This window comes from Chlamydotis macqueenii, chromosome 16 (assembly GCF_036417535.1).
Source record: "Chlamydotis macqueenii isolate bChlMac1 chromosome 16, bChlMac1.mat, whole genome shotgun sequence".
Classification (NCBI taxonomy): Eukaryota; Metazoa; Chordata; class Aves; order Otidiformes; family Otididae; genus Chlamydotis; species Chlamydotis macqueenii.
Window position 1 is genome coordinate 4,806,716 of NC_141571.1, and position 127,374 is coordinate 4,934,089.

Here is a 127,374-nt window from a genome sequence, read left to right on the forward strand (position 1 = left end):
GGGTGGGAGGCGGATGGAGCCGCAGGGCTTTGTGGAAGCACCTGTTATCCCTGGATGGAGCGAGCCCCTTCTGCCTTCCACTGAGCAAACCGGTCCTGAGCCTCCCAGACCAAACCCCCAGAGACTTCACTACTGTTGGAGAGGGGATGCCTTGCTTTGGGATGCTTTCCCAAACAAAGCACAGAGATATTTCCTGTAATTTTAAACAAAGAGACAACTTGCTGCTTTGTGAGCTGTGGGTGGGGAGGCTCTGTTGAGTCAGGAAGCCCCCAGAGGGTGCTGGCTTTACTGGTTTCAGCTGTGAAATCAAAACATACGCATGAGTCAGGCCAGTGGTTAGGTTCTGCTCACTTTGAGGCCCTGGCTTTGATTAAATTCATGTGTCATTTTCAAAGGTCCATGTTTAGCTTGGTTTTAGATCATGCTTGCATAATTAGTTTATTTAAACTATGTCTCATGTTAAATCAGATTTTGCCTGTGGACTTAAGTACAACTATGCAATAAGATATACCTATTAAACAGATGTTTAATCTTAATGACTGTGTTCTTGACAATCAATTGAAATTGAACATCTAATAACTATATTGCAACTAGGCATATCTCTTTGCAGTTAATAAGATACTATAGTAATATAATTACAGTAATATAGGATATTACAAATAACATTAATGGCAACATACCAATGTTTGTATAATATATAGAAAATCATCTGAGAAATTAGCTCAGCTCATCGTTTCCCTCACGGGAAAGAACAAAAAAACCCCACCCAAATGTTATCTTATTAGGAAACAATTTGTTGCGGCACTCTGCGCTGTGTGTCCTGTACCAGCACCGCGTCCACAGGTCGTTAACCCCAAGTAGTGTCCAAAGCAGTGATGTCACAGAGCAAAGCTCAGGTTTGTGTTCATGTATGCAGTGACTGTTGGGATATTTTTATCAGATTCAACAGGGGGGGGGGAAAAAAACGGGAAATAAGAAAAATAAAGAGGAGTAAATAGAACAAATATAGGTGTGGAAATATTTGTTGGGGAAAAAAGCCAGCTCTGTGTCAGTCCTTATTGCTTCTAGGCCCATGTAAATACGACACTTCTGCAGTTTGACACCCACACCTCTGATCCGGATTGTAACCGTACCAATAAATGAGCTGTTTCATTAACAGATCCCACAGAATATCTGATTGTTCCACCAATTTCATCTGATATTCCTGACTCCAGAGCTTTATATTCTGCTGTTAAGACATGTACAAATGATTTGGTTTATATCCCCTTTTATGCTTCTGTCCCTTAAGTGTATACTGATGGACATTTAATTATAAAACAAAATATCAGGATCATAATGTTCTGGTCAGAATTAGCAAGTATGTGTTAAACAGCTTATTGAAATAAATTAATATTTTGATAGATGTGCAGTATTTTAGGATTTTTTAACTTTTTTTTTATTATTTTATGGGGTTTTTTTAGGCCCTAGTTTGAGGAGGTATTTAAGCCCATGCTTAAATCTATCTTTTCAGCAGATCTGCTGCACATGTGTTCAGTATTAAGTGCATGCTAACTAGAAATAAGCTGATTAACTTTTGTCTTATGGTTGGACCTAGTATTCATTGGACTCTATAGAAGATTTTCCATTGAATCCAATGAGCCCTGAGCTAAAGAGTTTAAAATTGGTGGAAAGGCAGGGAGACAAGGTGGGAAACAGGTGGGTTAAAATTAAACTTGGGATTATTTGGTATCTTTGGGGCTATTAAATACGTATAGGATGGAGCTCTTGTTAATGCAAATTACAAACATGTTTCAGAATCTGTTTTATGGCACATGTACAGTGCAGTTGATGGACTAGTACCATATGAGAGACATATTGATGATAGTAAACATTAGCTCAGCATTCTGCTCTCCAGCATTGCTCAGGGGGGAGGGGAAAGTCTTCAAACTTTTAATGTTCCGTAAAAATAGTTATCAAGGTCTCTTTTTGTTCAGCCTCCCAGATTCCTCTTTAAAAACTGTCTTGCTTTCCCTAAGTATCTCTTTCCCAGTGTGTTATATTTTCCCCACGCCTTCCTGCACTAATTTTTGTTAATATTGTTGTTGCCACCTTTACACTAAAAATGCATGAGGGAGAGAGAGGTGTTTGTGTGTTTTCTCCGTTCTGCCTTTCCTTATCTAACTCAGAAACTGGGGAGGCAGGGGAGGCAAGACACTTTTAAAAGTTTTCTTCTCTGACATGCCAGATTTACAGTGTAAAACCAGTGAATTCTCCAGGGTGAAGGCCTATTTTGGTGGCCGCCTTGTAATTGTATTACTGCAGGGCACCTCTACATGATGCAGCACTGGGGTAAATTAGGTCTAGAACTTGCCAAGATATTATTTTTACTACTGACTTTATTTAGTCCACTTTACACTCTACTTAGGGAAAGGATGATGCTTTCTCTGTTTTCTTTCGGGTCTCTTTTTAAAAATTCTGTTTGGTAATTTTTCCACACACCTTTATTGAAGGCAGTGATTGCAAACACACTCGACTTGATATTCAACTCACACTTTAACTTAACAAGTGGTTCAAAGATTAATTGCCATGTACCTTGCCGTTCATAGATTCTATTATGATACAGCTGAAGCAAAGAGAACAGGGGGAAAAACGCAGCTGATTAGCCTGTGATTATGTGTTAGCCTGTGCTTACAGTCGTTGGTTGGTTGTCACTGCATGATACAAGAACGGCTGCGTGGTTATGGTTTCCCATCTATATTAATTTTAATGTCGTTGATGAGTTTCTAGGACTTAAAAAAATATTAGTGGCAATATTTGTCAGGTTAGTACAGTTAAAATTGTTAATGCTTAAATAGGTGAAATTAATCTTGTCAGCAGACATGCGAGGGAAGTTGTTATTCATATTTCACACGTGGCTGTTTGGGCTCTGGCTCAGCTGTCGCTGATAGTGGGCTTGTGCACTACCCCATCACCCAGGGCACAAATCTGAGCTGGATCTGCAGTGGCCATGCTTGCGCTTCTGACAAATTAACCAGGGCACAGCATGGAAACAACACTGGTGCTCTGTTTTCCTGCCAGCTTTGCTGGCTCCAGGAGGGACCATAAGACTTGGAACCTGCACAGTGAGACCATAGTGCCATGGCTGGTGGGATGTGGTGGCAAAGGAAGTTAAAAAGGGTTTTGCTTTACCCTAGTTAAAAAATTGATGGTTCTTAATAATTTTGGATCAGTACGACTGAATTAGTGTTGAGTCTGTGGCACTTCTGATTTGGTAGTACTACACCTAAAACAGGATTTAGCACCTCATCAGACTGTAGGGTCTGGTAAGAGAGGAGCTTAGCAATGTGTGGAAAGCCCCAGATGAAGAGTTCACGCTGTCATCCCTCTGTTAATAGCTGGAGTTCTGCGTGTTCGGATTTGTAGAGTGAGACCTGTCAGAGATGCGATCAGAATTTGCTTCTCGCTCTGTTCTCACTGTGAGAGACTCACTGTTCCCCCTATTCTAGAGGAAATCGATTAGGACTCAATAAAAAGCACGGGGAGAACCCGCTTGTCACTTCTTAAATGTCAGAGCCTGTCTGGAGCCTTTGCCTGAATCCCTGAGCGAGTGGGAGCTCTTTCCAGTGTGAATTCCCCGCGTCTATAGCTTCCTTGGCTAACAAGGGGAGGCAATATACATAGGACAGAACAGGTTTCTATTCAGCCGTGGAGAAAGCACTTGTGAATGTTGCAGGAAATGAGATCTTAAGTCAGTGCATAAAACAATCTAATCCATCACAGCCCCTCGAATGGCCCCTCATAACTCAGGGGCTGTCATACCCCTTTGTGTGCATGAAGGCAGTTGTGGAAGAAGTGACGAACTGCGCACATATTCTGCTAAATCCGTTCTGGCAGCTGAGGTAATATATTTTCAATGCCAAGTCACATAATTTTACTTTAGCTCATTTGACTCCAGGCTACAAAGCTATTCCAGAAAACAAAGGGATGGTGTTTGAATAATGAATAATAATGAATTTAATTCTGTGGGCTTGCGCTGGGCTGAAGCCTCTAGGAGGTTAAATGCAGATAAAGTAATGGAAAGCAAAAGTTTTACCTTACAAAATAATATTATTTTACTCTAGTTGTCTTGACTTCATTAGGCATTAGTACCTTTGGACAGGTGCAGCTGGCATCTGAATTTAAAACTGATACATCGTTAAGTACGATTTACAGATTTACACCTACAAAATAGCATAGAGTTACTCACAGCATCTCCTTTCTGCCTTCTAGTTTTGTTTTTCTTCTCTTGTCCTGTTATTTTTTTCTTGTTTTTGATAATTGTAGACCTTCACAGTAGTTGCAAGGAAATCTGAGCACATCCTTGCACCATCATAGATATACACGCACTCTTTTTTGGTGACATCCAACATCCTTAGCTGCTTTTCAGGAAAGAAGTAAAGCAATATTCCTGGAATTTTTGGTAGAGAATGATGCGTACCTCTGCCTGTACAACATCTAGCATGCGCTAGTCTTGATGCTGCTTGGCACTTTTTATATTAGTTTAATATTAAAGATAGGTGAACAGGCAAGGAGATCTCTCTTCTGTAGAGAGATCATAGAAGGCAACTTCGAGGAAGACTTTGGTATTTGTTAATTTGCTACAGAAAAGAAATCAAACATCACGGTGGTGTTGAAGACCACTAAGCTCTGGGCTCTTAATTGTACTTTTTCCCTTTGACAGTCCCCCTTTCCTTTAGCATTTTAAGAGAGTATGAATTTGTTTACAAACTGTTTAGGTTGTTCATGGAGCTGCTTAAGGCTCTCAAAGATTCATGCGGGCGGATCCAGGCAAGCAGGAATGTGAATACAGATGGTTGTCTGGGAGGTCTTGCCCCATCTGGAGAGGAAGCTGTGAATGTGTGCACAAGGCTGCCTTAACCTCCGTGTTTCTTATACGGCACGCGTATGTAGTTGTGCTCAGGGATGCTATTCCAGCTCAACTGCTGCTTCTGTGAGTGGGTCTGTTGCTGCAGATGGTGTCCACAAAGACGTACATGCCCTGATCCTGCTCTGAGAGGAGAAGGGTGAGGTTGAAAGAGGGAAGGCAGGAGCACAGCAGTAGTAGCAAACTGAGATGGTGGCTGTACGCGGCTTCCCTGAGAGCTGCGGGAAAGCCCTGGTGAGGTCCTCCCTGGAGAAGGTGGACATCCATGGCCGAGGGAAGGGGAAGAAGGGGGGACTCACTGCTCCCCTGTGCCGGGAGTGTCCTAAATGGGTAGCTGGCAATCTTGGGGATGGGTGACTCTGATCTTTCCTGTATTTGTAACTTTACAGCGTGGTGCTACGTAAATCAGTGTAATGCCAAAGATTCAACGTAATCTATTAATTCATGGGAGAAGAAATGGAAGTCGCCTTTAGAAACAGTCTGGTAAGTAGTGAACTTCTAAAGAGAAAAAAATCAAGAGGCTTGATAGGCGAAGGGGTCTGTGGAGAGCCGTCTTTGGAAAGAGGTGAACAGTGTTTTGTGGTGCTGTTTATGAAGAAAAACGATTTATAGAACAGCTATATGTGGGGCGTACGTTCTTTGTCTGCAGCCCAAATGTGGCAATACTTTGTTAATTTGAGAAAATGAGAAAGTGAAGCTGATTATCAACGGAAATGAAACAGTCATTCAGGCACCGTGTGCAAGGGACTTCTAGCAAGCTCCACCGGAGGTCCAGGCACTGAATATTTGCAGGATTATGTGTCATCTCGTGGATCTGTTTTCACGTTCCAAGCCATCTGGCATACAGGAGTAAACAAACAGCAGAAAAGATAAGTAAACTGACTTTTAACTATTTTTTTTCCCAGTCGTAATACTATAAGCGCAAAGGACTTTTAATTTCTAATACAGATTAATTTTAGATCACATCTAATATTAGGTGAATTAGTAAATGTAACATTTTCACCTTACAGGAAGGCAGTCTCTATTTCCTTTGTTCACAAGGCTGTGCAGATGTTTCTCCCAGCTCTAGTTGTGGTGAGAAAAAGGGTGAGCATGCACCTCCCCAAAGTTACAGGCAAGTCTCTTAACCGATGCTGATGCAGCTGGATAGTGGTACATACCCAGCCCTAGTGCAGGCAGCTCCGAGCATGACTCTTGGAGTCACCAGGAGAAGCTATGCTGGTTTTACTGGAGAATATTCATTGGTTGACATGGCCTCATCTGACAGCAGCAATTCACAGGTATTGCCTCATAACAGCGAGCACAGCATTTCACTACAGCGAGGGAAATAACACTGACCCAAACTTGTTTCTTTCCTGGTTTCACTGAGGAGAGTCTGGTAGGAGGGTTACAGCATCCGCTTACTTGAATTATGTTGGTTCAGAGAAAAAATATCTCAGGCTACCTAGAAAGCTTCTGAATTTCATCAGAAAATATTTGAAAAATTATATTACAGATGTTTATCTGTACAGTAGATTTAAAACCATAGCTCTATCAAAGTAATTCAAACGTGTGGAGGCAAGGCCCGCTGATACCAATTCAAACGGTTTAATTGAGTACAGCATTATTTAATGATTTTCCTTTGTGTAATCTCATTTTGCAAGAAATCTCACTCAAAAAAGAAAGGGGGTTTCTAGTTTTCCTGGCTATAGAGGAAACCCAGAGCGTGTCAGTGTATGAGCTTCCCAAAAAAGAAATTAACTTAAGTTGTCATATTTTGCAGTGGGAAAAGTAACTCCATCAGGTGTGCATGAAATTATACCACACAACTATTACTCCTCTCTGTAGTACCTCTGGAAAGCTGTAGTCTACAAATGGCTGTGCTGGGGTTACCACTTCTTCAGAATTACTTAAAAATGAGCTGTTAGTCTGGGCTGTGAGGGACCAGGGGGTTAGCCCAGGGTGCCGCTTATGAGTGTGATGCTCTAACCCTCAGCTCGCATCAAATTAGTCAGTTCTACCACCCTTCTTATCTCCAACTGCTCGTTCCTGCCCTATTTTTTGGTGTTCATTGGCATTTATGAGAGAAGCTGGGCTAAGAAGTTAAAGTGGCTGAGGAAGACCATTGCAAAAAGACTAATTCTCTATCAGTTCCAGCCCCTTGGATCCAAAAGAGGACACTTATCTCCCTTGAAGTATACAAAGATAATTAAAATGGGAATTTTGTCTGAAGAAGGAAAGCTTGTAGGTAAGATAGAGTGAGAAAAATTGATAGCCCTTTGTCTCTAGTCGGTAAGATTTCCAGGAACTTTTCCCATTTTTTTAGACACTATGTGAAGTGTCCTCCCATCCTAGACTGCTGTTTGTCAGAGTCAAAACCTCTTCCAGAGAAGGAATGAAGGCAAAGCCTTTTGAAGCTGCTTACTGTTAACATTCTTATTTCTGGAAGATGTCTAATACCTTTTTTAAATTCCATTCAAAATGATAATATTAAAGAAAGGGAATAGGCTCAGGGGGCAAGAATTGTCTTGATGCTTAGTTGCCCTGTTGGTTCTTGCATACATGTAAGTTGGTGTTGCTTATGCCTGTTTGATCTCATTTCCCAAAAGTATTTCCCAAGCTGTGCTCAGACAGAGGCTCTGGGAAGGAACCTTCTGACTGAAATGGAATCCCTCATTCAAGATGAAATAGGATTTTTTAATTTTTTTTTTTTTTTTTTTTTTTTGGTAAGCTGTTTCCTGGCAAGGTTTTCCTGAGACATTTGTTGGGAGGGTAACTCATTAATTTGAATCCAAGTACCGGCGGGAGCTAATCTGGATGACACTAGATCATGCTTGGCATTTGTTTCCACACTGGTTAGGTGCCATGTGAACTATTTCCAGTGCTGACCCATGTTTCCAGCTTTGGAAGCCGTGCTGGAAATTGCAGTTATGCTAGAAGAGCTGTCTGATTTTTTATTTTTTTTTTAATATGAATAGTCCAATGGAAATGTTAACTAGTTCACAGAAAATTCGGGTGCAAGTGCAGTTTCGCACCTGTGTCAGTACCAAAATGAGGAGTTGGCACACGATTGCTGTCACAGTTATTTATTATGTTTATTGTGGAAACGCTTAACTTCCCAACTGAAGATGAGGATTTCACTCTGCTATGTCTCCATGTGCAGCTTAACCTGCTCTCGAACCTCTCAGAATGCCTCACCACAGCCCGTGTCTGCACGTGAGGGACTCCGAGAACGAGCTGTTTGAGTTGTGGTCCTCGGGGAGTACTGCGGAGCTGTGCCTGGAAATAGCGGGTCATGCTCAGAGCTGGCACTCTGCGTAGCGCTGTGTAGACTTAAGAAGCAGCCAAGATTTAAATACTGAGCAGGAAAATATTTTCATCATTCTGCATTCATGTCAGCAAATAGCTGCTGGTCTGCTTCCCATGGGCATTGATTGAGTTTAAGTGCTCTTCCCAATACGGAGTCAGGGTACATGATGAGAGAAAGCTTTCAAGTTGCATGCTTACGTACCAGTTTCATACTCATTCTGGTACAGTTCAGACCGGTTTTTATGTATTTTCATTTCTATTCAAATAAATAAGTTATCGGATATTTACTGGGGTGTAAAGGAGAGATGGAGGGAGTAAACGACTAAAGCAAAAAATGAAAATCTTGCCTGGAGAGTTTAATGTGTGTTGAGATGCAAAGGTTGAGCATTGCCAAAAGAGAGCTTTTTCACTGGGTTGGAGAGCTGCATCAGGTTGTGGATGGGGACTGACGAATACCACATTTAGAGTGAAGAAGTGGGAAAGATGCGTCATCAGGGACAGGGGCAGAGGAGAGAGGCAGGAGGGATGCTTCCTCATCTTGGTAGCTGATACTTGTAGCTGGCAAGAGATACTGGCTCATGTATTTGTAGAACTGATTTACCTGGGCTCGTAGATGCAGAAACAGTTTTCTGACATGCAAGCCTTTCACTGCATCCTCTATTTGGGAAAAACAAACAAACAACAACAAAAAACCCAACAAAAAAAAAACCCAAACACCAAACTCACTACTCCTCTGCCCTTTAAGAGCAAGAAGCTTCCTCACCCTGACTTTGGGCTGATGGCAGGAAGGACAAGACTGAGGAAAATTTCCTTGGAGGAGCAAGGCCAGAACAGACCCAGGCCCACTGTAGACATTCCTAACTGGATTTTTAGGCTGCAATTTTTTGGCCCCTTAATTTTTGTCTGTGTAACTGTCAAACTTAGGGTGAAGAGCATTATTCTGTTTCTTGAAGTGCTACAAAGCAGAAATGTTGGGATTTCAAGCTGTTCTTGCATCCCAGGATAATTTCTAGGGCAGTCTTAGAAATACCCTACTACCAGTTCTGAGATTGGAGAATTCAACCCCCTTGGCTCTAGATGATTAGTCCAAAGTATGGTCAAGATTCTTGAGTATCAAGGTAAGCTTTAAAACATGCTAATTAGTTTTGATAATTCCTGAAGTTTTGATATAAAAGAACCTGGTTTTACTCAAATAAAGGGAAACATGCAAACTGATTTCCATTGAAATTGCCGTAGTTCCAAATTTATCCTTGGTTATAATCAACTCCTAACACCAGCAATTGCATTAATTATAAATCCAAACTGTTTTTTCTTCCAGTTTTGGTTTTCTCAGCACTGATCTAATGCCCTTTGAGATAAGTGGGACTTTTTCAGTTACTTGAGTAGAAGCTGGCTCTGATGTTAGATGCCTGTCACACTGGTACCTAAGCAATCTGTAATTCCAATAAGACCTTAGGTTTGATTAAGAAATCTTTAATAAGATTGCTTTCATGTTTAAGCAGCCCATTTGTAAAGGTTTCTTTCCCCACAACAATAGTAATTGGATATCCTCTGTGTTCAGTCATTTCATTGCAAGATGTTCCACTCTAAGAAAATAATTTCCAACTGATGTTTCTTTTCTTCTTTTAACTTAAAAGAGCCTCTTGTCTTCTCTGTGGTCAGTGCAGTCCATTTGTAACTGCCTGCTACGAACCGAAATCTGTACGTTATCTCCCTTGCTTTGTTTTTCTGTACCAAACTGTAAGCAAGCCCTGAAGTTTGTTCAGATTAGGGATCAAACACTGAATTTCTTTTCTTGCAAATTCCTTGTGGGGGTGGTAGGAAAATCAATATGCTAACACTGTTGCATCAAGCTTTCAAATCTATGCAGACATCAATAGGCAGCTGTTCTGTGCTTTTTAGCATTTTGGGCCAAGTTTCCGATTTCAAACAGATTGATGTAAAACCAGGGGAACTTCGTAGGAACTTCTCTGGATTTACACTGCTTGCTCAGAGTAGGTCCAGCTGCTAAATCAATCCAGGATCAAAATTTTGATTTGCATTGACTATTAATATGATAATTGGAGTTTGATTAGGAATGGGCTATCTGCACCTTCATAGCTACTCCCTAGAGAAATTGAAACATAATTTTGTGATGTTGTGTGCTGCCCAATATACGTAGCTATTCATATTTGGTAAATGTACATGAAATAGTATTTGCTGCTTCACCAATTTAATACAAAATAAAATCATTTCAGGTCAGAGTTATGTCCTCTGCTTTATATTTGAAAAAAAAAAAAAAAAAATGAATCCTACATTATGCTGTGATTTGCAATAAAGTTGATCAATGGGATCTCCCTCCACAAATTGCAGAACATGCCGTTCACATTCTTTTGAGTAATATTGTTGTTTTGCCTCGAAGTACGTTGCTGTTGTTCCTGGTGTTAAGTATGGCATCTTAAGACTTTTGCCCAGGGGTAAAGCAGAAACTTTTGAAAGCCATGTCACTCGTATTAGGTACCATTTTTCAAAGTGCATGAGCAATGGAGGTGTGAACATAAAGGTAGGAAATAGCTTTTAATCATTAATAACTTGTGCAGGGAGCTTGTAGTACAAGGTAGAGTGTCCACCTTCATGCTGGATAATGACGATTTGTTGCAAAAAATGGTGTGCGAAGGTGTAGTGGAAGATTGTGTATGCAGCCATAGTACTGAAGTCAACATCTACAGCAGCTTTAAGGATATGCAAATAAAAGAGAAAATACCTGATTAACAAAGGACACTGTTGTACTCCAGCTACTTAGAAATGCAGTAGTAGACACAGAATGTGGTTTAGCAACAGTTGCCTGTAGATCTTTCAAAGATCTCAACCCTTTGGAGCAGGGCCTGGAACAACTCTTCTCTCCCTGCTTCTTGGAGTATTCTGGTTTGATCAGGGCAGAAACAAATCCATTGTGGTCAGTAAGAAAATTTTAGTGAGGGTAAGAATTGTAAGTTGTCCTTTTATATAGGGAAATAACATCCAATCTGAGAGCCCAGAGTAAGTAACAGGAAAGATGATGTAAACATAAGGAGTCTTAGGAGAATTGTGGGAGGACATTTGTTCTTGGCTGTTGTGAAGGGACACTGGCAGTAGTTTGCTGCATGACTGCCTTTTAACCCCAGCTGCCACGGCCAGCTTAAGTACCCAGCTCAGCTGTGTGTGAGTGAGCAGGCTTGAGCTAAACATGCTATGTCTTGGGTTAATTTGGTGCTGTAGAGAGGTTATTTTTCCCCAAAGTATCCCAAACGAAAATGTATCTAAATCTGAAGAACTCTGAATGTGTATGGTTAGAAACTTATTTCCTGCTCCCCATCACCCATGGAGGCAGGGAAGCCCAGCAACTTGCCTCTTTAGCAACTCAAGATTGTTCTGCATTCTTGGGTTTCCATGAGCCTTTTAGCTCTTCAGGATTGTCAAGAGATTTGGGCTATGCCCTTATTTGAAAAGATGAAGGGTAGAAGTAGGCCTGGCCTCTCTGTAATTGCACAGAGAGATGACAGCCATGTGAGATGCTCGTGTTGTCTCACCCTGGCCATCATCACAAGTACTGGGGCCATAGTGGAAAGCTGACCTTGTTAGTGGTAAACTCTGAGCACACAAGTCATTACATTGGGTTCCTGACTTGAAAAGCCTCCAATCTAAATGGAAAATCAAACCACAAATTGGAGAAGGTTTGGGAAGATGGCAGGTGATGTGACTTGCCCAAGACCATGTAGCACTGGTGGCAGAACCAGAACAGAGTTCTGGAGTCTGGTGCAGCTGAGATTGCAATGGATTAAGTGGCCATATTCCTTACTCACAAAAGTAGTTGAATTTCTCTACTAGTTCTGCTCCGTTCTCACAGTTTGAGGATGAAGAATTTTGTGCATGCGTTCCTGGTGGTTTGAGGTTTGTTTTGTTTTGTTTTGTTTTGCTTGTGCAATATAAACACCTTAGAAATGGCATACACGCCAAGACTGTTTCTTAAGGCCTCATTGGAAGGTAACTGTTAAAACTAATTGGAAGATGTCACAGCTGTCCCCTCTGCCTAAGATGAATTCTACTTTTTCCTCTTAGGTTGAAGAAACAAAAAGCGTTTTGTTGACTTTTTCTAGGGAAAAAATTTAAAAACTTCTATTGAACAGTACACTGCTTTTTATTTGAATGTGCCATTATTAATCAGTTAAATCATTTAGGTAAAAAAAAAAAAAAACCCCAAACTATAGTTCTAGAAAGGATACTTGTGGTGAGAATATAGTTTAACAAAGCTCGGTAATCTAAAAATGGAAACATGAATTCTTTGTTTCCATACACTATATAAATCCATGTAAACAAATAGATTTATTTCTTTTATACTTGGAGAAGAAAGGAAGGAACTGTTTAACTGGAGAAAGTTCAAATGCTGTAGCGATAAACTCCATGTAACTGTTGTCGTAGTTCAGCCCCGATCGGGACCAGACTACGCAGTCTCTCTCTCACTCCCCCCACCTTCTGAGAGAACAGGGAGAGAAAATATAAGAAAAACGGCTCGAGGCTTGAGATAAGGACAGGGAGAAATCCTTAAAGTTACCGTCACGGGCAAAACAGACTCGACTTGGGGAAAACTATTCATTTATTACTACAAACAGCAGGATAATGAGACAGAGAACAAGATAACCTCCCCCCACCCCTCCCTCTTCCCAAGCTTAACATTATCTCTACTACCTTCCCCTCCCTGAGTGGCACAGGGGGGAAGAGGGAATGGGGGTTGCGGTCAGTTCATCATACGTTGTTTCACGCCGCTGCTTCATGGTCGGGGGAAGAACTCCTCACATTCCTCCCCTGCTCCATCGTGGGGTCCCACCCCTACGCCACAGTCCTTCGTGGAACTGCTCCGGCGTGGGTCATCTCTTCCACGGAGTTCAGTCCCTCCAGAACAGCTGTCCCAGCGGGCCCTCCATGGGCTACAGCCGCCTTCAGGCATCCACCTCCCCCGGTGTGGGGTCCTTCACGGGCTCCAAGTGGATCTCTGCTCCTCTGTGGACCTCCATGGGCTGCAGGGGGACAACCTGCTCCACCATGGTCGTCACCACAGGCTGCAGGGGAATCTTGGCCAGGAGCCGCATTACTCCTCCCCCTCCTTCTGAACTGACCTTGGTGTCTGCAGCCGTTCCTAGCAACAGGCTGGTAGATGTCTCTCAGGATCTTTTTTACATCTTATTCACTTCTCATCTCCTCTCCACTTCTTGCAGCCGGGCCGGACCGAGCTGGGCCCAGTCAGCCGCCTGGCGAGAGGCCAGAGGGTGAGGCCTGCAAGGCCCATAGGCCTGCGCCTCCCCCTCTGCGCCTCTGCCCCTGCTCAGCTTCTTCACATCTTCTCTTCTCTCTTTTTTTTTCCTGTTTTCCCCTTCTTAAATATGTTATCGCAGAGGCATTATCGCGGGACATCCTGCTACCACTTGGCTTGGCCTTGGCCAGCAGTGGGTCCGCCCTAGGCCCGGCCAAGTCCACTGAACAAAGGGGAGCGACTTCTAGCAGTTTCCTACAGAAGCTACCACCTTAGGCCCCCCCCTCACTAACAAAACCACGACAACTGTGCACAAGTGGTGTGTGTGTTTGTAGCGTTATTCTGTTAGCGTTACCATTTTTTGGTTTTGGCCTTTCTTGTAGATAGTTTCTGTAGCCCTTGCTTGGTGTGCACATGTGCTTGTTTAAAGAAGAGTAAAAAGGGTTTAACAAACTTTGTAGCTTTGTTGTATAACATCTTTTATGATGGGATAGCAGGTAGGTATTTGAGAAATAGAAGCTTTCAGGCATGATTGTTCAGTGTGTACAAACACTTGTAGTGGCCATGCACAAATTAAACGGGCGGAAATGCTCAGTGGAGATTAAACTCTTCCAAGGCCGGGCCCTACAAATACGCTGCATATCAGCTGTTCTGAGAGTTGGCAATGGGACTTGAACCAAACATATGACAAACATATGGAAAATATATTCCTTTGCTTTGTATGTTTAAAAAATGGATCATTCTCAACATGCTACTGCCTTTGAGGGCTATAAGACAAAACCCTGCAAGGTTCAGTGACTTTGAGATGAGAATCCTGGGTACAGCCCAGATGGAGGCCTGATACCAAAAACTTCTTATCTTTGAACATTATTGGCCCCAAAGAACTGGAATTCCTTTTAGGTTTCCCCCCATCCCCTTTAAAGCGATATAAGTGCAAACAGTTTCCACTTGCTTTTGTGCATGTGCCAACCTGCAGTATAAGCACTGAGAAAAATATGTTTTAGAAGAGGATTGGCTCACAAGTCCTCTTAAAGTCAATAGCATGGACTATGAAGTTTTTCAGGAAGTGTAAAAAGCCCATCTTAAACTGCTCCATGGTTGTTCCAGTGTAGCTATTGTGTGGTGCTTGCAGAAAATATGGTTTAAGAAGGTTGTAGCCCCCAGACCCCATTCTCGGTACCATGCTGATGTTTCTCGTTCCTCACCCTGGTACAGTGAGGGCTGATACAGTCATTTGTGGATCTGATCCTTGAGTTAGATCTTTGAGGTGATCAGGACTAATATCTGCACTTCACTATCCTCTTTTCATTTTGCAAAGTTTATTTATATGTGGCATCATTTTATACTGATGCCTTAGAAATTCTTTCATTAGCAACTGTGGGTGGAAGGGCAGGTAAGAGTGTGGATGGGGTGGTGCTGGTACCAGAATCGACTCTCAAATGATACCTCCAGTATTTTGTGACACTTGTGGTCTTTACACACCAAGAGCACAGCATGTGTATTCCCATAGGATGAATGCCTCCAGGGATAAGGTGTGAGAGAGGCAGGGTATGGGAGGAATACTCTGACCTCTGGCATCCATGGGAAGTGTTGCTGTAGCAGACAATAGGGTACTGCTGACATGGCAGCCCAAGTGACCTAATGGCTTTTTGGTATTGAAAGGAACAGCCCTCCTCCGCCACCACTCCTGCCCCTCCTTGTGCATTCCCACTTCCTCCATTGTAATCCTGAGCTGAGCTAATTTAGGAAGGGAAATATTTTTAAAGGCTTATTTTTGTGTTGGTTTTGCTCCCTAGACTGCTCCTTGAAGGGGTTCTGCAGTTTATTACAAGGTGCCACGTAACCTGGGGGGAGCTGGGACCTTCCTTTTCGGCGTCAAGGTTAAACCACACTCTTGCAGGAATAGCTTGAGCCTTCGTTCTGGTCCCAGCTAATCAGGTGGTTAGAGTGCAGGAGGTGAAAAGATATGTTAAACTTAGCTCTTCCTTTCCTTCTTGCAGTCTTACGCCAAATAGGGAATGGAGAAATTGGCTCAAAAGCCTTTATTTTTTCTTGCTCGTTTTCTGTTAGTTGTTGTTTTTCTTTTAAAGTAGACTTGCAGGCCGAATGTGATTTTCCTGTGGGAGTAGTTGCTGCGTTCCGTTGCGTTTTTATCTCCACAGTTGACAATAATAAAAATTCCAAACAACTTCCCCCGCATTCCCTGCGTTGCTGTTGTCATGTTTTCTGCTGGTTGACAAAGTCACCTCTGTGGCCTTAATATTTGGGTACATTTATTTTGCAAAGTGCTGGGAGCTGCATGGCTTGTTGATGTTTTCAAAAGCTTTCGCAAAAGCTGTTGAAACACTGCATGTTGCACCGTTAAGAATTTAGGAATTTTCCACTCCTACTCCCCAACTGTTTTTTTTAGATTAGTGTTTGTGTTTCTCTAAAGCACCCTGCAAACACCTCCTGTCAATAGGGGATGGGAGAGAGCCTGAGGAAATCTGTCATGAAGTCTTTCTTTCTGTGAAATCTTACTTGTCCACTGGGAATCCTGTAAGAAAGTCCTGGGAAGATTAGGTATGTCTTCTCTCCTTTGGGTGTACAGCCCTTTCAATGAAAGCGAAATCACAGAACAACTTAAAATGGTTTCTTTTGTGGAGTTGAATCCTTCTGTTTTCCTATTCCTCCCTTGCCCATTTCCTTCTTCTGCTCCCAGATAATCCAAAGTATTGCTTACCTAATCAGAAACCTGTTTGAAGATGGGGAAAAAAAAAAAAAAAAAAGACTACAACAACAACAACAAAAAAGAGTAGTTTGAGAGATACTGGTTTGGGGATCAACAGAGACAGCAGGATTAGGCTTAACTTTAGCCTGCAGTTGATGTGTGGCTAGAAGAGGAGCAAAGTCTCTTCTGGCCAGAGGAAGGAAGGAAGAAGAGATGATTCTCCTGCTGTTTTACAGAGCCATTGTTGATGCTATCGAATCTGTGGCTTAGGATCTAAGTGATGTTTCAACAGTTTATTGAAAGATAAGGACTTTTTAGGGCATGGCTATCTCTGACAAATGTTGCCGTCTTTCCACTGTTAAATGATACAGCAACAATATAGCATCCTTTCTACTCAGTTTTCAGCTGACAAATCAACAATTAAAAATCTTATTAAGAAGATAATGCAACTCATTGCTTGAAAACAAGGCAAACAACAACCTAAAGTTTAAATCTAGAATTAAACCTAGGTCAGGCAGAGCTTTTGTTTCTCTTCCATTTCCCACCCCTTTCCTAGGCAAAGGGAGACATCACAAACTCCACTCGTGATTTCGCTGTGACTTTTTATTCTAAGTGGTGTTGCTTGGACACTATGGTAGCAAGTAGCCTCTGAATAAGAAGGCAAATGAAGACAAATCACTTCTTAGTTTAGAAGACTGTCATATTTTTAATGCAGACTTTGTTTATTCAACTGTAAATGTTGGCTTTTTCATGGACAATGGTCTCCTTACACCATAGTGTTCTGTGTAAGCTATTAATCTTAGTCATCTGTTCTTAGAATGTGGTGTAAGATGATTCTGCTGATGGAAGAGGGAAGAGAAATCATTCTCTGTATCTTGAGGATTCCCCAGGAGTCAAATAACATAGCTCCCTACTAGCATTAACTTCTGTGCTCCAGAGTCCTGATTTGAGAAGATTACATCTTGCAGAACTGCCAGACCATGAACCTTTGTAAGCATGAGTTTTCATGAGTTTTCATGCCAAAATGGCATGAAAAACCAAAATTGACTAAATTAACTACTGAACCTGCTTCCCCTTTTCTACATCTTCGCTAACAGCAGTAAACATGGTTAAGACCGTTCACTTTTTAGTCAAATATTAAGTGTGACTAAAAGATACTTAATTTAAAAAAAAATATTTCTGATAAGTGAAATTCCAGGCTGGATGCAGATAATGTAGTAGTTCAGAAATTCACTGCCCTTCCTTTCAACCTCGTGTTGTACAAATCAAATTGCAAATGAAGCCTGCTTCTGTTGGATGGTGCCAGCCATCTGATAAGTGCATCTGGGCTGGCTACTCCTCCTGTATCTTGAGGGGATATAAGAAATGAATATTTGTAATTTTTATTACTTTTTAGAACTACCATTTCTTTAATGCCGTACAAAAACTACTTGGACAGTTTTCATCTTAAATCAATTTTCACAGGGCCTTTTCTTTTTCTGCAGACCATTAAGCTTTTGCCTCTCTCAGTTTATCTTAATAATCACAAAAACAAAAAGCCCAATGACCCATAACAAGATTCACTTCATTCCTTTTCATGTTTTACTCTACGTACAATTTGGAAATGTCCAGTTCTGAGAGGAACTGTGATTGAGAGTCTTTTAGGATGGTCAGGGGCATGCAGAATATGAGCAGAAAGTTGGTGATGTCTCTTTATTTTGTCAAGGTCAGCATTTTTCCTTGCATCCCAGACTCTAGGTTGCAGTTTCACTTTAAGTTTTCTTTGATGGCTGTACTGCTTGGATTTTTGCTGTAAAAGCAAATAAATAACTAGAAATTTCTTGTGTTAAACTTGAACTGGGCCCTTACTTGATCGATAGGGCAGCACTGCGGGCTGTTGCAGCTGGGCGGTGGTGGTGGGCGGGGGAATGTGGGTGCTGTTCATGCTGGTTGTGCCCCTGAGGAACGGAGTGTAAAACTGGGGCTTTTGTGCCTCCAAATATTCTTGCTTTTCATACTTCTAGACTAAAAAAAAAATTGTCTGAGTTGGAAGTCAACACCAGTCATACTGCGTTGATTTCTGTACAATGTTAATGAGTGTGAATTAGCACAATAATGAAACAGATATGTAGCTTTTATTGTATATTTGTTAAATTTTTACTCATCTTGGGAAGAGAGGTTGATTGTTAAAACTCCCTTAATTTTTAAAATTTTATTATTTTAGAATGAAATATATCAATTTAAAAAAATACATAGTTACACTAATTACTGAATGTTTGCTTAGTGTTAGAAGTTGTCAAAGTGTGTGCTTGCCATATGCTAATGGCAAGCTGGTTGATGTTATTTATTCCAGCCTCCATGATTTCCAGCAATATGGATTTTTAGAAATAATTTTGTGTGCATGAATAGCGATGTGTATTCATAGCGAGTAATTTTTCAGTTTCCCATCATCTGTTGGAACCTGGTTCGAAGAGTGTGCCTGTAATCCCTGTTTACTGAGTTTATTACTCCGACTCCAGAAGCCTGGGTTATGTACAAGTTTATGGGTGAAACCTTCAGTCAGGCAGAGCTTGGTTCTTTTGGTGTTTTACAGAACGCTTTCTAGCGCAAGGAATCAAGTGATGAAGGGAATGTAGGAACCAAGAGTACTGAACAGTAAAACTCCAGAACAGGATGTTTCCACAACGCTTATCATCATTATGAAAGTGTAATTTATCCAATTAGCTGATTCCATTAAACAGGTTCAATTGACTCTTCTTCTCTTGCCACATTTTAATGTGTTTATATCTTGAACGAATGAAGGATGTGTGGTTTGACATGACAGCTTTCTTTGTGTGTAACTACCTCTTTATTTCAATCCAATGACTGACAAAAGATAGGAGTGGGTCTTTTGATGTAGCGTAGGGAATTATTTCCTGATTTGACATCCTAATTGATTGGGGATTTCTTATTATATTAAGGAATTTTCATCCTGAATTGCTCAGCAAAGCAGTGTTGGTGCATTGCAATAGGAGGATAGAAATGAAGATGTCGGGATGAACCAAAAAAGGAGAACTATTAAGCATACTTTTTCCATTTCCTCTTGTTACCTTCAACTCTATGCTTCTGTTCTGTGAAGTGGCTTCACAGCTTCTTTTTAAAGATAGCGGCTCCATTTAAAAAAATTTTCAAATAGTGACAATTGAAAAATATGAAGCATCTTCATGTAAAAAGTTGACAGTCTCCATATTTTCACTATGAAACTACAAACATGTAGATGATAGGGGACAGAGGAAGAGAGGACACTGGAGGAGGTTTTTAGTTGTTAAGGAAAATACTGTGCAAAGAAAAATTCAGTCTGCTCGGCTGAGCAAAATCCAGTTTAGTAGCATCACTGTAGGTCTAAGCTCTCTTCCACATCATCTTGGCAATCCTGAACATCAGCTTTTCCTAAAAACTGTGAGAAGTTCTAGCAGCCTTCAGTCAGACCAGAAAGCTGGTCTGGTCCCAGGTTGATGGGATGTGATGTGCTGCTGTGGTGGGCTTTCACATGGCCTGGTTTTGATGTCGGTGCCCACCTCAGCGCTACCCATTCTGCTGTGCTGGGCTGGCTCCTGAGACTGACTGGGTAAAAACCAACTTGGCTAAATTAGCTGTTTCTATCAGTGCCTTCTTGCCTGACCACTCAAACTTGGGTAGTGTTTGATCTGGCATTGCCATCAGAAGAAATATTTGAGAAATTATGTCCTTACCCTTTAAATGAAGATGTAGTCAATTTTTTTTTACTGTTGGGCAAGAAGTAGTAATATTAGTGAGCACTAGGGCTGGTGAGATGCAGGCAGAGGGGAAGCACAGGCTCAGCACAATGACATCTTAAAAAATTTGAACAGATGAAGTTAATTGGTTCTTTTTACAGAGATATTTCTTCAGGGAGAAAGTTGCTCTGACTTTTGGAAGGAGCTGGATATTCCATCACATTCGAGATGTTTCGAGAAATGGAAAATACGGTGATGATGGTGCTGATTGTTTTTAAAATGAAATTGTCTGTAGCTATCTCTAGAGATAATAATCCCCTGCTGCTTTAGTGCTTCCTTGATTTTGTTAATATAAATCTGGAGAATGAGGCATCACAAGGCTGCGTCAGCTCCCCCACGCCACCTCCATGTAACAGTGTCTCATCTCAGCCACGTTTCAAAATTTATTTTCTGAGTTGATGCTATAAGGTTTTGATGGGATGCTTTTGCTCTCTTTTTTCTTAATACTGGACCAAAAGCTTGACTATAGCGATTTTTTCTTACCTGATTTTACCTGTCTGTTGGAAGCTGATTAACTTTGACCTTCTGATTTCCATCGCCCATGAGACCCTGTGGGATGTCTGTATGCTGAGGTGTTCTAGCACCTCAGAGGACAGAATGGATGCTGCCAGGTACCCAGGTATTCAGTTACCACTGTGCGAAGTGGGTGTGAGTGGACGGACGGTGCCGATTTCATAGCTGCTTTTAATTTGCCTGAGTGCATGGCCACATGCAAAGGATAAGATTCAAGATCTGTAGGCTTTTTTTTTTTTTTTCAAAAGGAACCTGGGTAAAGCAGCTTTTGATGACTGTTTTGACAATGACTCCTTTTTAGGGGCAGTTTGATTTTGTATCTACCTTTTAAATTTTGTTTATCTAAAAATCTCAAAGTGCTTTTTGATTATTTAGATTCGTTATTTACATTTTAACAATACAGGAAAAAAAAAGAAAGTGGAGGGATGCTAAGCATGCAAGCCTCTGGTGCTTATAAAGACCTCAGGATCTAAACCGAGTTTGCCTAGTTCCCACTCTTGCGTACTCACTTTGTGGCAATTGGTTTACGTGAGGTTTTTGTGTATTTCTTTCAGGTATGCCTCATGGTTACCCCTGTTTGTGGTTTTTTGAAATCAGTATCAGCTGAATATGCTGTTAAAAAAAAAATGTTTAGAGCTACTTTTTAAAAGAAAGATTTTGCTTTGATCACCACAATTTTGTGTAAAAAAAAAAAAAAAAAAAAAAATTAAAAAATCCCTCTGTTCACAGATTGGACATACACTTCTAATGTTGGCAGTGGGAGATGTAACATAGTGTGGTGGACACTACCTTAGCAAAATGTTAGAGGCTGGGCCACTGGAGGATAACAATTTGCTGCTGCTACCAGCTGATGGAGTTGGTCCTTCAGCTGAAGTGATGCACGTCAGCAAAGCTGTGCTCAAACTCTGCGCCTTCGCAGATTTCTACTGAGGCAATGTGTATGAGAAAATAAAAATTATGTGTAAAGGTGCAACCATGTGTAGGATAGGTTAGAGGATCTCTGGGATAAGATTTGGAGAGTCCAGTTAGACCTCTTTTCTCTAAATTATGTCAGGAAAACACAGCTGATTTTGGAGCCTAAATATGACAATGCTTCACTGGAAGAAGCATTTTCTCCAAATATCAAATTAAAAAGAGTTTAAAGCTTAATGTGGGGGACAGTTATGAGGAGGAAACCCCTGGGGAACCTGATGTGCCATCTTCCCAGGGTATGAAAAGCCACCAGGGGGTTAATCATACCCCACCACATATGAAATGACAACAAGTTCTTGGCAGCTTTCCCCATTCTTTATATAACACTTCCAACCGCTGAAGCTTGTATCCTCCTAGTAATGCTTTTAATTTGTGTTCTGTTGGGGAGAGGCCAAGATGTAATCGAAATCATTAGAATGTCTTTGCTTGGAGTAGCTGAGGGCTTGTAGTGAGCTGGAGGAGGTTAGTTCAGAATAATTAAAAGAAAAACATAAGGTCGTCATTGGTGTCTGAGCTATTCCAGACTTCGGGTTCAAGGGGGAAAGGTTGAGTTTAATGACAACTCCTCAACTTAAGTAGGATGCTTGCACAGCCACATAGTTTTAATAATTAAACTTTGCCTTTCTCTCCTCCCACACACCTACCCAAGTGGACTTTGTTTCTAGCTTTATCTTGGTACAGTAAATCTGGGCTTGAACCAAAGCCCGGGAGCCAGATTTCTCGGGCTTTAGGGGCTCTACTGCCTAGATTGAAATCTAAATTTTGTGGTTTATCTTTTATCTCTAGAATGGGATGGATTTCAGTGTGCCTATAAGCATGCACGTGTGTGTGAGAATGTGGTTATGTGTGTGTGAACAAGCGTGTGTATTTGTTTAGTCTCAGCTGAGGTCTAGTCTTGAATTTGACTCTGTTTATTTAAATGGGACTATCAGAATGCTGATGTTGGTAGTACTTTCACTGCAACATTGGTGTCTATGTAGGGATTTTAGTCCTGTCTGTGCCTGAAACACAATGCTATGCTCTGGGTGTGTTCACAACTGCTGAGGTAATTTTGCGGCACGATACGTATGTTAATTGCTTAGTGTAAATTAAAACGTGCACTTTCTTTCTTTTTTTGGTTGTATATTAAACAAAAATGTACTCAAAGGACAGTTAAAAAATATTAATTTCCTATCTCTTGCACTATACAGTCCCAATGTTGTATAGACAGTGATGGAGCAGAGTGGCGAGTGACGAATCTGTGTGAGAAACTGTCTTGAATGACTTTTTATGCCTACATTTGAATACAGCCTCTTACAGCAGAGTAGGCTCAAATAATGAACTAATAGCGAATGTTAAAGATTTAGGGAATTGGCTGTGAACTTTTGACCCCAGGAATATAAGGAGGCTTGCTTTTCAGGAGAATTAGTCTGCCTGGGCTAATGGGTGCCAATAGGGGCTGTAAGCAGTGTGTCAGGGACCAAATCTTTTAATTAACCGCTGAGTGAAAAGTAGTTTGGGAAATGCAATAAGTCAGATTCAGGTCAGATCAAGCAGAATAATATGTGGGCAATGATGAAATTAACATACTAGGAAATGCAAGCTGAAAATCTCCAAACTTTCCTTATTAGACTGATAGAAAACGGGATTTACTTTGATTGCTTCAAGAAAACGTTGCACCTACTTCTACTGACTCATTCCAGCAAGGTTTAGACTGTCCTGGCCAACATCATCTGCAGATGAAAAATATTAAACTGGATTAAACTGCAGACATACCATGGTCCAGCTTTGAAAAACACAGTGACTTGTAGTACAGGCTGGCTCAGAAGCACTTGTGCTCCAAAGGTTTTGTTCAAGGCTATGATGCCCACAAAGTTACAACAAGGAATAAATTGCTACTATGCTACTATCTCTTATCTTTCTTGATAAAAAATATTGTCTCTGAGCTGATTTGCACTCTCCGTATTTCTGAGTCTACTTTTGTCTGTTGCTCTGACAGTGGTATTGTAACTTTTCAGGGAACAGTTTGTCTTTTTGTCCTGCGCTTGTATCATACCTGTCCCGGCTGTGTCCTGGGCTGGGAGGTGATACTGCTAAACATCAACACAATATGGATAATTATGTTCACTATTGTCCTGTAGATGCAAGAATCTCAATTTTAATTGTACCTTATTAACAAAATGAGCAGGATTAGAACTATATCTAGAGAATTTAATGGTTAACCAGTGCCTGTCAATGTATCATTATACAGTAAGGTTTAAATTATTAGTTTAGTTTACATCTAATAGGATGTTAATCCTATTTTGATTGTTCTCTATGCACATCAAAAAGTATGATTTTAAAGAAGTCCCATGCCTTAAAGTTTGGTCCAGAGGGCTTTGAAACTAATGGAAAAACTCCAGCTGAGCTTAGTGGGCTTTGACTCAGTCAGCTTTGAGTCTTTCCATCAACACTAAAATTTAAATATGCTTTGAAAACTTTGACTGTGGGTCCCTAATTTCCTAAGAGTCATTATCAACAATGACAATGTGCTATCTGATCTGCCAAATAACTTACTCAAATCCCTACTAATGTCTCAGCCATTACTAACTACTTAAGTCATTTACTTAATTGGAAAGTGCACTCACTTCAGTGTTACATGCGATGCAGAGCAGTGAGGGATTCCATCAGATTAGGAACAACTTCCCAATGCCCTGTTGCATTTCCTCCTTGCTTTCTGACTGGCTCGATAGCTGAAATGTTCAGCTAGAATAATATTTGCTTCCTTCATAATTGTTGCAAGGTGCACTTCTTGCCAAAAATCAAAGGGCTAAATTGCATTCACTGACTTAAAATCAGTCCTGCTGTCAGCTACGATGCATGTTTAATTGTTCTGCCTGGATGTTTTTGGGCTGGAAAAGTTTCAAATAGTCTACCAATCGTGAGCAGAAAAAAAAAAATCATTAGAAAATCAATTTTTGCTTAATTGAAGATCCTTCTTCCAAATGGGAATGAAGCAAGATTTATAACCTCAGATTCACTGACGGTATAATGATGGCACTTGAGCTTGTCAAGGTTTTCATTTGGCAGCTGTGGCATGGACAGCATCTACTTTTTCCGCCTGCTATGGATCAGCACAGCGCAGGCCCTGGGGAGCAGAGGACATGGGCATGTACAGTGTGGAGCACGAGAGGCCGTGTTTACAAATCACGGGTGGAAAAAGAGGCATTCTATAGGGAGGAAGCAAAGTACTAGGAGGGAATTTCAAACACATTATTTATAGATTTCTTCTGAATACTGTGAGTGAAAATTACAATGACTGACTCATGTCAGTCAGTCTGACTACTGATGCCAAGCTGATAAAATCTTGTATCCCAAAGCCCCTTGGGTACTTTGCTGTCTATCCCCAGAACAGGCGTTCTGAAAGGTACAATCCTGTCTCAAGACAACGAGAGCTTTGCCATGGTTTTCAATAGGGTCACACTTTCACTTCAGCTGTTTTTGAATCTTGTAGCCGAATTTTCTGCTGTTGGAAATTGAGCAAATCTGCTGAATCATGATGTGGTTAAATGCTAGCAGGCAAGGAAAGCATAGGAAAATGGAAAACTGATAGGAAAATCAGACTTGTTATCATTACAGTCCCTCCTCCCTTCCTTGTTTCTCCTGATGTGCTGACAAAATGCAGCACCATTCTCCTTTAAGTTCAAAATGAGTAGAAGAGGGAGTCACGGTGTAAATATCCAGCAATAGCTAAAACTGAATTTACCAAAGTTCAATAAACATAAAAATGATGAATTTAGATGTCATGTAATTAACTCAGAATTACACGAGCAATAACCAAGTAATTACACCTTTAATAATGCATTAAACTTGTCAGGAATACTTAGTCATTCAACTAGAATTTAACAAGATAGCCTATAGCAAGTTACAGTAATTAGATATCAGTACTGAAAACATTGACAGTTCCTAATTGATGCCTTTTATTACAAAGTTAAATGCAAAACATTTCTTTTGAGTGGATTAAGGAATAATATTAGTTGTGTTTAAGACCATACTGCCTGCTCTTATAAATTGCATGCAAGTATAAAAAAACAGCAACAACAAAACCTTAAGAAAAAAAAATGTGTACTGGCTAAACCTATCAATCACTTAGAGAAATTTGGTTCAAGTTCTTACTCCTGTGATTTAAACTGCAACCTGAGAGAGTCTGCTCCCTGGCAGGTCTGGCAGCAGCACGAGAAGGGGAGGTGGAAGAGAAAAGTTTGAGAAACAGGTAAAGAGAACAACAATACATCATCTGGAGGATGCAGGTCTTCAGTGCGAATAAGGCACACTGCAGGCTTTGCAAGAGTACAGCAGGAAAAATAAACAACCTCTGGAGTTTGTAAACGAGATATTAAGGCAGGACTTGGGCTTACTTACAACTAAATCAGATTTAGACTACAGGAGAAAGGGGTTTTTGATTTTTGAGAAAGAGATGGAACAGAATTGAAACTATGTGTTTACTTGCTGTTTCTAAATGTGGAAGGTATTTTTGCTGGTTTTATGTTATTCAGTCTGTGCAATTGGCAATATTTTTTTTTTTCTTTTAACCCAACCAAAAAGTAAAGTTTATTCCAAGGAAAACTGAAATAATGTAAAAAAAAAAAAAAATTGCTCAACTCAAACTGTATTTTTTTCTGAAATAAAAATATTTTGTTTAATTCTATTTAAAAAAAACCTTCTGAATAATTTTCTTCTTTACAACAATAATCCTCAGATTTGGCCTGAATTCACTAATATTTTCATTTTTCTGAAGTTCATCTCTTTAGCAAATTTATTGGGGGAGAAAGTATGCAATCCTATTCTGGATGTGTACTGGAATCTCTGATGCTTAGTGCAACCATCTGTACTTCAAACCAAACTAAACAGAGATTCATGCTGTCTGTGTGAAAGAGTAGAGATCAGCTGGAATGATGACATACATCGTTTGTCACTTTTTTTTTCATCTGTATAATTACAAGTCTTACCAGGCTGCGTGCTGTGCTATGTCTGATTGTCAATAAGACCTCTCTTGATTGCATCTCGTATAAATATTCCATGTCAACCTGTGGGATGCAATTCCACCGTCCAAACAACGGTACTTTAGTCCACAGATAGAGGGCCTTGGTCTTTTTTGCTACTCTGATAATCAAATTAATCCCTAAAATGTAGGCTCCTGGCTACCCAGTGGTTAATTCCCCTGCACCTTTAATGCTGCTTCTCTGCTCTGGTGTAAGGTGGCTCTGCTGAGCCCTTCTCTCCAGATACATAAGATTATTTATGAAAATGAAACTACTGCATTTATGTTTACATGATTCTTAGCCAGTTGCATGGCAACTGGAATTGTCTTTACTTTTCTGCATATTAAAACACTCAACAGATACCCTTTCAATAATTAATTGGTAATGAATGTAGAGGCTGTAGAATGCTTTATCTGATGTGCTTAGGCTTTATCCAGTGGTTAAACTGGCTAAAGGAGCCTTGTTTTTCTGTGTTAGGACTTCTTCAGCAGGAGATGCCACACACTGTTCTCAAAAATTACAGACAGTAAACAAAACCCTAGAGGAGCTCACTGCCCTGAACAGCATCAAGGCCAGCCCAAGTGTGTGTGTTTGCAATGCACAGGACATAAACTGTGTCTGTTGCAGAGCAGACTGCAAAATCCTTGCTGAGAGGTAGAAAGCAGCAATTTTCAGTCCATTTTCAACACCTCTGATGCTCACCCAGTGCGCTGCATCTCTCTTTGGACTCCTCTTGTTGACTCCTCCAGTGTGCAGCTTTCTCTTCAAAATGGTCAACATCAGAACAGCAATAAATATTTCTCTTGTTTCCTTATTGCTTTTTTCCTGGCCTGTTCCGGGGGCGGGGGGGAGTCATCTCAGCTGTGGCCAGACTTCCCCATTTAACTGCATGGCATTGGTAATTTCACCTTCCCATCATACCTTTGGGCTCCTCCTCATAGAGGATTGGGATTCCAAAAACTTCACTGGCTGGGACTGACCACCCTTTCCTCCTTATTGGAAATGTGAATAAGACTTTTTCTAAAGAAAAGGCAAGGAGGCAAATCTCCGTTTTCTGCATGTTTTTTGTAATTGTTTTAACACAAGATGGAGTAAGAGGTTTCTTCACTCTCCAGAAGTCTCCTTATGACTCATTTAATTAGACCTGAGTGCTAATGGATTCTCGTGCTTTGTAGAAAAGTTGTGTGCATGCTTGTTTGGCCTTGCTCTTGTTAGCACTAGCTTTGCACGGATGTTCGTGCAACTGAGCTCATCAGTGAAGTCGTGCACTGCATCGCTTCTCCCTTTGCCTGGACTGTATCTGGAGTTCAGATGTCACCGCTTTGTCCCAATGCCTATCTGCTAATACATAGGTACATGATGAATGGATGTACAGCAGTGTTCTCACTGACGCTGGTTGCAGTAGCAGCATGTTCAAGGTGTTTTCTTGCTGCATCTTCTTTACTATCACCACTAATGTAGTAGATTGTCATGTTGTCTTGTTTACCTATGAATAGGTAAACAAGAACTCCTATGAAGTGGTGGAGTTCAAGATCCACGGGGCAGCAAGGAAACTACATGGCAAGCTCTCTGCCCTAGACTTCAGGAAGGCGGACTTCGGCCTCTTCAGGGACCTGATGGGCCAAGTGCCATGGGAGGCGGCCCTGGAGGGAAGAGGGGCCCAGGAAAGTTGGTCCATATTCAAGGAGCACCTCCTCCAAGCTCAGCAGAGGTGCATCCCGATGGAAAACAAGTCGGGCAAAAAGGCCAGGAGGCCGGTGTGGATGAGCAAGGAGCTCCTGGACCAACTGAAAGTAAAAAAGGAAGCCTATAGAGGGTGGAAGTGGGGACAGGTAGCCTGGGAGGACTACAAAGAGGCTGCGCGAGTGGCCAGGGATCAGGTGAGGAAGGCCAAAGCCCTGGCAGAACTGAATCTGGCCAGGGATATAAAATGCAACAAGAAGAGCTTTTATAGGTACGTAGGGGACAAAAGAAAGTCCAGGGAAAATGTAGGCCCCCTCCAGAAGGGAACTGGTGTCCTGGTTACCCAGGACATGGAGAAGGCTGAGGTTCTCGATGACTTTTTTGCCTCAGTCTTCACCGACAAGAGTTCCTGTCCCACCACCCAAGCTGTAGAAGGTGCAAGCAGGGACTGCGAGAATGAAGAACCGCCCATTGTACTCGAAGAGCAGGTTGGGGATCATCTGAGGAACCTGAAGGTGCACAAGTCCATGGGACCTGATGAGATCCATCCGCGGGTCCTGAGGGAACTGGCGGATGAAGTTGCCAAGCCACTGGCTATCGTATTTGAGAAGTCGTGGTGGTCTGGTGAGGTCCCCGATGACTGGAAGAGAGGGAACATAACCCCAATTTTTAAAAAGGGGAATAAGGAAGACCCAGGTAACTACAGGCCAGTCAGCCTCACCTCTGTGCCTGGCAAGGTCATGGAGCAGATTCTCCTGGAAACCATGCTAAGGCACATGGAGAGCAAGGAGGTGGTTGGTGACAGCCAACATGGCTTCACCAAGGGCAGATCATGCCTGACCAATTTGGTGGCCTTCTATGACGGGGTGACTGCATCGGTGGACAAGGGACAAGCAACTGACATCATCTACCTGGACTTGTGCGAAGCTTTTGACACTGTCCTTCTCTCTAAACTAGAGAGACATGGGTTTGATGGACGGACCACTCGGTGGATAAGGAGTTGGCTGGATGGCCGCACTCAGAGAGTAGTGGTCAACGGCTCGATGTCCATGTGGAGACCGGTCACGAGTGGCGTCCCTCAGGGGTCCATGCTGGGCCCGGCCCTGTTCAACATCTTTGTCGGCGACATGGACAGTGGGATAGAGTGCACCCTCAGCAAGTTCGCCGACGACACCAAGTTGTGTGGTGCCATCGACACGCTGGAAGGGAGGGATGCCATCCAGAGGGACCTTGACAGGCTGGAGAGGTGGGCCCGTGCCAACCTCATGAAGTTCAACCAGGCAAAGTGCAAGGTCCTGCACCTGGGTCATGGCAATCCCAGGCACAAATACAAGCTGGGCGGGGAATGGATTGAGAGCAGCCCTGAGGAGAAGGACTTGGGAGTGCTGGTGGATGAGAAGCTTAACATGAGCAGGCAATGCGCCCTTGCGGCCCAGAAGGCCAACCGCATCCTGGGCTGCATCAAGAGAAGCGTGGCCAGCAGGTCGAGGGAGGGGATTCTCCCCCTCTACTCTGCCCTGGTGAGATCCCACCTGCAGTACTGTGTCCAGTTCTGGAGCCCCCAACACAAGAAGGACAGGGACCAGTTGGAGAAGGTCCAGAGGAGGGCCATGAAGATGATAAAAGGGCTGGAGCACCTCTCCTATGAGGACAGGCTGAGAGAGTTGGGGCTGTTCAGCCTGGAGAAGAGGAGGCTCCGGGGAGACCTGATAGCGGTCTTCCAGTACCTCAAGGGGGCCTACAAGAAAGATGGGGAGAAGCTGTTCAGTAGGGCCTGTTGCGATAGGACGAGAGGTAATGATTTTAAAATAGAGGGGGGTAGATTTAGATTGGAAATTAGGAAAAAATTTTTTACGATGCGAGTTATAGAACATTGGAACAGGTTGCCCAGAAAGGTGGTGGATGCCCCATCCCTGGAAACGTTCAAGGCCAGGCTGGATGAGGCTCTGAGCAAACTGATCTAGTCAGGGATGTCCCTGCTCCTTGCAGGGGGGTTGGACTAGATGGCCTTTGAAGGTCCCTTCCAACCCTAACCATTCTATGATTCTATGATTCTACGAATACGTGTGTGATTTTATACACAGGTAATGTACTCACATCAGTCTGCTGCTATGAAGGCTACTGTGTAGAACATGACTTTGTCATTCCGAGTTGTGCGAACCAAGTCATTCTCAGCAGATGGGAACTCGCCCAGCAGATACACATCTGCGTATCTGTTCATGCGGTTCCTCAGGTAGGTGCACAGTTACCATGGCTGCAAGATGCAATCGTGGTAAGTCACATAAATGAAAGAGACTATTGATTGTTCATTTTTGCACACACCATTACATGCACTCACTTTTGAAAATAAGGCTCGGGGCATAATAGGTTGCCAATGGAGCCTCACGAAGTTGGCTGCATACATTTGGTTTCCCTTATTTTTACATTTTAGGGAGGTTTCATGCTGATTCTCAGAACCTTTCTTATGGCTTTGAATTTCCTCCTTGATGTGTGTGTCTTTGCATTGCTCTTGTGTTATGCACCTAAAAAAAGATGATGTGTTTAACCTTTCAGATACAGTGGTTGTGTACTTCTTTATCTCTACAGAACAAGGAATTAAGTTTTCCTCAAAAGGTTTCACAGGTTTGTTCCCAGAAGCAGAAGTATAGGAGTTTGTTGAAAGCCTGAGACAAGAAAAGTGCAAAGGCAGATTTGGCAAAGTAGTTGATGGGTGTACTACTGAACAAGATGCTAGGGAAAATCAGGCAAATTCCCTCTCAAGATCCAGATTGCACAGTGTATTGTGGCCTCTCAGTATTGATCCTGAGGATGGGAAGTTGCCAGTGGGTGCTTTCCTGGGCTCTCCACTGGGTATGAGCAACCTCACGCCGCCGAGCACAGAGGAGGTACCTGTGTGCTCCCAGGCTGCCGACTAATGAAGTGACAATCGGGTGCGATAACTTGCCAGCCAGTGCTGGATTATATAGAGTCACTGCAGCCCATTAACACTTCATAAAAACCCTGTATGGCTTAGCTTCTCTGAACCTGAAAGGCATTAAAATAAGGACTGAAAAGCTGAAGCCCTTATGAAGTCATGAGTGTTCCTGGGCAGCAAAACTGGAGGCTTTCAGATTTTTATTTTTTTTTGTTTGTTTGTTTTTTGAGCCAGCTTGAGACTGGGGGATATACGTCTAAACAATTTTCTGTGTCAATGCCGACATGTTGCGTATGGGGCTTTACAGTCTGTGTTCTAGGTGCTGCAAGCTCTCAGATCTGTCCCTTTCTTGCAGTGATAATACAGCTCTGCAGCCGGGGCTGTGGTGGTTATACTGGGAAATGCCTTGGTCCCCTAGCCTGCTGCTTGTTTCCAGGCGTTTGCTGCCCTGTGCCGACCCTTTGAGTTTTGGCGATATATCTGTGTGACACTGCTGTGGATGAGGTGAGTAAACATATTTGAGTTTAAAATATCGCAGCGAAAAGGATTTGGTTTTAGCCCATGCTAATTAGTTGCAGACAATTAAAGGGTCAATGTCAGGAAAGGAATGAGCCAAGGGAAGCGAGAGATAGAATGTCTTAATTAAGGCGTTCTACCTGTTCTGTCATTGCAATCCTGAAAGCTGTGTATAGAAGAGTTTCTCTAGAGCTACAAAAGTTAGTCCATAATTTTTGTCATATATTAACTGATTCTAGCTGCTGCATAAATTATCCTTTAGTGATGTGCACTGTATAATAACCTAGATAAATAGATACACCTTAACTATTATCTTTCCCAAATGGTGCAGGAGCACTGGACCGGTGCATTACACCACAATTGCAAGCAGTCACGCCATAGGTGTTCAATCTGGAATGGTCCACAGAATATATTTCTTATACCGCCTACTTCTCACAGAACATTTTTCAATGACTTATTCAAGGCTTAAAGAAAAAAACCCAGAAGGCTATAATACACTAGAGGAAGAGAGCAGGAGAAATCAAAGTCATCAGCAGCATCCTAAGGTCTGGAACAGCAGGTAACTTGCTGAAATTCCCAGGTAATCCTAGGATGCTGATGGTGCAGGCAAAAGATCTTTAGTGATTTCTGTCAGTATGACTTGGAGGAAAGATCTTTCCTTAAGGCATAGTCTTGTGATGGGTTGAGTTTTCTGTGCACAAGTAAGATATACCAAACAACACTTGCAACAAACTAGTGGAAACCCTGGAATCTGGGATTAACACAACACAAAGATGAGGTGGGCATGCTGTGGAAAGAGTTGAAGTAACATACTTATTATGTCTCTGTTGAAAGTATTAATCTTCTGTGACGGGATGAGGGAAAATGAAGTTAAGATGACCTAGCTGTTCTATAACTATGTAAGTACACAGTCTGTGCAGATATCTCTGGTTCAGATAGCAATGGGAGTTCTCAGTGTCCACCAAAATCTAAATTACAGTCTTTCTCTTATTAAAGCCCTGACTTAGCAGATCCCTTCAGCATCGTTTTGCTTTCAATTACATTATGCACAAACTGGCTTAAATGCTTTGGACTCCTCAGTTTGATTCCAAGTGACATAGAAAATGGCAAAATTTAGAACATGGAACCAATAGGTGCACTATTCCCCTGACATCCTTGGTGCCAAGATGTTTCAAGTCTGGCCTGTGTGCCAGAGATCCTCTTCCCTTTTTATAGTTCATTTGATCTGGAGTGTTTTTGACAGAAACCAGCAAAATATCCTGGAATTACCTAACGTGCTCCAAGTGATTGTCCAGTGGTTTGCATAGCGTTCCCATGCAGAGGTTATATAAAAATGTTCTGTTGCTATGTGAACTGGAGGTTTGTTTTGATGTAGCATCAATACTCAGGAGGGGAGAAAGGAGTGGGGGGAGGGAAGAGAAGACAAGACGCTGGCATGGTGCCAACCTCTGGAGTTTTTTGTGATGATAAATGGCTCACAAGGAGTCAGTGTGACCCGCCAAGTAAACCCAAATGCTCTCAAAGAGCCGTGGGCTTCAGATATTGCTGACAGACAAGTACTCCTTATCAGCATTTTTGTTTAAACATACACGCAGAGCGCGCACACGTAGGATATCTGCTGTAGCAAGAGAGGAGGCATGCCAGCAAAGTGGACTGCACTGGTAGATTATGTCCACCCAGATGTCCAGGTCTGATTTCCACCCCCCCATTTCGACTTCTGTAGAAACTTTGCGTTTCCTCTCAGCGAGAGGCATAGATCACAGCAGATACCCTCCACTGTTGCTTGCGATGGATGAGTTGTGGGGTACGGCAAAGGCCTCATTAATTTCTAAAGGGAGGAATTCACATTTGAAAATTTTTACTGAGCCAGAGGGGCCCATGTTTCTGCTGCAGCTGATTGAGAGGTAGAGCTTCTCTTTATTTGGTTTAGTTTTTGTTTTGTTTTGTTCTGCTTTTTAGTTTTTGTTGCACTTGACCCAGGTGAAAGGTTTGGGAATTATAACTTTGAAAATGCATTTAGTATTTATTTCCCATATATTTTTTCCTTATCCACTCTTTGCTAGAAAGTGTCAATCTTGTACTGATGGGCAGGTCAAGGCATGAGTTCAGTGACTGCTTGTGTCCACTTAAAAATCCTGACTGGTTTTATGGAAATCTGTCTGTAACTTTAGCTCCTGTGGTGCATCAAGTGGCCATTCACTGAGAGAGACTGTAATGCACACAACTTACTCTTGCAGGAAGCAACTACAGGACAATCAAAGATATAATTAACATGGAATAAGTATTCGCTGACAGCACAGACTTAGGGAATTGACCAAGCTGAAGAAAACCCTTTTTCTCTAGTTACTCTCAGAGGGCAATTTTGAAGCAATGGAAAATCTTCAGGACAGTATTCAAATGTGAAAAGACATGTTAGAAAGATCCTGCCTTTAACTGAAGGGGAACCATTCAAATCCTCTAAACCCAAAGAGAATGAGAAAAAATGAAAGAAGATGGATTGAGAAATTACAGATGTAAACCAGAGAGTAAAGATCAAGTGACTGAATCATGAGTCTTCCACTGTTTGGGTGAGTTAAATCATCTCCCTCTTATCCGCTTTCCCTGTGTATACAAAGGGCAGGCGACGGGAAATGAGAAGGACGTTATGAAGCATAAGTAGTCACAGGACATTTGAAAATACAAAGTGTTTTAATAGTAGTAACTGTGAGCAGAGCGGATTAAATAGGTGTTTTGGTGCATAGCTGGGTTAAATGATCTGCAAGTCAGGATCGGTGAAGCTAGAGCCTGGTGTCGGCAGCAGTAAGAGTGGTCGTGACCGGCAGGAGACATTTCTTCGGGGAGCGAAGGGAGCAGAAGACATGCTTGGAACAAGCTGTGCTGTGTATCCCTGAGACAGCTCGGAGTGAGCTGGAGTGTCCGCACTGTGCAGGGAAGTGTTGGGAAGAAATACTGGTGTGGGCTTCAGGAGTGATGTAGCTACATTAGCTGTGTGCCTGAGATGAACAGCTCAACAAGCTGGTGGGACTGATTAGCACCACGCTGGTGAGGCACTTCTCTTTCTGCACTGGAATTCTCTTTGTCAGTGTTAGCGAAGGGTTTTCTGTGCTGGGCTTTGCTGTAAGGTGCTGATGAGCCCTGAGGGCTTGACCATGAACTTATTCAATCAAGCTGAATCCTCTGTGGTTCCCATAAAGCACGTGGAGTTAATGGAATAGTACATTTGGTAGGCACGATGCAGGCACAAGAGTTAACGCTTGCAGTCCATACCTGGCTTTCAACTGGATTGACTTTGTGCTGAAACTTCATTTATGGCTTTCTGCATCTGTAAAATGAGGAGAGGTGGTAGTGTATATCACCTTTCTGTTACAATTGGAGAAGAATGGGAATCGGATACTGAAAAGGAGAGTCCAGGAGATGGTAGGTTGACACAAGTAGGTGAGACTTCCAGGGATAAGGAGGTGGATTATCTGATGAGGTAACCAATTGGTGCCTCTGTTTTGTTATTATTGCCATCAATGTGAAGACCCAATATCTGCCATACACATTTTATTTTGTGAGTGGGACTTATGTAGACAGAATATCAAAATGGAGCCAAGAACTAGCCTGAAGGCAGGCACAGCCTAATGCAAAATTTTTTTTTAAAAAAAGAGATTTGAGCATTCCCTGAGGCACAGCTTTCCTGTCCTGCTGCCACTGATGCAGCATGGACTGGTTTCCCCCATTTCCAGGAGACCAAAGAAATAAAATACTGTTCTGTCAAAATCAAAGTGCCTCTGGGCAGCAGATGAGGAGGATTTTGGAGTTCTCCTCTATCTTTTATTGTTTGGGGGTTTTTTTGGGTTTTTTCTGTTTTGTTTTTTTTTTTTTTTTCCATCTTGTGTTTGCAGTTTAAGAAATTGTCATTGGGGGGCAGGGGGAGAATGCAAACAAAAGTTGACTTTTGTTAGGCGGCTGAGACTTGGCAGTTGCATGGAGGTCACAGTGCTCAGTCAGTGTCAGCCTCCATTCCCTAGAGTTGTATCCTGTAATGTATTTATTTATCATTACAGACGGCCAAATTTTTTTTTTTCCTTTCAGTTTGTTCTGTCCAAGGCCGCAGGGTTCCGACAGAGATCAACAGCATTCCCGCAGTGATGAAGCAGCTCGTCAAAAGCTGAATTAGATGTTAAATCTTTCTGAAGTGGGGAGGAGGTGGAAAAAGGGGAATCACATTGTGCTAAGAATTTATCATGTGTTGTTTCCTGTGAGATAATGTATAGGAGAAGATTTGTTATGGTGCAAGTTTCAAACTGCTGTTTCAGGGCTACAGTGTCTGCCAAGCTTATGATGTATTTGATCTTTGCTGGAAGTCCTTCTTTTCCTTTTCTACCTTTTGTTAAGCGGTCTGTCTTCCAGGTAGGTAAAATACTTAAAATATTCCACCTACTGAAATATGTACAGGTGACTAAAATCTGCATGGATAAGAGGAATAGGCAGAAATCTGCTAGATTAGACTGTGAGATTCAGCTGGGCTTCAGCTCCCAAACAGAACGTTTGGCACTCAAATTGTCTCTTAGCTTTGCAATCTGATGTGTTAGACAAGTGTAGGCATGCCTTCTTGTAGGAAATGTTACGAATTTTGGTACAGAACTTGAAGAAAATATAGCCTTGCTTTTCAAAGGTGCTGCATGTGCCCGGCATTGCTTAAAGCCAGAAGGAGCTTGACAGTGCTTCTGAAAGTTGAACCATTCTGCATCAGTGACCATCTTTTACAGAGCAGGTCACTGTCTTGAGCTTGCACACTTGTAACGTGGTGGAAATTCTCTTTTTGTTCTTCTTTTGCTCTCTCATCACACTCCTTTTTTTCCTCAGAAGGACGTATAGATGAGTCTCATTCATTTATGCTTTCTGATATAATTGTGTTTGCTATCTGCAGGCGTTGAAAGGGGCCCATAGGCAACTCATGTCCCTTATTAACGGATTATAACATGCACCCCTTTTCAACCTAAATTGAGAGGGAAAAAAGTGTCAGAAAGGTTTTTTTTTTCTCTCTCATCTGCTGAATAAATATGCTGGTGTAAGAATCTTTGGGGTAAAATAGTTTTGCTCAGATTCTTCAATAAAATGTCAAGTGCAATGATAGATGAACTGGCAATCCTGAAGTTTACTCAACGTTGTTTTGTTCTCAGTATCTAGGTCAAGATATTTCTGGTTTGCTTGGATCAGAAAAAATTTCCACTGATCTTAAATAACACTGTTAATATTATAAGTGGCTTGGTTATCGGGCAGGAAGGAAGCTTATTGATCAGCAGGATAAGCACTGTGTGCATATGAGCCATCTTTTCCTGCCTGGCTGTAATGAATCTGAAGACCACAAGCAGGCACGGCAAGTCGCCTCTGCTGAGGGGTGTAGGAAGGAAGCTTGTCACATACCTGTCACCCTGCCTTAGCTACTTGTGTGGTCTTTACTAGAGGCACCTGAATAACCTTGAATGTAACTTTTCCATTAAGCAATTCTGGAAGTAAGTGCTACTGCGTACTTTGCAGAGGAGGGAGCGAGGTGTAGAGGGCAAGTCACAAATTCACCCACTCTTGAGTGAAATTGTGCCTTGACTTTGGACTTGAACCAGATCTACTTACTGTCAAGGTGTTGGTTTGGCCTCCGGACTGGGTCAACATGCCTGTCAAATGCTGGTTCCCACCTGAGCATCCTTATGTGGAAAAGGCATGACTGGTTCCAAGACACTAAGCCTGGAAAACATGAGCAGATATCAAATGTGTCACGGGTGAGCAACGACTTTGGTACTGCAACCTCTAACTTCATCCAGGGTTTGTGACTTCAATCAGCTACTCAGATTGCTTGATTTGTGTACAAGGGACTTAGAGGTCAAATCTTGTCTCTTCCAGGAAAAAAAAAAAAAAAAAAATTCTGACCTTTCTAGGTTGTCCTAAAAAGGAGCTTTTGTCTATCCTTTCTTTTGGGGGTTTGCGATGTTGCCAAAGCTGAAACAGAAAGTACATAAGTTGTGACATAATTTTTCTTAAGAATGGCTCCTGTCTTTCACATTATATTATTTTCAGAAAAAGCTCATAGGGCAGTAGCAGAAATCCCTGAGTAAGCAGGGTGGTCATAAGATGAAAGATAAAATTGCAATGTTTCCTCTGCGCATTTACTCAATGAAACTTGAACTCTTTCTGTGAAGTAGCTAGGCTTTGACAAGAGGAGTGGAGAGCACCTCCAAGAAGAGCGGCTAGCCAGGGAATTACAGCATCATTCTGGGGCATGGGAAGTGTTCATTTGAAGCCCTCTGGTTGAGAATTGGAGCTTCTGCAGGAGTGTGGGAGCTACAGAGTAATTCAGTGAAGCAGCAGTGACATATATGTGACGCGGTTAGGCCTGAAGAAGGCCCAGGCAGCCTGCTTTGGGAGGAGCAGGCCCCACCTAAGAGTGCCTGGCACTCACCCACAGGTCCTGCAAGTGATTTAGGCAGATAAAAGCCTGTTTTGTGGAGGGCTAGGTGTGAGCTTGGTGTGCAGCACGGCTCAAGTGGTGACATTCACAGATGTTGAGCTGTGTAGGGAGCACTGGCGCTGGAGACAAGGATGCATAAAGAGTTAGGGATTAGGACATCGCCTCTTCCATTGAAGATGCCCAAAGGGCAAGTTGCACAAGGTGGCTGAGCTGCTTTGAAAGTTCACTCCTGCCAAAAAAAAGGAAGTCTCTCTCTACCACCCAGCTCTTGTTATATCTTTGCTGAACCAGTTCCCCACACTGACTGCAGCAGTGGTGAGCTATCAGAGCAAGTATCTCATGGGACTTCATCCTGTAAGGCGTTCACAAACGTTCAAAAAGAAGGAGAAAATGGAATCCTTGCATCTGGGGTACTGTGCTAGCACCTTCTCTGCCAAGCAATTTTATTTACCACGCGTTCCTGTTTACAGTTTCTGCAGGATTTGGAAGAAATTACAGGAGTGACACTTATGAGAAGGGATGTACTCCAGGTTGGTGAGATTGACTTGTGCTTTGTTACCATGTTGCCTCTTCCTAGAAAAAAGGCGTGCCGGAGGTATTCCCTGACTTTCTTGTGCTCTCATGTTAACTCCGGTAATGTGTATAACTGGAAGAATGAACATAGTACAGCAACTAACATTTAAGTTTTCAGGGTTTTTTTTTTTGTAGAAGGCCAGTGTTTCAGGCTGGAAAAAGCCTCTGCAGCCCGCTTAGATGGGAGTGTTGCTGAGTTGCTTTTCCTGGTTCCTTATTTGCTCCATATTCCTTTATTCGGTACCAAGCCGTCCAGCCTGTGTTTCAGGGAGGATCTGATCCTGACTGACACTGCAGGTCACATAGCACAGCCCCCGGTAAAGCACTGTATCTATCACCATAATATGCTTCCAGTGCACAGAAAAGAAATCCAATAGAAAAGTGACATGATAAAAGATAAGCTGCATTGAACAAAGACATTTTCTGTGTATCACACCAAAATACGGTGTATTTCGTAACATAGCAGAGGACACTTCATCAGAATCCCAGGGAAGAAGCAAACCTGCTAAAAGAATAACATTTTGGTGCCAGGGAAGTTATGCATTTAATAGATCTCCGCTGTATTTTGCAGAGAGATTTTCAGCTATGTTCAGCCTTGGCTAAAATGTAATGGCAACGTGTTGTAGGAGCCAGTTCTCCTCAGGGCTTCGTATTGCAACAATGGAGCTATAAATGATGTTATTGAAGTGGTGAGTGTCAGAAGGCAAGCGGGATGTAATTTCAATTGGGAGGTGCTTTTGGTTAATTGGCCCGTTTAAATGCTGAGCTGTCCAGGAGAAAATCCGGTCAGGTTGCTTTTTAGATACTTGAAAGGGGGAAGTTTAGCTGTGCTCTGTGTGCCTCATCCACATCAACTCTGGCTAGAGCAGAAACTCAGGGAGAGAGTTTATTTTCCTGCGTGCAGCCTCCCCAAGCCACTGGCAGCTGCTGGTGTGATGCATGCCTTGCTGGGAGGAAGGGCAGATGGATGGGATGGGGATCATTGGTCTTCGCTCAACCTGTCTCCTACTGGCACTTCTTGTCTGAGAGAAACCTCAGCTCAGTGTTTTAAATGGAAACCTTTCCTAACATTGCCAGCCTCTAGTGAAAAAAAAAAAGAAAAAAAAAAAACAAAAGAACCTAGTGTTTCGTGTCTGCATAGAGGGTTTGGAAAATCAATCTATGGCGTGTCAGAGAATACCAATCTCTTGCAACCTTTTTTATGGGCACTTCCTTTCCACAGCATTCAAAAGAGCCGATCCTCTGTTACGTCTGTGTTTACTTTGGAAGGGATCATTCTATAGCAGAACTGGGGTTGTCTCTAAGAGACCAGACTGTAATTAAGTGTCTCGTGTATTCTGACTGTATGAGGAGAAAAGCCAATTTTATAAAGATGTGCCTCCTTTCTCTGCCCTTGCATCCCCACCTCTACCTGTCCCCACTCCAGAAGGAGGTTGAGAGGGAAGAGGATGGCTGAGTGGGACAGCGAATAGCGCTCTTGGCTGGCACCAGAAGGGACCACGCCAGCAGCTGAAGAACAGAACTTGGTCTGCAGGACTCTTCTACCTTGAGGTAGAAAATCCTAATAGGGATTTGTTTTGTTTTATACTTTGAAGTTAATAGGTTGATTTTCTCTTCCCTCTCCTATTTTTGGAGTAATAAATTTACTATTCTCTTACCATGGAAAGAGGAACTGGTTAAATGCAACTACTTTGTAATGTACGAGAGTGGGAGACCTCCCTGGGCCTGGGGGGATGGCTGGGGTGCACGTGCAGCGTGTGACGTCAGGCAGCGGTGGGATGTGGGTCTGCAGAGTGCTGTCCATGTGCGTGGAGTGATGAGTGGGAGTTTTCACAGTCGGCACTTAACACTGGTGCTCCAGGACCTACGCTGTGTCTGCGGGCTCGCGGGGGAGGCTAAAATAGATTCTTGGCATAAGATCTTGGATCTTGGATCCTCTCTGCTTAATAGATTGCTCTGTCTCCCTAGTGATACCACTGCAGCTGCAAGCCACAGAGACATTTTGGCTGGAGTCCTGTTGGTTTAAAGGAGAAAATACTGGATAGGTCTCCTCGGCAGGAGCATGACTGAATGCTCTCTTTCCACTCCAGCCTGGGAGAGTCCAGTGCTGCTGACCTGAGGGACACATCTCCTCATGTCCCAGGCTCTGGAGAAGAGAGAAATAGTGTGTGTAAGAATTTTCAGTTTATACAAAAAGATTTGAGGTCACTGGCCAAGAGGGTTTTTTGTGTCTTCTTTGGCTTTTGGAAGTTGCTGAGTTTATTTTTGTCTGTGTGAGTTGGCCTGTTTTTTTAATATATGGCAAAGGTGGCTAGAGTCCTGGATAGACACTTTTTTATATTTCGTATAAACCTAAACAAATACATTAAATAAAGGTCCTTTCACCTCCAGATTGGTGGTTCAAATCCAGTCGTGCTTGGGAACAGAACTGTTCAAGCAGTAAAAATAAAACATCTCCTGATTTATGAGTAGAAGTGTCAAGTTTTGACTTGTTCTGATTACTGGCATCACATTATTTGTGAACATTCAGACAACTGCCAGAAATTCATGAAACACGTTTGTGAATCCCAGAAGTTTCATAAACTTCAGGCTGAGTGATTATTTGCTTTCTGGTGAATAAGTGGGCTGGGTAAAGCAGTATAAAAAGAACAGCTAACTAATGCTCAGGTCCCATAGTAATAATAATAAGCTGCAGAGGCTCTTGTTTCTTACACAGAAGAGGGTGGCAATTCTGCTCCAGCTTACACCAGACAATTGCGATTTGCTCTGGGGAACTGTTGTTACTGGTTTGAGAAAGCCAAGGAAGAAGGGATCTAGCTTGGCTTTCAAATCTTACATTGTTTGCTGGGCCAGCTGTTGGAAAAGAAAAATCTATTTTTTGCCTGAATACTGAATTGTTATATTGGAGAAGCGATAGCAATAATAATGCTAGGTAGGGCTGGTAGAGCTGCTTCCCCACATACGAGCAGATCAGCCGCTCTGTGAATTTGTACTAGTGTTAAAGTGCTTTAAAAAGCATGGGGATTTGGCAAACCCGTATGGATTTCACACCAGGAGTAGAGATACCACTATCAGAGCCTACATTCAAGGCATAGCTGTGCTAAGATGACCCTGTCCCGAGCAGACCCTGCCACGCACCTATTTATTGGGCGTTGGAAAGCTGTCGGTGGATGCTAGGCTGTGGGAAACTTGCCTGAAAGCAATGGCAATAGGTGGCTTACAGTATTTTAGAGCTACTCTGGGACTAATTGTGAATGACATTTTAAAACATGCATTTAATGTTCTTTTCCTTCCTCTATGTGAGTTTTCATATTCTCTCACTGCTTTCTCTCCATCTGCAGAAAGTAAAATTTAGAAAAGGTTATCGTAGCTGCTTTGTCACAATCTGCAGTACTTGCATGGGGAAGTTGCAGGAAAGGGATAACATGGCATGGTTTGCATAAGTGTGACTTTAAGACATTACTTGTAATTTCTATTGGTATTATAAATAATAGATCAGGTCTACAAATTATTTGCTATAGGTTCCAACAGATGCAGTGTAATTAACAGACTGTAATCATTGGGTTTTGGAGAGAGGGTGACATATCAATTTTTTAACTGCTTTTCCGCTTAGAAATACATCCAAGTAGTGGTGCCCCCAGAGGGATATGCACACGGATGAATGTACTTTGTGCGTGCCATTTTATACACATTCTCACTTTGCTTTCCAAGTATTAACATGTGTAAATCCCTTTGGCATGTGCAGATACGTGCAAGTGGGTTGTTGCATCTGTAGCATTTATTTGCACATGGCAGAAAGCATATGTGGAATTGTGTGCACTGAGTTATGCTTGCACCGAACTCTTCTGAACGTTTGACCTTAGGTAGTATCTCTTCAAATCTGCAACTCGGTGATTCAGTTCCTTCTGCCTTAAAAATAAAGGCAGGATGACTTTGGGTGGAGTAATAATGATATTATTTTAGGAACTAAACCTTTGAGGCATATTGCCCAGTTACGTCGTCTTTAATCTAGTAACATGAAAACCACAGAGACTGAGAAACCAGTTTTGGTGGCTGAATGCAGGTGTAGCTCTGTGGTGCGAGCATCGAGCCGATACCCAAGCCTCCAGTGAACACAAACTGTTACTGACAGGGAGATTGTTCTTTCTACCCACAAAAAACATAACCCTGGGGCTGCAGCACATCACCACAACCTCTTTGCTGCTGTAGGTCCCACCTGTTCAACGGACTTGTCCATCAGGTTGTATTTGGCTCATGGGGTCTTGCAGCAGGAGGGAGACTGCGGTGCTGTGATTCCCGTTCCACAGAGTAGTGTGGGACGTGGCCCAAAAGAGTGAATCCTTCGCAGGGGGTTCAGGATAGTAATTGTAATTAGCTGCTGGTAATGTTAATGCATGCATTTGAGTTTCGAGGATGGTTGAAATATGGAAAAAAAAAATCAGAGAACTACTTTTCCTTTACATTTTGGGAGGGCTTCTAATGGTTTTGTCCAGTAGCTCCTGATTTCTGCCAGTAAATTCTATTCTTTGTGTGTGAAAGTAAAAATGATGGCAATATTTGAAAGTGTTTACTTGCAATTCCAGTTAAAATCAAAGAAATTGTACTAGGGAAGCAGGTGAGAGCCTTGTGACAAACTGTCAGGTTGTCCACCCCTAAACAACTACCCTTGATTATTTAAATTTCTTTTTTAAACAGTGAGTAAATGAGAGTACTCCTGATTTCCCTCATGCAGCCAATTGTGCCCATATTGATTTTTTTTTTTTTCCTTTTTTGGACAAATTGGCAGTTTCATTTTCTGTCTTTTATGTGCTCTAATTCAGGTTTCCTACTGTTACCACTTTATTTAGGGACAGTGCGAGAGACAGGAATCTGAACTGACTGCCTGATGCTTAAGAAGGTGAATAATGACTTGGAGAAGACCTTGTGCGCATCTTTTGATCTTTGGGCTTCAGACACCCCTTCACCCATAATTAACTTGTATGTTGACTGATCACCTGAGTGATCAAGGGAGACCCGGGATGTCAGTGGAAACCAGGCAACTATTACTCTATGGCAAAACAGCAATCAAGCCAACTCGTCTATGATACAAATCAGATACCTGCAAGAACAAGTCACGTAATGGCAAGCTGTACTGGAGATGGATGATATCCTAAATCATTATCTTCAATAGCATCAATTATGTTTACAGGGTGAGTAAGACCGTGGTATCTTCATGGCAAGTGCTACAGATAACAGCAATAGCAGCAACAACAAAAATTAAAATTACAGCATGAACTTCAGGAGGGGCAGTGCACTATACACGACTAGCCAATAAATCAAGACCATCAGTGGATTAGATGGAGTGGAATGGTAATGGTTATGATTCTGTTGTATAAAATGCACAGCTTAGGGGATATAGATCACTTAAAATATATTTGAATTTGAAATCAGCCAAAAAACATGTCAGGCATGTTTCTTCTTAGAATTATGGTATGTTTTTAAAGCATAAGTGCTTTTCAGGACAAATTTTAGCATATTTTACATTCAAATGAAACATCTACTATACATGTGAAGCCCTTGCACACCCTGTCTGTGAAAGGGAATCACTGGATTTATAGGTTGTTCTGCACGTTCTGTCAAAGTCAGCCTTTCTGCCTAATGTAGCACATGGAACAGGAAAGGCTTTCATTGCACAACTTTCCAGAAGAGAGATAGTGTTTGCTGTCAGATACATCGCAACGTGTAAACAAAGACTCAAAGTAAGTCTGTATTAAAAGAAGGAACTGGAAGGAATTAAGTTGATAACTTTTTCTGTAATTTCTTTATCAGCATTTCTGTGGCCAGTTTATGATAATAAACAGGCAAAAAAAGATCATGTTTGAGATGGAAGTAAGTTTCAGTCTGATATAAGTGATGTATCTCATAACCAGATATAATTAGAAGGGAGGCTTCTTACAGCGCTGTCCCTCTATAAATCATAGCAGATATTACCGCAACTTTTACAACAACTATGAAATATGCTGTGAAATGTAAACCTCATGAAATAGATTCTTTTGTTGCAATTTTATTCTCAGAAAAGATCTAATCTGAGACAAGCTCATACCTTTTTTTTTTTTTTTTTGAGGATTTACTTAAAAGTAGGGTAAACAGCCCCAATTCCCTAGAAAGCTGCATTAATATTTCCATTTAGTAATGACTATTTTGTTTTCTATAAGTGCAATTTGTGCAAACTGAAAGCATTGCGTGTTTTGGTACACAGCCTCCTGTCTTTGAAGAGTTGATCAAAAAACCCCAAACAAATCTTGTCTATGGCACAAGCTTCATATTTAGCAAAATTTTACACTGAACAAGAAGTCAGAAGTGCAGGATGGTAACTAAATAGATGCGTATTTTCTTTTTTTTTTCTTCTGACAGAGTCATCTTTGACCTGACCTGGTGCCCACTCGCTTTTATCCCAGATGTGACCATGGAAAGTCCAAAGGGGAGGCAACCGTAAGGAAGAAGGCTTTGCTGGCTTGATGCCTAAAAACAAAACAAAACAAACAATAGTAAGATTCCTTAAGTCTTTTTTCCTGTATTAAGGTCTAAGTCTTTTTTGTATGATATTTTGTTGTATTTTTAATAGGAAATGGATGGGTTTATTCCAGAATTGTGTTCTCTGAAAACCTGTGAACCTCTTAGGACTGTTGATATGGTAGGGCTGTATCTGCCTCTATTGATCCTAATTTAAAGCTGTAATTGCAAATAAAAACATCATTATATCCCCTAGTTACCTTAATTGAAAGGATTGATTCAGAGGAGCAAAGCGTGATAAGAACTTCTACATGGGCCAAGTGCTTATGAACAGTTTAAACCTTCGTTTCAGTGTGGCCTGGGTTCATTCTTCTGTGGAAGAATGTCATAGGCACTGAGGAAAAACCTTCATTGTTCTAATATCTGACCTAATTTCTTGGGCTCCACTTAAAGTAAGGCAGGGGACCTACCTAGGACTTAAGCAGCAGGATCACTGGCCTGGTCTCCCAGATGGCACAGTTGTCTAGAGAAGCTGCATGTGTATCAACGTGTCAAGGGTACGTGCTCCAGTTGTGTGAAAATACTAACATAACAGATTCCTATAAGCATAGGACAAGTAATGTTATGACTATGAATCAGCTTTCTAGTCTGAAGTGGATTAATTTTTTACATCTTTACAAACTGTTTTTTCTTTCAATAGATAGAATTTGAGACTTTTTAACCTTACAGTATGGTTTTCTCTTGGTACAATGTACAGTAGGATAATGTCGAGTGATTTTCTTCACAGCATCAAACTGCTGTAAGCCAAAATTACTCATTATGTTCTATAATATTTCAGGTTGAGGCCTGAAACCCATGCGGTCTGCAGAATCACTGTCTACACCTTTTAACCATATGAGATGATACTGTTAGTCCGTATGTCAGCCTCTTACCTCCAGCTTACCTGCTTTCTCAGGCCAAAACTTCTCTGGTCTTAACTGATACTACAGTTAATTAAATAGGTCCTTAAATTATAAAATAGCATAAAGAAGTAGAATATTTTGCAAAATCCATGTCTGAACAACTATATAAATGAATCTAGGCAAATCTGACTGGGGTGAATATAGCCTCAATATAAACAGATCAAGTTGGGGATGTCATAATCATGTAGTGAGCCCTATGCAAGCTGGTGCTACAGGTGTTGCAGCTACAGAACTTAACCTCTCTGCCCTCTTTAAGTCCCTTTCTAAATATCTGTTTGATAGAGCAGTTGATGTGAGAGATTTGGGGAAGATGATGACCATGTTTCCCTTCTCAGGGCAGTTTTTGTGAATGAATGTGTTTAGAGGATCTGAGGAGGAATAAAAGCAGAAGATTTTTGCACCACAGTTTCTCCTTGTATCTGCCCACGTTTCAGGATTAGGGCATGAAAAGCATATTAAGTATGCTAAGGTCCTTTGTTGTGACTGGTCCTCAGAGAAGATGAAAAAAACCCTTTTCCTTAAAGGAAATAGTAGAGGCTTAAGATAGTGAATTACTCTTTCAGAATAGGAACCTGAAATAGAACAGAGGGCACTCTGTGTACTGGCATTCTCTCAACCTGCAAGAACATGACTACTTCATAACAACTCAGGAAGGTGAACACCCAACACCTTCAAGGTACCAAAATGCTTTCAGGAATCTCAGCCGAAGAGATTAGCTCTTAGCAACTCAGATTAGCTCTTTAGCAACTCGGATTATTTTATCTTCAGAGCTGAATAACTCTACTTATGGTACAGTATGACAAGCCAGTCATGTCTGCTTAATATACTTAACTTGGAGGAGTAAATCTGTAGGGCAAGAAATATTTTTATATGTCTTAGATTAATATCAATAGGGGTGAAAAAAAAGACTTACCACTATGATTTGCTGAAAGCAAGAGTGAGATGTCATTACTCAAGGGAACATATTTTGTCAAGCAGAGTTCAAATATGTGGGACAAACTTAGCTCCTTTAAGAATAAATCAGTATTTTTAAAGAATGAAAAAAACCTCTTGTTTATTAGATGAAATTATCAATTGTTTTGTCTTCTGGAGGTAAACAAAGAGCTGAGGGAGTCTCAGTCACTCAGTCTTACGACCTTGTGGTCACTGTCAAAAATACCAGCAGTAACATTCCATGCTATAGAGCTAAGAAGAAGAAAAGCAGATACTCAGCAGGGTTAGCCCAGTGTCTTTCCAAGTAATCCCTTATTTTTACAAAACGTTTCCATATGGGAAACTCAGTCGCTGGGCAGAAGCACTGAATATAGTGTGGCCACTTCTTTGTGTAGATACTGATATTGGCTGTTGAATACCTGAAGCAGTTGATAGGCTTCAGCAGTGCCACTCTGCGTTTCTAAATGTAGAACTGATGCCTGGGGCTGAAAATTGATCTATAGCATTAAACTCTAACCACAAAATGGGTATCACTGTTGGGAAGAGAAGCAGATAGCTGATATTAGCTCATCTGGTGAAGACGAGTAGCTAGCAAGGGTCTGAAGAGCTGTGGCAGATATGAACCCCGTACCCCAAACCTTGTGAAAAATTGATTCAAAACACAAATTTGCAGCATACACTTATTTATGTAATGAGTCTGAGATGTAACCCTGAATCTAAATCCTTTTTCGCTGGACAAAGTTCGGATCTGGCTCTTTGTGACCCTACAGGCAGGCCTACCTACAGTTAACTAGTCCTAGAAAGCAAACAGACTTACTCTTAAAAAAAAAAAGTGTCTCTGATATTTTTTTTCTATTTTCTTTTCTATTTTTTTTTTTTTTAAGGGAAAATGTGTTGCAATAATACAGAACCATCACGCTCTCTCTGGTTACAGCTGAGTGACACTACATCAGCAGCAGGATATGTACAAATTAAACTGTAACAGTGTACCAAGGAGAGGCACCGCAATATCATAAAAATTATCCACAGTACAATATGACTAATGTTGTGTGAAATGCATTCATTGGCGAAATGATGTCTAGGTGTATCTTAAGGAGTTTTGCTGATGGAGATAATGGTTATAGAACAGAGATAAAGGAAGGAAAGGCGAGTGAAAGACAAAAGGTTGCAGCAAGGGCAGCGTGGCTGGGGAGGATGCTCAAGTAGGCGTGTTTGAACGGGGCAAGCTGTCTGCCTGTGGAATATGGAAGGGCATGATAAGAACTCAGTTACACCTTTCCTACCCGTGTGCCTGGTGCGGAGGTGTGCTCGCTGTTTCAGGCACGCGCACACGTTCCTATGTTCTTTCTCACCTCCTTTCACGTGGACTTTTTGCAGTCAAACATTTACTAGAAACACAAGCTGCATATGTGTTAAATGTTATCTAGCAGTGTTAGAAATGTCTTTTGTTTTCACTTTCTAAGTACAAAAAGGAAGCAAAAATCCCGAAGAGAAGGGACTGATACTTTATTAGCAGGTCTAAAACCAAGAAATCAGCTCAACCTTACTCGGAGAGGGGATGGCTAGAGCAAACGCTTCATTAAAATGCAGTCAGAAGTTGTCAGCTTCCTTAGTCTGAGAGTCTTTTTGAAGTGAGTAAATGTTTTGCCTGAATAAGGAACTTGACTATTGGTAAATTAATTTAATTTTCTTCTCTCAGTGTTTAACATAGATTGGGAAAAAATCTGTCCAGTGACCCATCGTGCCATCATGCTTATCCACAGATGTTTATCTGGTATGTGAACATTTTGTTTTCAAAGGAATTTAGGGATTACCCAACTAAGGTTTTTTTCTTTTTTCTTTTTTTTTTTTTTTTTTTAAATAGCTAAATTCATTTTTCCAAAACAGCTGAGGTACTTGAGAGCTCACAGCTCACTGAGTGTCTCTTAAAAACCTCTATAAGTATTTGTTAAAATTGGAGCACTGGACAGCAAAGTGGACCTGACTGAAATAAAATCAATCTTTGTGCAGTGTGCTGCTGGAGTGCAGGGCCTGATCTCTGATGCAGTCAGAAACTCTCAAGATTACTGGAAAAATTAAGGGGTTTTATGGTGTTCTTTATTAGTTTGCTACCTGGTTGGTTACAAAGACAAAATTTAGGCCAAAATCATGCAACAGTTCTCATTTCTGATGTGTTGGAGCCATGGTAGCTAGTTTTCTTTTCCTCACTTATTGATATGTGCAAGAACAGGAGGTAGACCCAGCCAAAAATGTTGGGATCCAACTATTTTCAAAGCCTTAATGAACTCCCACCTCTGGATATCTTTTGTCTTCTAGTGAAGAAAGAGTCCCCTAGGAACATTTCCATGGGAGGCAAAGCTCTCCACAGACATCAGGTATGCTGAACTGAGCGTTTCTGTTGTGCTCCAAACTCAAAGGAGGGGGAGCGATGTGAGAAAATCAGTGTTTTCAGCTCTAAGTCTGACTTGGATCTGGGGGTTCTTTGTGAACCTCATAAAGCTTTTTCTCCAGCCAGCCACCTCTACTCGCCACTGAGCACGCGCCAGGAATTCCCTACCGAAGCAAGCTGCCAGAACTCACAGAGCTGCGATAACCTCTGCTGTTGAACAGCATAACGTTCCCCATCAGCGCCGTGCGTTCCCTGGTGCAGGCAGGGACATGGTGCGGCCAAACTGGAATATCCTCAGCGTGGAGCCCAGGCTCAGTGATTTTGCTCTCTCTCTGGGCTGCGATTTTTTGTTTTCACAGGACTGGGATGGCTCTATGCAGAAGAATTTCTGCCTGCCCCTCTTCATGTGGGAAATACACTTCAGCCATTTACTCTCAGCATGGGAAAGCAGGCTTCGCCTTTGCTTTGACAGGCATGTGTGCAGTAATACAGCAAGCTCAACCTTGAAAAGGGGGGAGAGGCACTCTGGGAGCTGGGCTGGTTTATATCTCAGCTGATTCTCTTCTTTCTCTCTTCCGTATCCCTTAATAGCTTGACAGGAGAAATATAGGGAAGATGCAGCCATCTGATTAACAGTGCGGGGATGGATGACAGAGAAAGGGAGCGCAGTGTGGCGACCAGCCAAGTTCCAGCGAGAAACAGAATATCTGGCTTCCTCTAATCTCTGGAGGAAAATTAAGTTACAAAAACCTTTAGTGGAAACTTTGCATATGTTCAGTACCATTGCCATGCCTGACAGAAAAAAAAACCTGATATATTATTTAGTTTATAGTTATAGAATTAAAGGCATAAGCTTTCCCACCAGGAATGAAGTAAAAAATCTTCTAGAAAACCAGAGACAAAACCACTTAAACCCCCAAAACATTTTGTGCTATCAGAGTTCTTGAGAAATTCTCCTTTTTGTGTTGATGCATGGTCATGGGTGAATTGTGTGTCTGAACATCTTCCCCAGTGAGTAAGGTGAATTTTTGCACTTGCCCAGAGAGCCTTTTTTTGTTTGTTTGTTTTCCCAGTGGTTTGCACTGCCTTCTACAGAAGCATAGGAGGGCAGGTGAGCGTGGAGGTGGGGAGGAGGCTCTGAATTGCCTCTGGCCAAAGAAGGGGCTTAGGCTGCTTGTGCTGCCACCAAAACAGAGAGCCAAGGCCATTGCTTCGGACATCGCCTTTGGACATCACCTTGGACGAGCACTCCCCATCTTGGTGTTCGTCAGAAACATATGTGTTTCACAGAAAAGAATTTCTGCTCCTCTTCCATGTCTTTCATCAATGTGTTGATGAAAAATAGTGGAGTTTGATTACAGAAATAGCATAGGTGTTAAGTGAGCAACAAGCTAGGATCTCTGTGTATGTGATAAATCGCTGATTAAAATTAAATACCCGACTTATAGAATGTTACAGCTAAAGTGGTTGCAGTTATTGTTACTCAGTTTCATAAGAGGAAGAAAATAAGCTACATTGGCTGGTTAGATCTTTCCTTCATTTAGTCTTACGTCAGGTTCCTACGATATGTGTGAAGTGAGACTTCTTTTGCGTCTCAAACGTGGTCTTAAGGGTCTGAAATGGCACCGGATGGTTCAGCAGTGTGTGTTCCCCTGGCTGGTGGTGCTCTCCTCTTGCTGGTTTCTCAGGCTGGTAGGAAACTGGCTCTGTTTGCTCTGAGAGGAGAAAGCACAGATGCATTTTGCAATGTTTCCCTTCTGGTTTCAAGTAAGCTTGCTTCCAACCTGCACACTAGCAATCCCTTTCTCACATGATTCATTCACCAGCCTTGTCTGAAGGGAACATTTTCCATGCAGGCAAACATAAGAGCCATGTTTACACGCTGTTTCCCCTCTGAGAGTTTTATTTCTCTTCAGACTCGGGGACCTCAGCACCAGCCAAAACTCACTATGGGGCTGAAATTGTACACTGGCCATCCCTGTCCCTGGCCGTCCCTGCAGCGGGTGAGAGGGTTGTGTTTGTGTAGGCGTGCACGTGCGTGTGCGCGCACGCAAAACCAGATGTGTGCTGTCCAGAGTAAATGAGGCTATTCAGAATGTCACAAAATGCACAATTTATGGCCAGTTTCAGCAATTAGTCAGAGCAAAGATGTGAGGTGGGTCAATATTAAAACCTCACTGTTTTGTTTACTTTAAAAAAGCAACAGGGAGTTCCAGCTGATGAGCAAAGATACTGAGAGAGGGTAATTAAAGAGAAACAGTCTTTGATGTTTGTCTTATTACAGTTTCTCCTCATTTTGTTGTGCTCCCCTTACCCAGTGTTGAGAAACAGAGCTGCTGCTTTCTTTTCGGGAGGGCAGCACGTGGGTGGCTGCGTGGGCAGTTCTGGAGCAGGGATTTGTTATTCGCGTTCTGCTGAGCTCTTGCACTCTGTAGTGAATTAAGGTCCTTTGTACCGAAGTGCTGGCACCTAGCAGAGCTTCTAGGTATCAGACTATAGGGCCATCCACTTGTGTGACAATTTTTATTGCATTAATGGGGGGAAAATTTCCCCTGAAAACTATTGATAGCTTCTAAAATAACCCCCCACCTGAAAGGTAACCAACTGTGTAAATTAAACCTTAAGAGTGATGAATGCCCCATGGTTAACCACCTTATTTTAGTATAAATATTCTGTTCTATTTGGTTTAGCTATTTTGTCTACTCAGATCCCAGTTCTTCTGCTTCCAACGCTTGATTTTGTGCCACAGTCATAAGATTATGGATTTCAAATATGTTCTTGAAAACTCCTGAGCAGCCCAAAGCTTTGGGCTATATAGAAGCAAACTCTAGTCCTTTTAAATGCAGGTTGTATGTGTGTACAGTAAGAAAGTAAACTTCTTTGCGTGACTTTTTATGTTTCCTGTTCCATGAGCATCCTTGCCTGACTGGTTGACCTACACAGCATGGGTCAGGAAACCCACTTCTTGTTTGCTGCTTACTAGTCCTTCATCTAGTTTGCGATGTAGGAGGGGGGATAGTTTTTTTTTGTTTGTTTTTTTTTTTTGGTGGCTCACCATGATGGGTGGACTCTGAAGGAATATAAAAAGTAGGAAGACCTTTTCTGATTTGTACTGTGGGTGTGCTTGGTGAAGCTGGCTGTTGCTCATGGATGCTCTCTTATGTGTCGGGTATGAGGGTGAGATGTGGAAAGGGGAATGAAACGGTTGGGAGTTATTTAATGAAAGTGTTTTAATGAAACAAAAGATATTTAAATATGAGGTTCGTTTCACTGCAATTTTTTGGCAGTAGATGGGGCCCTTACTGTAATAAAACTCCAGCAAGTTGGGAAGCCTTTTGGAGATGGTGCTCAGATGCCGTATGTTGGCACTGACTCCTGGAAGATCAGGCCTGACTTGTCTCAGGCACTTAGTTGTTTCCGTGTAACTGCCCAGCATGGAAAAAAAAAAAAAAAGCAGAGAGTGGAGGGGAGGGAGGCGAACCAATGTGCAAGCACCACTGTGCCCCCATCTTTTCACTCCACTCTCCTGATGCTTTCCTTTACTGTTCTTTCCAAAAAGCTGCAAACCCACATCTTCAGTTTGGGCAGGCTCCCTCACTCTGGTCCTGCTGCCTACAGCCAGGACACCAAGTGTGCTCAAGGATGAGCAGGAAGGGAAACGCGCTCCTAAAACACGACAGGGACAGAACCAGAACCTCACCTTCTGCCACGACACTGTGGATTTAACTTTTCATTCACGCAAATACGCATTTCCTGGCAGTGCTGGGGCTGGCCTGGAATCCAGACCTGGTCTGCTCGAGGTAGAGCCATTAACCTAAAGTGCTTTTATTGATCTGTTGACTTTCTGTCTCCCTCCTTCTCTTCCTCTCTTCACCCTGCCAGCCTCCTAAAGACTCATATCTTGTCTCGTACAACCAAGGTATTTTAAGGGGCGAACAGTGATTTTGAAGTCAGATTAGACAAACTGTACTTCACCAGTGAAACCAGATATCCCCTGGACGATGTCTGAAGAAGGATCTGCCTACATTTACAAACAATCTTTCTCTTCCCTTCTTTTTTTTTTTTTTTTTTTTTTTCCTCTATATATGTCCTGGTGATCTTGAAAAAAATTTGAAAAAGTCAACAATTGTTTTCAAGGCCAAGTACGTCATCTTTGTAGGAACCTATTCCCCAGAGTGGCAATGTCATATTGTCATGCTTTATTTTTGGTTGGTTAAAGAGAGCTATAATAGTAAATCTATGGTATGTGCTGCAATATCCAGCAGTATTGAAGGCTGAGATTTAAAAAAAGACCTGAAAGACTTCGTAGTTGATGCTTGTAGAAAGCCAAAAAGAGCTGCATGCTTTTTTTGAGATTTCAGGGGAAATGTGTTAAAGTGCAGTATATTACAGTGACCCGGGCTACAAATGCATTTGAGCTGGAGGTAAAGGGAGAGAGAATAATACCAGATAAAATGTTTACAGTCCTGTGTATTAACAAATACTAAGAGAGGGGTTTGAAGCTGGTTGATTTATTTAGATTTGTTATTTCAGTGTTCACAGTTTCTCAGGTTTCTGGGAAATTGCATTTCCTTCCTAATAACATTGCTCATTAACTAATTGGTTAACATGTGGGCATTCAGTTAATGGTCTGAAAAATATACAGGTAAATACAGAACAGATATAAAAGGCCAAATTTAGTTATAAGGCTGTGTTTAATTTTTAAAAATCTAAACTTCAAGGTCTTTCATATAGCTGAATATATCACTGTTCATGAATGCAGTGTTTGACAGATAAAGAAGTTATCAGTAGTTTATAGTCAGGTAAATATAAATATGCATAAATGCTTTATCAGGGAATAGCGCTCTCACTTTTAAATGTGGAAACAATATAAATAAAAGCATATTTGAGTAAAAAGCAGAAATTCACATCGCGCTCTCTTTCATGTTAGGCTAGATAGTACTTTATTTTGTGAGGAATACCTGCGAAAATAGTGTGAGTGTTGTCACTGGAAAATATTAATGAGATTAAGTACAAAAAATTCTGTAGTCACATTCATTCCTTATCTAGTTTATTCACATTACCATTGGTTTTCTTTTTATGGAAAATTCATAGAAAATAAGATAAATTAATCAGCAATACTAATGAAAACGATTGCCTGTGCACTACTGAAACCCTCCTTTCAAATATAAGCTATCACTCTTGCAAGCCAGGAACACAAGTGGTTCTGTGTAACTTAAGCGAGCGGTCGTGCAGCACATGTCATGGATCATGACTGGCGCTTCGGTCGATAATCAATGCGAAGAGCTTGCAAGCAATCCACTGGCTGAAATATGTTCAGGTGAAGCATTTATCTAATAAATTTGAATATAGTGAAATGTGGGAAAAAAAAAAAATCAAAACCTATTTACATATTACTGGAGAAATGAAAAAAAATTGGTAGTAAGTTGCTTGGACCACGGAATGCCCTGTTGTGCACTGAGGACAATGGACCTTAACTGGTTTGAGGCTTAATGTAATGAAAAACAGTTAACAGTTCACTGCACTGCAGATGATTTAGCTAATTCTAATAGTATGTCAGTAACAGCAAGCTTTCTTTTTGATATCACGGACAGTAAGAAGCAAATGGGAGTCCTGGGGAAAGTGAATCTTGAAAGATCAAGGCTTGGCAAACACTTCTTAGTCATTTACTTTCTTGGAGAAGCTACAGCAGGACCACAGCTACAGCTGGATGTGTGCTGAACTGCATTGCTTGGAAGTAAACTGCATAAGTTTCGTGTCATGCAGCGAGCTAGTAGATAAGGGCTGGAATTGTCTTTTCTTCTAGACAGCAGTTCGCATTGCTGCTGCTGCTGAGGAAAACATAATTCAGCATATTCCAAGCTAGATCCAAATTTGCATTTCTTTGTCAAAACTCACACTCACAGATTTTGAGGCATATGTTTGGCCACTTCTATCAAAATCTTGATAAAACACTGGCCAACCTGTGAGATGCTCCTAACTTCTGCTATAAGTAGACTGGGAAGTTTGTTTCTGTGTTTCAAAACCTAATTGCTAAGTGAAACTAGCTGAGTAAACAGCTTTCAGGACCAGAAAAGGTTCATAATCACGTTTGTCTGGTAAGAGATCTTACAAAGGTAATGCTGATGTTAATTCTGACAAGTAAGTATGTCTTTATACAGAGCAAAGTGAATTTGTGGACTTTCCTCCTGCAAGATGCTATCAGGACAAGCTGTGAAGTTGGGTATCTGAACGAGATCAAGATGGTATTCTGAACATCGGTAGACAAGTGCATGCTGTAAGTAATTTGCAAGCCAGGGAAAGCGAGCCAAAAATCACATTTCAAGACATAAATGATGCCTGAGCAGAATTATGTAAAACTTTGTCTCCTCAGACAGAAATGCTGAATATTGACAGGTGTATTTTGTGATGTGGCATCACTGAGAGTGAGTGGTGCGTGGAGGCAGGAGCTTGTGCAGGTGAGCTGATCCACTGTGGGAAATCATATATCAACAGCAGTACTCCTGTCATAGTCTCTAAGGCTTTACATAAAAAAAAAAGTTTCCTACATAAGAGAATGCAACGCTTGGTATTTTCAATTACACAGGATTAAAGACAGACCCAGTGAAAAGGATTATGACCTGGGAACTGCCTGGCTATTTTCAGTGAGTATCTGCCAGTCAGGTGAGCCAGGCAGCTATATGCTTGGTCTGTGGGATGTAAGAGAAAATAAGAGGAAGAAGGATGGGCCACCTTCTCCGGCAATTCGGCGGGAGGAGAGAGGCGGAAGGAACCCCGCGAACCCTCCAGCTCACATCAAATCTGTTCGCCAGTGGAGCAGTTGTGAGGTGCTGGGTGTGAATCGCCCACGAGCCCGCTGTAATTAAGTGTTCTGCAAGGTGAGGAGGGGTATGAGTGCTGTCAGTGGTGTCTGCAACAACCCCCCACCCCACTCAGATACCCTTTGGAAATCTTCATGTTTTGTGTTTGTTTCAGAGCCTGGAACTGGCAAATGCAAAGGTGTTAAATGTTGGCCAACCTATCCCAACATGCCCTACAAGGCACTGAGGGGAATGTTACTATAAGTGGATGATGAGCTCAGTTCAGAGGTTGTTAAGTTAAAGCTTATTACCCTCATTAAGAGAGGTGTGTAATGTGGTTTTGGGCTTCTGATACAGGAAAACACTTTTCCAAGTGTTTTGTTGTCCTGTTTTTACGCTTGGAGGTGAATTCAATTTCGGTTTTACCACTGGGTCAAATTCAGCCTGGAGATAAGATTTCTTCACAAAGTTTAGAGTTTGGGATTGCCTCTGCGAAGGCAGAAACTGAGTTGGGAGCAGTATGCTTTGCCAGAAGCAGGATGGATTTCCCTGAGAACAGAGGGAAGTTGAGGAGCAGGGTACAGAGATGTTCATGTGCCTCTGCCAGGAACATGTCCTGAACTGAGAGCACTAAAATGCAGAGCCATGCTGGTGTCCCTGTCCTGTGCTCCCAGAGCTCTGCGTGACAGGAGATACAGTTGTACTGCTCCCACCGGGGTGTAAATGCAAAGAGCCGGCTCTGGTTTAGCTTTCCATGCAATTTAATAAGCTCTGCAGAGCCAGGAGTGCCAGGGTGGGCGGTGCAGAGTCAGGAAAGCAATTTAAATTTGCCAGATATTGTTAGCTCGAGCTCAGGACTGGCCCTGCAGGACTCAGCTAGTTTGTGCAAGAAGACTTGAGCGTCTCTGCCATGTGCTCCTCATCATCTCCATTATCAGTATTTTCCCTTTATCTGGGGTACCACAGCTCCTCCCAATGATGGAGCATTAGCTCTCCAGTCAGCTTTAATCTCTAGCTGTCTTTGGAGGGTTAGGTCAGGAGAGGTTTGAGGTCCTCAGCCCTGAAGTGAAGCCCTCCCTGCTTCAGAGAGGCCTGCAATTGAAACCAGCTGATCCCACGTCCCTTGCAAACATTTCCATTTCAAACCACTGAAGTTTTATGTCTTCCTAGTAAATTTTTTTTCTTAAGCCTCATAAATCTCATAAAGATCTGGAACAGCTAGTAAATTTGGCCATTCAGATACACATTTTCCAGTAAAGAGGATAATGATTACTGTTTCTGATGCCACCTCCCCTCCCCGCCCCCTCAGCCGCAGGAGTTCACCTCTTGCTGGCTGTCTGCTGCTTGCACGCATGCTGGGCCGTGAAGGGAAACATACAGGTCCCGTTTGCATGAAGGATCGACAAGTTACTGGACCTCTGCTGGCTTCGTCACTACCCCTGTATGTGACCTGAGCAAAGTTTGTCCTCTTCACACCTTGGACTGGAAGAAATAGGTGGTTGCTCGCCCACTCAGAGGGTTGGGAATCTTGCTCGGTTCAGGCTGGACATCATGCGTTCCTGATGGAAAGCTGCAGAACTCCAGGCTAGGGATCCTCCTGACAAGGTCCCCACCAAACGCAGGACATGAGAGGCCAGCGCTGTCGGCAGGGCCGCAGCCTGCATGCCTCCTGCTCCCTGCCTTCCACAGCAGTTTGCCCATGGCCGTGCCCAGGAGGGTGCTGAGCTGGGTTTATCTCCAGTCCCGGCGTAACCCGGAGAGGAAGCTTTCTGCCTCCTCTTCATGCGCTGGTGGCAAGTCCAGCCAAGTCTCTTATGCCTTGATTTCCAGTTAGGCTCAAAAGAACGTGAACTTGAGGACAATATAAACCCAAGACTTCTCAGACTGCCATTGCAAATGACAGGCAAAAGTGCTGGAGATACTTAGAAAAACATACTATAGAAATAGAAAATTGTAAGTATATTTTCCCTTTTATTTGTTGTCTCCCAAATCCAAACAAGCTTATTTCCTTTCCTGCAATGCTGCTTTTGATAATTTTGTGCCAAAGGCACTGAATCTGTTCGTATTGCTGTCAATAGCGAGATGCCTGTTGCTTTTAATGGTTCAGCTATTAAAACACTGCATCCCAGTTGTCTGGCTGTGAGCAATCCCAAGATATTGCAGTGACAATATGGAACCTTTTTCCTCTCTGAATGCTTCTCTGCAAAGTTTGACCATTTTGGCTGGGGTAAAACATGTGTCTATCTGGGACTCTTTCCAAGGATGAGATTTTGACAGCTGTGCTCATGTTGGCAGAAATCCTGACATCTTGTGCTTCGTTGAAATAGCAGATTCTTAGCGGAGAGGGGTGGGAATCTGATTTCATAGATGAACACTTATGAATTGAAGACAGTGAGCCTGGCTTAGCTCTTTTCTCTTGGGGGAAGAGGTTGAACCCATCCTCTGGGAACAGGGTGGAGCCTGCCTTTCTTCCCATCTCCACCTGCGGGCACAGATGGCTGATGGGCAGTGGGGCTGACGGGAGCCCTCGGTGCCTCTGCCAACATCGTGCAGCAGTTTGGGACATGCCTTGGACAGCGCCCACGAAAGTGGGTGTCAGCCTGCTTGGACCACATGCCTAACAATTTTCATTTACATATTAGATGTTTGGGCATGAATGGTGGGTGGTGGTAGCGCACTCTCAGTGAAAATCCACCTTTAGGGCCGTGATCAAAGCTTGGCCTATTATTTATGCCAGATAGCTTGTGAAAAAAACAGAGCCTGGATATAGTTTGAAATAGCCTGTTTGGGGGGTTTTATTATTACTATTGTGATTATGATGATTGAGTGGGTTTTTATTTGTTTTTTTTATTCTGGAATCTCCATCTTGAACTGGAGAAGTATTTCCCACAAAAGCTGTAATTATTCAAAGCCAATATATTTCTGCAGTAACCTTCAGTCTGATGAACTGTCATTTTTCTGATGAAAAATCACTTATTTTGGAGACTAGAATTCCTATTATGTCTACAACTAGGGAATGGTGGTGCAGAAAATTGTGTCACAAGGTCACCCAGGAGCTTGACATCAGAGCCAAGGATAAACTGGAACAGGTCTAGTGGAAGGTCATCAAAAAGTTTTCAGAAGGTATTTTGCAAATATTGTATTTATTTCAGACTTTCCAGTGGCCAGATAGTTCCTTTATATTTTACCAAGAAAAATAATAAAAAACATGACATTTTAAAACCATGTCAACAATAATTTTCCATTTCCAGTATTTCACTGAAAAACAAGGAAAAATATTTTTAAAAACACAAACAAGATAGTAGTCAAACAACAAAACCCCAAATAAAACATACCTCCTGGTGAAAACAATTCAGGCTCTTTTGCTCAGGAAATATTGTAGCTTAGGATTAGACACACAAAATCAGACATTCACAGCTTGCCACACATGGCAAATGTGAAGTCTTCTATGTTACTTTGACTCTCAGGGAAAAACAGCTAAACTGGCCCAAATTCATACTTGTGTTCCTTAAGTGGTGTACGCAGGTGTTTACTGCACATCAGCGAGCCCTTAGGTAGCCTTCTCATGTGTTTAAGTCATAGAATCATAGAATGCTTTGGGTGGGAAGTGACCTTCAAAGGCCACCCAGTCCAACCCCCCTGCCAGGAGCAGGGACATCCCTGACTAGATCAGGTTGCTCAGAGTTCCGTCCAACCTGGCCTGGAATGTTTCCAGGGATGGGGCATCCACCACCTCTCTGGGCAACCTAGGCCAGTGTTCCACCACCCTCAGTAAAAAATTTTTTCCTAATATCTAATCTGAATCTATCTCCCTCTATTTTGAGACCATTGCCCCTCATCCTACCACAACAGGCCCTACTGAACAGTCTCTCCCCATTGTTCTTGTAGGCCCCCTTTAGATACTGGAAGGCCGCTCTAAGGTCTCCCCTGAGCCTCCTCTTCTCCAGGCTGAACAGCCCCAACTCTCTCAGCCTGTCCCCATAGGAGAGGTGCTCCAGCCCTCTGCTCTGATCATCTTTGTGGCCTCCTCTGGACCCCGTCCAGCCAGCCCATATCCTTCTTATGTCCTCAAGCTTATTTTAAGAATTTGGGAGTCTGTAGGTTCCTGTTATATCACAGTTCAGTCAGATTTAAATGGTTACCTCGGGGACAGTCCCTGAACAAGAAATCACACAGGCTATGCTGTGGTTGCAGTCAGGCACACAGGTAAGCTAGAGATGAGCTCTGGGCATATATTATTCAGCTGCACATAGCCCAGTCGTGGCAGCTGAGCGACCAGAAAAATGACCAGTACCCCTAAAATTATATGGGGAAAAACTGTACCACGTACACTTTGCTAGTGGGAGATGGGGTTGAAGAATATAATAAAGGATGCTCTGTATTACATGGGATGTTTGGTGAGCATGGCACTGACCGATAGCCTTAGAGGCCCTTTCGATGTCATGCCTTAATGACAAGCTCTCCCTTCCTCTCCCACTCGTTTCTTGAAAACTAGGGCAAATATTAGCACAGTGCTGGGCTGCTGTGTTTAGAGTGCTTCTAGCACCCGTGTTAGCTTGATTAAAACTAACATGACCATTTCTACACTGAGAAATGCCAGTGGCATGTCGACCATAAATTAAACTGAAGTTCTGACTTTAAGTTGTCTTGTAGTTCTGCAGCAGATCTGTTTACTCTGGAACAGCATAAGGCAGATGTCCACATCTTTGCTGATTCTTAACAGGTGACAGGCATTGACTTTAAATAATTAAAAGCCTTTAAAATAGTTCTAAAACAAGCTTTCCCCTCCTCTACAGACCTTAAACGTGAGTCGGCCTTAACCAGAAACACCCAGGATAATGTGATTCTGAAACAGACGGTCATAAACTGAGCAGCAGCTTTAAATGTGTGCTGTCATCATTACCTGAGACCAGGGAAGAGGCTGGAATAATTATTGCTCATGTTTACACTTCTGTATCTCAGTGGGTTATGTTCAGTCCCTTAATGATGATGATTAAAAACATACTGGACACACATAATAATTAGAGAGAGCACTTACCGTGATTCTGAAAGCGCAGAGGTTGCTTTGAAGTGGGACTGGACGCAGTGACTGCTGTCAAAACATCGCAAGAGTTAGGAGCGCTACGCAGCAGGTCGTTGGTAGCTGCACGTATGATAACGTGTCTATTTTGGTATGTATGGGATCTACCTTCAGTACCAACCTTACAATCACTTCTTGAACATAGAATCATAGAACAGGATTGACAGATTGAGAGCTCTTTCTCGATTCCGTGGGTGGTGGTGTGTGCCCGTTCTTAGTTGAACATCAGTGAGACTTCTGCAGCTTGCAGAAGGAGCAGGTTGATGGCGGGTGAAGGACTATGCAAAATGGTCTGCTTTTTAATTTATGTAAAGCCTGAACTTTAGTTTGTTTCTTGGTGAGGGACTTTTTGGAGGGTGGGGCAGTATTTAGGAAGAGGGAAGGAGGAGGAAGTTTGGGGTGGCAGCAGAGGGCGGGCACTGGTTCAGGCACTTTGTCCTGCCAAGGTCTCAATGTGGGTTTTGACATGAAAGGGAGTTCTCAAGCAGCAAGCTGTAAACCTCATGTTTTAGGAGTGTTTTTGTGGGTAAGGGTTAGGAGCATGTAAGGTGGAATGTATTCCTTTGTTTGTTTTTCCCATTTAAACAAACAAAATTTCCCTTATTGTAATAAGAAGGGAGGAGTGATGAGGCTTGTGCTGTAAAATTATGTTTGCTGGAAAAGTTGTCCTATTTCCATTACTCAATTTTGGCTCAAAAGGGGGGGCATGAAGGTTGGAGAGAACGCAGCTACTTTCTTGGAAGTATTTTTATGAGCGCTAGAGACAAGCCCTCTCAGGAGGCTGTAATTTAGCAGGATGGAAAGAAAATAGAGCATTCCCCAGCATTCCTTTGAGGCTCAAAGGGACTCACCTTTGGTCATTGTCCTTTAATTTTCTACACTATATCTGTTGGTAATTTTCTTTTCAACTCCAAATTCAGCTTCTCTCTCTGTGCTGATGCCACAGAGATCCACCTGCCTACGCCACTACCTTTCAGTAGTGTTCCTGTTCCCCCGTGTCCCCTTGCAGGTGACTGGCCGGCAGCTAATACTCAACGTGCCTAAAACAAAGTTCTTCCCCCTAGATCTGCTCTTTCTTAAGCGCTGTGGACAATATTACAATCCTGTCTGTCACTTGGACCTGTGGACGTTATCTTTGACCTGGATGCTTCTCTTGGTTCGTGCCTCCAGGGGATGTTGAACTTTTGCCACTTGTTTCTGCACAGCTTCTTTAAAATACTGTCTGACACTTTTGTCCCCTCTTGTGACTCACATGGTTGCTCAGGCTGTCATTACCATGCTTTTTAATCACGCTTAGAATGTTGCTAATTCTGGCCTTGGCAAATCCAAACTCACCCTGTTCACGCGTGTTCTTTATGCTGCAAAAACCGATCATTTGCCTCACCTGCCTGTCACCCCTCTCGCTGCGTCTCTTACAAGTCTCTGCTCTTGATCATTTCAAGCATACTCTGCTTGTCTTTGCCCCCAAGGTCTTTCATGCCTTTCTCCACTCAGCATATTTCTTTTGTAGTTAAGATGTCCGTTTTGGCCTCTGATCGGTTCACTATGCCACTCTCTATTGCGCAGTTTTTTCAAATCTGAAAGCACCTTCATGTTTTTTTCCTGTGCTGTTAAGGTAGCTTCTTTACTGTCTTTCCAGTTTCTCTTTAAAACTCCTTTCCTAAGATGGCTACAAAACCTTCAGAGCAGTGAAAATGTTGGTGTGCTGAGCTCTGTGATGACTTCGCAAACTTCGGTGGTTTCCATGGGCTCCCCTTGTCTGTAACATCATCTGTTGGGTTTTGGCTGGAGTGAAGACTCCTTTGTTCAAGAATCATCTGTTCGTGCTGGCTTTGCATGGTGTCTGTCGCTGTGGGTTACTGTCCCACGAAGGGAGTCCACAGGTGATATGGTAATACAAAATAATAATAATAATTTAAAAATCAAGCATCAATAGCACCATGTGTTTCTTGCCACCAGTCTGTTGTTACCTGTATGACACTGAAAAAGCACTGATCCTGGAGAAAGTTGCCAGGTTTTACTTGCTTCTGGAAAAATGTGGAGGAGTGGATTCCCGTCCCTACTCTGTGCTTCTTGCACAGAGCCTTTTCACTGCTCTGTCACTCATTAAATAGAAGTTAAAAGGCTTAAAAAGCAGGATGGCAAGTGGTAGGACCAGCATTACGCAATTCCACTTTTGGGTCTTCTGTCCACCCTGTTCAGACATCATTGCCAGTTGGTAGATAGTTTGGGGGACTTGCAGAAAATGAGCTGGGGTTTGTTTATGAGAAGAGATAGAGCAATGTCATGGGTCCACATCTGATTCCACTCTTTATTCCTGTTGGGATGTTCATTGGAGAAGCCTGTCATTGTACGCGGAGTCCACAGTGCTCTCTCTCCAGTCCTGGCCTGTGCAGGATAGATTCCAATGCATACTGATGGGGCTTTGCAGCACGCTCTGCAGCTATACTTCAGCCCACAGTCTCCTGAAGCTGCCAGCTGCATGAAACCAGTTTGAATAATGGGCCGAAATCCATTTTCTAAATAGAGTTTTGCCTGCAAAAAAGAAATCGGATGCCAAAATGTCAGGCTGCAAACTCCAACTGCCGCGCAGTTCTTTTTCCTGTAAGAAGGAACTGTGGTGAAAACCAAAAAAAGTAATAATCCAGCCCTGGGTCAGAACAAAGATCACTGGCTCTGCGGCAGCCAAGTGTGTAGCCCAAGGCCAGTCAACATCTTGAGCCTTCTGCCGTGGCTTTGGGACCTTTCACAAAAGCTGGGCACGTTTCCAGCACTGAGCTGTAAGAGGGACAGTTGACCCGTGTCGCACCTGGGGCATCTCATCCTTATTTCAGTTTCACATAAGGCTTTGTCTGGGTTTATTTTATTTAATGGGCTTTTATTTTTTTCTGTTATAATGTCACAGGAAGTTCTCGCTGTTCTATTACTTTTTTCCTGTTGGAACTAGCCTTAAAATAAAATGAATAAATAAATATATATACATACCATATAAAAATATGCAGACAGGAAAGCTATTCAGATCTGGAGAGGCGTTGATAACGCTGCTGATGAGGTTGCCAGTTTTCCCTGAACCTGAGCCGAACAATTCCCTGCCACCTCCCCAGCCCCTGGGAACTTAAGCGGTGGTGGTTGCAAAGCTTCTCATTCTGACTACAGGTGTTTGATTTGAAAGACACCACATGCCACGTTGTAATCTCATTTAGGAAAAGGGTAATTAAATAAAAATACAGATGTGTTACAGTCACAGTTCCTGAACATCTGAAATGCCTGTCGGTTTAAAAAGAGTAAAGAATAAATCTCTCTAAAGAAGCACTGTATCCCCTCATCTCTTGTAATATTATCCAATATTAGTATTTTAAATTAAGAAAGAAAAAGAGGGAGTTTTGAATGTCAACATCTGCTCTTAACCATCTCTTTATAGCAGGAACATTGTGTTTAAAAACAAACAAGATAAGAATGCCTAAACTCCCTTCATTCTGCTGCTCTGCATATCCAAATATTCCTATTATTTACTTGTTGCACATTCAGCTCCATCGTTTAGTGTTCAGCGCCATTTTCTTGAGGTAAAAATTATCAAAAACATTGCTGTGTTGCAAACTGGTAGCTAGACCTGCTCAGCTTTGTCATAACAAATTGGATAGTCACTGATCTTGCTCTTTTGAAATATGAACTTGAAATGTGGAAATGCCAGTATGTTTTGGACAAATTGCATGAAAACATTATTTTGAAAAAGGTTAGCCAGCTTTAAAATGGACTGTTCTCTGTTCAGTAGTAATGGTGATAGTAGTAATGGTAACAATAAACTAGCTACAGAATCCATCTGGTCTTAATCCAGGAAAATATTTAATTCCACACTTAACTTTTTAAGCATGTGCACATTCCTGCTCATCAGATCTAAGCATGTGCTTGAGCTCTATGCTCCAGCATGTGCCACTACTGTTTGTTTGAGTTATCTTATTTCTTTGACTGGCCGGAATAAACCTTTGGAATTAGCAAATGCTGAAGAATGGCTAATATATGAATTATCCAGTATGATTTTGGGGGGTCACAACAGCAGCTGAGTAGTGTTAGCCTGCTTGTTTGCTAGATGTTTTACAAGTTTTTACTGTTTAACCCTTTTTCTGTAGAGCTACGTGAGGGAAGCAGATCCTCAGCCGTGTGGGGAGACCATTGGCCTTGAAGGAAGACTGTGAAGATACCAAGCCTGGTAACTTTATTGTGAATCCTTCTAGTAATGCTTGGGATTTCTCTTAAAGCCTGAGCTCTTGTCATCCTACTATTTCTTTGAATTCGCATTTTTAATATACAAAAAAAATAAACCACAGCACATTTCTTCTTTGTAGAGATTCAAACCCACACATTTCTAGTCTTTGTGATGTGGTGGAAGAATGTAAAACATGATGGGATTTTTATGTTCTAGGCTCCAAAAATCAAAAAGCAAATAAAAAGTCCCCTACATTTCTTCTTTTTTTTTTTTTTTCTTTTTTTTTTTTTTTTTATTTTCAAGGCTTTCTGAGGCCTGACAGGTTTTCAGCACTTAGTGGTGACAATTCCTTGAGCCCCTGAAGCCTAGCTTATAGGGAATCAGATTTTTATTGAACTTTTTAGAAAATACATCCTTCCTTGCTGTGCTGAGCACTGTAGAAACACCACATGACAGAGGCTCAGGTTCAAGTCTGAACCATCTAAAATGATTGCCAAAGAGCAGGAACTACAGCTGCAATGAGTTTCATCTTCTCTGAGCCCATTTTGCAGCATTCATGTAGGAGCAGAGCCCCAACACAGCACGTGGCTTGCATGTATGGCTAAGTGAGACTGGGGGTCTGAGTTTGGCTGCCAGGGGATTTCTCAAGGCTGCCACGGTGTCAGCACGTGCAGGGATGCTACACGTCTGTGTGTGCAGCCATGTGAAAGCACCAGCAAGCAGAGGGAGCAGAGATTCCCAGCAGGCCCCTGAGAGCACTGATTTTCCAAATAGAATAGTTGGGTTATTATTAAATGCCTACACAATACATGAGAATCCTGCCATTGTCTCAACTGGTCTTTGAATTGGGGGCTCTTAAATAGAGGATATGCTATTCTTCTTTTGTTCCACATTCCCATAATGCTTTTAAAAGAAAAGAAAGCAATGAAACCAAAACACCAAACGTGAAATGTGATGTTGGTTTTACCCTGAAAGCCAGAGGTGGGGAGGGATGGTTAGCCAAGACTGAAGTCCTAAGTTTTGCAATTTCTTTCTGAAAGATATGTCTGTATGTCAGTAGCAGTAAGCAAAGCAAAATGCACTAGCTAGACCAGTGTTCTGTTCACTTGCCTGGGGCCCCAAATGAAATTTAATGAGCAAATGTAAGATTTTAGTGCTTTGGAATGGAAACTTTATAGTAACTTCTTTCTGCAGCCCTTCTTAAGTGATGTATCATGTGTATGTTTTGTGCAGTGCACCCTGGATGCTGAATCCAGTTCAGCCGCTGTGCTCTGTCCTACCTTTTCTCTCTGGGTAGGACAGTGTCAGCATGGTGCCGTGCCTGGTCATCGCAGTGAGGTGACAGACCAGGCTGCATGAAGCCATGGCCTTCCTCTCGCAGGCTGGAGCCAGGTGACTCTCCATGTCACAGAGCAAGCTGGTGTGAAATGCTGTTGTGGCTGGAGTATCTTCCCTGCAGCTCCCATTCAAGTGACTTCTGATGCCAATGGCTAAGGCAGGTGCGGGCATCTCTACTGGAGTTTTTTGGTTTTTGTTTTTTTTTTTTTTTAAGTCAGGGGATACCAAATCATGTTCAGGGTTGGCTTATAGAGAGCATATCTTGACTTGGGCGATGGGAGAAAAGAGGCATGACTTCTTCCAGTGCTATTTGCTCTTATTCTTTGGGTCATTCTTCAGCTTTAAAAAAGAGAGATCTCATATGGGATTCTCTGTTGTTTTTGTTTTTTTTTTTTTTTTTGCAAGACACAAATTCATTTATTTCTCAAGGATTTATCTGTCAGAGCGTGTTTGACTCATTAGTTGGGATGCAGAACCAGAAAACCAGCTCCTTATTTTAAATATCCAGCACCTCTGTTCCCTGCACAACAGTAGGTGAGGAATGCATGCTCTCCTCTGTTGCCAGAGTGTGTTTTGCTGTATCTGACGTTTTCAGTTTCTTCATTATGATGGTTCACAGAGGCTTGTTGTAAGCTGTTCCTCATCTCTCTTCAAGCATGAAAATCTAGTCTTGAGGGTTGTGTTTAGAATCAGATCCTATCAGTAGCTGTTGGCAGGAATGCACTGAGATGGCAAAGGGTGCTTTACTTTTTCCCCAGCTCCCTGCCACTCTTTCCCATTAGTACCAGCTGGTACAGCCCATTTTTTTCTGGGATTTTCTGCATGTTACTCAACATCTCCAACATCCACTGCTGTTAGCAGATGAGGAGGCTGAACAACTTTCAAGAGATACTTAGCATCTTGAATTCCATCTAACCAGGGGAGAAAAAAAATCCTCTTTACCTTGCAGAACTGACTGTTCCAACTTTATGTTCTAACAGCGTGTGCAGATGGTGTGCAAATGGCCAGTCAAACATGGAGACCTCTCTCTAGGGAAACACATAAAAGCCAGCCATGATTCTTATGCTCCTTGGGTACCTTTTGTGTGCTTTTCCTGGGTTAGAGCCCAAGATGAGGCTGTCTCGCTGTGCATATTCAGCCATGACTACTGAGGACAGAAAAAACGTATACTCTGTTTCAAAAACCACGTCTCTGTATCGGTAAAGTCTTTAGAGTTCAGCCAGTGAAAGATTCCCCCATGATAATAAACCACCATTCATTCTTCTTGCCTCCTCACGCGTGTGTTTATTTCTGTTTGCTCCTTTCTTTTTTGCAGATGGCAGATAAATCTTGTCAGTGCTTTTTTGGCTTTGCAGTCTCTTCTCAATCATCTTTCCTTTTGTATCTCCAGCAATGTGCAAATCTGATGGTTTGCTATTTTTGCTAAGCATATTTCTTTTCCATGCTGTCTCATTGTCTAATTCTTGTGCTTTTTTTTTTGCTGGGTGAAAGAGGAGACAAATTTCCAGTAGGCAAAAAATAAACCATCTCCAATTCATGAAAGAAACGAACCCTTTTTCATCACTGCTATAAAATGTAATAGTTTGAAGTGAGCTCCTTGCTAAGGTTGGAAAACTGACCAATAGGTCCCTGAGAAGTATCTTGTGATGTGTGTTGGATCAATTGGAACTGTATCGCACATGAGGAGAACAATACTGCATGAGCCCTTGAAGAGGAGTGAACGCAGATGACATTTTTATTCATTCTCAGCCAGATTGCTTGGTATTGTGTCCTTTCTGTGAAAAATGACACTCTGGCAACAGGCCACTGACTGCAAAACAACTTGGCGTGGGTCTCCTGTTTGTCTCAGCCTGAGCTGAGCATCACCAGAGATGCCAGACTGCTAGCCACAAGCTGAGAGTGATAAAGCACCATCTTTCTTTAATCAGCATCTCTGCCATTTTTGGTGGAAGATCCTTGAGGGAAGAGGGGTAGTTCCTGGCTGTTTAGATCTTTGGTGGCATCAGCGATGGTAGTTTGTTCTCCCTTTGATAAAAGCATTAGTTCTTCTGGCTGAGACTGGCAAGCTTGGTGCGGTCTAGCCAATGCTAAACAAATTATTTTTCAGAGCTTCTGATTCTGTGCTTCCCATCTCCTTATTCTTTTCCTGCATCTCAGAGAGGTGGTGGATGCCCCATCCCTGGAAATGTTCAAGGCCAGGTTGGATGAGGCTCTGAGCAACCTGATCTGGTCAGAGATGTCCCTTGCAGGGGGGTTGGACTAGATGACCTTTGAAGGTTCCTTCCAACCCTAACCATTCTTGATTCTATCTTAAGTGGAACCCCCAAGTGATTAGGAAAACAAATCTGATTGACTTCCAGTTTAATCTGAACCATCACAGCTACTGCAGTGGGTACTGACATAGCCAAAACCCCAAAACCCTGGGACTTTTCAGAGGGCAGCTCCGCAGGTTGTCTGTGACTGGGAGCTTTCATGAGATGACCAGGTACGCTGTGGACAAAGTGACACTCAGCTATGTGTTACATTGCAGCTGCAGTCTTGGCATCAAAACTGGGTGCAATACTGGGGCATTTCCACCATTATCCAGTAATCCATAAATCATCTTGCCAAGGTTCCTGTTGGGTCTTTCTGGCTTCTAAGAAAGCAGTTTAAATGGAGAAAGTGGAGGAAGATTGTCTCCTTCAAAGCACAACAGTTTAATCATCAGTTTCATAGCACACCCAGATATTTGATTCAAGTGAAATGGTTTTTGTTCCAGCCAAGAGCCGTGGTAAGATATATGTCAGGCACCACTGTGCACTAGGAGATAGTGGGCTGAAAATTGGGGTGTGAATTTCTATTCTGCCCACTGGAACCAGGCTCTCGCTGTGTGCCTACTGCTGTGGAGTGGGCATTTCCCAAACTAACTGGTTGTGTTTTTCCAAAGTCAGGACAATATCTTTGCTTTCAGCTCTGATGCAGTGTGACATGTACTGTAGGACCTGTCATAATTCATGAAGTCAGTTCTGTTTCGATGTTAATAAGTCCTTAATCAAGTCATTTGTTTCATCCAGGATGTCGCATTTAGCAGTGGATTGTGAAATGCTTGAAAACTGGAATCATAGGAGCATTATTTAATGCTAAGTGTTATCCGCATCATATCTGAAGCTGGAACATGCCAGGAAAATATCCTTCACATTTTGCAACTAATACATCCGAGCTTTCAGGATCAATCCTGAGTTGGCTGGGTACGTACGTTATTTCTCTCTGTTTGTGTGCAGCACAATATTATATGCTATATTTGGTAACTCATATTGCTTATTTGTTACCTATTTTCCACGGCTGGTTATTTTGTTTTATAAAATAATACTGTGCAATGTTGGACCAATCACTTTAAACCCAGATTGGCACTTTAATAGAAAATAACTGAAATTGAAAACTAGTAGTCTTCATTCTAGTCTGTTTGTGATATGTAAGGAAAAAGAAGAGATGTGAGCCAAGCAGCTGCTGGTGGGATTAAGTGGGAAGCTATCCAGAGAGACCAGGTTTATGATTATCATCTCCTGTTCTTGATGTTGTCTTCAAGAGGAAAAGAGCTAAGGGCTAAAATTGTATCTTTAATGTCTAGTTCCTGTAAGTCTTTTCCACTTACAAAGAAGAAAAGGAAGCCATAGTGAACTCATAGCAAATATTGCCCAACGCTTTTTTATTCTTTATTTAAATTACATTTAATATTGGGCCTTTTTTTTTTCTTATAAGCTTGTGTCTGTCTGCGAATAGATATGTTACATACTGTCAGTGATAATAAAAACCATACCTGTATATGTGACATATGTTGCTGTACAGGAATGTCATTATATACAAAAATTCTGCAGAGTAAAACATTGAAAAGTCATTTATGGTTTTTTTTGCCTTAGGGAGCTGTTTACATTTATACTGTAAATCTATCTTACCATTGCGTCCCTGTGAACCAGACCCCTTGTAGTAGGTACTGTTGAGACCCAGAAGGAGTCCTGGACAGATCTGTGAGGAAATTGGGTTTTTTTCCTAGTTTCTGTCCTGAAATACTCAGTAAAGATTGGTGCAAAAAGGGAATTAGAAATTATTTCTTCAGATTTTACTCTGTGTTTCCACAGGCTCTATCAAAATGAATCCTTCCCAGTTCCAGCTAGTTGATCAAAAACACTGAATGTTTTAAGGATCCATGTTTTCTGCAAAAATTTTATGTTCTTCTTAAAGCTATTTTTCACTATAAAATATTTTCTTTGAATTTAGTCCAAGTCATAATGAATGCTGGAGCAATTAAAGTATCAGCCACTATAAGGAGTCTTGGGAACACAGGAGACAGATAGGATCAGGACTTAAGCTACCAAAATACCTTTAATGAGAAATAAAGGTTTCACAAACCTCAGTTTCAAACAAAATAGTTGACATACGCTAAGCTCCAAATACTAAACAACTTCTCCTGCCCTCTCCCACTAAACAAATAAAGATCTATGAAATATTCAAACTTTATATCTGCAGGAAGAAAGAAAACGCTTTATTTCTATTTAAAAATTTTTGGCAGGTGCTCAGATATTTATGATAATCCAATCATAAAATGACATGGAAAGGTTAGTGGGAAAGGTGTGGTGGGAATTTTGAGTATGACTTTGTAAACTGTCGCATTTGTTAAATCTCAAACTTCAAATTCTAGCCAGACTTTTTGTTCACTTACATGTGTTAAAGTGTAGATGTTGTGGGTTAGGAAATTCTTAAATCAGTCGAGTGTTTATGTGTAGGGCTGGATGATGCCTTTACATACTGCAATCAATTAAATTCCTTTTATTTAATTCTTGTAACTATTACCGTTAAAAAAAAGGAGAAAGAATAAGCCTTTTAAATATTTTTCATTAACACATACTATTAAATGGGTAAGTGCCCTAAGTATGTTTTAATTTAATTTAGATTTAACAGCAGCATTTTTCCCATACTAATTAAATGCTAGTTTGTTATTAAGAAAATATTTATTGAAGTTGAACTTGGTGATAGATACATATCTATCACATCACTGCTAAATCTCATTAAGTAGTGTTTTAATTGCAATTTGTTTTTAATTACCATTCATTAAGCATATTATTAAATCTAAATTGCATGCTTATGAAAGACGGGTTTGCCAATATAAGTGGCTGAGGCCCTTAACTGCCGCCGTAGTTCCCATAATTTGAGGTGTGTAGGGTGAAAGTTTGATCTGTTTACATTATTTCTAACAGCGTGTCCTCCCTCACTGCCTGTTTCTCCCATCTTTATTAAATAGAATTAATAGCATCTGAGCCAGTCAACAGATGTAGAAGGAAAATAGAGTATGAAAAATGGTGACAAAACAGCTCTTTGGGCAGGGAAGCAGAGAGCCAGCAGGGAGGAAGCTGATGCAAAGAGAGAGCACAGGCAGGGAAAACAGAAGTTAAACAGGGCATTAAAACCAATTATCTAAATTAAGAGAAGTAGAGGATGGGGACTGGATGCCTGAAGGATGCAGAGGAGTATGGGTAATGATTTGCAGAGCTTTTTCTCTTTGGCTTATCACGGCAAGTTTGGCCAGAGTCTGTCACCGTTACCATCTGATGACAGCCTGGTGGCTTTTCAGCAAAAGGAGTTGCTGGTCTCCGTCCCCATGGTGCACAGCTGCCGGCGTGGGCTGGCCTTGCCCCCGAGACTGGGACAGAAGCATGTTGCATAGTGGTTGTGCAATATCAGTTCACAAATGAGAGCTACAAAAAAAAGACCAATGCTTTTCAATTTTTTTGTGGTACATGACCCTAATTTTTTTCCAGAGCCATTGCTGCCCCCCCTTTAGAAGTGCTGCTTAAAGCAACAGCTTTATGGGATGTGTGAGCTTGCTTTTCATAGTCATGTTTGCCAGATATCTTAGCAGTAGTCCATGAATCTAAGGCAAGCTGAAAAATCCTGAAATAGAAGGTTTTTCCTTTCTAAGGATATCAGTTCTTCCAACAAAAAGAGTCTATTGAGTTGTCTTTTTAAAGGCTGGGTGTTTTTTTGAAATCTTGACAGAAAAATCTTTTGGAGCTTTTCATCTAGGAATGATGCTGTCTTTTTGCCAGAGAGGAGGAAAGGCTGGGAAGAAGGGTGTGAGGGTGCTCTTCTGATGGAGACCAGCTCAACATATCTGGTTAGCAACCTGGGGAGCTGTTCCCCAGGCAGATGGAGGGGTGGTAACAGACAAATGCATGGTCCCCTGTGGGGTGCAGTGTTGGCATCCTTGTGGGATGCCGGTGTCTGACCCTGTCAGAGCACCTGGGAGGGAGCTAATGGGGATGGGGGCTGTTGGGCAGTGCCATGGAGGTGAAAAGACAGTTGTATGTTGGAAATAGCTGAAGTAACCTGAGGTATTGCAGACTTTCCCATGGGCTGGATAAGGAAACGCAGTCAGGCTCTGTACACTGACACTCTTTGGCTCTGGTTCTCCTTCCATTGAGGAGGGGTTTGTGCCAGGTTATCTCCATTGATTCCAATGGATTATCTCCAATTCACAGAGCAATTTAAATCAAATGCAGGACTTCTTTTCTCCTCTTTCCAATTCACGAATCTCTTTCAAAACCTTCTGTACCAGATGTTACAATTGTAAACAAATCATCCTGGCAAACCAAAGTACCTTCTCGTATGTCTGTGTCGCAGAAGGCAAGGTCCTAGCATCGATGCCTCTATCTGCCTCTGGATCTTCTGCTCATAAAACATTAATTATACAACGGGTTTTTTTGGCAGATGAGTCCCTTCCATGAAAAAGCCATTTCCATGCCGGTACAACAGAGCTTTTATATGGACTGTTTCAGTCCACATTGTGCAACCCTTTTGCACAATGATTCGTTATGCTATCTTGCTTCTTGATATGCTGAATCATGGGATGACACTTTGCCAGCCTCTTTATATGCCAACAATAACTTACTCACGTTTCAAAGATAGAGAAGGCTGCAGAAATCACTACAGCACAGGAAGCCTGAACAGTTGGCTGAGGGAAGTTCTCAGCAGGCTTTAAACTCCTCCAGATGGGTGGGGAAGTTTACCTTTCAGCTCCTGCTCTCTTTGGATGGCTGTAGGAAGTTGCATATGGCTTCCACTTGTTAAAAAGCTGGAGAAGGCCCAGATTCCTGCTCCCTCCAAGCAGATAGCCATCAGCCACTTCTGTGCTGTGACCCCTTAGCTGAGAGAATATAAATCATTCCACCTATCCATGGAGCACTATCTGCATTCAAAGACTTGACCTAGCAGAAATGTGGAACCGTGGAGAAAACTTTGGAAATATCCATGTAAATTCATCAGGTGGCTGCTGTGGGATTTCCTGATGCCATCTCCAGCATGTCAGTGTGCGGAGGTGGCTAAATTAAACCCTTTCCTACTGCAGTAGCCCCAGCAGTATACACTTCTGCATGTGTTCTTCCATTACTCCCAGGTACACTGGGTGCTGGGTTACAGTACAACTGCTTTTCCATAACTCAGGAGTCTGGTGATAATTTCTAACTTCTATTTTAAAAATTAATTTTTAATTTTCTCTTTGTCAGTTGTGCATAGGATCCTTGCAGAGGCAAATGATGCTTTCCCTTGGCCATTCTGGAGTTCTTTCTGATTTGTTTTTGTTAAGAGTTTCTAACTGTAAGTATTTATCTGATCACAAAGAATTCAGAATCAACTGAGTATATTCACAGCTGTTCTGAGAAAAGCGACAAGATTTTGGTCTGAAAGGAATTCATTACACTGCTTGAAAACAGGGTTTTTAAAGAAAATAGTCTTGCATTTTTTAGAAGTATTCTTATTTGAGTACTGCATTGTATTTCCCAATGTACTTCAGTTCATAGCACAGCAAGCATTTGAAAAGGCACTGGTTTTCCTGTGAAGACACTAACTCTGAATCCCAGTGAAAAATTCTAGGTTATGAAGGAGGTGTCCTGATAGACCTTAAGGGTGCATTTGCACATCTGATTTTAAGTGTAATTACTGCAGCAATTTCATATACAAAAGTTTCCACTATTTTTAGGTATTATTACCTGACTAGCACTTCTCTTACGACAGGCAGATTTAATGCCTTCTTTTTTTTTTTCCCCTTGTGTTTATTCCATGCTCAAATTGTATGAGAATCTGTCCATATGCAGTTAGGCTTTGATGTGAGATGTAACAAATATCAGATTTTAAAGAGCAGCATGTACGTATTTGTCTGACATATGTATGTATAGAAAAGGTCAAGGGACTTACTGTTAATGTTTTTATTCAGGGTCGTGGGTATGTGAAACATTCTTCATATGGATCCTATATTTTCTATAACTTTTATATCTCTGCTTTGCTATTTCTAGTTTGATATCTCAGCCATTCTTAAGTGTCCTGCATTATTTTTCCATGCATTTATGTGTTTATTAGCTTATGTCTTCGTTCATTGTATTTCACCTTCTTGTCTCCCCACCTTCTCTCATGCCATATGATTTTGCAGGGCTGCCCTGCCACAGAAATGGGTCGGACAAGTTACAAGAACTGTAGATTGGTTGGATGGGGATCCACCTGGCAACACCACCACACTAATGCAGGATTGGGAAATTTGCCCTACAGGAGTTTGTCTTGATTAAAGGCTTCAGTCTGTCTTTGCAACACAAACATAGGAGCCCCCATGCTGCTCTCTGAAATTTACAGCGTATTTTCTTTTTACTCAAGCATATTGAAGCAGAACAGAAGAAAGGATCAAAGGTACCGTAGTGTTTCTATAAACAAGTACTACTTAGTTTGTTTTTTTTTTTTTTAATCTTGGGTTTATTTTTTTCCAAACAAATCTTCTAGGCACATTAGGCTCAGATTTCATTTTATTGCCAAATCACCAGCTGGCAACAAAATCACATATGTCTGTGTAAATAAAGTAGATGAGAAGCTGAACAGGAGATTGGGAGATGATTCAAGCAGTCATATTGGCTTCTACACCTTAAAATTTAGCTGGTTTATCTGTCTATTCAGCAATGTCCTGTACAGACCCCTTTTCAGCATGAAATAAAGAATTACCCCAAGCTGAGATTTTAGTCTGTGGTTTTCCTCTCCTCTAGTGAATTTACAGGAAAACAGATAATTCTCTGGAACGATAACCCAAAAATTCATTTTTTGTTTGCTCATGAAGTGATGACTAATCCACTCCCTGTTACTCAAATATAGGTGTAACTCTTGTGATGACTGATAGTATTATGAAGCATTTTCACTTTGAGGGCCATGTGATCCTTCCTTTGAAGGTAATGCAATTTTGCAATTGGCTTGAGGGCTCTATTACTGCCTATTTAGTATGTTTGGATTTATTTAGTGATGAAACCTCAAAATTGATTAATTTATCTTTAAGGTCAATGTTGCTATATAGCCCTTCTCCATTTGTAGATAGACAATGTCATGGTCACCTCAGTTTGCAACTGTAAATTACATTTCTTCATGCCACCCCATAATTCCCAGAATGAAAAAAAGCTTGACCATTATTATTAGGCAAATATATAAAAAAGTTAGTAATCGTCATCCTGCTTCTAAAAGCAGATGAATTAGATCATCTTTCCACACAAATGAGACAGTTTTCCCCATACAGTCATGAAAAATGGGTTCATTTTGGCTATGCATATGCTCTTTTTGGGTCTCTGGTGAAAGAAAATTTGAGTTTTGGATAACTACTGAAGAATTAGGATGTTTGGTTGTATTGGTATATTCAAGTATATCTCATCCAGGGGAGATGTTCCTTGACAGAACTGGGTAAGAGGATTCCCTTTGTCAGAGCAGTGGCAGAGGAACGCTGCAACAGCTATCAAGGATCTGTTTGCAGGGGCAATTTTGCCCTCAGTCAATAAACTCGAAAAGAACTTCTACTTAATGAGTGAGGAAAGCGCTCCATTGACTGGGAGGTGGAGGACGAAATGAAAGGGGCTAAGTAGTAAATAGGCTTTGTTTTGTGTTGAAACTTTTTAATCCTTCCCTTTTCCATAACATCCTCCTGTTAGGAAATATCAATCCCAGCTGACTTCTTGAAGCTCTTGTGCCTACTACAAATTACGCTTTTTTCTCTCAAGGGCTCCAATTCTACTCTTTTTTCTTAGCATTTCCCTTGAGTTTGTAATGCAGCCTGGACTGCAATGTGGGGGAGAAGAGCTTCAGTTTGGGAAATATCAGTCCATACTCACTAGCTGTCTTTTTCCCCAAATTGGACAGAATAGAGAATGCTTCCTGCCCCATACAAAATCATCTGCATAGAAAGATAAAACTGGAGTTAACAAGGGTCAGGTTTATGACAGGGAAGGAAGGCTGCTAATGACCATTATCTATGCCACAGGTTTAACTTCATTACTTTTGCATTAAGTTCTTAATGCCCAAAGCAATAAGCAAACTGAGTCCTGTTGAACTGTAGTAACCTAATCTTCTCTCCAAACAAAATAGAGGGGAAAGCAGAGCCATTTGACATGGGCTTTATTTCATCTTCTCTTTTCCCACCCCCCATTCACATATTATCTGTGTTGTGAGTTTCCTTTCCTCCGCATGGCCTTTTTCTTTTTTCCCTTTCCTTCCTTCCTGAGTTTTTCTGGCTGTCCAAAGTGGTATTTGGTGCAGGACGTACCCTGATCCAGAGGAGTTAGGCCTTCTGTAATAGCAGGTTCGGGGTTTGTCACATGGAGAAGTCTATCCTGATAATCTTTTAGAATCCAGAATTATGCGAACTATGTACAGAATCAAAAGCTTTGAATTTCAGAGATAAGACAAACTTGAGCTGACTGTAACATTGTGGGTCCCAGTAAGCCAGAGCTCAGTTCTAGGAGAGCAAATTTGCTGGGTGTTTTGAATGTGATCACACTTTTGCAGGGAGAGTGGAAAGTCTTGGATGATTATATCTGAATGTGACTCATGGGCATATACCAGCCTTAACTCCAACCATTAATTCATCTTCTGCCCATTCTCCAGTTACGATGCCTGCTGACATTTTTGGCTCTGAGCTTGCCCCACTAGATGTGCAAACAGTTTACTTTCAGTGAGCAATGAAAAAACACCAACAGAGAATTAAATTGTAATTCATGATTTAGAATGAGATCAGCATTTCCGTTGTTTCAACTCTTTTCCTTCTCACTCTCAACTTTGTCAAGCAAAAATAATGAATTATCCTCTTCTGGAGTGACTTGCAGACTTTTGCTCTGTGGCTGGAAAAGGAAAAGCCAGTGAGTAAGACAAGGGAGAACAAACGGATTTCCTAATACATGCAATTCCCAGACCAACAGCCTCAGCTTTTGGGAAAAGCTGAAATCAACAGTGCATCTTTTGTTTGGGTCCTCCAACAGAATGAGAGGGAAGGAACCAGTGCTGGCAGGAAACTGGTGAAACCAAGTGTCCAGGGTGTAAGAAATATATTCTGCTTATAGAAGGAGTCTCATAGTGATACATGCCTGAGAAATATGATAGATTAGATAGACAGAAGAAAATAATATAAACTATGGAGAGTTAAACAATGAACGTGAAAACCTATGAAAAAACCCTATCAGCAATGCAATGTAATATATTACCATAATCCAATATTATATGGTAACCTTCATATGAGAACCTTGCACTCTGAGTAATAAGTGCCGAAGGCTGAACATTTATCTTGTGACCCGTTCCCTGTTCAGAACGATCAGGGTTACCAGATATTCTGGACTCTGTAAAAATTGTCCCTCCATAATAATATTTTCTTGCCATGCAGCACAAAGGATTTTCGTTTCCTTGCCCCTTTCTGTCTTGGAAAGGACATATCAATGTTTTTTTTTTTCTGTAGCCAGGAACCCAACTACTCATGGACAGAAATGTCCATGAGTGTTACAGTAAGGCTTGATATATCAGTCTGACAGCCGTCATCTCTTTTAAGAAGTGCTATCTCCTCTCTACAGACCTGTCTACTCCCTGACTGCTTGGCTTGACTCTATGGCTGCTTTTTTGGCTTGTAGCAGTCACAGATTCTTCTTCAAATTGCTAACATGCTTATCACTTTTCTCCCTTAGGAGTTATTTCTTGTACTTGTAAAATGAGAGAGCCGAGTGAACTACAGAGCATGTCAATTCAAACTGCTGGGAACGCCACAAGTAGGAAGGAGTGAATGGTGGATCCCACCCCAGGTATTTGTAAATACAAGCAAATTAACTGATCTCCACTGTGTCTTTGGTCCTGATTTGCTGAGCTTTGCCTCCCTTCCATGAGAGGGAAGAGAGGGTATTTTATCCCTGCACTGGTCTTTTTAAGATTACTGGCTATCAAACTCAAATGTCTCCCACTTTGGTAAGCTTCTGGCCTTTCCCACTTCTCATGCTTTTTCCAGCTGGTAACATTTCTGGAGTAAGAACATCTCTTGATGTTTTTCAGCTTGCCTGGAATTCACAGAGAACCCAAATTTATTAAGATATCAGTACTGAGTTCTGCAAGAGAAAAAAAAAAAAAGCCGTCCGCTCTGGTAAAAGAACCTACTCCTTTCATAAAAGGAATTGAGAGGAGATACACCCTTTAAAATTCTGATTGTGATCTCCTTTCAGACATGGGAAACAACTTCACTGGGTGCCAAATTGGGTATTTAGCCACTAAAGGCCTATTTTTTGAACAAACAAGCTGCCACAGTTCCAAAGTTCAGGGTGAAGAGGACTTAGGGAGAAGCAACACTGTTTTCTACGAGAGCAGGGCAGATCAAGGAGCACTGTGCAGTGAACTATATCTGATTCAACACAGCCTGCAAAATTAAATTTTGTTCGACTTAAGCATTTAATTACTGCAGATGTTCAGGAGATACTCTGTGAAGCATCACCTAGTGGGGCCCTCTGGACAGATGCTGTTTGCTTTGACACTCCATCTGTCACTTGGAAATTATCACTGAAGCTTTAACTAGCATAACCCTGCAGGGCTGGCACCAAGGCATGGCATGTAAGAGGTTAAAAATAAGGTCAAGGTCATTGTATGCTCTGCATGCTAGGTCCGTGAACAACACAAAAGCTTCTGTTTTGATCTCTTCAAGATCTTCTAATACCAGTGATACTGGCCGTTGTAGCTTGTTAGAGCTTTACATTCAGACTGTGTTTTGGAGATGAGCAAGATACGGAAGTAAATAATAGGTAGGGTTTAAACCAAAGGAAAACTTGGTAATTTTATACCAGCAAACAGAGATATGTAGTATTGATATGAATATGGGATACCCTCTGGGACCTACCCAGACAGCGTAGTTAGTAATTGGCCTCAGGGAAGTATGATACCTTTGAAAGACATTTTCTTTTCGTGTTGCCGTTCCTCAGGTGTTTGTCCACGTTTCAGGAGGAGGAATTCTGGAGACAATGAACTAGACTAGTAAATAGTCTAGTTTACCATGACTGTAAAATCTTGTTAAGCTGAGACCATTCTTGCTCCTACTATGTCTGAAAAATCTATCCACACTGAGGCCTTTAAACAGCCTTAACAGTGGTGCTGCTGTGGTAGAAGTAGCAGGATGCCTTGCTCTGCACCCCCTTGTTGATGGTGGCAGTCAGCTCTTGCCTGGCACTGCTGTTCTCAGCCTTGTTAGTAACACGTATTATGAAGCCAAAGGGTACAATAGACCTATTCATTTTGATCCATTAAATAACGCTTAATTCTGTATAAATACGATTTCAAATTCCCCTCAGAAATTTGGATCATAAGATATTGACTTTATCAGCTCCATTTATAATTCCATAGAGAAATCAAATAGATTTGGTAGGCTGTGGTTTCCATAAACTCATGTTGATTGCTTATAGGTTTGTCCATTTCCATGCTTTGAGGTTGACATTATTCCTTTGGTTCTTTCTTTTCATCAGTCTTAGTATCAGAGTAATATATCTGTTTGTTATCTTTTAAGACATTGGCAGAACATCAGGTTTATTTTCTAGAATCTTCCTTCTTCCAAGGCATGCTGAAAACATTCAGTTCCCTGTTTGGGAACTCTTAAATGGAGTTGCTTAGGTGTGTTGTCTTGAAAAATGTCTTCCTCTGGTAATAGTCTTTTGCATTTCAATGTTAGCTCTAAGCACAAATTCCATTTTAAGACTCCTAATACACTTCAGATTTAGTCTATTTTATGCTTTATCCTACTGGCTATATAATTTACCTTGATTTTATTAGATTTCAGCAATTTGTTAGTGCAGATTAGTTATTTGACCACTATCATGCCATCTCTTGATTATTTGGTTGTGGCATCTGGGGCTGTTAGTAAGATGTTCATAAACAATTCCCAGTCATGTTTGGTCAGTGAGACTTTTTCCCTCAACTGAATGCCCATAGCAATTTCACAAAGCTGAAAAACTTTTCAGGGCTCCAAGTATTTATCATTGCCAGTTTAGATAGTTTGATCTTGTTGTGTGTAACAGGTGTGGTTGACTCATAATGAGTTGTACTTAGGTTACCAATATTTGTTGGGTGACCAGTTCCTTTGTTTGTCAAAAGAAACTTGTACAGGTTTTCCACAGCCTGGTGACTTTTCTGTCACGTAGTTTACAGCAAGGATATTTAGTAATTCTAAGTGGGGTTAGCATTGATCTCTCACGGGAAAGCTTGAGGTTAGTAGATTATCTTTTCATCCTACACCTCATAAACAAACAGCTTTTGTATTAGTCACCTTGCTTTCTAACATGATGGTGGGAGATGCCAACTAATATGCCATCTTGTTGCTTTTTCTGGGTCATTAATTAGGAAGTGTTCATGATAGCTTGTTTGTTTGTTTGTTTGTTTAATTGTTAGTGACTTGGTTATAGGTAAAGCCATTTTTTCCGCTCAATTTCTTCTAAGACCTGGGCCCTATCTAAGTAAAGTACAACCATTGATTTAAACATTCAGTCATGCAAATCATTCTACAAGGCTCAGTAATAGCAGCTAGGTCAAATTAGTGCTCGTAAATGACTAATTCTGTTTCCTTTTGTTTATTACCCAGGCTTTTGGCATTGGTGTATAGCTAATTAAATAATTTCTTCTTCCCATGCTCTTGTTCCATTCGGTTTCTTCCTGACCATAGTCTCCAATGGAAATCCATCAAGGAAGGGTTTACCAATGCCACTGTTTGCAGTTGATGGTTGAGTGCTCTCCTCACTTCTCTGGGGTCCTTCCAAGTGAGAGCTGAGCAAGAAGCTGCTACTGCCTCTGCTATTCCTGTCTTGCATCTAAACTGAGAGCTGAGAGGTGGAGGTCAAGGGCTCCCTTTGTGGCTTTTCTTTTGTCCTACAACATACAGTCATGTCTGGCTCTTCTCTGTCCTCCTGAAATGGCAGATTATTGTGCTTTGACGTTTTTTGATCCCTACCCCTGTTGAAAGAGATGTCTGACTTCAAGGGACATCAGGAGATCAATTAGGCGTGTTCAGTGTCCTTTCTGGAGCTGCTTTTTTCTTATATCCTGACTTAGGCTTCCACGTCTGATTTCTGGTACTGCTTCTCCTTTACACAGATTTTGTTCCCTTTTTCATCTGAAGGAGAATATTTTTTTCCTATTAAGTGATGGTGCTGCTGCTCCTTATCCCAGGATTTAAATAGACTAGCATTTTTTCCCCTGTTTTACCAGCACTAAATTCACACAAAATAACAGAAAACCGAGCCCATACACTGTCAAACAGAGACACTCTCACAGCGTGGTGACCCTCTTTCTGTCACCTGCCATATTTTTTCATGCTCAACCTACAGCTGTGAAACTGTTTTTTCCTCCCTCTTCAAACAACAAAGTCCAAAGAACGCTCCTCGGTTTGATGCCTGTCTCAATTTGCAGAACATCCTTGGAAAGAAATGACATCGATAACAGCGAGAGAAGAGTCTTCGTGAAAGCAGCAGCAGCAGCTTTTCATTGCCAGCTCCTCCAGTGAGTCTAAGCTAATAACAGCCATGCTGCAAACTTTATTTAATTTGTATGGTCCTGTTCCAGAGCCTTCCCATTGACTTTAGGGGCATTGGATCGGGCTGCATGGTAGCTCCAGCTTTGCTTTATGACTCAGTATCACTGTCTTGGAACGGTCTCTGCCAGATCAGTCAGATTTTCCATTAAAATGTCCACTGAGGAGAGAAATGAGTGTTCAGCTAGCTGCTCGCTAGTAGAAATGTCTGATTTTTCACTTGTATATTTTTCCCAAATAACTTTCTCCTCTGTCATGAGAAACTTCTGAGTTTCAGGTGGGACAATTCTGTGTCTTACAGAGAGAAGAAAATACCTACTTGAGTCTTTACTAGCTAGCCCTGCTTATTTTGTTTGAGTGTTCGTTCTGTCCTTTCAATACGCCTCCATGTTGTTACCTGAAATGAGAGGAAACTGATTTTTTAAGAGTAAAATGTGCAGACCATAGTTCCAGTTAATCTTCCGTGATAGCACTTGGTATTGTGTGACTAATTGACTTGTGACTAAATGACCGTAAGAGTAAAATAATTTTAGCCTAACACCATAAAAACTAAAGCTATGACTCTGTAAAGCAGTACTTGTTATGAGCTGAGCATGTACTCCGTTAGAGAAAAGGAGACTGTTTACATTACTGAGCTATAGTATATACCTGCCTCTTCCAGTATACATGATTTACAAAGGTTGCTTTCTTTGGCTTGTATTTTTTCTATTTGAGGCAGAACCAGACCTGAGTTTGTAGTTGGATTTGTGTTTTATTTTGGTTGTTTCGTTGGTGGAAATGATTAAGTGTGTGAAGTTAATCTGCCCATGCAACACTTCTACTGCCACTCTGCCTTGGTTCCTTACCTGCTCTGGGATTTCAGTTGCTGATCCATCCGTACTGTGCTCAAAGCAGTTCAGCCCCAGGAAGGAAGGGGATTAATTTCTCTTTATACAAGTCAGTGTGTTGGTCACAATTGCTTTCCAGCCTCTTGCTCTAGCAGGCAGGGAGACACACAGAGCTATAGAAGGACTTCAGCTAACTGGAGAAAATGTGCATATGTATGTGAGAGTGGTAGCTGGAGATACACAGATGAATAGAGAAGTTGTAGAAGAAGGTAATGAAATGAATGAAATGAATGAATCATCTCCTGATATCCATCTCACCATCTTCCCCCCTAATTACAGGGAAAGGTGGAAGATTTCTTGATCTGAGCAAATACAGGTAGTGATATTAGCAGACATACCTTCATTGCCATCATGGGAATGAGGAAAACCCCTGCTAGTCACCCCTGGGAATGCAGACTTTCACTTTTGAGATGGAGTTGTGTGTGAACAAAGAAAAGTTGAGATGGATGGACTGAAGTCACAGAGCAAACCATGGCATACTGTGTTGAAATCAGGACATGAGTGGGAAGAACTTCCTGCATCTAAGTGCTCAGAAGAAGGAAAAACAGAAGTAAACAAAAAAGGAGTTTGCAGTTTTGCTGCTGTCTTCTCCTCTTGTTGGTTTTCTTCCTCTCTGTTCTAGGAATTCTGTAGTAGTGGTATCAGAAATAATCAATTAATGCTTAGAAAGCAATTATGATGATTCTGAGTTTACACATGAATAAACAGAACGCAGCTTAGGTGACTGAGTCACAATCATTTTCTGAGTCTGATAGGACATGGGCAGCAACAAAGAGCCGGCTCAGCACTAGTGCTCTAATTGCTATTTTGCCAGAAAAGTTGGGGCTGGAGATCAAACAGACAGAAATGAGTTATAAAGCTTTCTGAATGTAAATTGCTGAGCACTGTTTTAAAAAATGCTGTAGTGATTTCATAAGTACTATGTAGCTAAGGCAAGACTTACTTGAGGTCTCACAGGATGACCGTGGGTCATACTGAGGACAGGATCCAGACGTTGTGACTCCAGTGCTGTGCTTGAGCACAAGACCATCTTTCCTCCCTCTATGAACTTGATATTTTATGATACAGTACCTTATCGTATAAGTTCATACGTGATACTTTCTTGTGTGTTCAGCCTGAAGCATGGTTAATGTAGAAATGTCTTTGTTATGTGCATGATAGCTCATAACGTCTTGCTTTTATTGGAGAATTCACAGTTCAGACATGTGGTCTGGTACCGTGCTCACCCATTGATGTTTTCACAGTTCTATATGTCCACTGAGTAAGTGCCTTTGGTACTGTATGTTCAGACAGGAGAGGATATGTTGTGAGGATCACTCTTTTCTTCTCCAGGGAGGAAAGCGTTACCGTGGTGTAAAACTAGGTCAGGATGAAGCTCCCTCTTCATGTCTGGGGACGTATTTTTGTTATTTTAAAACCCACAGAGCCCATACAACTGCAGAATAACAAGCCCAAGCCTTGCTATCCTACTTCATATACTATCAGCCAGAGGAGCAAGCCAGTTTTTGAGTCCTCTGGAGTCATTTTTTTTTCAGGACTGAAGCCTGAAGCAGGAAGAAAACATCTTGATCTGTAGGTTCTGCTTTGAGCTTCCAGTGCTGGCAGCAGAAAGCAACTTCTTTGGACGTGCAGGCCAAGTTTATCCAATGGAAAAAGCCGTATGGGCCAGTGAGTTGCCATGGTTTGAGTGCTGCTGTTCAGAAGCACAGCACAGTTCCTTGTCTATCACAGAGCCGATTTACTTTTGATCTCCTTCAGTCTATACTTGACATTCCAGCTGTTTTTTCTGTCTCTTTATTTAATATCAGGCTTTTTCTCTCCTTGCTTTTTCAGGTTTTTCATTTTTCCTTGTTTGTCTGAAATCCATCTTGGAGACACTTGTTGCCCTGTTCTCTGATCTGTTTTGAGCCCCTGCCAGCTGCTGCTGCCAGTGGATAAAACAACTGAGTCACCACTTCGTGAATTTTGCATTTGCTTGTGGGGTGGCAGAGCCAAGGCCATCATGAACAAATCAAGCAACCACAACAAAGGCCCAAAACACAAACACTGGGCCTTAACCTCAAAGCATATGCTGGAGCCCGATGAGGTGACAGCCAGTAAAAGGCATACTGAAGGACCTCAAAGCATTGCTCAACCGCGGTCCCACTTTAACCACATCAGAGGGCATACACCTCACGCAGCTCTGGATCGGGGAGAGGGTGGAAGGGAAAGGTAGCAGTGACCAAAGGACCTTTTCCTCCTTCCAAAATGAATTTATCACAGCAGAGCAGCAGATGGGAAAAAGAATTATGCTTAGGGTTATTGAACACAGCCAAGCTGCAGCTGAAGAAAGCAGCTCTAAGTGCAGGAGAAAAGGCCCAGCTTGGCAGACTGGCTCCTTCTCTGCACCATGTCGTGTGGCTGTGGGCCCAAATGACTGTTTTGGCTGGGCTGGGCTGGTTAGGCAGCTTTCTCCTCTGGACCAGCACCGTTTCCCTCCAACAACAGCAGTGTGCTGTCACCACAGTGCTTCCACCGGTTTGGCTTTGTACCTGCTCTTCTGAAACCGTCCCAGCGCTGACTTGGCCTCAGTGGCTGTGTTTCCCTGTTTTCCATGCTTTTGAAACATCCTGCTTGTTAGCCTAAGAAATATTATATCAGGAAAAAACTGTCTCTGCTTGACCTGAGGGCCAGTGGGTGTTTGGGCTCTTCACACCTCTGTCTGCTGGAACTAGAGCTTGCCAAAAGGTAATTTATACCTTTATTATATAACTAATAAAGGTATAACTAATTTAATAGTTGTTATTAACTAAACACAGGCTTAATTGGTACAGTGATGCTGAAGCCGGTGGAGGTTTTGTTACTTAATTTTAGCTGAATCCAGGGTCACACCTATGCTTCCAGCAAAGGCATGGGGGCATTTAATATAACCTGGGCATCAGGGCTCTGATATTTAATATAACCTGGGCACCAGGCATCTGTGACATCCTCCAGATTTGGCCACTTTTGTCGATGGCATGTTTTATTAGGGGTAGATAGGGGAAAGGCTGAAATGCGCTCATCCACTCTGCAAGCAGAGGATGGGCCTGTATCAGTGTGTCATTTAAAATATCCTGGTCTGTTTGGCTTGTAATAGCCCTAGAGTAAAAAGATTTTTTCATTCTTTAGCCCTGATGCAAAAGGGAAATGGGTTCCTATTTGCATTGTCCCCACAGTGTTTGTGTAATTAATGTACGTGGGGGTTCTCCCTCCCCCACCCTCTCCCAAGGTAAAAAATGACCTTGTCAAAACTTAGATTACAAAATCTTAGTTACTAAGCAATGGGTAGGGCCCCACTGGGATGGCATCCCGGCTCCTGAAATGGTATGTATAGTAAAAACTAATAAAAACGGTGTCAGAGGCTCTCAGGCTTCCAAGTCCCCTGCTGTGTGACCCCCTGATCCCAATTTATTAGCTGAACCCAGGGAAGCAGGCAAACCTCGCTGGCTCCAGTCTGTAGGCTCCAAGAAAGGAAATAATACGAGCTCCAGAGCAGCGGCTCCAGAGCAGGAGGGAAATCCTCATGGAAAACAGGGGGTTGAGAGCAGGGCTGGAGGGAGCTGCTGACAAGAGCCATCTGAGCAGGATCGGGAAGGGAAGCTCGCCCTGTGATATCTCGGTACCTTGGTGTTCAGATGCTTTAAACATGTCAGAGAGGAAGGGAAGGGGGGAGAGTGGGGCTTGTAAGCAGGCAACCAGCCAAAGTTGTTTCCTTTCATGTGTTAGCAGCGTGCTCCGGTCTGAGATCACCTTGTGTTGGCGACGGAGGATTTAGCAGCTGGGGGTGGCAGATGGAGTGGCAAAGAATGTGCCCTGTGGGTCAAAGGGGGATGCGCCTTCCCCCTTCCTGTTCCCCAACTGCAGGAATTTTCTCTTTAAAGCATTAAAGGCAGTGCAGCTCCTCATTTGCTGCTAACCCTGTGGATTTCCTCTTTGGAGTGCTGTACACACAGCAATTAAAGCATGTTGCACAAAGGGAGTGTGATTATATATGTATTTTTTTCCTGTTCTTTTTTTCTTTTTCTTCTCTTGAAAAGCTGCCAAAGCAAAGTGATATTGATGAGGATGGCTCGCTTCGATTAGCAGAGGCTGGCTAAGGAGCAGTCACCTCCAGCCTGCTTCCCTCCCCCTCTTCTGCCTTGGACAAGGAACCTCGGTATTTTCTCTGCTTTCAGCAGTTGTCTGTCTGTTCTGCACTCCTGATCTTTGCCCAAATCGAGCTCAAGCGTAGAGGTAAAAGCATAACAATAACTCTCCTTGTTTAATGCCATCCATTGCGTTTGAAGTGCTTTGGCTTCCCAAGGGTGATGTTATCAGAGGAGGCATTGCACTTTTTTAAAGGCATGATTATGCAGTGAAATGGCTAATGATGAAAATGGATGGATGAAGGCTGTGTGGAAGATAAGCGTACGGCAGTAGAACAGGCCTGTCCCATTTGCCAAGTGTGTAATTTGTTGTTTGGAAATGTATCCAGGGATTCCCAAGGAGGAACTGCTTCAGCGTTTCCCCTCAGTGACCTTAATGTTTGCTTCTAGGAGCAAACAAAAGGGCAGCCCCGTCCCCTTGGCTGCCTTGGTGCCGTCTGGCCCATACCAAAACGGGCTGCGATTATATTCCCTCTTACCTGGAGGTATCTTGGAGAAATACCCCTGGATGTAAGGCCGGTACAGATAACAAATTTGGGGGCTGGAAAAACATGTGTGTACAGGCAGGTTTTCTCCTCCATGCTATTAGGAAATAGACTGCAGCTCTATAAATCTGTGTTTTCCTGGCTCTGTTTTGTTTCTTTTTAAATCACTGCCAGGGCGATCAGTTTAAACAACCACATCATTTGTGTTTTCCGTAGTCAAACACAGGAATTTTGAAGCGTTGTCTAAAGGAAAGAAGTGTAATATACTCCTCCTCTCTCCCTCCTCAGCTGTAATCGGTGTGAGGCTGATGGCTAGCAGAGGTCCTTGGTGGAGTATCAAGATGTGCTTTATTCCCTGGATGCACTCTGCAACCAAAGAGAGCTTAAACCTGCATCCAGACTTGGCTCAGGTGCTGCCATTGATACACAGAGGAACTTGAAATGATGCTGATGGTCTGCAGCTCGGTGCTTGCCTCTCTGTTGTGCAACGAAATAAGTATGATGCTTTTGAGGGAGAGGTGGGTGATGAAGGCTGCTTCCACTGGAGAAGAGGCTGGGGATGAAGGGGAGCGTGGCTGGAAATGCTACTTTGCCTGCATGTCCTAAAGCTGGGGAAGGCCTCACGCTTCCCAGTGAGGCTATGGTCCTGGCTGCTGTAGCTCCTACATTCACGTGCTGTGTCCGTGTGACTGAAAACAGAGGAGGAAGCATGGTCCCAAACAGGTGGGCTTCCCTCCCGCACGGACTTCAGTAACAAGCAGCCTCAAACCTGATCTAATAACGTAGTTGTCCTACTTTAGGGCAAGCGTTAAGCCTTCTGCTGTGCGTGGGTGCATCATGTGGATACTGATCTGCGGGTAGCTGCCCAGTACAGCCATGAACTATAAGTGCTTCCTGAGGTTTGGGAAAGGGCAGCCAGCTCCCTGGGATCAGTGCTGTTGTGCGGCTTGGTTGTGATGGAGCCTCAGTATCCACAATTCAAGGGCAACACTCCTTTTGCTTCGCTTGTGTGCTGAAGCAGTGTAGGGGTGGAGAGTCCGAGTTCTCCTTAATGTGCATCTCCCCGTAACCTTGGGCAAGTTGCATTCACTGCAACAGCCTTCACTGTTTGTGGCTCAGGTATCATTTTTCTCAAGATAAGCTGAAATTGTGTGCATTATTGGATGGCTTTTATCTTGCCATCACAGACAGTGTGCACTTTAAGTGTGAAAGTGCTTTGCTTTAGAACTTGGATGTGAGGAGGGATTATTTTGCAAGAGGTCATGGGAGAGTTAGAGAAGTTATGATCAAGTTGTGCCCTCTGGAATATGCTGTGGGATGAAGATGTGGAGAGTGATATCTTCACTTTTCTTCCTTTCCCTTCTTTGCTGATGATTCAGAGCAGAAATGACTTGGGTCATTTTGTGTCAGAAAAGATGCTGGGCTGATCTGAAACAAAAGGAAAAAAGCAAGTCACTGTTTCAAGTGCATTTGTGGTTCCGTTGAATGAAAGCCCAGTCTTGCCAACTCATGATTTGATCATCAGTGCTGCAATGCATAGTCCTTTCTTATAGCTCCAGGTCTTGAATTATGGAAGGTCTTAAAATATATTCTACCCAACCCCCTCTTCCCCTGTAGGTTTCATAATTTCAAAGAAAATATAGGAAACGTGACCTCAGTGTACCCTCAGGACTGAGGTAGTGGGAGGGAATGGATTAAAAACTGGCTCAGATTGCGAAGTGAGAAGATGGTGACATACAGTTTATATAAACAGATAAAGAAAAAAATGAATTTTCAGTGTTGCTAACTCAAACTTTGAACAATACAAGAGAAGTTCCAGGATTTGAGATCTGAAAAGGAGCTTCAAGTCACTTATTTGTAGCTCTGTGGATTGAGCTAAGTGAGTGGGAGTTAACTTTGCAGAAGTGTCATGGAGATCTGCATTGCAGATGTGAAAGCAGGAGAGCAACTTCTGTGAATTTTGTGGGGTCTTGGTCACATTTGTGTAAATCCAGAGGAATATGTTTGTCCTGATGCGTGAACTAACGATTTCTTCCAATATTGTGGACCAAACAAAAAAAATGTGAAAAGAGATCCTCTTGTGCCTGCCTCTGACTCAAAGTGACAATAAGGTGTTTTGTTTTTTTTTTTTTCTCTTTTTCCTACTTTTCTTAAAACTAAGGTTTGATTAAGGAGCAAGGGCACGGGGAAGTTTAAATCTCTGTTCACAGTGGGATGCTGAAGTATCTTTACTGGGACCAAAGGAAGGTGTACGCATACATGTAGTGAATACTTTGTTTGATTATTATCAATGCCATTGTATATTCATGTGCAGGGTCGCTATCCCCACATAGCAAATGCATTAATCAGTACACCAGTTACTACTTTATGAGAGCTGAGAGTTGCATATGGACTTGGAAATATGGCAAATGAAGTCAGTTGTACGATGCCAATGAACAAACTAATACTCCAACGTAAATGAAAAATCTCCTACTCCCACTCCTGACCTTGAGAACAGACTTGGGAGCATGAAAGGTATTTTGTCTCTTCCTGCTATATCGGTTTGTCTAGTAAAGAGACTTCCTTGGAAAGGCAAAAGATGTATTCTGTAGTCACTAATTTATGGGCTGGTTTCTGGATGGCAGCGAAGGGCAAGGTCAGGTTAGACTATCGCAGGGATATTTGCCAGGGTAGGTTTGCTGACAGTGATTGGAGCCATCAGTGGGAATGGCACTGCGAGTGTCCACCTGCATGTTTAAAACATGCTCTCTGAATTTGGATGTGAAGCAGGCCAGAGAAGATATAAAAGATGTGAAAGGAGTATGGGAGCTTCTCCCTAAGGTGAGATTTTGGATGAAGTAACTTGTTTCTGTCAGGCTGTGTTAGAGTGAAAAGGTTAATAACTGTTTTGGTTTTTAACCATTAATCTTCTATCTGGTTTCCCCTTAAGTATAAGTTTGCTGTATAGTTCCAGAGGGACTGGTCAGAGGTGAACTTAGCAAAGAAAAAAAATATATTCAGTGAACCCACTCTAGTTTCAGCATAACCTGACAGATTATGGAGGAACATTGCTGCCTCTACGGAGCAAGATAGCGCTGATCCCTCCTGCCTTGCCTGTGTGTTAGGACAATGATTTGGGGTATGGAAGCAAATGGGTGTTGTGCTCCTGTGATAACAGTAGCTCCCAAATCCTGATAAGTTCCTGCAGGCATTGCAGAGCACATCCTGCCTCATGGATGGCAAAATACCCTCTTTTGCTCTGAGGTGTGAGACACAAAGGTCAAAGGGTTCTACACTGCTTTGGAGGGTTTGATTCTACTTCAGTTTTTATTTTAAATACCAATTTCTCTGTTTTAAAAGACAATTATTTTTTTGGTTTAGCTGGCTAGATTTTCTTAAATTCAGCCTAGTTTATGAGAAGATCAGGAACCCCTAGCTCATGCTATGTTTCGTCTAGTTCGGGCATAAGGGATAAAACCAAAGGGCAAAGCGGAGCCTGGGGAAGAGAGAACATGTAATCATGTCATCTACGCAAATGCTGCACTTCCTCATCCTAGCCAGAACCTGCTACCTTTCTAAAGAGTGTGTCTGACATGTGGAGAGCTGGAAAGATGAGAGGGGCAGAAAAGCCAAAAACAGGGCGAGCATAAATACTGGTTACACAAAGCCTGAAGTGGAGGGAGCATCTAGTGATCAGCCTATCGAGCCCTGGATCTATAAATAACGGTACCCTGCTTATTCCCTCCGGGGCCCCGTTGTCAAAAAGACTTTTTTTCCCTTGTCAGCCAGAGACATGGTTTGTGTGAGTGAGAACAAACTATGTGCCCTTTTCCCAGGGCTTGTCACGGCTGTGGGGATGTGGGTATGACAGGGAAAGGTGCATTTCAAATGGACCTTTTCAGGAGGCGAACTCATTGTCGCTTAGAAGAATCAGATTATTTTCAGTGTCCGTTTTTTTGGCAAAAAGTAACATCTTTCCCTTCTTTCTGCAGTATGCTTAGGAGAGACATAATAGCCTGGTCATGTGCTGGAAAGAAATGACTCATTTCATATTGGGTCTAAGTGAAACTAATGTATTACTCATTTTTATGCAACTCTAGTAAATTGTACTTATTAAAAAAGGGGGGTGAAGTGGAGGAAGGACAGTTACCTAAAGTCTAACCAATATGTACTAGAAAATTAATTTAGAAATATGGTTGACCTCAGCTTCTTCATAATGAAAAGCTGCTGACAGATCTTGTGATTTTGTTTCTCTCTTTAAAGCAGCCCTTGGGGTTTCTGGTAGTGCCGGTATCAGGACCAGCTACTGATTCAAATCCTGGCTGCATTATTTTGCCATTGTTCTTCCAAAGAAAGACTCCAGATTCTGGTTGTCTTCTGGGCTTTCTGCACTGCTTGTTGCTAAAGCATGTGAGTCCGACCCCATTGCTGAGGTCTGCTGGTGGTGTGTGAAAGAGCTCCGCAGGCTGCTGAACTGTGAGCGCGGCTTTAGTGTCCCTGAACATGGTCGTTGCTCATTCTTCTGATGACACTGAAATCCTGTGAGGTATCCACGCACCAAGGTAGGCTGATCTCTGCCTCACAGCCCCTTGTTGATTTTTTGCTGACTGTCTTTTGCTTAGAGCAAATAATCCAAAACACATTCTCTTCCCCAGCACTATTTATCGTTTAATTCTGATTAACTGAAGTCCCATATCCAGGTGAGACAGGAAAATGGCAGCATTTTTCAATTAGAATATCCAGAACAACCTTGTCACCTCCTTCATAATCATTGCTTTTATTTTCAAAGGTTAAATAAGATAATTTTTAACAGCACTGAGTGCTATTTTTCTTCAGCCATGCTTGCAGTTTGTATGTGTGGAAGCCCCACATGGCACTAAGCTGTGATTAAGATCGCAAAGAGGGCTCTGTGTTCTCTGGTGTCCCATTTTTCTATTGATGATTTCCATTCATATCTGCTGAGTTCACAGAACAGAAGTTCTGTGGTACCTGGGAGAAGCACACTGCTTGGGCACCTTTACCCTCCTCCTCCTTCTCTTTCCATGAAATTGATGGAGTGAGGATAGAGCTGATGACTTGATCGTTGGCGTATGAAATGCCACAGCATCTCCTTTGCTCTCCAGCAGCTACACCACAAGGGCACTGCACTGGGGGCAATCAAACTTTACCTGATGGGGATTTTGGTGAGAGTTTGACTCAGTAAGGGACCAAGGAGAATAGATATGATATGTCATAAAAGGGGATTGTTTTTACTTGTGCTTTTTTGTGGGGGGGGTGTGTGTGTGTATTTTCTAAATCTTCTGCCATTTCTTTTCACAAATGAAAAGAAAAGAGCCTGGGAGAAAGCAAAGCTACAAAGGTAATTGGAATGATTCTGACTGGTTCGAGGGGTGGGCAGACATTTCTCTGAAACTGGAGAGATCTAATCCTTCCCCTTCAGTCAAGTAAGCTGTAAAAAGCGCTTACGTTTCTGGAAACAAGGGCTGAAAGAAAACGTAAGCAGACCCCACAGAGTCCTTCAACTCAAGGGTTTCAATAGACTGCTCTTAGTGACTGTGTAAGAGAGACTGGTTAGGAAGCACCTGCAAACTTATCTAATTTTTTCAGCTATTCCGGTTCATCTAATGAAAGATCTTATTTCTGCCTACAAACACTGTTGTGCCTATGTCCTTATACCCTCAGTGCTGAAGCAAAGCATTGCAAGAAAAATATTTACAAGACAAAATGGAAACATGGTTTCCTCCTGTTGTTGGTCCCAACTTTACCCCAGTTCTCAGGGAGCTATGAAATGTTTTATTTTACTAGTGCTTGAGTAATGATGGAAAAAACATCATTTTCTTTTTCAGGTTTTTGTATTCACTTTGTCAGTTAAAAAAAAAACGCTGAGGTTTGCTGGTAGGCAAACTATGGCATGTTTTCAAAGGCCTTGGTGTGTGGCATAGTGCTTTTCCTATATATTAAAAAAGAATCCGAATTTCATTGTTGCATTTCTAATTAAAAGTTCAGCGTAATGTAGAAGGTTTTAGAGCAGAATAAAAAAAAGACATTAATAACCTAGATGGCTTGTAGCCGCAGAAAGTAGCCATGGAGACCCAGGCAAAGTGAAATCAGAGTTCAACAAATTCACTGCTTCTTTATGAAAATCACATCTATGAGTCAGCAGAACAAGCTCCTCTCTCATCTAAAAATGTTCATCTTGGAGATGTTCGCAGCTGCAGCATTTCCACGCCCCAGCGAGGCAGGGCTGGTGTGGGGACTGAGCACACGGCTCCTCTTGATGCTTGCGGTGGAGCGACGCTTGTCATGACCGTGAGAGAGTGCATGGAGCATTCTGCCTCGCGCGCTCCGGTGATTCATCAGGAGCTGCTCTGCGAAGCCCAGGGTTGCGGCCCGTTCAGTCGCCGGGCAGGGACTGCGCTTACCCCCTCGCTTGTATGTGTGAACAGGGGCAGCCCTGAGGTCAGAGCAGTGGGTGACCGGGATTCACGGCAGTGGGATTTTGTGTTCTGGTTGTGGCTAGAGTTGCAACAACTCTTTCTTTAATTAATTAATTAATTAATTTATTTATTTATTTATTTATTTTTAATACTGTGGAATTACTCCAGGCATCTGACTTACTCTGTCAGCCTTTCCTTGGCAAAGCAGCCTCACCTCCCCAGCAGAGTGACTCAGGATGCTCGTCTTGCTGGCTAAGGCTTTCTCTCCCTTCCTCCATGTCGCTGCACACCCTTTCTCTCCCTCCCTCCCTCCTAGCTGCTGCTCCCTAGCATTTTTAGCAGCTTGTTGAAAAACACAACCATTTTTTTTTTGTGTTGATCCTTCTTCGACATTTTCTGACCCGCTCCTCTGAGCTGCACTTTGCTTATCAGAATCTCAAACAAGCTCCTTCACCCGCTAATGCAGTGTTAAGACGGTCAGTGTGCAAATCCCCAAGATCTCTCCTTCTTCACAGAGGTTAAGGAGAATCGTTTTTGAAAACTTTAGCTTTCCGCCAAGTTAAAAAGGAGGAGATCAATGGGATCTGTGCAGTCCTGATACAGTGCCCTGCAGGTCATGTTCCCAGCCTGCTGATAGCATCCAGGCTGCTGGGCCCTTCCAGCGCTGTCTGAATGTGTCCCATCTGGAAAGGTTCAGGAAAAAACATGTGGGTGGGAAATGCAGGACTGCCTCAGGTAGGAGGTTTTACAGGAAATTTTTGGCAAGGAAGCTGCTAGGTAGCCTGCGATTATCGCAGCTTTAGCACCCCTGCGATTTATAGTGCTATTTGGCTGCTGCAAAGTGAGACCGTAATGACTTACACCAAAACATGATGAGCAATCAAAGAAATGAAGTGGGCAAAATGTTACACTGCTCGGCAGCTGTGCAGGTGCGGTGCTGTGAAGAAGATAGACACTAGCGCTAGAAGAACCTGAGAGGAGCTGGTGGTGTCATGGACCACCATCTGCAGAAGTGCTTCTCTGACATTGCTGTCCCACGGTGGCCACTTGTCTCCCTGCATTGCCTCCGAGTGCCCAGGAGCTGGCTACACAAGCAGGATTTTGCATGCACCCAGGATCCTGCAACTGGAGAATTTTTCTTGAGTTACCAAATCTAGAGAAGACAAATCTCCAGCCTAACTTTATCCAGTTAAGCATTGGACTGTCAAGTGGTCCTACCAGAAAAAAACCCAAACAAAACAAGAAAAAAAAGGATGAAAATACTTTACAGCAGTGAATTTTGACTGTTCTTTGCCAGTCTTTGTAAGTAAATGGTTCTCCATGATGGAGCAGGCGGTCCCCTTGGCTGATGTTAAGTGGAGGCTGGATTTCTGGGTTTTCCTCTTTGTCAGTATTTTTTTTTTGTGTGACTAATTTATCCTGCTTTTATTTGATAGCAGGGAAAGGTTTTATATGTTGACATCAGAGTCTTTCTGAGAACATCAGAAATGCAGGGTTACCTGCAAGCTGTGCAGGTCAGCATCATGGGGCTGCAGATACCTGAGAAATTACCTCATTGCCATTACAGATAGATGCTTTTGCCATGTGGTGGAAAGGAGACACCTGCTTGTCCCAAACTGCAGGTGCGGGAGCTCAGAGACATGCGGTCCACGAGGCTGAATTTATAATGTGAGCATTTGTGCATCGTCCGGAGTGTTACTGCAGGGCACCCTGTAGACTGGTGATAATCCACGGCTAATTGCAGTTATGTTGGATGGAAAACCATGTCCTCTCTTCGGCTGTGCTATTTATAGGAATGTCGTAGTTCCTAATTGCATTCTTCTTGTTCTGGACGTCTTTGAAAGTGACAGTGATGCTTTGCTTTGGCATAGTTCTGGCACTGGTGAATTTGGTGTCACATTGCTGTGCCTTACAGCTAAAAATGTTCTGCTTTGACCAGAATCTAGTTGGTAATAGTTGGGATGGCTATCTGTCTGCTCTCTGGAGTTGATGCCATCTGAAAATACCAGGCATGAACTTCTTATCCTTTCCTATTCTCTTATTAGCAGTGTGGTATTGGGCCTGGAGGAGGTCAGTTGGGTGCTGCCAGTGGGTGTCGTGATCTGTGGGTGGTGTACTGAGTGAGAATTTGTCTGATGAGGGGTCCTCCAGCAGCTCAGCTGTGCTGGGCAGGGACTCTCTCAACCCTGACTGGTGCATCCCATGGCCCTGGAGATGAACATGGCTGTGTGCCACCTTGATGTAGGTTCAGTCCCCTTCCCTGGCCAGCCTTCAGTGAAATCTTCAGTGCTTTGTATCCCCAGGTACATCAGCTGTGGTAGGATGCTGAAGCAGCCGGCCTGATCTGGGTGCTGGACGTAGCTGTGGGAAGAAGATCACAAGACAGGGCTGTGTCCCAGGACTCTAGGGTGTGAGATGAGGGTGGGTGGGAAAGGGCTACAGGACAGACATCGCCGTGCAGCGCAGAACAGTAGGTGGTCATCCCAGGAGCTCACGGTCTGGATGTAAGCAGGGATCTTCACTGAGGCAACCCATGGGAATGAGACAGCATGCAGTGTGGGGGTGTATCCTAGGAGATGATGAGCTCATGTGGCTCTCTTTGTTGTTACTCTCTTAAAGGCGATCTCTGCTAACCACAAATAGGTTATAAAAAAAAAAGAAGACAAATGGTAGGGACTAAATGTAGTTTAAGCTAGTCAATGACAACAAAAATAGGGGGATTTATTTAAATTGAACTGTGTTTGAAAGTCTATTTTAATCTAGTCCCTGTGCTCCATTCGTCATGTTGCTGTCTAGGCATCGTTTTCAGGGCTGCTGACCCCTGAGCATGGCGATGCATATGCAGAGCTGGGACTGCATTTCCACCATGCCCATGCAGGGCAGGCATTCGTGTTAAAATGAGGGGTGAACTCCTTAGGGGGAGGGAGTGAGTGGGACCAAGGAGCCCCACCAGCTGTGTTTGGAGTAATTAATGTGCTTTCTTGGTATATGGTGGGGTTGTGCCCGACTCCCAGATCCTCTCTCTTCAGCTTAAGGCTGGGTCTGATCAGTAGAGGGTAGAGCAAGGCACTTGAAGGCAGAAATTTGGTTTCTGTTTCAAGCGGTGCCACTGCAACATGCTTTTTAAGAGGGCTGGTGGATTATGCGTTTCCCACAACTAAAGGGAAATGTACTCAAAAGGGAGTGTTAAAAGGCAGCCAAGGGAAAGAGGAAAGGGGTGATGTGATCTGACACCCGATGACCTCTCTTGTGTAGTCATATCTCCCCTTCTCTTGCGTACCCTGAGAAACACACAACTCTCCCCAGAACGGATGTTCTCTGAATATTCTCCCCCACACCCCTTTTCCCCCTTCCTTTAGCCCTTGATCTGTTTAGAAATTCCCAGTTGTTTGCCTCTCTGGTTTCCATAACCTCACTGACACTGAAGCAATGAGGAAAACCTAGTGTTAGCGGCTTAGCAGTGGAAGTTCAGCTCAGTCCAGCTGTGGGCAGTTCAATGTTCACTCGTCCTTTGTTTTTTTGTTTGGGTTATGTTTTTTTTTTTTCCCACTACCATGTTCATTTCTGCAGAAGCAGCTGACACCTTAGTCACAAGATCAGTCACAGATCTACCAAAGCTCTTAATACCTAGTTGTATGTTTGTGTGTGCATTTTCTTTTTCAGGGTAAGTACATATTTTAAGGATGGAATAACAGTTTGTCCAAGAATCAACAGTCCACAGGGAGCCAAGTAGTCTAGCAGCCAAGGCTTGTGCTGTTTCCTTGAGGTTTTGAGGATGAGTTGCTTGCCTGTCCTCTTACATGAAAGCATAGCAAATTGTCAGAATAAACACATTTTAAAATATGCGACACCATCAGTCAGAGCTTAGGAGAAGCTCATTGGCTGGGAAAGAGATCAAGGCAACTGGGAATTTGGATGACCTGACTGAGGCATTTGGACTAAAAGGTTCTTTTTCATTCACTGGAGCTAGTAATTTTTTTTCTTTTTTTTTTTTTTTTTTTCTTTAGGTAATCAGCCAGGAAAGAAATAAAATATCTTTCTCCTTCCTCCAGGCAGTGAATCTGGAATCAGAATCTTATTGTGTTATTTTATAATTTTTTTTTTTTTTTTTTTTTGTAAGGACAGATTGCTACTGGGTATGAATCCTTGCCTCGGACCATGCTGGAGAAGGAGCCAGCATGCAGCTCTGCTGTCCGGGGTGGTGCATTGCTCACCAATTCGTGAGCCAGTATTTAATTTAATTATGGTCATCTGGGGGTGATACCCCCAGTTTTACAGTTTGGGTTAGGGCTTTATTCAGCCCTGCCCAAGGAGGAAGCTCTAGCAGGAATTACACTGAGCAGGAGAAAAGGCTGGCGCATTACTTTTTGGGCAAGCTTCATGGCATTTCTGTACAGTTGGTCGGCCATGTGTGGAGGAGAGGTCCTCAAAGCTATTCTTCCTCAAGAGGTGTCATCAGGACTCTCCCAGGTTAAATTTCTGCTCTCTGGGCACTGCTAGGTTTGCAGATTTCCCTGTGATTACCAAGGCTGGGGCAGAGACAAGGTAGGACAGCTTGTTGGGTTATCTTTCCTGCGTATCCTGAGAGCAGCAGGGCACTGTCTGCGACATAAACACAGGGGAGTTGTCTATGAAATTTCATTAAATTTACAGGCAGCAATGATTATTCCAGAGCAAGGAGAGGAGATGGAAAGAGGCTGAGGTCCAGCTAGGAATTGGCTAGACTAGTTCTTGGATTGTTTTCCATGCTGTGGTTATCCTTATCTGCATCTGGAAACTGCAGCGTGTTGTATGTGTTTGTGAGAGCAAGCGGATGTGTGAAGTGTTCTGGCAAATTCAGAAATCTCATTTTCCCTTCAATATAATGCAGCCTGATTAGATTGTTATTGACATGCTAAGAACCTGCTGGGGTTGTTACATTTCTGTGGAAAGGCATCTGTCTGTTCCTCTCCTCCCTTCTGCCTGGAAGGATTGCAGAGCTGGAAATGGGACGGACCTTTCAGACTGCAAATCCAGCTGTGAAATAAATCTGTAGGGAAAGCACGGTGTGCCCACCAGCTGACCAGAAGTTTGACAATGTATGGGGACCTGTAAGCCAATTAACAGCAGTTTGGAACAATTAGTAATTCCCCAATGGGGGAAAAAAGAGGAAGGGGAAAAAAAAAAGAAAAAAAAAAAAGAAATAAGCCACAATAAAAACCTCAAAACAAAACTGCTGTAGTTTGCTGGATGTTTTTCATCCTGTAGATCATTGCTAACAAGAGTTACCGGCACTGTCTGGATGACTGGGCTTGTCTGATTTGATCGCACCGTGTCAGAAACGTGCAGTGTTGCATGATTTTTTTTCTCTCTTTGAGTGTTGAGGATAAAGCAGACAGGCGTGCAGCGTCTGGAGGAGTCTCTGTAGTGCTGCACGGAGGTGTCTGACCGGGCCGTTCCCACTGCGGTGTCGGCAGTTGTGCGGTGTGGAACTCCACCTGATTCATTTGGGCAGCTTGCTAGGTTAGCATGCCTATACCGCTCTTGAGCTCAGGGTAGCTCATTCTGAATTAGCTTAAGTATTTCTACATAGTGTTGCACAGTGGTTTGTAGTAAAACCAAGAGCAGGTATGGACTAACTGGCTTTAAGAACGTTCTCCCTCCCAAAGATGGCTCTTGCTAAATTTGAACCATGAAATGGCCAGATAATGGCAATTCTCACATTGAAAATTTCCTTTGCAAAAGGTGGAGAGTCAGTCAAAATATCTGGGATGTTGCTGTCTTTGATCACAATTTACCCAGCCTCAAAAATCCTCATGGTGAAAGATCTCTGAAAATAGATTTGTCTCCAAGAATGATTTCGGGTTCAGTGAATTTGCATATTTCAGTGAAATGATATTTTTTCTTTTCAGCTTATTTATATTCATCGTAATTGTCTCACTGTAATGCCTCCTATTCATTTGCTGGATCCACTTGTCTTGCATCTTGTTCTGACTCTGAGTGCTTTTTAGGGTAAGCTTGCCTTTCAAGAATGTGTGTGATTGGTACCATAGGAATAGTTTTCGTGTGCTTGCAAGACGTGCATTGCTAAGCAAAGCAAGCAGGGAAGCTAGGAGAGATGAATGGAAAACGACTACATGAAGAAGAGGAAAGCATTAAAATAGATGGCAAGGAGTTAATCAAATAAACAAAGGTGTCTTTTTAAAAATTTCTTGTACTTCTTTTTTTTAATAATCTCAATCTTATAATGATTGCACTAAGCAACCCTTGATACTTTTCTGTCTGATTACAGCTGAGTTGTAGTGGCCATGATGAGTTACCACAACAGTCTATTATTGACCTTGTTATCTAGTGTCCCTCATTAAATTAAACTAAAAGAGGCAGGGAAGGGAATCTTTTCAAGGTGTTCCTCAGCTTATAATTATTTAAATTGATTTTAAAGACTAAATTTATTTTAATTTATCATGACATACTTGTCCTGAAAATAAAAGCTCTTCAGTTTTGGTGGGGTTTTTTTTTCCCTTCTATAAATTCATGCTTTGAGGAAAGTTAATTTACTATGAAAAGAGTTTTTGAAGGTCATATTCAGTGCCATTAGCATTGTACAGAGGCCCTTTGAAAACAGCTGTTTGTCTGTGCAAGTATTTCTGTGGCCCTGTGTTGCTCTACGTACCAGATGCCATTTATATACCGGAAAAAGTAGGCACCTTTCCATCCACTGTGTCTAGATTCCAGAGGTGAAGTTATTGTGTATTAAAATACAAAGATATCAGAAAGCAGCTGTCACTTTCTTCAGTTCTGGCTTGCAAATCTATGAAGATGGCCAGTTGGATGCGGGTGGAGGATGAGCTCCAGAAGGGCTGGATCTTTGAAGCAAATACTGCTTTGGGGACTTTAGGAGAGTTATTTATCTAGCATACAGATTATTGTTATGAAATGGCAATATACCCATTGAAAGCACTGGTACGCCAGCCGGAGTTTATGGTACGGTATACTGAAGTACAGCAACTCAGTACAAGGATTGCAGAAGCTCCCTGAGCGAATACATTTTTCAAAATGTCACCACAGTATTGACTGTGTGAACAGAGTAGAGTAGTAGAGACAACTAGTAACTGAGTCTATCTGATGGAGAAAGGTTGCCAGTAGCTCACTGTGTATACTGCAAGTCATGTCCTCACAGCTAAGGCTGGGATTTCTAGATCTTACTGAATTTCAGAGCTATTTCTTTCATAGGGTCTACTTGGGTTGCACTAATCTGGTCCCCATTTCAGGTTCTTGTAACTGCTCACAGTTCACCTGCTCTGCTCCTGCTTGAAGGTCCCAGCCAGCAGCTTGCTCCTCAAATCTGGAATTGCCATCCTGCCTGTGGTTGTCTTGACCTGGTCCAATGCATATGTATACATCTTCAGAGTGATTAGTGCTTGCCTCAATCTGAGATCACATCTATGACCATCACCTGTTGTGTGGGAATCTGGTATGCTGAAACTTAAAAAGATAGATATTGGAAGATAGAGGTAGGTATGGAAATTGCTCCTTTATTAAGAGAAACACTGCTTTGGCATCTTGCATGGTTGTTTTCCAGTCCGTTAGACTTGTGTGAGGAAGCAGAAAGCTTGTCTTTCTCTGGAGCTGGCTGTTTGGTATGCATCATCAACCACTTAGCCTCTGAAAATATGAAATGCTGCAAATGCTCCATCTGCAGAAGTCATAATGCAATTGATTGGCAGGGCTGTTCTGAAGACGTTGAATGGAGCCAGATGAAGGTAACCCGAGATCCTCACTGTAAGCCTTTTGATTCAGAACCACATTTGATCAACGTTTACACTTGATGTGTGGTGGAAATGAGTTTGAGGGGAATGCTGTAACGCTCTTTAGACTGTGCTATTCAGCTATCGGCATGAGTGTGCGGTTGAGACTTGCAGTCGTCTTGCATCAGCTATGCTGCCTCTGAATTAGCTGAAGGAGAAATCCAAGGAAAGTCTCTCTGACATTGTTCTGTTTTAAACAAGGCACTCAAAATTATAAGTATTATTGACTGTTCCTGTAGTTTGACAAGAAAATGACGCAAGGTGCAAATGTAACACCCTACAGTCTATTGATGGTGGGAGAAGAATCTCACCTCTGCTTGGGAGGTGTTTTTTTGTTTAACTTGGGAGCAATTGTGTACTGGTAGACTGAGTAGTTCTATTTTATTTTTTTAATTATTTTTTATTTTTTTAAGAAACAAAAATTAAATATCAACAGGATAACTTCAGTGCGGCAGAAACCAACAACAACAACAAAAATTACAGAAACTGAAACAGCAGTTGTTTCTTAGTAGTGGTAGATACTTGGGTGATACATAGAAAACAAGTCGTTAGAGGTTCTTTCCTTTGTGCACTACAGTCTTCTGCCTCCGAAATGCCTGTATTCCCAACTGCTTTGCTGTCTGTGAAAACAAATAATGTGGGCATGTGATTTGAGCCCTGAGACTTACAAGGATGCAAGCATGTACCTGAAATTAGGCATGTGGATGTGTTTCGCTGAGTAAGGGTGTCCTAGGCAGGTATTTAAATTTTAAATGCACTGGGACCTTCACTCACAAAGTAAGCAAATTTCAACCTAGATAGCAGTGAGAGGAATAAACATTAAGCTCAAAACAAACTGTTACCAAAGTAGCTCTTCAGACTATGTAGAATTACACTTTAAGATGGGCAGAGCATCTTTAAAACCCTTTTGCAGCAGCTAAGAGCTTATACATTAGCTTTCATGAGAGGCATTACAGATGTCTGTGAATATTGTATAAACACTCGCCTGTTTGCAACAGTTTCTAAACCTAAATATAAGAAAATCTGAACATTTAACTCACTTTATATTTTTTTATGCAGCAATAAAAACACCATTTTTGTCAAAAGATACTGGAAAACCTGACTAATAATGTGACACTTTGTTACGAACTCGGAGAAAAGTTCACTGGTCTAGAATTAATAGGGATGTGTGATGTGTGTAGGAATTTCTACTCTGCAGGGGGAAACAGCCAACTTTGGCTTTGCTTGCTTTTGCATGAAGATGCATGTAATTTGTGAAGATGCTCTCTAATGTATCTTTATGTCTCTACTGTTAAAGAAGTTTCAGTGTTTTCCAGCTGGACTTGCTTGGAAAATGAAAACACCATGTCCACACCTGATGTGATATGTGCTTGGCACTGCGTGCCTTTGTCAAGTGACCTTCGGGCAGGAGGCAGGAAATACCAAATTTTAGACCTAAACATATTCTCCCAAAATATAGGTGCGAATTTCAAGGAGACTCAAATCATACTTTGAGGAAGTTACAACAAATTGCTTGAATCCAAAATTCCCAGATGGATTCTGGGAGGAGTAATTCCCCCAATGACTGAAGTTCAAAAGGCCTTTGGCTATATTCCTGAAGGCATTTCATGCCCATTTTCACACATGATATGGGCACATAGGGGTAGCACCTCCAAGAACGTACATGCCCTGTTGTAGCAGATCTCAAAGGCTCCTCATCTCCTTAGCAGGATTAAACTGGTCTGAGAAATCACCCAACCTGCACACTTCGGCAGACCAGAGGTAATGCTGGATGAGGGGGAGAGTTAACTCCAGGACAGGGAGAATTATTTAACTTCTACAGTGGAAAGCTCTTGATTTCAGTGTAGGAAATTTAGGGGCCTCTTTTGTTCTCCTACAGCTGGTTAGGAGGAGGATGAGTTTCAACTTTTAAGTTTTTTCAAAGCCATACTTTGTTGTAAGGTCATAGGTATATATATTTTTTTTTATGTCACTGTTGCTGATTAACACAGTTGTTCTGATTTTACTGATTGATTTAATTATTTTTATTGTTTTATTGCCTAAATATCTTTATCAAGCTTGACCTTTAATGCAAACAGTCACTTGGCTTTCAGTAGAAATTTAGCTAACTAATTGTGTAAGTATTTAAAAGATTGGTTCCTTTCTATATTAGAACAGTTGCCCATGAGTGTTGTTCCGCTAAAGATGGCAATGCCTCAAGAAAAAGCCTTCATCAGCAAGTGCTGTGAGCCAAATTAAGATGACACAGAGGTAGAAATGCTTGGCCTTCTCTAATTGTCACCACTGCTGAAGTGAATGTATATAACAGCAGGAGAAACATTGCGGTTCTCTATGACTGGTAAACCTGAAAGGTCTGTAGATAAGGTCTTGTACTCTTATTCTTTGTTTTCTCCAGACCACAGCAACTCATCTGTGGTGTAATTCCATTTGCAAGGCTGAATGCATATTTTTCCACTCCAAAATTTGCATAATACTTGGTCACTTAGAGCAGAAGAATAAGCAATATCTGAGATTTCCCTTTTGAATTATTTAGGAATCTACCTTTACTCACTCAGTGTATAAGGCTATCCCTAAATGACCCACCTACACTAGATGTAAAAGAATGACCTTCTTGTCCCCTAAAAGGAGACCACAACATTAACTGCAAGGATCCAGAGTTACAGGATATTTGTACTGCTTAATTTTTCCAGGAATCATGGAACTGTCTTTGCATAATGGAAGGTCATGTGTATGGAGGGGAAATTCCTTTCAGATCTACACAGACATCAGGTCAAAAGTTTGTATTGGCCAAAAATGTTATTGCAGTTGACCAGGGCAGGCTGAAAAATGGTGGCCAAGAAAATGCATGCTCTGGAATAAATAATATGGTTGATGTGGCCAGATCTAACACACATGTATGTCAGGATTAATTCCTTGGTGGCTTACAATTATTTTCACTTTACATTGGCATAAACAATGTAGAAAATGTTAGCATTTGTGCCATCTGCAGAGCAAATACCAGTACCAGCTTGAGTTGTGCAAACTTTTTGTGTGTTTGTCCTATAGCATGAACAGGAGCACGGCTTCCTTAAAGCACAGAAATGTCAGAAACCCTATCACCAGGCTTGTCCTGATAGCTTTAAGTGCTCTGCAATCAGTTCTTTCCTATAGTTGTATTTCTGTATTTCTATTTTGGATAATTCAGGATGCCATCCAGTCTCCTTTGTCCGATGAGTACATCAGGCCACCTATAAATCATGAGCTTGCAAAGGATGAGACAGAGTTCTTCACCTCCTCCCCAATTTTTTTTTTCTTTTTAGCAAGGTTTGTTACCTCCATTTGACAAGTTGGAAGCTGAGACAGTAAATGACTTGGCCAAGGTCATACAGGAAATTTGGGATGGATCACCAAACAGATGATTACTACTGGTTTCTAAGCCAACTCTCAAACCACTGGACATCCTTCTTAATTTCCAGACTTTTCTGGCACTGCTACCAACTTTCTAGTCCAATTCCTTAGCAACACTGTACCTCTTTTTCCCTTCATTTTTAAATAAAGCCAACCTTGCAAGGTAACATACTAAAGCAATCAATAGGTAGGTGGTAATTTCCTCAGACAGTTTCACTTCTCTTTCAGTTCACAACTTGTCCACCAAGAAATTTATTCCTTGCTTGGAGCGCTTCACTGAATCATTTCTATTCAAAACTATCTGTTAGCACTTTGCTAAGCCTCAGACTGAACATCTTTGATCCACCCATTTCAAGATTAGATGGATGACAGAACTCAAACCCTAGATCCAAAAACATCCATGTTTTGGAGGTATATTCAAAGCTCAAGCCTGGATTTGGCTCTCAACATGGTTACTTTGATCTGACTTCAGATCTGAATACCATGTCCTGTGACATCTGTTTCTAGAACAAAATCTTGTGTTCCTATCTCAGTGAGAGCTCTTAGCCTTGATGAATGCCTCAGTGCATTTCGTGTGGGAAATGACACCTACTGATCCTCTCAAACTTGATTCAGAATGGTGTTCATGTGCAATGGGTTTTTTAATGGTTGGTTGTTTATTACTGACATGGAGGCCTAGAGAATTTGGCATTTTGACAGAAGTAAGTGTGCAAGAAATCTCGATGTTGTGTGTTGTTCTCGTTGTGCTCTCCCTCGTGCGTACTTTCTGCGCAGGGTGTGCAACTTCTTCCCGCTTCCTAGAAATCAAATCACCGCGGCTCCTCCCCATTTCTTTCCTGTCCCCACAGGATGAGAACACTGTATGGGTTTTTCCTCATGGATGGGAAAGCCAGGGCAAACTGGATCCTGTGGTCTTTTGCACTAACAGCACTTTGGTGGCAATTCACTCTTTCCAGGGAATTATTCTAGATTTATTCACCACAAAGCATCCAACCATAACAACTCAGTAATTTTAAGGCCTAAGGAAAAAATGTAACAAGATGTTAAAAAATTTTGGTTTGGGATAATTGGGAGTTGTTTATATCCTTGTACTGCTGATTATGTTGTCATATACCACCATTACTGGTGTCCTCAGGAACAGGATTATCTGCTTGGAAACAAAGCCTCCGTTTTAACCACTTAAATGCTAGTGAATGTAGCTGATAAATGGGAAGAAAAATACTGCCATGCTGTTACTTGATCTGTCAGATGCTCAAAAATCACAGTGGTAAAGCATGAATTAAAACATAGATGGATAAATTAAACATATACTCACTGTAAGTTTCACGATAAAGCAGAATACTGTGGTTTTTCTTTAGGGCGTTTAAGGCAGAGTCTCCCCACTGCACAGCAGAACACAGCCCTTGCTCTTCCTGGGTTGGAAAATAACTTTCTGTGCATTCAGGTCATACCAGGCTTTCCAAGCTGTATCTTCCTTGGATTTTATACCCTCCAATTATTTCTGGGTGAATCTGGAATTCACATCTCTGGCTCATGGTTTTTCCCCTGGCTCACTGAAATGCCAGAGCTACCCATGACGTCAGATGGGTGGTTCTTGTAATGGAAATGTGTTGTATAAGATATGGGGCTTGACAGTTCTGCTTCTCCTCAGGTTCCATGTGAGAGCTGGAACTGCTATCTCCTTCTATCCTACTGGAAAGGATTGTACTGACCAGACTGGGGCTACATGCTCTTTACAGTACTTTGACAGTTAAGTAGTAGTTTCAGTGTGAATTACATTTGCACTCGTAAGACTTTTTTAGATTTCCAGAGTGGCATATGAAAGCTTTGCTGTGAGCTTTTTCGTGTTTGGTGTTTTGTTTTCTTGGGGTGTTTTGTGGTTTTTTAAAGGCACTGTCAATAATATGAGTAATAAGTTGTAATGTTTTTTACTCTGAGGTTCTCAGCAGTAATTTCCCTCTGATTTCATGGGAAGGCAGAAAGCTAGATGCACTTCAAGAGAAAGCATCGTCTGCATCCAGTATTTTCATAACATCTAATTTAAAGTACATCTTGAATTTTTTTAGGGAAAAAAATCTCAGCAACTGTAGAGAGGAAAATGAGCCATTTCCTTAGCTTGAACCTGCATGAATTAGTGGTAGAGTGTTGATCTCTAAGCTTGCAGTTTCTGAACCATAAAAGCTGTTTATTTCACCCTATAAAAGAACATTTGAACTTATATGGCTATTTAAATTTAAAAGCTATCAGAGAAGTGGGTGGGGAGAGGAGACGAAGAAGCTTGAATCAGTAATTCAAGCCTGTAATACGATCTTCATCTGCTGCGTAGCTTGCATAGAAATCCCCTTCAATGTGGATTTTCTGTGCTCGTAGCAGTCCTCCATGCAGGAAATATACAGTATAGATTTCCAACATTATCCATTATGGTGGCAAAGCTTATAAAGCAAGCCATTCCGTGTATATTCCTGGTGATCTGCAATAACAGGATATTCTTAAGTATGCATTTTAAGAAGGAAAAACATAACAAGACCTGGCAGAAATTAGCATCTGCAGTGACTTTCCAAAGGGAGTTGGGGGAAAAAATCTTTATTAATATGCTCCTACTTCAGGAACAGCAACAGTTTTGATGGAAAACCTATCTACCTACCTATGGTTTCTCTTATAGCTCAATTTCAGGTTTGTTGTTGGTTTTTTGTTTGTTTTTTTTTTTTTCTGTGTTTCTGTGCAGATTGAAAATGCTGGGACTAAAATTGAGTCTATCAAGTACCTCCTTGGGTGAGCAGAAGAAAGTCTCAGCACCCTCGGGAGAGAGATGGCGTGTGATGGGGAGGGACCACTTCGTGCTGTAGACAGGGCAGGGATGGAGGAAGCCTGGGTCCTGCTGCAGCACCCTCCCCACTACATGATGGCTTGTTGCATCCTGAAGAAAGCAGAGAGGGGCTTGTGCTGATTCAAATGTGAGGTGAGTGTTTGTCCTTCGTTCCGGGGTTGAGCACGGGGAGGAAAGCCTTCTTGCACCAGCTCTGGAGCTCATTCACACGCGCGTGCACACACGGCCATTTGCAAGCAGCAGCCTTGCTACAGCAGTCACCTTTAGTGAAAGGGATGAGAGATTTTGATTCTCTCTCTGCAAAATTGATAGAAAATGGTCAATGCTTTGAGAAGCTGTGCTTCACTTGAGCTGTGCAGGCCCTTTCTATACTAACTATTCCTGAACTTGCAGTACCTTGCTAAAAATAGTTCAAAGCGTAACCATGAGCTCCCTGCACTGTGATCCTACCAGTTCTGTATTATTCGACTCACCATTCCTTTGAAAGTATTCATCCTTCCCCTCGTAAAACTTAAATCAGCTCATTCCTTGGTCCAAGAGTTGACATCATTATGATGTTACATCCTATGTAATGGTGTGAGACCTGGAAAAGCATTCACAGCAAAACCACGCGGTGAATTGAATTTGCAGTACCTCAGCCCTTGCTTACAGTTTAATCTCCCTCCCGTCCTCTGCGTTTACTTGTACATTTAAAACCTGTGCGGTTCCTTGGAAATACTCCACGGTAACATGGCAGCATGCTGCTGAGGATGTATCAAGGGTCTTTTTAATGTTCCCGTTTTTCTTTCCATGACCCCATTTGTTTTACAATGTTTGTGAGAGCAGAAGTGATTGTTTTACCAAATTAAGCTAGTTTTCTTGCCAGCAACAGTGGCTAGGATCTTGTTGACAGATTTGGAAAAGATTATTCTTTCAATACATTTTGAATGAATTTTCTAAGGATGTCTTCTGTATACAGTTTCCAAACTCAGACCACATTTAACTAGTTAATATTATACGGTGACAGGGACAAATTAGCACCTTTCATTTTCCTATCAAAATTAACACATCTCAAGAAGACATTTCAAGAGCTACAGATCTCTTATTTAGAAATACATGTAGGAAACTACTTAAATATGTTGAACTCAAAATATCGCCCCAGATAAAGTTTGTCAGTTTTGTTACAGATTTCAGAGGCCTCAGAATTTTACTCATTTTGCTTACATTTATTTGGAGTTTTAGAGTTATCTTTTTTTCTTGTGTGTCTTTTGTATGATGATTTTTTTCTTTCCGATGGAAAGCTCTCTTTATAGTCTGCTCTGAAACCCATGTCTCATTCTTTTGCTCGAGGGTGTCCTCACGGGCATGAGAGGGGTTTTTTGTTTGTTTGTTTGTGTGTGTGTGTGTGTGTGTGTGTCCCTGCCTTTCATTGATAACCTGGCCTCTGGGTTTGTTTCTTCTTCCATCTTTTTCTGAATCTCCTGGAATTGTCCACAGCTAGAAATAGGCTAATGGGCACAGGGTGCATAGATGCTTACAGTGGTAGTGAGAAGCTCCTCAAGCTGCTGGCTGACGTGTATTGCCCCCGGTCACGTTGGCAGGGATTGCTGCAGTTTGCTTTTTGTTGTGCCGCTCTCCGGCGAAGGACACAGATTTCTCCCAAGACACTGGTGGCATTCAAGGCTTTTGTGCTGAAAGTTTTTTATAAGGTACTGGAGGTTTCTGAATGGCTTGTGTTTAGGTGGATGTTGGGGTTGAAGTTCTGAGTTTAGCATGATGATTGCTGTGATGGCAGGGATGAGATGGTCCAGGCAGTGCTTCTACCTGTATGTTGCTGTGATGTTGGGGGATGTGATGATGTATAGGGCCATTTTTGCTGTCAGATGAAATTACTCTTTTGGTCATTTGTGCTCATTGAAGCTGCTATGCAATGTAATTACATGAAGATTCATATTTTTTCTCCCAGTTTTGGTCTGTGCAGATACCTTGGGTTAACGGAAGAGAGGATAAGAATCCAAGTCAATGTGTCTGTGTATTTCACTTTTCTGTCTAAACATATTACAGTCAGATTCTCATTTATAGTAAGCCCACTTGCAATATTCTGGCAACATAAAGGTGCCTTAGCAGGAATGTAAATTAAAGCCTCTTTATACTTTTAATAGTGTTTGTAGTTTCACTTGGCTGCAGTACAGGAATGACACATGTCTATACAAATGGCATTTGCTATCCTGTTGATGGCTGCTGATATTCTTTTGCCTCTACCCCCTAACTAACTAAACCATGAGTTTGCTGCAGTCCTGGCTTTCCAAACTCCTTAATATGTGCTGTTTTCTTGAAATATCTAAACTAAGATTTAAGATTGAAGTGATTTTTCTGTCCTTCCTTCACGTGATGATCCTCTCTGTGTCTGTGTGAATCTCTACTAAATGCCCAGTTCTACAATGCCCAAACAGATTATTCTTACCACGTAAATTGCTTAAACTGAGGAGGAAGGTTCTTCAACTCAGTATGCCTTGTACAATGCTGAGCACCCTTTTCTTTTTCAGGTTAAGAAAAAGAAAATCTCTTGGGAGAAAACCTGTATTATGGGCTTTCAAAGCAAACATCTCACATATTTTACATTAAATCATGCCAGCTGTTACATGTTCAGGTCCATTTTAATTTCTAACCATTAAGTTCTTCTGTACTAGTGCCTCACCTTTCAAAGGGGAAGTATTGCCCTAGCTCATCTAAAAGGGATGCTGCAAAAATGAAGAATGTTCAAAAGCTCTACAGTTTAAAGAGCAAAGAAGTGAGGGACCTGAAGTACAATACTTGTAAAGAAGCTGTGGGTGAACTATGTAGACCTATGGACAAAAAAAAAAAGGCCAATATCAGCAACTATCTAATATATTTCAGAGCAAATACTGCTTTTGTAATGTCTGAAAGCATGTTGTAAGCATTTTAATATGTCCATGGTTGTGTTCTGACTGTAAGGTCTTGTGCTAAATTACCACATGTTCAACAGCTCAGGGCTCAGAAAAGCCATGAAAAAAAAGAACCTCCAAGAAGAATCCAAAGTGACGTTTTGTTTGTTTGGACTTTTTGTTTTGTTTTTTTTTTTTAAATAAATGTTTAGTAAATGATGACTGTGAAGTGCATAGCCTTGAGACTGCCCTAGAAGAATATGTAATGCTGTTCCCTCTCATGGAAATCTGGGGCTCTCCAGTGTTTTAAGTCTCCCATTCCTTCCTTTTCAAGGTCATGAGAACTTAGTCCAGAACCTGTTTGTGGTCTAGGACTGACTGTTAACTTGTCAGAGTCTCAGTCCGTATTTATTTTAAACAGAGTATTACACACAGAGAGAATAGGAGGGAAAGAAATGTCTCTAGCTAACTAAAATGGCAGCATCTGGAGATGCTAAGGAGACTGAGATCTTAAAATAATTTATGTGGGGGAGAAAGCTTAGGGTCTCAGTGTAGGTGAAATGGCATAAGACATGAAATGCAAATATTTATAAGATTCTGTAATTTAGTAAATGGATTCTTAAAAACTGCGAGATGAATAGCCTCCCCATGTGTAATAAAGAATGTGACGGCACTCTGCAAACCTTCAGAGAGCATAACTTAGTGCAACAGCATTTCTGCAGAAAGCTCTTATCTCCTCTCTGCTCTTAAGTCCTCCCTGCTCTCAAGTCCTCCCTGTATTCTTCCCGTAGATGGTGCAAATCTTCACTGCAATGCTTTCTGTCCAGACCAGCTCTTCACTACGTTTCTCCTTCCAAATATCATTTGAACGTATATTTTTCTGCATTTCTAGATTAAATATTCTTCCTGTGTTGATAGGTGACTCTGGAGGAGTTTTGTGAGTGACTGAAAAGATAAAGCTACCCATTTTGGGAGCAGCTTGCACGAGGAGCACTGTACAGTTGAAAGGGGCTGTTAGAGTTTAATCTGTCTGGTTCTGTCACCGAAGCTCAGCTGTCACAGGTTGTTTACTTATCACACTGCATTGCTGTTTTCTGAAGGATAAAACGTTCCGAAACCAAACAAACTCATAAGTCAAGAAGAAAGAAGGCCTCTGCTGAGTATCAGTTGCCCTGCGTGCAGAAGAGAGGAGCTGCTCGCTAAGCTAGAGGCTTCTGAGTCCTCATTAGTTCCTTGCTTATTGTGGTCTGGCAGTGCCCGGGCTGCCGAGCTCGAAGCTGATGACAGGGGAGATGATAAAGTGTCTGCTGAAGCCGTACGTGGCTGCGGGTCGCTGCCTCGAAATGTGAGAACAAAATGGGTCCGAGCGCTAATGACTTTCAGGTGTGCAGGCCAGGGCCTGTCAGGGCAGTCAAGGAATTAGTGCTTGGCACAAGGTGCAGACCTCTTGGCTGCCAAGTTAAACATAAATGGGGCCTCGTGTAAATAAACAAGGGCAAAGTGAGCTTTTACTCACACTAGATTGTATATCCAGCTTGTACGCACACACCGAGCCCATGGCGTGCGTGCACACGCAGCAGCCCCCTCCTAGGGCAGTAAGGCAAGGCTGGATGGTACAGCTGTGACAGGCAGCTCCCCAGCACCATTTCTCATTCACTGGCCAAGGGGACGAGGCCCCTGCCTTTTTAGAGTCTGCTAAATCTGCTGGAGCGTTGCTTTTTTCTTTGCTTCCTTTATCACACCCATGGACCAATGCTTATCCTGTAGGATCTTACCTTCCTTCACTTGGAAATGCTCTCCCTGGTCTCCCAGGGTGAGTCTCCTTTCAGCCCACCACCTCTCCTTTTATATTCCCAGCCCTCTCTGATACACACCAAGATTAAATTTCTGCTTTGGCCTGGATTATATTTTCCAGGCCAATATATTATACCACCTTCGCACTCCCCTCTCTGCCCCATCTGACTTCCATCCTACCCCCATAAAGATTATTAATATAGCCTGTTTCCAAAAGATTTATTAGCAGGGGCCAAACTGGTGCCATTTCCCATTTTAGTAGAGCACTGAAAATAATCCTAAGGAGTGTGCCCAGCTATAAAAATGTACTTATACTGTCATATTTGCAGTTTCAAACACGCACCACTTGATAGTCTCAAAAGTGCTGTTTAATTGGGTTTTATGGGTTCTAATTAATTATACCATGTAAAAAAATTACTCGTCCCATTACAGCTTTCTGTGGTTTACTCTGAAGAGCAATGTAATTTTGAGATACATTGTCTTCCTCTATCTCCCTGCCCTCCCCACCCCCCCCGCCCCCACCTTTCCCAGCAAGTTTCAGGAAGGTTTAATTCTCCTTAAACCCAGGGAAGAGAAGCTGGGAGAAAGCTACAATTTGTTCAGGCAACACATCTTTTCCCAGTACCCATAAACAGCTTTGAATGTAACTTGAAGTGATTCCATGCTCCTTCTGATGAATCAGGCTGGTGAAATTATGAATAATCTTGCAACTTTCCAAAAGGTCTGTGATTTTTGCAGAGACTTGAACATGTTTGCAGCTTTATATGCTGTGGATTATTTCCTCTGGTTACACAGAGGTAACAGTAAAGGAAGCTGAGCATGCGTGCAGGTTTTTTTTTCTGGATGAAGGTCTAGATTGAGATTTCCCTCCACGACACCATATGAAAATAGTGTGTTAAAGGATCCGGATGCCTTTATGGCATTTTGGTTTGACTAGCAGCAAAGGAAACCGTTCAAGTTAACTTTCCGTCCTGTCTTGCAGAATCATGAAGCCTGGATTATTCAAACAAATTCTGGGGCAGTCTTCTGACTTTTAAATGCTTCCTGGAATGACTTTGTGAAAAATGAGCAGCCGAGCAGGTACACTTGTGGTTGTTTAAAATATACTCTTATATTACATCCATCACTGTAATAAATTAAATCTCATGAGGCAAAGCATTAAATACAGTAGAACTGAAGTAGACAAACATTGTATCTTATGGTCTATGAGTTTATCTGGAAATTAAGGAGTCAGAGTACCAATTAATGAGAAAAGACAGGGCAAAGAAACCTCTTTAATTTGCCTTACATAGGCAAATGCTACTTATTTCAGAAATGTCATATCACACTTCAAACAATGCAAAGCTTTTTTTGTGTGTTTGATGGATAGCTCCAAAACTACACCACCCAGCCCCAGGATGGAAACTTGGTGGGATGTCCCAGGTCACCGGTATTGCTCTTAGCACCAAAAGCTTACAATTCACAGTGTGACTGCACAGATGAGTGTTCACTGGAATAAAAAGTTTATTAGTCATGCTTCACTAATTCACTTATTTTATAAAATAAATAACCAGCATGTCAGTTGCTGGAAACTTGGACTGTCCTGGGTGTCCAGAGCAGTCTGCTTCATGCTCTGGAGCAGGAGCAGTAAGAGCTGCCAAAAAAAAAAAAAGAAAAAAAAAGAACCACAACGGTCACACACATTACTCATCGATCTGAAAAGTAACAAATTCAATGCTAAGAACTGTTTTTATAATCTTCTCCTGTAGTAAAATTAGTTAGAAGACATTTTAGTACATGTATCTAGTTAGTTATGTTAACAATAACCAAAACCTGCAAGGTTTTTATGGAATGATTTAGCAAAACGGAGCCTGAACCAGAACCTGAAAATCTCCATGCAGTATTTGGGTAAGCCCAAACAAACCTGAATATCTTGGTGTTTATACAGTGTTTATGTTTGCTTTTACATGGCTTTTACTGCCTCAGAAAGCCATTTATGGGGAGGAAACAATGTGAAACCTGCTCTTCTCATACGATCCAGAGATTTAAATAAGTGGAATCTGCACTTTCATGCTATTCTGTCGCCGTAAATTACTCCTGGAGGCATTAAAAGGGCTGGTGAAAAACACAGTAATAAATACCCAGACCACAAATACAAATGTTGCAAACTGCTCACACTGCTGTAGCGACAGCAGCGATGGGGGACCTCGATACCTGTTTCAGCGCTGCTGTGTGTGGAGCCTCCTGTTACGCCACTGAAACCGATGCTAAAAATCCCATTGACTTTTCTGACAGTATCGTGATTGCTTGGGAGCCGACCGAGTTACTCTGATTATTACAGAGAAGCAGAGGAATAAGGAAAATGAAGGAGGAGAATGAATACCAGCTGCAAAAGGATCGTCTAGCCCGTGTCACCTGCAGCGGCTCCCTGCCCTGGGCGGATGGTGCCTCTGGGCAGGAGCAGGGAGGTTGTGTAAGAGAGGGGAACGCTGCCAGGTCCTTTCTCCTGACACATCCCAGACCACAAGTATGGCCCCTGCATCTGAGGGAAGAGAAGCAGCAGGGGCACGCGTGAGTCATGGCCCTCATGACAGGGGAATTCCTCACTGGCTGCTGGCAGCCGCGGGGCTGAGTGGTTGCCACTGCCGGAGCGTTACGGAAAGAGCCGTTCTCAGCTGAGAGCTTAATCCTGATTTCTCACCTCCCTTCAAAATAGAAGATCCTGACATAGGGTTTTGGGTTTTTTTTTTTTGGATCGAACAGTTCTGATGTAGTTCTTCTGATGGATCCTTTGTGAACTAGGAGCCCAGGTTCACAGCAAGCCCTAGGGTTTCCTTCAAAGGCATCTGGGTCAAGCTACATTTTGCACTCTTCTGGTCCCCTCAATAGAAAACACAAAATAACAAGATATAAAGCAGTGAAACGGCCAGACTGTCCAGCTTGTCATGACATTTAACGCCTGGTTAGCCCAAACCCTGGGTTTACCTCTCAGAAGTACCCTGTATCTGCCCACAAGTGTTGTTACCCGTGCTCAGAGCCGCAAGTGGGCGGGCCTGGCATGGCTCTGCCTGCGCGTCGCTGCATCTGTATGGGAAACAGAGCTGCCGTTCCTTGTTTCTCCAGTTAGTGTTGGTTCGTTTAGACTAAAAGGGTTCAGATTTGGGTCCTTTTTTCTCAAACGTATGAAATGAGGCAGGCCTGTGGGTGGGGGGAGTACAGAGCTCCGTTCCTCGATCTGCTATATCTAAGTGGGAGAGGCAGTAAAAGTATCTGGTATCACTGTATTGAAAATAACACATAGCGCTCTCAATAAGTTGTTAATTACAAGTTTTATATTCTAGTACAGTGGTATTTTAGAAATAACTGGTGATGTACCTGAGACTAGGATTGCTTGAAACTTTCCAGGCTTTATTTCCTTGTAACTCTGTCAAACTCTGAACATTCACATAGAAATTTCCCATGTTGGTATGAGCTCTGCTTGATTTACTTAGAACAATTTAAACCCAACACAAATAAAATTTTGAGGGGAATTTGAAAGTTTGAGGCAAGGGAGGCCTAGGTGTTCTACCAATTCAGAATGAAATGAAATTATCAAATAACTGAATTTCCTGCATACTGGAAATTTGGAGTACTGCCTCTATGTATTCCTTCAGCAGTGAACGTTGCAAAACAGAGGTGGTCCTGATTCACCGAAGCATGTATACCCTGATTCCCTGGAACAGAAAGACACAGGCCAAATGCTGAACTGAAAGCTATAGGCAGACTTTGATCACCTCTAATTTCAGCTTGAAAACTTTAAGCATTTGGGCTTAGTATTCCATACCAGGTACCTTTTGCAATTTTTGGAAAATTTGAGCTGATATGATTCAAGAACAAGAATATAAATACATGAAAATTTATATTATTACACTTACGACATTTTTATCATATATGTTTACCTTATATATACATATAAATATATATATCAGTTTTATATAAAAAATTTACCTTTTTGTATGTATATATAATGGAGACAGTGTTCTCCTTGAAAAGCTTATTTTTTAGAAAAGGGTGTCAGGAAATCATGAAATTAAGGTTTCCTGCATAGTGTTTATTTGGCTTCCTTTTGTACTTATGTTTGATATAGTCTTTAATTACATGACTGTGTACTGTATTTAGTGGGGGATTTTGGTCCCATTTGGTTCAGAAGGTGGAGCAGCTCAGGAGATGAGTCATGGCTGGGGAGAGGAGGAAGCTGGTGTCTGATGGACTCTGCCTGTGTTTGGTATGGAAGCTGGGAGAGGTGTAGTAAGAGGCAGAGGATTGAGAAGAAAATGGGGGATCTCATGGCTAAGGCATCGGAATACTGCAAAAATCTCATCCAGTCTTAGAGGAGTCAATTTAAACTAATTTCTTCCCAACTGGCTTCAATTTTATTTTGTTTTCTGTGTTCCCATTTGCAGAATACATTGACAGTGGTACTTCTGACACATGATGCTGTACAACATTAAACATTCAGAGAAATCATTTCCCAGACATCTCAGTTTGGGTAACCAGCGTTAGCAGGCTGTTTTGACCTGAATCTCTTTGTGTTTCAGTTTCCCATCTGTTAAACAGGAATAATAATATTCTTTCATCTTATGGGGTGTTGTTAAAGTAAATCAGTGTTGTGAAGTACTCATAAGCCATACTGATAAGAGCCCTAGAAAAATGCACAAGAAAATTAGCGATTGTGTCTTCCAAGCAGGTTTTGAATACTATGTGGTAAATAAGGCCTCAAGCCACATGCTGAATAATGACAGTGTAACAAAATATTGAATATCTGCTCATTAAATGAGTACTGTCCATCCTGAGGTAGAATCTGGTGGAAAACAAGACATAATCCTATATTTAAAGGGTGAATCATAATACAGATGAATAAGGTTTTCTGGTTAACTTTAGTTGTGACATTTTGATCGCTTCCCTTTGCAGATATAAATGGTGCATGTGCAAAGGGATGCCTGTGCTAAAAACAAACAAAAACTGAGTTCCAAAGTACTTGTTGTTCAAACAAATATGCAAGATCTTAATTCTTATTTCTGTAGCAGATATGCTTCTTGGTGCCTGGTGGGTTTTGGAGAGCAAGAGGTGTTGCAGCTTATACTATTTGGGAAACAGTTTTCAAGAAAATGTTAAACTCTAGCTTGTTGCCTCTTCTTTGTTTTTAAAAGATGGGACAAGTTTTCCAGCTGGGAAAGTTGGTAGTGGAAATAGTTTTGAAATTAATACATAGATTCTTGCACACACCTGGAGGAGTTCCTGCAAAATTTGCATGGGGCATTACAGTACGTTCTGTTCTTAACGCTTCTTCCTACGGCTTGTGGAAGAGGAAACTCCTAGGGTCTGTAGCAATCAAGCATATAGCTCTCACAGAGCTAGACAGACTACTTATTAAAGATAAAAGAATATTTTGGCTTAAGAACAAATGGGTATTAATAGACTATGAATAAATTCAGGCTGGAAAATAAATGAAGTTTTTTAGCCACCCCAGCAACAGGATTCTTGAATGGCTTCCCAGTGGGAGGAAACATGGAGTTTCCTAGTTCCCTCACATGGTGTCTGATGAAAATAAAGAAGGATGTTGCAGATCTGATTGGGTTTAAGAACCTAGGAAGTTTGTTTCTAGTCCCATATCTGCTATTTCGTATCCCTAAAAGCAGCCCTCACAAGGCTTCCCAATTTCACACATGGAGAAACTGACTCCTAGAGGGATGAAAGGATAAATCCAATCTCCTCAGCTTCATTAATGAGGACGTATTAGCAGAGCAAGGAATCAGAAAGGCATCTTTCAAAATGAGACAGACCCTAGTTATGAAAGAGAAAAGCACTCTGCCTGCTTGTTCCCTTTGCCTGCCCTCTGAAGGACAGAGAGCATCCGTGGAGCAGGGATCTGGCATGTTGCAGTGGTGGGGCGCTGGCTGAACCCCCTCTTCCTTATTCTCTGCTGTTTGCAAAGTAGGGCTGCATTGGCGTTGCTGATAAAGGATCCTTTGAAGACATAAAGGAGAGAGGAACAACTCCAGGCCACTTTGCAAGTCACTGGGAACAAAACACAGCTGCCCCTGCACCTTGTGAGTGGTGTGCAGTGTGTCTGATTGCTTAGCCATCAGCAGGAGGCAGCTTAGGGTGAACCATTCCTGCTGGTTTGCCACTATTAAGATCGAGCAGTACCTTGATGTTTCCTCACTGGCAATAATTTGCAGGATTAAATACTTCAAGCCACTCTAAAATTAGTTCCAGGAGGCATTTTGTGCTTTCACTTCAGAGCTCTCATGAGCCTTTCCTACTTTATAAGGCTGCTACAGCTAATTACCTGATGGTTACAGTGCTCTAGAAGATTTCAAATATCTGTCTTTTCCACGAGTCTAAAGACCCAAGTGGGGTTAGAGTGTAGAACTTGTACCAGGAGTGTTTGCCAAACACTGTAACGAGCTCAGACAGCTTAGTGAGATGGGCAAATAAACCACTGAGACAAAATTGCTTTTGTCCAGTGTCTCCATCTAAGATTCAAAGCAAACTTATTTTTGAGCCTTTAAAAACACCTCAGAAACCCTTTGAAAGAAATGTCTTTATATACTGAGCCCTCTGCATCTGTGTGATGCATTAGAGAGGCTGCAGAATCACAGCAGACGTTTTCAATGAGACCACCTTCAGTGCTCATGGTGTAAGAGTTTGCAAGGAATATTTTGTATTTTATTTTGAGAACACCTGTAGTGCATGATGCTACTGTCTGTCCTATGCAGACATGTAGCTCTCAGAGACGGAGGTAGAATAATTTTGGGAGAAGTGAAAAATTTTATCACATCAGCAAAAAAAGCCCAGCCTGGAAAAGACTGTGGGCCCTCAGTCTGCAGAAATCCACCGGCAGTGGTATCACCCTCTTGGAGAAGTGAATTCTGCTTGGTGTTTCTGGCTACCTTTATTGGCCCGTGCTGGCTATGGCCATGCCACGATCTTTTCTATTTTCTTCCCACCCTTTCCTGGCCTCTTTGAGATGATTCATTTTCTGAATATATCCATGTGTCATTTATAAAAAGTCTTACTCTCCTGACCACAGCAGAAATCCAGAGGGGTTTGTTTCCTTACTTGTGATTTCACAGGCTGATTTTTTTTTGACCTGGGACCGTGCCCAAAAGAAAGTATCTTTCTCTCTTACTTCCCAGGGTCATAACTGCTGTATCTTTTAAAACCTGCTTGCTCATTGCTTCTGAGGCATCAAGGCAGGCACAGCTTCACCCACCAGTTCCCAACCTTACTTTTTTGTGTTTGGTGTTCATGTTAATAACCTATGGCAATTAGAAACCTATTGCATGCATCCCAGCACCAGTAGCAAATATTTTTACTCTTTGAGACATCACTGAAGAAATTGAAGTTGTTCCCTCATTGACTCTGAATGAAAGATGTCCATCACCTTCAGCTAGATATTCAGTGAAGCTGTCCACCACTATTGTTCAGTGTTTCTTCCATAAAATGAAGCTCACCAGCCGTTGCTGTGAACAGTGTCACACTATCTGAAGTCATGTTTTTCAAATATGGTGACCTAACATGAAACTTCTGAGTTCTAAATACTGAGACCCTGATCCAAGCAGGACTTGGTTCCTTCCATGATTTTCAGTGTTTGCACTTGGGTGCGATGTTTGAAAACTGTGTTCTAAGTCTGAGACTCAGCTTCCTTTGAAGTCCTTTGAGTTTCAGCCTCAACTTCCACAGCAGAAGGGTTGGGCTCTTTGTTCTTTTGTCTAGTGCAATTTGTGAGTAGTTGCTACGATCCAAGTGATGGGCTGGATTTTCTAGCCTTTTTCCAAACTGTGCTCTTTCTGAGACCAGATTCCTCTTCTGCCTCTCCCAAAACAAAGCGCTGAAGGAGCGTGGATAGAGGAAATCCATTCAAACTGAGTAAACAGCTCATGAGGGTAGGCCAGCAGGATTCATTCATGCTCATTCAGCCTAGGCTGGCTGGTTTGATTCCAGTTGGAGCACTCTCTTCATTACAGGCCCCCTGGGGAATGTTAATCTGTACAGTATAAACATTTATAAACATCTACTAAATCATTACACTTCAACTGCCCCATAAACACTCCTGAATGCTTTCCTTAGGCAGCATTGGTTGGGTAACGTGTGGCTTTTTGGAATGAGTTTATGGGTGTTTGGCACTGGTAGACATATGGGGAGAGGGCACGGGAGGTTAAATAACATTGTTTAAGCTCCATGACTTATTTAGGATAAAGACAGAAGCTGTTGGGAGGGATTAAAATGAGTCTCGCTGGTAGATGTCAAGGAAAAGCCCAGGTTCTAGATGGGCTAAGACAGCCTTCCAGCTTTGCACACTGGATTTCAGTGGTGCCATTGCTATGCACATCCCAGCATGCGCTTACCACTAGTCCACTTGACATTTCTGGACCCAGGCAATACATCATTTTTCATCTATGACTGCAGCACTAGCTTTCTGTGAAAGAACTGCCTGATGCAAGGAAAAAAATGTAGACATAACTTCTGAAAACTGAGCTGGAACTGACGTAACCCATGGACCTGTAACCAGCTGGGCCACAGGTCCAGGGCTTGCTTGTATGCCTTTACAGGACATGCAAGTCTGTATACATCGGCAAAAATAAGTGTCTTTTTGAACCAAAATCAGCATGTGTATAGTTGCATCTGTGAAGTGTAAGAACAGCACTCAGGTTTGAATGCACACAGAGCAAAGCAAAACTTGTGGTTTGTAAAGTTGAACTTTTCAGTTCCTGGATGTGATATGTCTCATTGCCTGAAGGTGCTGGCATGAATGAGTCTCCCCAGGACTGGGGTCATAGTAACTCCTTACCCAGCTCTAGAAGATGTATGTGAATATACAAGTAGTAAGGAATACAAACAAACCAACCGTCATGACTTCGTCTCAAATGAGCGAAGGGTAATTCCCTCAATTATTGATAGTTATGTTTGTTTGCAGGGTTTTTGACAAGCTAGGAACTGATAGAGGTGTTGTTAATTACCACAAGGATTGCATATGAGTAATATAACCTAAGCAGAAGTTAAATATATGGTACATGAGAGAGATGTGTATACTGACAGTCTGAGGAATAGATAACAACTTGATTTCTAAAAAGCATCTTAGGAAAAATTATTTAATTATCATATCCTACACTTTAGCAAATATGGGTGTGTACATAAATCTCTTTTACTTGTACATATCGTAGGTATGTGGCTGGACGTAATGTCTCAGTCTTCAGAAGCTGCTAACAGGAGTCGTCTTTTCCATCTCCTCTTTATTGTATTCATAGCACACAGCCACTGCCTTCCATCTACAACCACACCTATTTTTGAAATGAGGGCAGAGAAAACAGGTGTATTTTTTCCAGAGTGGATCTGGATGCACAATACAGGCAAGCCAGAGGGCAGAGATCCTCCTTGATGGACATCAAGCCATGGCTGCGGCTCTCCTGGCCAGGCCTCTCAGGGCTGCTGTTGCCAGATTAACAGATGGAGTGAGAACTTGTGAATGCAACAGCTCCAAAATCCTTTGCAGAACCTCAAGGCTGTGGGGCAGTGGACTGCAAGGTCTCCAGACTGCATTCCAGTCTGCCCAGCCCTGCTCAGACACCAGCACCCAGCTGCAAGGCCCGTCCTGATGCACCTTGGCCCTTGGTACCTTGCAAGGAATGGGGGCAGTGAAGATTGATTTTGCTACTCATGTTTACCAAAACCTCCTAAACCATGAAATCAAATCAGACCCATCATAGACTGAAGGTAGCTTTATCATATCTGCACTTTCTAGCTTGCAAGTCTCCCTCTCTCTGTGTGTATGTCTGTATATATATGTTTTTTCTTTCAGTAGCAAAGGGTGAATTTTCCACAGCTATTTTGTGGCATGTAATGAGGTGGGTAATTTAATATCTGCTCCATATGGTCAAGAATCCAGCTCACAAAAACCATTACACATTATTATTAGTTTGGATTGGTCTTTTAACATCCATCTTAAAGGGTCAATAAATGAGTTTGCCTATGGGTGAACCAGTTGTTATCATGTGTAGGGTTATGGTCACAGCTGGAGGGCACTGGCAGGGACAGGCTGTCTGCCTGTGTAGGAGACTTTGGTCTCTAGAGTCGGTGTTCTATTAATTTTACAGTACATTAAATTCATATTGTAATTATGAGAAATAAGCAGAGAGAGATCTCTCTCCTTTTAATAGAAAATAGGTTTTAAAAAATCTGGAGCCTATTACTCTGCTAAATTCTAATTGTATTACAGCTGGATTTTTATCTTGATACACTGCAAATAAATTTAGACTGAGATAGTTTGACTGTATGTTTCACTACTTGACAACAGGAACCTGCGGACAGGAGAGAGAAGAGAGCAGAGCAGAGCAATCAGCATGAAGCTGAGTGTCACATCTTGAATTTTAGTTTTCCATCTTGAAATACCTAGGCTGAAATTTGGTGACTTAATTCAAAAGCAAAAGTAAATTTAGTGGTCTCATACAAGCCCCTAGTGGACATCATTTATCCAGTTGAAAAGATCACCATATGTTTTAACATGATGAGGTCTTTGATTAGAAAGTAAAGCTCGGAATATCCTTAGTTGGGAGGACTGGGAGACAGGGGAAACTTTTAAAGGAAGGGGGATGTACATGATCCCACAGCTGTCTGGGATGAAATGTGATGCAATACAGCAATTGCATAGATGTGGGGAGCCCAAAACTACAGAAGTGGTAGAATTTGCCTGTTGACTTGATGAGCATTGACTGGAATGCACTCAAAGCCTGAAACTGTGTTATTTGGATCCTTCAACTCTGGTGTGAAGTGTACAGTAAGGAAAACTTGAATGATATTGTTAATACAGACACTTTTCCATTTAGTTAAAAAACATTAACGAGAGAGGACTGCAAACATCACTTTATAGGATAAATCTTAAAACATCAAGAACTCAAGACCTTTTGTAAGCACAAGACTGGTATTTGACCTTTCCTTCCTCAGCGATCAGGACTTCCAGTTGCAGAGTCCCTGGGTGTTCACAGGCAACATCCAGACATTTAAGAACAATGGTCTAATCTAAGAGGCATTTAGTACTGGCTTGACATGATCAGCTGCGGCCTTTGCTTGTATTTCTTCATGTCTCTGAGGGGTGGAATAGTAGTGGTGGTGGTGAAGAGGGAGGGAAGAGTGGAGAACTGAGACTGTAACTTCTAGCAGAACTTTATGAGGAGGATGATTTGAAGCACTGTCCTTGCAAGGTGAAGAGCAAGCACTTGTGAATCCCTGCGCACTCCCTCCTGGTTCCTCTGCAGCAGCAGGCTGTGCCGTGCTCCCAGCTAGCACGTCTTGGGGTTTCTCCTGGGACATCTGAGCCTTCCTTATGCCATCCACTTTGTTTTGTCTCTCTCCTTTTCATAGAACCAACTGCTGCTGTCAAAAACAAGTGACATTCATGAGTATGAGTCCCTCTCACCCCTCGATGTGAGCACTGTTCATTTGAGGAGAACTGAACAGCAGCTGTGTAGGAACACTGTGGATCTGGCCGCTACTTCAGTATGGATGTGAGAAGGTGTTCTACATAAGCCTTGTGCTCTTTTCTTCCAGCTGTGAAGAAGAGGAGGGGCTGCACAGCAGCAGCACTGATCTCAGGTCTGGGATGGGACACCTTGCACCCAGCATTTGTCAAGAGCTGTCTCAGCGCAGTCGCACTGACAGTGGGGGCAAATGTGCACCCCTTCCAGTCGCTCCTGCCCTCTGCTTCTCTTCCTTTCCAGTCTTTTGGGTTTCCCTCCACAAGCCCTGTCCTTGTAAGCATACTTTATCCGTGCTTCCTTCCCTCCCGTCGCAAGCATCTCTGCGCCGCGGCAAGCGTCGCTGCACCGCTCACAGCACTGCTGCTAAGGGGCACATGGACTTTGCTTCCCAGTACTGCTCCAAGGAATGGATTTACAGGAAGGAATATCTATGGAGACAGAGTTTTTTCCTTCCAGAAGATGTTCACAGAAAGCACTTTTGTAATTCTGGGTGAGTGTTTGTGCCCATATAGCCGATTCTCAAGTTTTACCTATCTAATTACAGAGCCAGAACTTGAGGTTTTTATCCAGAAAAGCCAGCTCCACTGTGAAGTGGAGACTGTGAGTGCCTTTCACATGAGATATTTACCAAATTGTTTCAAATAGTAAATGGGCATATGGAAAATTAAAGATTGTTGATTAACAACTAGAACCTGGAAAAAGAGGCACGGTCAGTTGAAGAGAGCCTTGTAGTTTTGTTCCTGCTGAGGAGATAGATAAGTTGTACATAGTCCTTAGGCTGACCCAATGCATAAAAACAAATTTTGCAGCCAACTTTAGAGATAAGCACAGCTTCGGAGTTCCCTGGACAGTGTTTTCCAGCACTAATGTGCGGTCCAACCCAGTGACTTAAGCAAATGAGCAGATTTGGCTGTGGAAACAGGTTTGGTTTTTGTTTTTTTTTTGTGCTTCCTCCTTTCCTTGCAGCATAAGTTTGGGCAGAGGGAAAAATTTACTCTTAAAGTTTAGTACTATTAGTGTTATTTTGATAAGTTATTGTGTCCGTATCTCAACCTTTAGCAAATATTATGCAGGAAAACAAGAGCATGAGACCTTGTCTGACTTTACCCCTGCTTTTTATGCCAGTATTTGAGAGGTAGCCAGAAGTGTGTTTGCTCCAGCCATGTGAAAGATGCAAGTCTCTCAAAATTAGTCCCTTACAGACTAAACTTGTCCCTGTAACAAAATCTGTGATGTGCTTAGCTCGAAGTGGGATGCTTATTGCAGGGAAGGGAATAACTGTACGAACCTCTGGCTTCTAGCAAGCTCCTTTCTCATGGCTGCAGTGGATGTGTTTTGGAGAGAGGGACAAGGAGCGTGAATAATGCTTTTGACAAAGTAATATACATTTCTTGAGCTTTTTCCAAAGGTGTCAATTCAGGACCTTTCCTCAATAAGAAATTAGTAAAGGGTTTCATCCAAAGGCTACTTGTCATTAGGAGTCTTGCCTGTACTGCGATTTGGAATGGGCTCTAAATCCTACAGCTGAGCCTATTAATAATTAAGTAAAAAGGGTTGGCAAAGTTTTTCATCTACTGTAAACAAAAATCTTTCCACTATGAAGTGCATTTAATGGAGTTTTGCAGCATTGGTCTCCCAGGCAAACATATTAGTCTCTGCTTTCCCTCCCTGTCCTAATGGCCACAGCCAGGAGGGGGGCTGGTATGAGCTGTGTAGGAAGCTGGTTTTTATCCACATTGAGTGGAGAGGCATAAATTGGCATTCCATATCATCATAAAAAAAAAAAATTCCCAGCAATTATTAAAAGATTCTTATCTCTTGCTCCCTACATGGATAATGAGATCCCTCTCTGCTGGACTGAGACAGCCTGTCTCTCAGCTCACTTAATGAAATGGACCCAAGTTTGCAAATTAGCGTAGCCCTGACTCCAAGCCTAACCTCTTGTTGTCTAGTTGTACATCAAGGCCCCTGGCTTATGTCTTTTCTTATTAACACCCCGTAATCATGTCAACCTTCTTTAGTTTTCATTTCCTGTTTCCTTTTACAAATTCACTTTTGAGTTTTGAGCACGTTGTTGGATGCCTTTGGATGAGCTGGGATTTTATTTTTGTCTCATTTTTAACATTATTGAAGGATAAGTATATCTGTGAGTACTGGTGTGGATCTAGGGAATCTGTTTTCTGTGTCATACTTTTGCTGGTTGTTTGCCATGTGATCTTAAAGCAACTCCTTTTGTATGTCTGTGTTTGTTTCTCTTCCATTTTTTGATTTTTGTATCTTAGACTGTAAGTTCTTAGGGGCAGAGATTTTGTCTTTCCATATATTTGGTCAGCACCTTGTGGAGTGCATTTTTTGTTTGTTTGTTTCTGTGAGTGTGTCTGTGTAATAGATTTTTAATAATAACGGACAGCAATATTATACTCTAGCAAATACAATATGCTAAAGGCTTTCAAAGAAGTCAAGAAGGACAAACGCTTTGAAACTCGTTTTCCTTCTATCTCCTCTGATGTGAAACTTCATTGTTGGACCTTTAGAGTAATAAATCAAAGAAGCTGAAAGTAGCGAATCATGATTTCTTTTGCCCATGTGTAGCTGACTCGATCTGTCTTTGATAAGGCAGTGCCCTTCC

At 42.1% G+C, this 127,374-nt stretch overlaps 1 long non-coding RNA gene across 8 annotated transcripts; it reads left to right on the forward strand.

Moving 5' to 3' along the window:
• The first annotated feature begins 33,315 nt into the window (after positions 1-33,315).
• On the forward strand, positions 33,316-114,322 carry LOC147598695 (uncharacterized). Of its 8 annotated transcripts, XR_015260276.1 has the most exons (15): positions 33,316-33,442; positions 33,882-34,105; positions 38,460-38,584; positions 43,410-43,751; positions 44,956-45,089; positions 45,407-45,611; positions 55,500-55,615; positions 65,346-65,425; positions 66,656-66,921; positions 69,814-69,987; positions 74,296-74,386; positions 75,216-75,466; positions 78,754-78,867; positions 108,467-108,700; positions 114,230-114,322. It is a non-coding gene; the product is annotated as an uncharacterized LOC147598695 (long non-coding RNA). The 8 variants fall into 8 exon arrangements; XR_015260275.1 differs by lacking the exon at positions 45,407-45,611 and having other exon boundaries at positions 33,776-34,105; XR_015260274.1 differs by lacking the exon at positions 45,407-45,611.
• Positions 114,323-127,374: the final 13,052 nt, after the last annotated feature.